The 144,179-nt window shown below is 44.5% G+C and overlaps 1 long non-coding RNA gene across 1 annotated transcript; it reads left to right on the top strand.

Moving 5' to 3' along the window:
- The first annotated feature begins 25,319 nt into the window (after positions 1–25,319).
- LOC148145817 (uncharacterized) lies at positions 25,320–83,531 on the top strand. The gene is made up of 3 exons (XR_015761205.1): positions 25,320–25,834; positions 33,824–33,932; positions 82,412–83,531. It is a non-coding gene; the product is annotated as an uncharacterized LOC148145817 (long non-coding RNA).
- The last annotated feature ends 60,648 nt before the right edge of the window (positions 83,532–144,179 follow it).

Genomic DNA, 144,179 nt, shown 5'->3' with positions numbered 1-144,179 from the left:
TATAATCTCAGGAATACACCATCTGTTCCAAATCAATAACGATGTCCAGAATCTTACCTTTTTTTGACTAATTCCAAGTTGGAAAAGATTTCTCAAAGGGATTTCTGTGAGGCCTAGTTTGTATTCTTACTTTATCTTAGCAAACTCATCATCTTGACCACCTCCCCTGCCACTATGGCGTCCGATACATCTGATCTGACCCCATCATGCCCCAACAACTCACCAATCACCAGATATCTGTTGAAAAACTGGCGCCACTTGTGGGCACTCCCATCTTTAAAAGGTCACTGTGCACTGGACAACATTGGCATCCTGAAAATGCCCTGCTCGCTGACAGAAGAATTGTGAAGATGATGGACAAGGGCAAGATGGTACTGTGATTCTCCATCAGGGACCTGGAGTCCCTGGTCTAGGGGATAGTGCAAAGGAGGTGCATCCTTTTGACAGAGGAAGCTAAAGGAGGCTACAGCATTGGACACTGCCCTCCTGGTCCCAGGCCACCACCTTCTATCATTGTCAGCTCCATGATCTGGACGGATATCAAACCGTGCCAGAAGGAGGTCAATGACCTTCTCTGTAGTGCCAGAATAAGTGTTACATTCTTCTCTCTTCTTCTCTACACCCAATTGCATCAGTTACTTCATCCACCTTTCCACCAAGGCTCATTCTTTGCCAGTCTCACTATTACCTGTAACATCTCCATCCACAACATTTAAACATCACAACCTTCCTCAACACTGACCCTGCACACCCTCAACGCTACTTCCTCAGTGCCTTGGAACACCTCACCAAATCTCAACCACCATAACTAAGAGCTTTGTTGCCATTTTCAACCCAATTAATCCCTCCCTTTCTCTCATTTCAGAAGAGAGCCTAGAATAGGGTGGAGCGAGCCCATCTGGGTAAATGGGTGCTAGCCATTAGGCTCCTTATCCCATAAAGGAAAGAATTCTGGCCTTCACAGGAGAAGACCAGGTTTGCTTCTGCAGAGATGGGGAGATGTCCATATCCTGTCAACTGAGTAAGTACCACCCCTCTTTCCACTGCAACACTCACATTGACCCTGCTGTCAGTCCCATTCATGTATAATGCTTGTTATCACCTGCTATAGCACCTTCTCCCTCCTGTGACTTGCAGATGCCACCAGTATCTTTCCCATCCCAGTGGGGAAGGTCCAGGCTTTCCCAGAAGCTACCTCCTCAATCTCTGAGGACCAGAGTACCGAGGCCGAAGAGGAAACATCAACAAAGCCTTTGACCACCCCAAGTTACCACAGCACCTTGCAACACAGGTTTGTTCTTCCAGAGCATCCAGGCAGTACATTAGAAAGATACTAGGATGGTTGTGAGGGGTTGGCAAATGCCAGCTGCCAATGTCCACGGACAAGGGGTGCATGCAGCTGGTACCCATGGATCATGGCCTGGTTGTATACAACATGGAGGACATTTGGTGTAAATAGTGAGCTGCATCTGTCAGCTCAAAGTCAAAAAGTGTGGTGCTGGAAAAGCACGGCTGGTCAGGCAGCATCTGAGAAGCAGGAGAAACGACATTTTAAGCATAAGCTCTTCATCTCCATGCTCAAAACATAGACTCTCCTGCTCCTCGGATGCTGCACGACCAGCTGTGCTTTTCCAGCATCACACTTTATGACTCTGACCTCCAATATCTGAGTCCTCACTTTCCCTCGAATCTGCCAGCTGCCTACTCTGGTTCCCATGGTGCATTTCTCAACATCAAGTTTTGTTTGATGTGTTTTGTAAAAGAGGAAGTTCAGTATTATTGAGGCAAACAAGATATTTAACAAGCACCAATCCCCTTTACCTGGCGACTCGCTGCAGCCTTGTGTGAAACTCACTCCTCAGTAAAAGCTTAAGAGGGATGATGTGAGATGCCCCTAATATCAAGATGGGCCGCAGTGCATGTCTCGACTGATTCAGCCACACATTTCGCCATCAGCCACTTCACCAGGAGTACCTCCCCCAATAGGATTCCACCCAACGTCTTTGTAGGTTTCAGCTCCTTCTTCAAATCTGGCATTTTTTCTAACAATATGATGCACTTAACATCAAATAGATTATGACAGAAATCTTGAAAAGCTTTACAAAGCAGGGAGGAGTTTGGAACATATGAGATGGTGGCTCACATTAAAATGTATCTGTCTTCTGTATAGTGTGGAAGCTGTTTGACCCATTCAGTGTACACTGATCCTGCAAACAGCATCCCTGCAACCCTGAAATTCCCATGGCTAACCCACTCAGCCCATACATCTTTGGACTATGGGAGGAAACCGGAGCAAACCCACATAGACGTGCAAATTCCACCCAGTCAGTCACCTGAGAGTGGAATTGAACTCAGGTCTCTAGGCACCATGAGGATAAACACTGACCCACAGTGCTGTCACTTGTTTGTCATAGTTATAGAGTCATAGAGTTTTACGGCACGGAAACAGACCCTTTGGTCTAGCCAGTCTCAGCCAAGCCTGATCCCAAACTAAACTAGTCCCACCTGCCTGCACCTGGCACATGTCCCTTCAAACCTTTCCTATTCATGTATCCATCCAAATGTCTTTTAAGTGTTGTAATTGTACCTGCAGCCGCCAATTCCTCAAGAAATTCATTCCATATGTGAACCAACTACTTTGTAAAAAAATGGCCTCATGTCTTTTTTAAATCTCTCATCTTAAAAATGTGCTCACTAGTCTTGAAATTCCCCTCCTTTGGGAAAAAATAACTATCGTCGACTCTATCTGTACCTTTCATTATTTTATAAACTTCTATCAGGTCACCTCTCAACCTCCTACACTCCAGTGATAAAAGGAGTGAGCATCAAAGTATTGCATTGTATTAGATCTCAGAGAAAGCTTGTCTACTGGTAAACAATACTTGGATTTTCGACCTCCAGGTTTTCCCTCTCTGTCACAATATTCTGAACATTTTCTGATATTATTATCAGAAATTGTTCCTGATTTTTTCTTTCAACATCAAAATTTGTGATCTTGCATGCTTGCCCTCCTCCTTACTGTGGTGCAAATTAAAGCTTAAAATTTTGTCTGCCATGTCTTTTTTCATAAGGGGTTTGCAATTTGTACACTGTCAGTCCTAGTTCTGTTGGAGGTGATCATTTTTGGCATTCCCATCAAACACTGATTTTTTTGCTGAGTTCAGATGTCTTCCTCACTGCTGGCTTGCTCTTCATTCAGTAGGGGGCCAATTAGCTTCGTCCTGATAGTATCTAGTTCAACCAGCACGCTCTTCTTAAAGGGAGTTCTAAACTAATGCAGCAGGGGGATGGGAACCTGAACTGTAGTTCCAGTGTACAGGAGGTTGAGGGTACTGAGATCAGGGATAGGTTTACAAGGTCACGAGAGGGCACCAGAAATCAGGATGTTGGTTTGAAATGTGTCAGGATGCCAGGAGCATCCGGAATAAGGTGGGTGAACTTGCAGCATGGGTTGGTACCTGGGATTTCGATGTTGCGGCCATTTCAGAGACATGGCTAGAGGAGGGACAGAAATGGTCATTGCAGATTCTGGGATTTAGATGTTTGGATTTGGTACTGGGGAATGAACTCGGCCAGCGGTTAGATTTGGAGGTAGGTGAGCACTTTGGCGATAGTGAACATAATTTGGTGTTGTTTACAATAATAAAGGAGGGATAGGTATATACCACAGGGAAGGAGGTATAACTGGGGGAAAGGCAATTATGATGCGATTAGGTAAGATTTAGGATTCATAGGATGGGGAAGGAAACTGCAGGGGAGAAATGTGGAGCTCATTCAAGGAACAGCTACTGCGGGTCCTTGATAAGTATGTTCCTATCAAGCAGGGAGGTAGCTGTCAAGAGATGGAGCCATGGTTACTAAAGAAGTTGAAGCTCTTGTCAAGAGGAAGAAGAAGGCTTATGTGAGATGAGGCATGAAGGCTCAGTTGGGAGCTTGAGAGTTATAAGATAACCAGAAAAGATCTAAAGAGGGAGCTAAGAAGAGCCAGAAAGGGACATGAGAAGTTGATGGCAGATAGGATTAAGAAAAACCCTAAGGCCTTCTATAGGTATATCAGGAATAAAAGAATGACGAGTGTAAGATTAGGACCAATCAAAGATAGGAGTGGAAAGTTGTGTGTGGAATCTGAGGACATAGGGGAAGCACTTCATGAATACTTTTCGTCAGTATTCAAGTTGGAAAAGGGCAATGTTAGTTAGAATACGGAGATACAGGCTACAAGATTAGATGGCATTGAGGATGACAAAGAGGAGGCTTAAGCAATTTTGGAAGATCTGAAAATAGATAAGATCCCTGGGCCGGATGGGATTTATTCTTGGATTCTCTGAGATGCCAAGAAGGAGATTGCAGAGCCTTTGGCTTTGATCTTTATGTCATCATTGTAGACAGGAGTACTGCCAGAACACTGGAGGATAGCAAATGTTGTTCCCTTGTTTAAGAAGGGGAGTCTGGACAGCCTAGTAATTATAGCCCTGTGAGCCTCACTTCGGTTGTGGGTAAGGTGTTGGAGAAGGTTATAAGAGATAGGATTTATAATCATCTGGATAGGAATAATTTGATTAGGCATAGTCAACATGGTTTTGTGAAGGGTAGGTCATGCCTCACTAGCCTTATTGAGTTATTCAAGAAGGTGACAAAACAGGTGAACGAAGGTAAAGCGATCGATGTGGTATATATGGACTTCAGTAAGGCATTTGATAAGGTTCCACACAGTAGGGCTATTGCACAAGATACAGAGTTTCAGGTTTGGATCAGAAATTGGCTAGCTGAAAGAAAACAGATAGTGGTGGTTGGTGGGAAATGTTCATCCTGGAGCTCAGTCACCAGTGGTGTGCCGCAAGGATCTGTTTTTGGGCCACTTCTATAAATAGATGAAGGCCCAGAAGGGTAGGTTTGTAAATTTGCGGATGACACTCAGGTACGCAGAGTTGTGGATAATGCCGAAGGATGTTTGGGGTTCCGAGGGACATAGATAAGATGCAGAGCTGGGCTGGAAGTGGCAAATGGAGTTCAATGTGGAAAAGTGTAAGACAGTTCACTTCAGACGAAGTAACAGGAATGCAGAGTGCTGGGCTAATGGTAAAATTCTTGGCTGTGGAGATGAACAGGGCAATCTCGGTGTGCTGGTGCATAAATTCCTGAAAGTTGCCACCCAGGTTGATAGGGTTGTTAAGAAGGCATATGGTATGTTGGCATTTATTGGTAAGGGTATTGAGTTTCAGAGCCACGAGGTCATGCTTCAGCTGTACAAGACACTGGTAAGGCCAGTCCTGGAGTATTGCATACAGTTCTGGTCACCGCATTATTGGAAGGATGTGGAAGCTTTGGAAAGTTTTCAGAGGAGATTTACTAGGATGTTACCTGGTATGGAGGCAAGGTCTTATCAGGAAAGGCTGAGGGAACTGAGGCAGTTTTCGTTGGAGAGAAGAAGGTTGAGAGGTGACTTTAGCAAGACGTATAAGATAATCAGAAAGTTAGCTAGGGTGAACAGTGAGAGCCTTTTTCCTCAGATAGTGAAGACTAACACGAGGGGACATAGCTTTAAAGTGAGGGGTAATAGATTTAGGACAAATGCAGAGGTAGGTTCTTCACTCAGAGAGTAGTAGGGACATGGAAGCACCTGCCTGCAACAGTAGTAGACTTGCCAACATTAAAGGCATTTAAATGGACATACATATGGATAATAATGGAACGGTTAGATGGGCATCAGATTGATCCCACAGGTTGCGCAACATTGAGTGCCGAAGGGCCTGTATTGCTCTGTAACGTTTTCTATGTTCTATGTAGCCTGTTCCTCTTAAAGCGAAGTGGGTAACCTTGTTGGAATTTAAATAGACAAAATGGAACACCAGATTGGAATAGAGTTCTGCAGTGGTAATGTTGGTGTTTGTTTTTTCCATCCATTCATACGATGTGGGCATCATCGGCTCAGCCAACATTTATTGCTCATGCCAAGTTCAGAGATTCACAGAATGGTTACAGTGCAGAAGATGGCCATTCAGCCCATCATGACAGTTTTGGCTTGTTAGATGAGGATCACTATCTATTGGCAATTTCCGGCCTTTTCCCTATACTTTGGGTATTATTTTTATTCAAAGAGTTATCTAATGTCCACTTGAATGACTTTAGTTGACCTTGAGAAGATGGTAGTGAGCAGTCTTCTTGAACTACTGCAATCCATGTGCTGTAGGTAAACCCCCAATGCCCAGAGGGAGAGAATTCCAGGATGTTGTTCCTGCTACAGTGAAGGTGTGGTGATATTTCCAAGTCAAGATGGTGAGTGGCTTGGAGGGGAACATGCATGTGCTGGTGGTGATCCATGTATTTGCTGCCCTTGTCCTTCTAGATGGAAATGGTCACGAGTTTGGAAGGTGCTAGCTAAAATGCTAATCAAGTGGGCTCCTTTGCTTCGGAGAGTGTTTGCTGGAGCTGCACTCATCCAGGCAAGTGGGGAGTGTTCCATCACATTTCTGACTTGTACCTTGCAGATGGTGGACAGGCTCTGGGGAATCAGGAGGTAAGTTACCCGCTACAATATTCCTAGCTTCTGATCTGCTCTTGCAGTCACTGTAGTGATATGTTTAGTCTAATTCAGTCTCTAATCAATGGTAACCCCAAGGATGCTGATATTGGAAGCATAATGGTAAAGTATATTGAATATCAAGGAGTGATGGTTAGATCCTCTCTTTTTGGAGATGATCTTTGCCTGGCATTTATGTGGCACAAATCTGACTTATGACTCATCAGCCCAAGCCTGGACATTGTCCAGATTTGGACATGGACTGTTTCAGTATCTGAGGAGACATCAATTGCCCTAAGTATTTTGTAATTGTCCATGGTACAGGTAGGCATGAGGAGAGATGTCAAGGTCATAGCAAACCCTCAAGGACCATTCTCAAAAGGGAGTGAGAGCAGGTGGCCAACTCTTGGAATCTGATCTTGCTGCATCACAAGAAGTTGAATCATCTCATTAAGGTCAGTGAATGCATCCTCTAATCGCTCATATTGCTCAATACACCAAATCCTAATCACTCAGTCAGCAACACTCTCTGACACACATGACTGTCCCCTGACATATAAATGTTCCAACTGACTCGAATGCACCTACCATAGCTATAAGCTTCATAACTTCCTCTCACTTCATCCACATGACTTAAACGATTCAACAAGTGCTTTGTCTGAACACAGTGTACACAATTATTGGTGTCCTACACTCAGATAGGACAAGGTTGTTCACAACAGAAGGGACCAGTGCAGAACCAAAGGGGGCAGAAACACCTGCCTCCTACAAGCCTGTTTAGGCAACTTACTTTATGGGGCTGGAGCCTGTGGTGTCCAGTATCACAGAGATAGTATTGTCTTATGCCCCATGTCCACTCCCCACCCCTTTTCTTCCTGCTATCTGGGACGGTGAGTAAACTGATGATGGCGTGACCTGAAATCTCTCACTCCCTATCCCATCCCACTTCCCTTATCATCTCCTTTTGCTTCTGAGTTCCTACTTTCAGACACCCAAGAACTTCTGCCTGCCCAGCCACAGGAATCCAAATTGGAAGAGAGAAGGCCACAGCGCAGCACTGATGAAGAGATCCCATCACTTGATCTGACACTCACAGCCTCCAGCTCGGATACTGACACTGCACGCATCTTGGGCTCTAACCTAGAGTTGGCATCAGCGCCCAGTGAGCCATCTGGGCACCTGAGCTGCTGCCAGACGAGAGGGAAAGATGCTTCATTTGCCAGATCATTGAAGGACGAGGTGATTAACAAGTTCTGCTGCAGAGGATTCTCATGAGGACCCTGATGGTGCAGCATACAGGGAGCACCATTGTACGTGCACACTGATACGTTGGGGGCATTGGCTGTCCTGACACACAGTCACTGTCAAGGAGCATGGAGGAAACTGGCTCCAAGCCAGTTAACAGCACCAGGTAGAACTTGCTCGATTTCCCAGTTTCTGTCTGACGAGGTCACCTAATCTTCAGTCTTCCATGTAATGATGCATCAACACTTCCTGGGAAATCCAGGAAAACTTTTCAGAACACTTCCAACAACACTTGGAAAATTTCCCAAACACTTTGCAACAGCAGAAGTTCTTAACTGGGGAGATGAAGCGCAGAGTAGGTGACTGCGGAACATCCACAAAAATGGCCCTGACCTTCCAGTTGCCTGCCTCTTCAACACCCCACCTTGTTCCCTGGGCAACAGCTCTGTCTCAGGCTTGCTGCAGTGCTCCGGTGAAGCTTAGCACAAGCTGGACGAACAATACCTTCCTTTTCTACTTGGGAACCCTGCAGTCTTCTGGACTCTGTATGGAGTTCAACAATTTTAGGGCTTGGAACCTTTTCCCACATCCTAACCAGTACACCAGGCCTTGTCATCACCTGGAGAGAGTGAGGACTGCAGATGCTGGAGAGTTAGAGTCAAAAAGTGTGGTGCTGGAAAAGCACAGCCAGTCAGACAGCATCCAAGGAGCAGCAGAGTCGAAGTTTTGGGCATAAGCACTTCATCAGGAATGCCAACACATCGATTCTTCTGCTCCTTGGATGCTGCCAGACCTGCTGTGCTTTTCCAGCGCCACACTGTCTGACCCTGTCACCACATGGGCTGCTACCACAGACAACCCATTGTCAGGTCCCATTAACAGCCATTGACTCCCTCAGACTGACCTTCACCCATTCTTTGTCTGCCTAACTGTTGTTCTCTCTCTCTCTCTCTCTCTCTCTCTCTCTCCCCCCACCCCTCTCTCTGGACTGTATATCCACCTATCATTTACTGCTTCCCTTTCTCCCCACCCCATCTTCAGCATATATACCAAAGTTAAACAAAGAAGACAGAATGCAACCCTTTGGTTTTTGCAAAGAAGATGGATATGCAGCTTGAATCAAGTTGTGGGGAGAGTTGGTGGGCTCCTACTATACCACCCACCCTCTTCCATTTGGACATGGGTCAGCACCAGACACATCCCCACGATGGACCCCTTACAGGAGAGGGGAGACCTGTACTGCTCTGCATGGGAAAGCAGAGCTCCCACCTTGCAGCTTGTTATTTGCAGAGGGACTGGTGAATTACTGGCCAGGAGCGAACACGACAACAGCCACGTGGCAGGATGACAGACAGGAGAGTGTTCCTTCACAAGCTTCTGGTATTTATCAGGGAATGCCAGAGCCAGAGCATGTCTCGAGAAGACAGGTCAGGGTGGGTTGAACCTGAAGCAGTTGGTAGCTGCGTGTCTCCCTCAAAATGTTTTCAGCCACAGTGGGTACAGAGGAAATAAAGTTAGTGCTTTGGGTCTCTCTGCATCAGCTAATTCACCCTCCCTTGACCACAGTGAAAGTAGTGACCGTTGTCAGAACCTCCTCCTGCCGAACATGTGTTTGCTTGGGACCGTGTATTTACTTCTTTTTGATCCGCGTCATTTTTCACATTTACTCTTGAACTTTTGCTAGTTGTCTGCACTAAAATTTGCTCCATTGAACTTGAGCAGATTTGAACCTGGACTGAAACGTTCACCCAGTTATGAAGTGGATTAGTCATTATTGCTGAATGTTCTGTGCACCAAATCACTGGCAAAACATATCTCCCCCTTTCTAAGCAGCCCCTTAGAGCATTCTATTATAGGCAAGCTTCCATATTGTTCCTCTTTGTTCAGGAACTACTGGATTTGTTGAATTTAATAAAGAAATGTTCAAAGTTCAGTAATGAGAACAGAAGTGTTGTTATGTTGTCCTTGATTGTTAATAGTGGGTGGCATAAAAAGTCCAAAGGAAATGGATGAGATTATTGAGCTTTCATTCCACCCTTTCCCACACAACTTTCATTCAACAGTTGACACAATGCGTTTGAACACAATGAACTCATTCCAAGGCATGGTGAGACATGCAGACTCCCACCTTTACAACAAACAGAATCAGAGCCAGTTTAGAGTGAGATGTACAAATGGCCACTCCCAATTTCTTTCTGTCTTGAAGTTTAATCACCATAGCACAGTAATGTCTGCTTGTTGGTCCCATTTACTCTCTCTCTCTCTCTGTCGGTTTCTCTCACTCAATGTGTCTAACAAATTCGAAGAGCCTTAGGCTTGTGCAGTCTGCCTATGTGTCTCATTAATTCTCGTTGTCCTCCTGTCTCTGCATCTCTTGATAACAAAGTACAGAGCTCGAGGCTATATTGATGTCTCTTTCTGGATGTCATTTACTCTCTCTTGTTCTCTGTCTTATATCCCTCCCTCTAGAACTGGCTGAAGTGACCCTGGCCTGTGCAGAGTTACTTCCCTTTAGAATATATTTTCATTTTCTCTCAAATCTGTCTCTCCTCAATAACTGAAAGCACTTTACTTCATATATCTCTATGGAGCTCACCTATTCTCTGTGTCAACCTTCTCTTTGCTTCATTTACAAAAGTCTCGTCATAGTTTAACAGTTGATTTGTTTTGTCTGTTTTCCCTTCATCTCTGTTGAATCATATTCTTTAAGAATAGAAGCCTATCTCCAAATTTTAATAGGATTTTTAGAAATATTTCTGTTTAGTGAGTATAATTTACAGGCAAAATACATAACATCAGAAGAATTAAACAAGAATTATTGATCTTGGTTACCATAGTTTTGATGACAGGTTTGGAGTCCTTAAAAAATTTCCCATGCAGAACAGTACAAGTCTCCTCTCTCCTGTGAGGGGTCCATCGCACGTTTGGGGACATGTCTGGTGCTGATCCATATCCAAATGGAAGAGAGTGGGTGGTATAGTAGGAGTCCACCAACTCTCCCCACAACTTGATTCAAGCTCCATATCCGTCTTTTTTGCAAAACCAAAGGACTGTTCACGAGATGAAGCAGCCCTCCACCAACACCAGGCAGATACTCTCACTCCAGTTTGCTGGTAGTTTGGGCTAAGTTAGGGACAAGATGCAGGAGCAGAATTGGGCCACTTGGCCCCATGAGCTCATCCCATCATTCAATGAGATCCTGGTTATTGTTACCAATCAGCAAAGGATATCAGGACTAAAATGGATTGCAAATGATTGTTGACCCCTCTGGTTCAGTGGGTGGACCCTATTGTAGAAGATGACTAACCTTGAAGTGGTGAAGTTGAATATTAACCCCCAGTATCTCCATCCTTTTCCATGTGGTTAATGTACAATAGGCATCATCCCATGTGACGTATCTAAGATGACAGCCCTCCGAGATACCTGTAGTCCTTCAGTGTTGGTTCTTTGTTGATCTCCACCTTTAATCGCTCCCCCACTGGTGACTTATCTGTAGCTGTCTGAGCCAGAAATTCAGGAACTCCCTCCTTCACCCCTTTAAATCTCTTACCAAGCTTTGAGACTCATGTGTACTATCTCTTTCTGTAGTTCTGAGTTTAATTTTGTTTCATTATAACGCTACTGTCAAGTGCCTTGGGACCTTTCTCATAAATGCAGATTCGCTGTTGGAAGGTTTCCAATTAAATAGGGGAACTCTGGCATTTGGTACTTTCAGTTGGATTACTCGTTTTAATATATGTTACAATGAAATTTATTCCTCTTACAGTTCAAAGGCCTATAGCATCAGCTTTCTCTCAGAGTGGTTTGAAATGAAAATGGGATGTTGGCTTTCCAAGTGATGTCAACAGCTTCGGAATGTCTAAACTAAAGGTGACTAGTTTTTGTGATCCCTGATATAAAGATATCCCTCTTACTGTCACTTTTTGGCAAAGGGCACATCCAAGTTTTCCCAGCATGTCTGCCACAAGGAGGCACTGTTTATGTTCCATCAGGATGTCACTCCACAATAACCCCAGAACTGTTGATAAGTTTTGTGCATTATGATTAGTCTGACACCAGATCATATTGACTCGGCACTTCCTGAGACAGATACTCTCACTGGGTTTGCTGATAGTTCGACTAAGTTAGGGATACGAAGTAGGAACAGAAGTGGGCCGTTCGGCCCATCAAGTCCTCTCAATCATTCAATAAGCTTATGACCATCTGATAATCCTCAATCCCTTTGTGCCCTGCCCCCCAATAACTCTTCATCCCCTCACTGTTTGAAAACCTGTTTATCTCAGCCTAGATTATACTTAACATTCACAGTCCGCACAGCCCTCTGGAAGTCCCAGGTTCGTTTCCATCTTCCATCTTCCTCATTTCTGTCTCAAGAGACCCCTTACTCTAAGATTCAGGCCTCTGATCCTAGACTCTACCAAGAGAGGAAACACCACCTCCACATCTACTCTGTCAAGCTCTCTAAGAATCTTATGTATTTCAAAAAGCCATCTCTCATTGTCCTAAGCTCATAATTTCTAAAGGGCTATCATAAACCTTTATATTCTGGATGATTGGATTTGATATGAGCACCAAGTTATTTTGTGCTAACATTAAGCAATGGACTATAAATCACTGGTCAACAAACACCAAAACATTCCTGTTTTAAACTAAAGATTGTCTTCCAGAACCTCATCGATATGGGTAGCTTACACACACTAAAGAATTTGGTGCCAAATTCACATCCATGGCTTGCTCAGGAGGTGTTGTAGTGCCTAATTCATCCTTTTCACATAATATTAGTGTTGACAGATTTACCAGATATAAAGTCAGTATGGGTTTTATTAGAAATACAATAAACAATAATGTTTTCACAGCTCACTGTGACTTTGAAGCTCATTCAAGCCCCACTAATAGTTTTATGCATGCGCTAAAAGAAGAGAAAATTTAATATGTTTAAATATCCATGTTTAAGTCTTTTTTAAGTGAAAGCTCCTAAATAATGAACCCAGGCTCTTAACACAAGAGTACACTTGGGTTGGAAAGAGTAAAAGGACATTAGAAGATTCTAAAAAATGAGATCTCCAGTTTGTAAGGTTGAGAAACTACTCAACCATAAACTCACACAAGCTGTATATCTGAGAGTAAGGGCTGGTTGCCAGAATGTGAATGACATGAACAGCATGGGCTAAAAATCCCTACCAGCTAGAGTTGCTCATGGAGGGCTATTTTCTTGTCTTGATCCACATTTGATGTAGAGTAGTACTCCTCAGGTTATGTATTTGAGAGACAGAGTTATAGAATCCCTACAGTTTTGAAGGAGGTCATTCAGCCCCTTGAGTTCACAACAACCCTCTGAAGAGTGTTTCACCCAGAACCACCCCTATAACTCTGCATTTCCCATATGCCAATCCACCCAGCCTGCTCATCCTTATGACTGTGAGAGCAAACCAGAACACACAGAGGAAACCCATGCAGACACAGGGAGAATGTGCAAACTCCACACAGTAGCCTGAGGCTGGACTCAAACCTGGGTCCCTGGCGCTGTGAGGCAGCAGTACTAACCACTGGGCCACCATGCCACCCCAGGATACCTATGGTTCCTCTAAGCAATTTACTATAAGTGGGACAATTTACTATAACTGACAAAGGGTCAGTTAGACTCGAAACATCAGCTCTTTTCTCTCCTTACAGATGCTGCCAGACCTGCTGAGATTTTCCAGCATTTTCTCTTTTGATACTGTAAGTGGGAGTTCAAATACAACATCTTCTCCATCAGAAATACTCTGTAACACTCTTCTGTCGAGGCACAGCGTATCTGCCTACTCAGGCAATCTTTATTGCAGCACTGATGAAAGAACTCGAGGACCTTAGGCTCATCCGAGAGAACGAGATCTTTCTGGACAAGACCTTCAGCGAGGTTATTACACCAATCATGCCAGAAGAGAGCAGACAATGAGGAAGGCAGAGAGGAGACAGGTGCAAGAGACCCCGGGGGAAGTACTTGTCAGGAACAAGTTGAACCTTTTGGAAACAGTAGAGACAGATGACACTGCCAGTCCGCGAGGCGGCCAGGTCTGTCAATCAAAAGTTGGCGTGGAGGCAGAGCGGAAGAGTCGGACATCGCACAGAGCCGTGGTAATAGGGGACTCCATAGTGAGAGGAACTGACCGGGATTTTTGTGGCAGCAAACAGGACTTAAGGATGGTGTGTTGCCTTCCTGGTGCCAGGGTTAAAGACATCACAGACAGAGCGCACGAAATCCTCAAGGATGAAGGTGAAAAGCCAGAGGTGGTGGTACATGTCGGCACAAATGATGTCGGGGAGAAGAGGAACGTACTACAGCGGGACTTCGGAGAACTATGAAGAAGGCTGAAAAGCAGGACATCCAGGGTGGTTATCTCTGGTTTGCTTCCAGTTCCTTGGGCTGGAGAGGCCAGGAACAGGGAGATAATGGACTTGAACGTGTGGCTGGGGAACTGGTGCAGGAAGCAAAGATTTAAATTCTTGGATCATTGGGGTATCTTTTGTGGTAAGCAAAAATTCTACAAGCGAGACGGTTTGCACCTTAATAGGTTAGGGACCAGCATTCTGGCAGGCAGGTTTGTTACTGCAACACAGCTACGTTTAAACTAAGTAGCGGGGGGGAGGAGACAAACTGGAAGTTTAAGAAGGAAATTGAAGGGAAAGTTAGAACAAGAGAAGTCAAGAAAGACAACTGTATCAATGAAACAGAAAACTCAAAAAGGGATCATGCTGTAAGGTTGAGTGAAATAGGAGTTGATGGGAAGGGTGAGGGCAGTAACAAATTAAAAATACTATACATGAATGCATGAAGCATTAGAAATAAGATGGATGAGCTTGAGGCTCTTTTGGAAATTGGCAGATACGATATTGTGGGGATAACTGAGACATGGCTTCAAGTGGACAGGGCCTGGGAAATGAATATTCAAGGCTACACGTGCTATCGTAAGGACAGACTGACGGGCAGAGGGGGTGGGGTGGCCTTGTTGGTAAGGGAGGATATTCAGTCCCTTGAACAGGGGGACCTAGAATCAGGGGATGTAGAGTCAGTGTGGATAGAGCTGAGAAATACTAAGGGTAAAAAGACCTTCTTGGGAGTCATCTACAGGCCCCCAAACAGTAGTCTGGATGTCGGATGTAAGTTGAATCAGGAGCTGAAATTGGCCTGTCGCAATGATGTTACTACAGTTGTTATGGGGGATTTCAACATGCAGGTAGACTGGGAGAATCAGGATGGTATTGGACCTCAAGAAAGAGACTTTGTGGAGTGCCTCAGAGATGGATTCTTACAACAGCTGGTGCTGGAGCCGACCAGGGAGAAAGCAATTCTGGATCTGGTATTGTGCAACGAACCAGAATTGGTCAGGGACCTCGAAGTGAAGGAACCTTTGGGAAGTAGTGACCATAATACAATAAGCTTCAATCTGCAATTTGAGAGGGAGAGGGTACAATTGGAAGTGACAATATTTCTGTTGAATAAAGGGAACTATGGAGCTATAAGGGAGGAGCTGGCCAAAGTTCAATGGTGCATACCTTATCAGGGAAGACAGTGGAGGAACAATGGCAGATATTTCTGGGTATAATGCAGAAGATGCAGGATCAGTTCATTCCAAAAAGGAAGAAAGATCCTAGGAGGAGGCATGGGTGGTCGTGGCTGACGAGGGAAGTTAAGAAACATATAAAGTTAAAAGAGAAAACGTATAACACAGCAAAGATAAGTGGGAAAATGGAGGACTGGGAAGCTTTTCAAGATCAACAGAGGATTACTAAGAAGGAAATACGTGGAAGAAAAATGAGGTACGAAGGTAAACTGGCCAATAATATAAAGGAGGATAGCAAAAGTTTTTTTAGGTATGTGAAAGGCAAAAAAATGGTTAAGACTAAAATTGGGCCCTTGAAGACAGAAACAGGGGAATATATTACGGGGAACAAAGAAATGGCAGAAGAATTGAATTGGTACTTCAGATCTGTGTTCACTGGGGAAGACACAAGCAATCTCCCTGAGGTAACAGTGGCTGAAGGACCTGAACAGAAGGGAATTTATATTTGCCAGGAATTGGTGTTGGAGAGACAGTTTGGTCTGGATGCTGATAAGTCGCCGGGGCCTGATGGCCTACATCCCAGGGTACTGAAGGAGGTGGCTCAGGAAATCGTGGATGCGTTGGTGATTATTTTACAGAATTCGATAGATTCGGGATCAGTTCCTGTGGATTGGAGGGTGGCTAATGTTATACCACTTTTTAAGAAAGGTGGGAGAGAGAAAGCAGGAAATTATAGACCAGTTAATCTGACCTCAGTGGTGGGAAAGATGCTGGAGTCTATTATAAAGGATGAAATTACAACACATCTGGATAGCAGTAACAGGATAGGTCAGAGTCAGCATGGATTTATGAAGGGGAAATCATGCTTGACTAATCTTCTGGAATTTTTTGAGGATGTAACTCTGAAGATGGATGAGGGAGATCCAGTAGATGTAGTGTACCTGGACTTTCAGAAAGCTTTTGATAAAGTCCCACATAGGAGGTTAGTGAGCAAAGTTAGGGCGCATGGTATTGGGGGCAAAGTACTAACTTGGATTGGTTGGCTGATAGGAAACAAGGAGTAGTGATAAACGGCTCCATTTCGGAATGGCAGGCAGTGACCAGTGGGGTACCGCAGGGATCAGTACTAGGACCGCAGCTTTTTACAATATATGTTAATGATATAGAACATGGTATTAGCAATAACATTAGCAAATTTGCTGATGATACTAAGCTGGGTGGCAGGGTGAAATATGATGAGGATGTTAGGAGATTACAGGGTGACCTGGACAATTTGGGTGAGTAGTCAGATGCATGGCAGATGCAGTTTAATATGAATAAATGTATGGTTAGTCACTTTGGTGGCAAGAACAGGAAGGCAGATTACTACCTCAATGGAATCAATTTAGGTAAAGGGGCATACAGAGAGATCTGGGTGTTCTTGTACACCAGTCAATGAAGGTAAGCATGCAGGTACAGCAGGTAGTGAAGAAGGCTAATAGCATGCTGGCCTTCATAACAAGAGGAATTGAGTATAGAAGCAAAGAGGTTCTTCTGCAGCTGTACAGGGCCCTGGTGAGACCACACCTGGAGTACTGTGTGCAGTTCTGGTCTCCAAATTTGAGGAAAGACATTCTGGCTATTGAGGGAGTGCAGTGTAGGTTCATGAGGTCAATTCCTGGAATGGCAGGATTACCTTACACTGAAAGACTGGAGCGACTGGGCTTGTATACCCTTGAGTTTAGAAGACTGAGAGGGGATCTGATTGAGACATATAAGATTATTAAGGGTTTGGACACTCTGGAGGCAGGAAACATGTTTCCGCTGATGGGTGAGTACCGAACCAGAGGACACAGCTTAAAAATACGGGGTAGACCATTTAGGACAGAGATGAGGAGAAACTTCTCCACCCAGAGAGTGGTCGCTGTGTGGAATGCTCTGCCCCAAAGGGCAGTGGAGGCCCAGTCTCTGGATTCATTTAAGAAAGAGTTGGATAGAGCTCTCAAGGATAGTGGAATCAAGGGTTATGGAGATAAGGCAGGAACAGGATACTGATTAAGGATGATCAGCCATGATCATATTGAATGATGGTGCAGGCTCGAAGGGCAGAATGGCCTACTCCTGCACCTATTGTCTATTGTCTATTGTCTATTATCCCTTGACTTGACAATTCCAATTTTCTACTGGATGGCTACATTAACCTTCATCCTTTGTAAACATCAGTTCATACTCTCCCTCATCAATTTCCTTCCTTGTGTGCTCATTGACCTGCACAGGCTTCAAGAGAAGCTATGCTGTGCATTTACAATACTCCCCCAAGAGACGTGACCTTTCAACGGCCTCATCTCTCTTTAGTTTGACTTGAGTTCACGTACTGAAGCATAGAGGACCTTAAATCGTGCATTCTCTTCCTCCTTGGTTTTGAAAGCTACTGAACTCCTGGCCACCCCTCATCATTCAGGTACAACCTTGGTGTCACTCAAACGCTTTCTGATCTCTACATTTTCAAATCCTTTGTTGTTGATCCCCTGTATGGATCCTTAATCAGGTTCCTTAATAATAATTGAACAGCTACATTGTCTTGACAAATTTAATCTACAGGAAAACACAATTTCTGTGCCAGCACTGCCTTTACACTGGATTTGGGTCAACAATTGAGATCCATGGCAAAAGAATGAAGAGCTTTAAGTATCAAAATACTTAGTAGACTCCAAAAAACTTGAAACGCCAACAAGTAAAGAATTGAAAATTAGCTTTAATTTTCAAGGTGATCGACAATATGTACCGTTCTCTTTAAAAAAGAGGCTTTGTGAGGTTATTAATTAAAATGATACAAGCTTAATTTGTTTCTCTCATGGGAGGCGATATAATTAACAGTTGTCCTAGAAAGTGACAGGTGACATTGTCTGTCAGTCAAGCTGAAGACACCCTTCATCCACCAGCATGAACGCTGCAGGCGTGGAGTTGTGATCAGGAGGTGGGAGGAGTGGAGGACAGGCTCTGAAGGTCAGCTTCACTGTTCTAACTTGCCATTCATTCAATCTTAATGACCAGAAAATGGAGATGGACACAAATCTCTGCCCACACGTCTGGCCCATGCTCCCAGCTGAGACAGAAAAGAGTCTCTGAAACAGCTCCCTAAGGGCACATGTTGGCCTCTGAGCACTCAGAGGATTAGAGTGCTGTTCCCTGCCTTTCTACCTTATCATATAAAGTGGCAAATAGGAAAAGTGTGTTCCCAGAAAGACAGCTGAATAATAATGGGTGAAACTTGAACCAGATTAATTAAATTACCCAGGAATCTGAAATATGGATTGTTAATTTTAATCATGTATCTCTGTCATTTATACTGAGGAATGGATATCGTAACACGGTGGTTACAATGGCCAGACGCTATTAGTTTAAAGTCCAGCACACCATGTTCAAAAATTGGGAGTCAGAAAGTTCAGTGTTTTTTGTGGCCTGGTACCTGATAGCTGACCATGACAACTGCTGGTTTGTCCCAAAATAATGAGGTTGATTGACCTCCTAACTACACACCTGCAAGTCGCATCATGCATCAATATAATGGCCACGGTCCCTCTGGGTTTGTTAAACCAAACCACTTTGCCAGACCCCCTGCTTTCAAATAAAATGATCCTAAGCATTCTTCTCTTTGATGTCTCCCTCTCTCCCTCCACGTTTCAGTTGAATGCTTTAATCTTTCGGCATTGTTAACTGCTGCAGGTTGTTTATTTCACACAAGGAACAATAATTCACGGTTGCTGCCTTATTCTCAGAGGTTAGGCTGCTGCTTTAGACTTTCAGCTGACTATTCTCCATCTCTACTGTGAGGGCTGCACTTAAACATCAAAGTGCTAGCTTTATAAGGTGACCATTGCAATGTTTCACTGGTTAGTGTTTGCTATCACTTTCTGGTTAGCTTTACACCGGACTGTTTTTGCTGGGACTGTCTGAAACTCAAACCATGACTCTCCTTCCATCCCTGCATCTTGTTGCCCATGTTTTGGGTTTGGTAAAAATATGCTGGATATAAAAATTCAGCCGAATCCTTCCCATTCCACTTGGGAAGGTGTGATTGACTGGCTAATCTGGGCTCTCTTTATTGTGCATGGCAGGTTTGATAGTCAGCTGGACAGACACAAGTTCTCAATCTACTACCAATGGGCTACATTAAAAGAAGCCATGATGCTTTCGAAATTGACTCGGTGTTGTTCTCCCACCAACAACATCCCCCCTGTCTCTCACAGTGGGGAAGAATTCAGTCTTAGGTCCATTCTCTGGCTGAGTGAGATTGCCAATGCAATGACTTTGATGCCAGGTTGTGGGTAAGCATTGTGCTGTAGAATCAAGCCCACTAGGAATTGAATTGGCACTGCTGTAGAATTATCTACTGAGGCCCTATGTAGCCAAGAGAGAAAGAGGAACCTTTCAGCCATCAGTTGAAGCTGGATTGAAACCTATTGGGCTCCAGCAATAAACAACAGTGCCTTTACCACATTGCACCACCTGCTCCCTCTATCAGAAGGAATGTGATCACATTATTACACTTGGCAGCAGCAAATGTCACTGTTTTCTTTTCCAGTTGAAGTCAGTGGCTTTCGTTAATTTTTTTGTCGTTGATCAGTATGTTGAGTATTGCATCACCTGTGCACCAACCAACTCATTGAAACATGTGACATGGGCCTGAGGTTAGATAGTGATGTGTGTGTGTGTGTGTGTCTGTGTATGTGTCTGTTTGTGTGTGTCTTAGTGAAAGAGAGAATGGGAGACAGAGAGCCAGGGGTGTTGTTGAAATTCCATAGCAAAGACCATTTCAGTTTTTTTTAAACAAAATCTGTGCATTGTTATACGGAATACATCTGCTTTCTGAAAGCATCCATTTATGCTTTTTCTCACTGACTAGTAAGTGTAAGATTAGGCAAGGTTCCTCAATCTCAGTCAGTTAGGCAAAATGCAGAGGCAATCAGAGCAGCAAATCTGCTGAAGAAGATGGAGATGTATATGATGCAGGCATGTGGTAACCAGGCTGTTACTAATACAAGTGCTGCCAGTTAATTCATCTGGACACAGTTTTGTTTTAGAGCCGAGAGGAAGGATCTTATTCATTTTATGTTTATGCACAAGATGTGGACATTACTAGAAAGGCCAGCATTTATTGGCCATTCCTTATTGCCTTTGAGAATCTGCTGGTTAGTGACCTTGTTGAACTGAGGCAGATGTATCTTTTGTGCTTGTTCTTCAAGACTGTTACAGGCCATTGGTTTAGAAGGTGCTTTGAAGGACACTCGGCAAGTTGCTGTAGTGCATCATGTAGATGCCACACACAGCAGTCACTGTACATCAGTGATGGAGGGAGGGAATGCTTAAAGTCATAGATGAAGTGCCAATCAATTGATGCTGTTGACTTCTTCAATGTCATTGGGGCTGTATTTGTTGCAATAAGTGGAATATATTCTATTATTCGCCTAATTTGTACAGAGACTGAGCAGATTTTGTGTGATATCAGGAGGTGAGTCACTTACCACAGAATACGCAGGCTCTGATCTGCGCTTTTTACCACAGCTTTTCTGGAGCTAGTCCTGTTGAATCATTATTAAACATCCCAACTTCTAAGACCAACATCCACCCCTTTTGGCTTGTCTAAGTATTACAAAGTTTGTATATGACAAAATGAGACAATTCAGTAAAACTGATCTGTGGCAATGTTTATGCTCTGTACAAACCTCCTCCAAGACCTCCTTAGTTAACCATCTAGTTAACCTAATAAGGTATACCTTATTATTCCTGTCTCTCTCTTAGAGTCATAGAGATCTACAGTACTGGAAAAGGCCCATCATGTCCGTGCCAGTGAGAAACAACCACCTAATTGCTTCAAACCCATCTTCAGCCCTTGGACCATACCCTAGTATGCCTTGACAACCCAAGTGCACTTTTAAATCCTTCTGCAATGTGATGAGTGTTTCTGCCTTTCCCATCATTACAGACAGTGAGTTCCAAATTCCCCACCACCTTCTTTGTGAGAATGATTTTTCATCACATTCCCTCAAACCTCCTGCCCCTGACCTTAAATCGATGCCCTCTCATCATCGATCCCTCCATCAAGCTGAAAACATTTCTTTCTGTCCACACTATCTCTGCCCCTCATACTTGTATACTCCTCGATCATATCCCCTCCCTATACCTTCTGCTCTAAGGCAAACTACCTTTCTTATATTGAGGTGTGGAACATGAAGGCACGGTTTCATCAATCAAGAGATGAAGTGTTAATTTTGAGATCCTCTTAAATCTGAAATCGCTAACAGATTTTCTCGTATATATGAAGAGATGGTATAGTTTTGATAAGCAGACTCATGAACTAAACTCTGATACATACATGGGACTCAGATCCAACAACCACCTTGAAAAGATAGTAAGGGGCCTACTGGAGAAATTGCCATTACGTTCTTTAGTCGAATTAAAGGCAGAAATCACCACTGTGTTAGTTTATGTGAACAGGTTAAAATTACCATTCAAATTTATTTATAGCTGGAATTATATACAGAAAAGAGAAGAGTTGAAGATAATATTTAGAATAATAATCACACTTGTTTAAAAGTTGGATTACTTATAAAACAAGTGTCAAAGTTACAACAATTTTGCAAAACTTCTTAGAAACGGGCAGACAATAATAGAAAATGTATAGGATCTGTCCTAATTACCTGTTTCATCTATGGAGTCTCATTGAATAGAGTACGAAAGATCAGATTGAATTGGAATTTAAATTCTTTTCTTTGTAGCAGGTTGACATTCAAAATGTTAACAGTTTCAATGCTTCCGGAAGAATATAATTGCCTCTGATCCAGAATGGACACTTTATATTGACATTGATGACAATTGGAAATTAGCTTTTCATTTGCAAACTTTAGCCATCAGAATGTTATTATCTTAATTGATCTCTGAGCAAAAGACTTATTCCTCCTCATTTTGAAATGAACCAATTTTGCCTTCTGTTCTGAAACATAAGCTGTATATTAAACGAAGAGATTCATTACACAAAGAACTCCTGTGCTTGTCAGTGTCTTTTCTTTGTGGATGAGAAAGCAAGCATCACTGATAAAGAATGAAATTTTCATCCCATAGCATCGTACTGGTATACACATGAGCAAACTGTGGAGCAAGGCTGCGTAATTTCCATGATGTAGATTCAAACTTAAGATTCAAAGAAACACATTCCTGTACAGTGGAAGAAATTACTCCCCCCACCCCACCACCACCCCCACCACCCCCAACCTTGGAGTCAGGTTTGAAAGTGGGAAGACACAGAGAAAGGGAAAAACTGCTTTGGGATCATCCCCCTGATGGTTTCCCACCTCCGAATGAATGCCCCAACAGTGGGTTAGGGACAATGTCAACAGTCACTTGCTGCAGATGATCAAAGCCCAACTGAGGATGATATTCTCAAAACAATGGCTGTTTTCTGATATCATTGAGGTTGCCATCTCAGGGTGGAAGCAGCTTCTCGCTGGAAGGTTAGCTTGTGTCAAATCACATAAACAGGACATTGGTTAGGCGACTTTTGGAATATTGCATGCAATTCTGGTCTCTTTCCTATCAGAAGGATGTTGTGAAACTTGAAAGGGTTCAGAAAAGATTTACAAGGACATTGCCAGGGTTGGAGGATTGGAGCTATATGAAGAGGCTGAATAGGCTGGGGCTGTGTTCCCTGGAGCACTGGAGGCTGAGGGGGGACCTTATAGAGGTTTATAAAATCATGAGGGGCATGGATAGAATAAATAGACAAGGTGTTTTCCTTGGGGTGAGGGAGTTCAGAACTAGAGGGCATAGGTTTAGGGTGAGAGGAGAAAGACATATAAGGGACCTAAGGGGCAAATTTTTCACACAGAGGACGGTGCGTGTATGGAATGAACTGCCAGAAGAAGTGGAGGAGGCTGGTACAATTTTGGGCCGCATGGTGGCTCAGTGGTTAGCACTGCTGCTTCACAGTGCCAGTGACCTGGGTTCAATTCCCGCCTCAGGTGACTGTCTCTATGAAGTTTGCACATTCTCCCCGTGTCTGCATGGGTTTCCTCCGGGTGCTCCGGTTTCCTCCCACAATCCAAAGATGTGCAGGTCAGGTGAATTGGCCATGCTAAATTGCCCATAATGTTAGGTGCATTAGTCAGGGGTAAATATAAGGTTGGGGAACGGGTCTGGGTGGGTTGCTCTTCAGAGGGTCGGTGTGGACTTGTTGGCCCGAAGGCCCTGTTTCCATACAGTAGGTAATCTAATCTAATCTAATCAAATCAATTACAGCATTTAAAAGGCATCTGGATAGGTATATGAATAGGAAGGGATTAGAGGAATATGGGCCAAGTGCTTGCAAATGGGACTAGATTAGGCTGGGATGTCTGTTCGGCATGGACGGGTTTGGACCGAAGGGTCTGTTTCTGTGATGTACATTTCAATGACTGCATCAGGAGAGGCTGCAATGCTCATTGGGGATCAACATGGAGCTGATGGAACGCCTCCAGAGGTGGTGTCCTTCTGTTCTAATGATGGGCTTGAGAAGCTTTGGGTAATTTCCCTGGCATCAGTCCCGCATGCCGGTGTTTGTCCTTTGAAACCACCTGGGGAATGATACTCACCTGATATTTTAGATAGAAGCTGGCTCAGTCTTGACGATCAGTAAATAGTTTATCACATATGACTCAAGAGCTAGTTCAATATATTTGAGATCTATGATGATTTCTTGTGAGACCTCTGGCTCCATTGAAGGTTATGTTCACATCACTACGACTGACACATTCTTACACAGCTTTGGCGACAGACCCCAGAATGGGTTAACTCCTCCCAGGAGCACGCTCTGACGAGCAGAACTTATCCTGTGATGTCAATTAACCCTTCCAGGAACTAACTCAGTCCTGCGAATGAGGGACCCAGAAGGAAAGGGTGGGGAATTGGCATTGCAGCTAAATCTCTCTGTTCCCACCCTCATTCTCCCCTCCCAACCACCAAGACTGCAATATCCCTCCTATCAATACTCCCCTCCACCAGGGTTCATTGACAATCCTGGGCCTCAGTAGAGGCATTAGCAGCCTCTGTCCCTGCCTGCCCAGTGGTGCTGCTGAGCAACACTTGTGAATAAATGAGTGAGGAGTAGGATTATATCATGCAGCCCGTCCAGCACCATTCAGTGAAATCCTGGCCGTTCTGATTGTGAGCTCAGCTCCACATATTCCCAGTGAGCCCCAGTAATCTTTAACCCCCTCATTAGTCGAGAAATGCAGAGCTGTTTGATTGGCTGACCGCTTTGGATGGGTGGGGAGTTACTGATGGTGAAGAGGGCACATCCACAATGTAACAGATCTCCCAACGTGAAACATCAGCTCTCCAGCTCCCCAACCCCTTACACCAAGACCCGCCCGGCTTCACACACTCTCTCTCATTCTTGCCCATACATGCTTCTGCAACAAACATTTCTCAAGTGTTTCCGTCCATCTAACCCCTGAATCATCTCTGACAAGCATTTCCTGAGGCACTGGATCAGAGCTTCAAAAGAACATTTAGCAGTGGGTTAAAAAAAAGTTATCATTATCACCTTCATCTCCACCACTGACTCATTGATCTGAGTCACTAACAAAACACAAAGACAGTGTATGATTCAACCTCCAATATACTTGGGTGGAGATAGTTGGATAAACTGGTGCAAAAACAGCCTGAGGATAGCAGGATAAAAAAGCGAGTCTTTTATATATATATATATATATATATATATATATAATATATGTACTTCTAACATGTGAAGCCATTAACGCATTTTGCTGCAGTCACATTGAGGAATTTTAAATACAAGAGGACTCTTGTTTGGCAAGGTGTCAAACATCTTGATTTAAAAACAACTGTTCCAATTAGGTTGACCTTTATGTGTCCTTCACAACTCAGGTGTGTTCCGCCTTCTTTCTAATGGGCACTTGGCATTTTGCCAGCTGTCTCAGTTTGAAGCTCATTGTCTGGCAGAGTCTGGAAAAGCACCGGGAGCAAAAAAGACTCGTATCTCATTTATTGCACGTATAACATTGCAGAAGTTCACAGCAAGCTTTATCTTCAATCACAGAAAGCCAAAGGTCAACATCACGAATGGACAACTTCCTCAAAGCTTGAACCTGAAGAACAATTCGGGGTTTGGGCATCACCAGCGTTGCCGTGTTCATTGACAATGTCTGAGGTGTTTTCAGTGGTTTGAGAGGGCAACATGAGGGCACCAAGTAATGTTGCATGAGGGCCCTTTGTGTCCACACTGGGCAAGGAGTGGCAGCTTCCATTCTGGAGATTATATCTGTTTGCTATGGTTAATTTTTTACACTGGTTCAAACACACAGATTTGAGAGAAAGAACAAAGTTATTTTATCAAGTGCCTCATTGCATCTGAAGAAGGGCTTATGCCCGAAACGTCGATTCTCCTGTTCCTTGGATGCTGCCTAACCTGCTGTGCTTTTCCAGCAACACATTTTCACCTCATTGCATCTGCCACAATCAATGGATTGCTTTTCAAATGCAATCACTGGTAAGTAGGCAAATGAACATAACTTACTTAGGGCCCCTCTTAATGGTTGAAGGTTTGGGAACAGGGGGAAGCCTTATTGTGGCATATGCAAAGTAATGACCTTATGATAAATCAGTAGCAGATTAAATGGAATTATATTTAATGTAGTGAAGGTTACTTCACTGCAGGTGTTAGAAAATGTCACCTACTCAAAGGCTGAGAAACATTTAATCGGATGTGTCAAGCCAGGAAAATAATCAGATGCGAAACGAGGAATTGATGCATTTAACCAGACGGTTATTACGATCCTGAATGTATTGTATGGAATGGTGCGGGGAAACAGATTCAGTACTAACTTTTGAAGGGGAATTCAATAAATACTTGAAGGAGAAAAGATTTGCTTGTCCTATTGGGAAAGAATGGGATCGTGGTTCAAATGGGATTGCTCTGGTAAAGAGCTACTTCTTCCCAGTTTCAACCATTATAATTCAGTCAGCAAATTACCTGATGACAGACAGTGATGAAGCTTGGCATGACAGTCAGCAAAGTTGCTCCAAGTACCTCATTCCCAGGTGCAGCATTCAACCAGCACAGATTTGCCAGCAACTTTCCCACTGTATATTATTTCCGATCCACCCATTTTACATTTAATAACATTTAGATGATGATCTAATCATTCAGCCCTCGAGCAGGATCTGAGATTGGTAGAAATTTTCTTTTGTCTCCCATCAAGCCTGAGATGGGTGTAATTTTCCAGCAGCTATCTTCTCACAGTACATTCAAATAACAACATTGCTACCTGAACAGTGTTTGATCATTTTGACGCCTGTTCCCATTAAAATGGGAAAGCAGGGTGAAGAGATAGGTTTTAAACATTCACACGTTTGCAAATTCGACCTTAGTCCTTTTCTGTAACATGAATTTGCACAAAATGCTGTCCATTTCCATGACAACAATGTCTCTGTGTGGACCACGGTCCAAGAGTTGAGGCAAAAACACTGAAACCCCTCCTCCTCAGCCCTGTGCGGTTCCATATACCCCAATGACCACCACCTCCTCAAGGCTAGTTAGGAATGCTGGCTCATCCACATCTCCTCAATAAATGAAAAAAAATGACCAAGACCAAGAATGAGCCATAGGGCTGCTTTCTCATTAGAGAGAGAGAGAGAAAGAGTGGTAGTGGTTTAACCTGATAGTTACCAGGCCTCAGATGAGGGGAGAGGTTGACAAGGAGAATCCTTCATGGTAAACCCAGCCTGCACAAGAATTGAACCCATCACTTTGCATTACTCCACCAACCAATCAATGCCCCTTGTCTCCTGTGCAATAAATTATTGTGATTGTTCGAAGTTTGGTATTCGTGGGTCTGTTCTGATGAGCGCAAGATGAAAGTTTTGCCAACGCGTCTCTCTTTTCACTTGTGACTGAGCAACTGTTTTTATTCTGTTGGACACATGGCAGAAATTTCCAGTCCATTTCTCCACCCCTGCTGTCCTAGATTTGACATGAATCCTGTCTATGTGTGTAACAAGGATTTCTGCCAAAGTTACTGTCATGGACCGGGAGATAGCCAGGGTAAATTCTACTTCCCAACCACAAGCTGGGGTTGAACAATCAAAGTTGTTTCAATGATCTCTGGTTGGTCTTTAAGGACTGGTGACTATCCTATTGAGAAGTTTAAGTCCATGATAGAGTACACAGAATATGGTGTGTAAAGGAATGTTCTTGATGCACCTGCCAACACAATCCTGAGCCTCCAATGAGAGTGGAGATTGGAGATGAAGCTACATCAGTATTGGCTCAAAGTCACTGCCTCATGATCCCTGTGTAACTCCCCAGCAACTGTTAGAATCATATCCTTGCTGCTAAATACAGCCTCTCACATTGTGTACTCTCATGTCTTCTGTTGTTGGTTTTCCTGAATTCCTGTGGGATGTAAAATAAAGGATAGAGGGGATTTGAAGTTTTCCTATCCACTGACTTGGGGCTTGGATGGCCCCAGTGTGGAGTAGGGAGCATGGAGACCAGTGTGTGTAGCTTGGTCTGTGGTTGGGTTTGTGAAGAGCAACTTGTGGGATCTCCCTCTCATTGGCAATTCTCTCACACCATGAAAATAACAGACGGATAATGAAAAGTAAGCTAAAAACTGTGTTGTGAAAGGAAACCTTCTCAATTGTTCCAAACGGAATGACTGAACATTGGAAAGCAAGAGCAAGTATGCTTTGTAATCTGTTTAGTTCAGTCATGGCATTTATCAAGAAAGGAGTTCAATGCAGCCTGAAACTACTTTAATGTCAGTCAGCATCAATATCTCTTCAGAAAGGATTGTACTGTACTTCACAAAATTGCCTGAACCCAGCCTCAAAGCAGCACTGAGTGTTTTTGACATTTTAGAGCTGGATCTCTTTGTTCTGCCAAGGGAAGAAGTTAGTGCAGTTTATCTCTTGCCTCACATTTTTTGGTGCATTTAATCCTGCTTCTTGTTGATGAAACTCAGGTCAAGAAACAATGAGGCCTCAGAATGCATTTTTCAATGAAGTAGGTTTTAGACTCTGCAGGTTATACATATTGGGTGCTGTCTACCCAGAAGGGAAACGTGCCAGAGAGGGAGTCAGGCTAATCACTGTGAGAGAACTGAGGCAATCAAAAGATGAGGATGAAATGGAATCATAGAGATGTATAGCACAGAAAGCCACCCTTTGATCCAACTCATCCACACTGAGCAGATATCCTAAACTGACCTAGTCTCATTTGCCAGTACTTGGCCCATATCCCTCCAAACCCTTCCTATTCATATATCCATCCAAAGGCCTTTTAAATGTTGTAATTGTACCAGCCTCCACCACAACCCCTGGCAGCTCATTCCATACACACACCACCCTCTGTGTGAAAAAGTTGCCTGTTAGTTCTCTTTTATATCTTTCCCCTCTCACCCTAAACCTATGCTCTCTAGTTCTGGACTCCCCCACCCCAGGGAAAAGACCTCATCCATTTACCCTATCCATACCCCTCATGATTTTATAAACCTCTATAAGGTCACCCCTCAGCCTCCGATGCTCCAGGAGAAAAAGTCCCAGCCTGTTCAGCCTCTCCCTGTAGCTCAAACCCTCCAAACCTGGCAACATCCTTGTAGCATCAAAATGTTTGAGGTAGTTTTGTATACAGCGGTCAAGATGACTGAAGACTTTGACACTATTTATTCATTTTGGATTTGCTTTACTTTTCCTCAAAAAATATTTCCTTCTCCTGCCTTTAATCACTTGTTGTCATGTGTATTCAATATAAAATACAGTGAAAAGTGTGTACTGGCGTCATGCATAGGAGCCATTCACGTTAACTAAAATAAGAAAAAGAAAGAAAATTTAAAAGAGTCCACGTTTTCCTTCTCCACTGCTACAGTCCAGCTCCAGGCTACACCAACTCACACCATACCCCTGTCAGAGTCCCCTCTCTAGGCTACACCAGCACACACCATGTCCCCACCGGAGTCTTTGCTCCAGGCTACACGAACCCACACCGTTTCCCTGCCAGACACCCCGCTCCAGGCTACACCAGCCCACACTATGCCCCCACCAGAGTCCCCGCTCCAGGGTACACCAGCCCACACCATGCCCCCACCAGAGTCCCCGCTCCAGGCTACACCAGCCCACACTATGCCCCCACCAGAGTCCCCGCTCCAGGGTACACCAACCCACACCATGTCACCACCAGAGTTCCCACTCCAGGGTACACCAGCCCACACCATGCCCCCTGACAGAGTCTCCGCTCGAGGGTACACCAGCCCACACCATGCCCTCTGATAGAGTCCCCGCTCCAGGGTACACCAGCCCACACCATGTCACCACCAGAGTTCCCACTCCAGGGTACACCAGCCCACACCATGCCCCCTGACAGAGTCCCCGCTCCAGGGTACACTAGCCCACACCATGCCCCTGCCAGAGTCCCCACTCCAGGCTACACCAGCCCATGCATGCTGCCACAAAGAGCCTACTCCACGTGGAAGTGAGAGTCTTGCTCCAGGTTTCCTATGCTGACCAACTCTGTAGCCACGTTACATCCTGCCACTGCTCTGGAACCCATCAAAACCACCTTCCTAAAGAAGAGCTCTCTTTATTGGGTAAGTTGAGTGAAAACTAAACAAAACTGAGAAAAGAAGAAGGGGAAAAGGAAAAAGCAGATGAAGAGGATAAGCCCGGGCACAGGAGTGTGGATGCTGCCCATCCCGCCGCCACCATCTTTATCCCTGTTCTCCTTCTAAAAGCTGTTTTGTTATAATTGCCCTCACTGTGTTGCTGAACTGGCCTTGACTCACCCCCTTGTGGCTAAGGCGACTTGGATAAATAAGTGCTGTACCCAGTAGAGGGCGCTGTGTTCTGGTAGCAGTCATCGAGGCTTGGTGGGGATAAACGAGAATTCTCTTGTTCAAGAAAAACACAAACTCACTGAAGTTGTGAAAGACCTATGTTCTCCTCAGAGTGGCTCAAACCAGTCTCACACCCAACAACAGGAGCCTTCAACATATGTGTTGAATGTTCGGAATGTTGAATCCATTCTATCCTTGGCAAATTCTGATGTATGAGTATGAGTCATAGGACAGTGATCAGGAGAAAGGATCTTGAATAATTTTCAACCAGTTGGAATGCTCCCTTTTGCGTCTGTTGGCGTTAGTGTCCAAACCAAAACTCTCCCCTTTCCTCTTGGTCTGTAATCTGCTTTTTGTTACCATTTGACCTCCTTCGTTTGTCCTTCACCATAGGCCATGTGACTAACTGGTGTTCCCCTCTGATTAACCATCTGAAACTGGATCCTTTTGGTCACTGTATGTTGAGTAGCCAACTCTCCAAGAATTTGAGTGGAATAGTGGGACACCAGGAGGAAAATAATAAGGACTTTTTAAAAATTGTCTCTTAAAAGACATGAATTGAACACTTCTGTTTGCTAATTGTCAAGCAGACAGTTACAGGTCAGTGGGAAAATGTTTGATTGGCAATAAGCTTCAGAAATGTTTGCTTGTTCTCCGATTGGCTGTGAGAAGATTGGATAGAAATGTTGGTAGGCTAATGATAGGGCAGTGGGGACGGAACAGTTGGAGAGAAGAGTCCAGAGATAAAACACCCCCAAGGAATACGTTGCTATGGCAATATTATTATTCCCAAGTAGAATGGAGATGGTTTTGAGATTTCCCCCATCAATCATTCCTGGAGCAGAGCATAACACTGCAGTTATGGTTGGAATTGATAATATGTAATTACCTTCTACTCACTGCATCTTTCGGAAAAACATATTCTGGCTTTTCTCAGGAGAAGTTGCTGTAGTTTTGGTCATTTGTTAAGTTTGCTGTTGTTCTCAAAAAATCATTTTAAGGTAGACCCGTTTGCCGAGTATATGTATTTTGTTTGCTGTAAAATCAGCTGATGGGGTCCAAGGGTGGAGGTGTGGGAAGTGGAGCAGATGCACTGGAGGACATTGTTGATCACGAGTCGGGAATTTGTGATCTGCCCATGAACCCCACCCCTTCAAACGCAACAAGGATAGAACCCCCCCTCCCCAGTCCTCAACTTGCACTAATTTCCGGATACAGCACATCATCCTCCACCATTTCTGCCACCTACAGCCAGACACTACCACCAGAGATATATTTTCCTCCCCACTCCTATCAGAATTCCGCAAAGACCATTCCCTCCATGACTCACTCATTAGGTCCAAGCCCTCCCACCAACCCACCCTCCACTCCCAGCACCTACCCTTGCCACCACAAGAGATGTAAACCCTGCGCCAACACCTCCCCTCAACCTTCTTCCAAGGCCCCTAAGGATCCTTCCCCATTCAGCAGAGATTTTCCAAACACCTCATCTACTGTGTCTGTTGCCCTCAATGTGGTCTCCTTTACGTTAGAGAGACAGAACACCAACACGCGGAACATTTCAGGGAACATCTCTGGGACACACGGACCAATCAACGCCACTGCCCTGTGGCCGACCACTTCAACTCATCCTCCCACTCTGCCAAAGACTTGAGAGTCCTGGGTCTCCTCCACCGCCAAATCCTAGCCACCCTACACCTGGAAGAAGAACACCTCATCTTCCACCTTGGGACCCTCCAAATACAAAGTATCAATGTTGATTTCCCGAGTTTCCTCATCTCCCCTCCCCCAACCTCATCCCAGATCCAACCCGCCAACTCGCGCCGCCCTCATGAACTATCCGACCTGTCCATCTTCCTTCCCACCTATCTGCTTCACCCTCCCCTCCAACCTATCACCATCACCCACCACTTGTATCCACCTATCGCCTTCTCACCTACCTTCCCTCCACCCCCACCTATTTATTTCTCAGCCTCCTATTTATTTCTCAGCCTTCTTCCCCCTCCCCCAACTCCTGATGAAGAGCTTATGCCTGAAGTGTCAACTCTCCTGCTCCTCAGATGCTGCCTGACCTGCTGGGCTTTTCCAGCACCACACCTTTTGACTCTGACGCTCCAGCATCTGCAGTCCTCACTTTCTCCACATTTCTGTTGTGGTCAGTTGGTCACTACAAATATTTGTTCATTTTACATGAGCATGGTGTCTTTAATGTAGTAAGGTGATTCACTGGCATATTATAAGATTTGAAAACAAGGCCAAAAACTTTGAAGTTAACTTAAATGTAAAATGCTACAAATACTTAACAAATCAGATCTTACTGTTAGATGAAGAAAAAGTCTTAATATTCCAGATCTATGACACTACAACATAACCAATTGTGTTTTATTGGTTGTTTCATAGCACAGTGGTTAGCACTGCTATCTTACAGCACCAGAGACCTGGGTTCAATTCCCGACTCAGGCAACTGACTGTCTGGAGTTTGCACATTCTCCCTGTGTCTGTGTGGGTTTCCTCCCACAGTCCAAAGATGTGCAGGTCAGGTGAATTGGCCATGCTAAATTGCCCATAGTGCTAGGTAAAAGGGGTACGGGTGGGTTGCGTGTTGGTGTGGACTTGTTGGGCTGAAGGGCCTGTTCCCACACTGTAAGTAATCTTGGCTGTTGATATTCTTAAATATATTAACAAGCTTGCACAAGAATGTTTTTTTAAAAGAAAAACAAGAATAATGATGTCATTCTTGGGTGGAAAGTTAATCTTTTCTGCCAGACCAAGTAGCAGAGTCAGGATTTTATGTTTTGAGTAGAGACCTGCCACATCAGGGTCAGCTAGGGGTCACAATCCTGCACTGTAGGGGAACAGTTTCCTGACAATGATTGTCCCCAAATTGTGGAATGGCAGGTAGATAGTCAAAACTGAGATCCTTCAGCTCAACAGAGATAAAGACTGTGGTTTGCGATGGAGACAAAGAGAGAGAGAGAGAGAGAGAAAGCAGTTCCATTGCTTTGGAAAATTCCAGTCAGCCCCTGTACAATTAACCAATTAACCCCAATATATTAGCTATGTGCTAGTCAGGCAAAAGTTCAACCACTGTTCTTCCAGTAAGGTGACACCACACGTTTAAGAGACATAAATGAGTTGCTATCACACAGTTTAAGGACTGCAATGCAACGATGAGCCTTTCAGGCAAAAATCTGGCAAAAGCTCAGTAGAATTTGGTGGATTTTTCTCCTCAGGCTCAGGTATGAGAGAGAAAAGTCAATACCCTGACACATTATTTGGAGGAACACTAATGGGGTAATGTGTATCTTGGAGACTGTGTGCTTGGTCTCCTCTTACTCTGCCTTGCATCAGATTGTCATACTGGGTTCACTAGTGGCACTGACCAGCCAAGAAAGATCTTTCTTCAAAGTACATCTGACCTTAGTTGAAAGAGATGTTTGTGTTTTGTGCAGGCAATCTGCCAGCAGTGATAACCTGACTCATTTTTACATCCTTCATGTGAGCACAATGGAGTCAAAACAGTTTTCTGAAATCTCTCAACTGAAGACACCACCCAAAAAGACAAGGCCAACAAAGCCTAAAATTTACAAGCTTTTAAAATTGTGAAATGCAATATTACTTATGAACACTTGATGCTTTTGTTTCAGATTCCTCTGTTTACCGTTTTGGCGGAGTTCATGTCAGAATTGCAGAGTGGAGAATTCCAGGGATACGTCTGAACCTTCAAGAAATTAATGTCCTGTGATTCCACTTAAGGTCTGTATTTTCTTTCAGGTTTCTTTGACTCTTCTCCCATGCATGACAGTGGACTGGTCTGTACCATCAGGAATGAAACAACCCCTGAACCTAATTCTATTCTCATGTGCCCTCTGCACACCTCACACATTCCTATTTAATTTCAATAGTCTTCATTGGGACAGCACTCAGAAATGACAGAAAATAAACAAAATAGTTTGCTTTTGCAAAGCAAAAGTGCAGATCACTGCCCATAAGACATGGTCAGTGGCCATGACATCTTGCTTGATGCTGGAACAATGGCATTTGGGGCTACAGAAAGAGACCGTGCCTCAAAGGTGCTCTCAAGAAAACTTGTTCTTACTGTCCTCCCACTGCATCTTAACGTATTCCCTGGGGAGCCCACTGGGCAGTGCAAGCTGTTGTTTCTGGAGGTTTGGAGCCTTGGAAGGTGCTTACCCAGTTGTACAGAGACGAAAATCATCTTATGTGTGACCTTTACTATTTCGGATTACTTGCTGGTACTTGATGAGAGGTAGCAATATCGGCTTCACTTTGGGCAGACATTTTGAGGAATAAATACATAGGACCATAGGGGCACCACAAAATGTAAAGCACACATTGTGGTGGCTGCAAATTTTGAGATCTGCAAAATAAGTGATTTCTAATTGCGAGAAATGTGCAATGCCTTGACCAGAGCCAAGTGGTCCTCTTATCTGAATCGAATTCCCAATGAGAACATTGGAACATCCTGAGAATGGATCTATTCACGTCTAATGGGAAATTGAATCCAATTGTTATAGATTATTTTTCAAGGTGGATTGAAGTCAAATATTTGCACACAACCTCTACTGAAATAGTCATTTCAACGTTAATGGAAATTTTTATGACACATAAATTTCCTGATCGGTTTGTCTCTGATAATGATCCATCATCTTCAAAGGAAATATTCATGCACTTCAGGGAAATCTGTGGATTTGTACATCTTACAAGTTCCCCAAGATGCAATGGTGAAAATAAAAGAGGAGCCAGAATTAGCAGCAGTCTGTTAAATAAGAATAAAGATTTTCCAAACTGCATTTCTAACCTACAGATTTAAACTGGTAGTCTACTCCAGTTCTATGTGGATTTACACAATTAGAATTATTGATGGGAAAGAAGTTTTAACTCCCTATTCTATCCAAAATGTTACATCCAGGGCTAAAAGTCCAGGATTATCAAAGAGTGAAAGACAGAGAAAAATCTTATCAAAAACAACAACAGAAAATGTCCACAGTGAAGGAAGGAAAAAAAATACAAAGGCAGCGAAAGGGTAAACATCTAGAAAGATGATAATAAACAGTGACCATATTTTTTACATAATTCAGAAGTTACTTGAATAAGGATTAAGGATTGAAATTGTAAATGTGGCAGACAATTTGAGTACAGTAAATTGTCATAAGCAGCAAAGTAATAATGACAAAGTAATCTGTTTTTGTGATGTTAATCAAGGGATGAGTGTTGTCCAAAGTGTTACAGAAAACTTCCCTTTACCTCTTAGGAGATTTTCAATGCCTATCTCAAACAGCAGAAAGACTAAACCCGCTTTGCCAAACACCTAACACTCTTCCCTGAAAAATGACCCTGGGCATCTTTGTAGCCTGACACTTGAATACATCACCATGTTTCCATGCCGACATTTCTGTCTTAGGCATGCTGCAGTGATCCAGCAAAGCTCAATGCAACCTGGAGGAACAACACCTCGTCTTCTGCCCTGGTACCTGACAGCCTTCAGAATGTGGACACCAACCTTCATAATGAAGGGCTTTTGCCCAAAACGTCAATTTTCCTGCTCCTCAGATGTTGCCTGACCTGCTGTACTTTTCCGGCACCACTCTAATCTTGACGCCATCCTTCATGTTATCTTAGATCCTGTTCTACATGAATAGCTCCCAGCACAACCAACCCATCTTCAACCATTTAGACATGTTTTTAGCACCCTAGCCAGCATTTATAAGATTCTAACATCATAACAAACAGGAACAAGATTAGCCCATTTAGCCCTTACTCCTGCTCAGTCATTCAATAAGAAAGTAGAGTTAATGGTTTGGGTCCAGTGGCCATTTTTCAAAGCTGGGAAAGGATTGATATATATGCTAGAGAAGCTGTGCGAGGGAGGGGGAAGGAGTAAATGATAGGCGAAGATGGTACCCAGAGAGAGTTGGGCAGACAAAGGAGGGGGTAAAGGTCAGCCTGGGAAAATCAATAGCTGCTAAACAGGTTCTCAGTGGCTGACAATGGATTGCTTGTGGTAGCAGCCCATGTGATGACAAGGCCTGATGCGTGGGGTTTGGTGTAAGGACATGGGAGAAGATGCTCAGGCTCTGAAATTTTTTAATTTGATATTGAGTCCAGAATGCTGCAGGGTTCCCAAGTGGAAAATGGAATGCTGTTCTTCACTGGAGCACTGCACCGAGACTGAGACAGAGATATTAGTCAGAAATGGCAGACAATTGGAAGTTCAGATTTATTTTTGCACACTGAACGCAGATAGGCAGATCCAAGATAGCCTGCTCTCTGATGGGCTGCATAATATATTACTGTAGGAAACTATACCTAATGAATTTGCTCTCATAGTTAAATTTTTCAACTTGATTAAACAATCAATACAAAGATTATTGCTCTATTTTTATATCCACCTATTATTTCTTGATTTACACACTTTCTTATAGTGTGGCTACTGTTTAGGGGTTTATACACTATTCCTACCATGGCTGTCTCTCCCTTGTTGTTATTAACCTCCCTGCCATGGACTGTACATCATCTCAGCTTAGAATCAGCTATCCCTTTGTCTGCCTATCCCTTTTTTCACTCTCTCTCTCTCTCTGGTCAGTGTCTCCATGTAGTCTATTCACTCTCCATCCCATCGTCTGCATAAATACCAGCTGTTCCCAGGTATTTTCAGTTTTGAAGAAGACCACTGGACTCAAAACGTTAACTCTGATTTCCTCTCTACAGATGCTGCCAGACCTGCCGAGTTTCTCCAGCACTTTTCTGTTATTTCTTTGTTTGAGAGAAGAAAGAGCCTTGATTTAACGTCTCATTCAAAGGCTATCACCTGCAGCAGTGCCAGGATACGTTGTGTGTTCAAGTCTCTGGAGTAGAGGCTGAATTTATGACTTTACTCATTCAAAGGAGAGGATGCTACCCACTGAGCATAGATTGACAGTCCTACCCTGTTTCTTCAGGTCTGTTGTTAAACTTCACCCAAAGTCGCAGGGAGTAATTGGAGACTTCAAGTGGAGAACCGCAGTGTTTTCACCGATAGAGACAGGGGATCAGCTCTGAAGGACAGAGACACTTGCCATTCTAATTTACCCACACTGACACTTGCATTACAAAATGCTGCATAAAGCACTTGGAGTCATTCCAACAGTGTGATGAGGGGCTATATAATTTTATGTGATTTTTTTTTCCTCGTTTTTATTCATTCGGTGAAAGCGAAAGGTTAAATAAGCACAGAAATCTCACATGGAGAAATCGCAAACCAACTGAGAGCCCCTTAATGCCCCCTGATGTTCTACCAGGCTGTCAGAGCATTATTCTGGCATGTCAATTACAGGATGAAGCTGACAAAAGATAACGGAGAAAAAAATAAAGACAAAAATAAATCACTAATTGTCTGAATGTCGACAGATATTTGCATATTAGTCAGTTAATCAACGAGGCTGAGGGACAAGCTAATTCAAAAGGCATTGTTCTTTTGTCTTGCAGTAAAAAGGATTGTGACATTTATAAATGTGCCTGCGTTGTTAAGTGTTAAAGGTATTTCAAAGCTGCCTCACTACTTCTTCAGGTGCTCAGAGATAGCCAGGTTATGACATTCAGATGCTTCCCTGTGTAAATATAATGTAATTACAATGGAACTGTGAAATGTATTAAAAATGTTAATACCCCGACATCTCTGATTGGAATGTGCTGAGCAAACATTTTATTGCATCTGGTGAGAAGCTCTCTGTTTCTTCTTTCAAAACCCTGGCAGCAGACCTGACCACTGTGTCAAACAGCGTCTCAATCCCTGGACCTTACTGTAGCCAGTGCCAATGCGTACCAAACTCAACAGGTCCGAACTCAACTCAATCTGCTGAGAACAAAGCAGAGATGGCAATTCTTTGAAGAATCATAAAGTCATTGACGTGTACAGCACGGAAACAGACCCTTCGTTCCCACCCATACATGCCGAACAGATATCCTAACCTAATCTCGTCACAAATGCCAGCACTTGGCCAATATTCTTCCAAACCACTCCTATTCATATACCCATCTGGATGACTTTAAATGTTATAATTGTACCAGCCTCCACCACATCCTCTGACAGCACATTCCCATCAAGCATCACTCCTACGTGGAAAGGTTGCCCCTTAGATCCCTTTTAAATTTTTCCCCTCTCACCTGAAACCTATGCCCTCGATTTCTAGACTCCCCCATTCCAGGGAAAAGGCCTTGTATATTTATCTTATCCATGCCCCTCATGATTTTATAAACCTCTATAAGGTCACCCTCAGCCTCCGATGCTCCAGGGAAGACAGCCCTAGCCTATTCAGCCTCTCCCTATAGCTCAAACTCTCAAACCCTGGCAACATCCTTGTAAATGTTTTCTGAACCCTTTCAAATTCCACAACATCCTTCCAATAGGAGGGAGACCAGAATTGCACACAATATTCCAAAAGTGTCCTAACCAATGTCCTGTACAGCCGCAACATGACTTCCCAACTCCAATACTCAATGTAGTGTCTAATAAAGGAATGCATACCAAACACCTTCTTCACTATCCTATCTACCTGCAATCCCACTTTCAAGGCGCTATGAACCTGCACTCCAAGGTCTCTTTGTTCCGCAACAGTCCCCAGGACCTTACCATTAAGTGTATAAGTCCTGGTCTGATTTGCCTTTCCAAAATACAGCACCTTGTTTTTATCTAAATTAAACACCATCTGCCACTTCTCAGCCCATTGGCCCATCTGATCACAATCCCATTTTAATCCGAGGTAACCTTCTTCACTGTCCACTGCACCTCCAAATTTGGTGCCATCTGCAAACGTACTAACTATACCTCCTATGTTTACATCCAAATCATTTACATAAATGATGAAAGGCAGTGGACCCAGCACTGATCCTTGTGGCACATCGCTGGTCACAGGCCTCCAGTCTGAAAAGCAACCCTCTGTCTTCTACCTTTAAGCCAGTTCTGTATCCAAATGGCTCATTCTCTCTGTATTCCATGATTTCTAAACTTGCTAACCAGCCTTCCATGAGGAACCTTGCCAAACGCCTTACTGAAGTCCACTGCTCTGGCCTCATCAATCCTCTTCGTTACTTCTTCAAAAAACTCAATCAAGTTCATGAGACATGATTTCCCACACACAAAGCCATGTTGACTATCCCTAATCGGTCCTTGGCTTTCCAAATACATGTAAATCCTGCCCCTCAGGATCCCTTCCAGCAACTTGCTCATCACCAATGTCAGGTTCACCAGTCTATAGTTCTCTGGCTTTTCCTTACCATGTTTCTTAAATAGTAGCGCCATGTTAGCCAACCTCCAGTCTTCCAGCACCTCACCTGTGACTATCGATGATACAAATATCTCAGCAAGAGACCCAGCAATCACTTCTCTTGCTTCCCATAGAGTCTTAAGGTACACCTAATCAGGTCCTGAGGATTTATCTACTTTTATGTATTTTAAGACATCTAGCACCTCCTCCTCTGTAATATGGATGTTTTTCAAGATGTCACCATCTATTTCCCCACATTATATATCTTCCATACCCTTTTCCACAGTAAACACTGATGCAAAATGCTCATTTAGTATCTCCCCCGTCTCCTGCGACTCCACACATAGGCCACCTTGCTGATCTTTGATGGGCCCTATTCACTGCTTAGTTACCCTTTTGTCCTTAATGTATTTGTAAGTGCCCTCTGGATTCGCCTTAACCCTGTTTGCCAAAGCTATCTCATGCCCCCTTTTAGCCCTCCTGATTTCCCTCTTAAGTATACTCCTACTGCTTTTATATTCTTCTAAGGATTCAATTCGATCTCTGTTGTCTATAGCTGATATGTGGTTCCTTCTTCCTCTTAACCAAAACCTCAATTTATCTAGTCATCCAAGGTTTCCCACACCCACCAGTCTTGCCTTTCGCCTGAACAGGAATATATTGTCTCTGGACTCTCAGTATCTCATTTTTGAAAGTTTCCCATTTTCCAACCGTTTCTTTCCCTGTGATTATCTGTACCCAACCAGCTTTTGAAAGTTCTTGCCTAATACCATCAAAATTGACCTTGCTCCAATTTAGAACTTCAACTTTTTGATTTGGTCTATCCTTTTCCATCACCATTTTAAAACTAATAGAATTATGGTCGCTGGCCCCAAAGTGCTCCCGCGCTGACACCTCAGTCACCTGTCTTGCCTTAATTCCCAAGAGTAGATCAAGTTTTGCACCTTCTCTAGTAGGTACATCCACATACTGAATCAGAAAATTTTCTTGTACGCACTTAACAAATTCCTCTTCATCTAGGCCCCTAACACTACGTGAGTCCTCGTTTATGTTTGGAAAATAGCTAAAATCCCCGACCATAACCACCTTATTATTCTTACAAATAACTGAGATCTCCTTACAAATTTGTTTCTCAATTTCCCACTGACTATTGCGGGGTCTATAATACAATCCTAATAAGGTGATCATCCCTTTCCTATTTCTCAGTTCCACCCAAATTACTTCCATAGATATATTCCCAGGAATATCCTCCTTAAGTACAGCCATAATGCTACCTCTTATCAAAAACGTCACTCCCCCTCCTCTCTTCCCCCCTTTCTATCCTTCCTGTAGCACTTGTATCCTGGAACATTAAGCTGCCAGCTCTGTCCATTCCTGAACCACATTTCTGTAATTGCTATGATATTCCAGTCTCATGTAAATCATTGGACCGGAGGCATTAACTCAACATTTCTCTGTCTGTCCAGATGCTGCCAGACCTGCTGAGTTTCTCCAGCTCCTTATATTTTTATTTCCGATCTCCAACATCAGCAGCTTTGTCCTTTTAATACAGTGCTCTGTTGATTTCTTGACATGAGATCTTAAATTGACCAGGCAATAGAAATAATGAGAGAAAAGTTTAATCTTGACTTCGATATACCTAGGGGGTATGGGCAAGATCGTGTCTTTACCATAAGGCTGGTTTACCAGTGTTTTAATTGTTAATAACTCTTCAGAAAGAATGAGTTACCACTCAAATGCAGGGCAAGGGAAGTTTACACCGCCATCCTGTCAGAACTAGTGATGGTTGTGAGATCAGTAATTTTGAAATTGGTGCATTTGGAAGATAAATAATTCATGTGGAGATCAGTAAGGTTTGTCTGATAGATATCTCTGTAACTTCCTCCAGTCCTTCAACCCTCCAGGGTGAAAGAAGGACACAAAGGAGGAAAAGCAGAGGGAGGAACAGGAGATGGAGAAACACAAAGGAAGTAGAAGACAAGGACAATGGGAATGAAAAGGACAGGAAAGAAGAGAAAGGAGGGAAAAAAGAAAATCAACATGGTATCTCCATCTCCTTATAACGTCACAAATGCTTTACAATCAATGAACATCATTTGAGGTGTGATACCAGCAACACTAGAGCACATCTTTTCATCTCCATACTGTGCTTGGTTCCACTATTGCATTAGTTGGCCACTCTCTAGGGCCTCTTGCGTTCACTGTTCCATTGACCTCCTAATCACCCTCCCATTTTCTGCTCTCTATAAACTTAACATCATTCAAAACTCTACTACTCAAAGCCTAACTCACACCAAGCCCTACTATTCCTTTGCTTGTTGATCTAAATTGCCTCCTGTATGCAACAACATCAATTTTAAAATTATTATCTTCCAAACCTTCCATGGTTTTGCTCCTATACTCTTTGTTCATCCCCAATTTTACTGGTGACCGTGCCTTTAGCTGCCAAAGCCCCACATTCTGGAAACTCCCCCTTTCAAACTCCTAGCTGCTCTAACTTGCTGCCTTCCTGTAAAACATGTCCGACAATCTATTTCTTTGACCAAGAACACCTGATCCCCCTCTATCTTGTTAATCTTTTCCAGCTTCACATCCCTATCAGATTTATTCTCTCTTCCAATCTGATCTCTTGTGACATTCTGAATTTAATTGTTCTACCAATGGCGTCCAGGACTTAAGCTGTCCAGACTCTAAGTTCTGAAGCTCCCTCCCTCAACTCTCTGACAGTCTCGTCCCATAAGGAACTGCTTAAAACATCCCTTTGATCAAGCTTTTGACCATATGTCTGAATATCCCTTTACGTATATGACTGAGTGACCTTTTGTTTGATAATGTAACTGTGAAGCAAATTCAGATGTTTTACTGCATTAAAAATATATAGAGGCAATTTTGTGTTGGATAAATACCCCAAAGACACCAGCAAACCATCCCTCCACTCTTCATTAAATAATGCCATGGGATTGTTTACATCTGGTTGATGGAAGACCTCCCTCAGTATAACATGGCATTCAGAAGATGGCACCTCCAACATTACAGCACTCTGTCCTTAGTGACAGTGCAGTGCCAGCCTTGATGACGAGATCAAGTGCATGGATAGAGATTAAACCCTTCACCTTACGTCCTGGAAAGGGAACATTCTACCAATTGAGCCATGCCAGCACGGGGAAGAAGGAAAGAAAAAGGAACAGGAGAAAAAAATGGAAGGCAAGAAAGAATGAAAAGGAATGAAATGGGGGGAGAAGGGAAAGAAAGGAGGAGAAGCCTTTTCAATCTTGACCGGGTCAGTTCATGTTCATGGAAATTCACAACGGGGTTCCTTTCGAATTGGACTGCTATTCGTGGATGATCAGCACGTGTGTCTCTGCTTTGTCTCCACATATAATTTCAGATCAAATCAATCATTTAAACTTACCTTCAGTTTAACCTTCCAAATGAAACCCTTTTATAATTAGAACATAAAATATTTAACAGTAAATCTTAGTTTTTAAATGAAATATTTATTTGGCTTGGGTTATTGTAATGCATGCTCTGCTTCTCAGTTGCTGGTTGAGTATCATTTTGTTTCACTTACTGTATTTAGGTAATTTTCACACGATTAATTTAGTGACTGAACTTTTTTTTAGAAGCACCGGATAAATTGACTCACGTGCCAGTATTGAGGTTAATTCAACAAGTCATTGTGAACCACTTCCTTTCGATTGTGAATTAAATTGGTGTTTAGTAAACCTACAACAAATGTAATTTGTGTGTGATAATGCCACTGAGACTTTGGACCGAGTTGGTGATAGATTCATTGCAGGCTTAGAGACTGTGATAAAATCAGCAGGGAAGCATCTATTAATATTAGTGTAAGTTTGAATTGTGTGTTTTAACATAATATTGGATAGACTATTATGATCAGTGTATTTTGAGAAAATAATATTCATTGCATTAAAACAATGAAATAATCATCCTGCATCCATGCACACTTTCTGTTAACAGAGTTGACTTCTTGTGACACTTTTACTTCAGGTTTTGCTGTTATAGAATCCAATGTCCTCATTTATAATGGCAAGAGCTTATATGATACAACCACTGTTCTAAATGGCAATGCAGAAGAAACCTAACTGCACAGAATTGGGCATCCATGAGGCACTATGATCCATCAGAAACAGCAGAATTGTATTTGACTGCAATTGTATTTGAACCTCATGCCTCTGTAAATCTTGCATGCTGCCCTTACCAACATGCCAGGGGATCAATGCTGGTTCAATAAACAGTGTAGAGGAGCTGGCCAGGAATAACAATAGTGAAGTCAGAACACAAGATGACATGTATGTTATACAGCGGACGCAACATGCTGAAGACAGAAGAGAGCAAGTCAATAAATAGTGGACCAGATCAAAGCTCTGCAGGCTTTCCATGTCCTGTCATGGAATGGTGGTAGACAATTAAGAACACTACTGGAGAAAGAGGAGAAAGTGAGGACTGCAGATGTTGGAGAACAGATTCAAGAGTGTGGTGCTTGAAAAGCACAGCCGGCCAGGCAGTATCCGAGGAGCAGGAGAATCGACGTTTTGGGCATAAGCCATTTATCAGGAATAAGGCTTGTGGGCCAAGGGGCCTGTGAGATAAATGGGAGGGGGGGTGGGCTGGGGGGGGGAGATAAATGAGAGTACGATAAGTAGCTGAAGGGGGGGGGAGAAGGTGATAGGTCGGAGAGGAGGGTGGAGTGGATAGGTGGGAAAGACGATGGACAAGTCAAAAGGGCGGTGCCAAGTTGGAGGCTTGGGAATGGGATAAAGTGGGAAATGAGGAAACTGTTGAAATCCACATTAATCCTGTGCAGTTGCAGGGTCCCAAGGCAGAAGATGAGGCATTCTTCCTCCAGGTGTCAGGTGGTTAGCATTTGGCGATGGAGGAGGCCCAGGATCTGCATGCCCTTGGCGGTGTGGGAGGGGGAGTTGAAGTGTTTAGCCTAGGGTCAGTGGGGTTGGTTGGTGTGGATATCCCAGAGATGTTCTCTGTAATGATCCACAAGTTGGCGTCCTGTATCCTCGATGTAGAGGAAACCACATCAGGCGCAATTGATACAATAGATGACATTAGTGGAGATACAGGTAAATTTCTGTCCGATGTGGAAAGATCCTGTCGGGCCTTGGTTGGAGGTGGGAGGTGGTGGATACATGTTTTAAACTTCTTGCAGTGGCAGGGGAAAGGGCCATGAGTGGGATGTGGGCTGGTGGGGGGGGGGGGGAGTGTATCTGACAAGGGAGTCGCGGAGGGAATGGTCTCTCTGAAACGTTGAAAGGGGTGAGGATGCAAATTTATCCCTAATGGTGGGGTCTGTTTGTTAGTGGCAGAGGATGATGCGATGTATACAGAAGGTGACGGGGTGGAAGGTGAGGACCAGTGGGTTCTGTCCTTGTTGTGTTGGAAGGGTGGGATTCAAGGGCGCTGGTGCGGGAAATGGAGGAGATGCACTGGAGGGCATTGTCAATCATGTGGGAAGGGAAATTGCGGGGGTCTTTGAAGAAAGATGTCATCTGGGAGTTTCTATGGTGGAATTGGTCATTCTGGGAACACCTGACATCTGGAGAAAGGATAGTGTACAAGACAATTTTCTGATTCAGTATGTGGATGTACCTATGAGAGAAGCTGCAAAACTTGACCAACTCTTCGGAAATAAGGCAGGGCAGGTGACTGAGGTGTCAGTGGGGGAGCACTTTGGGGCTCTATTAGATTTAAAATTGTGATGAAGAAGGATAGACCAGATCTAAAAGTTGAAGTTCTAAATTGGAGAAAGGCTAATTTTGACGGTATTAGGCAAGAACTTTTGAAAGCTGATTGGGGGCAGATGTTCACAGGTAAAGGGACGGCTGGAAAATGGGAAGCCTTCAGAAATGAGATAACGAGAATCCAGAGAAAGTATATTCCTGTTAGGGTGAAAGGAAAGGCTGGTAGGTATAGGGAATGCTGGATGATTAAAGAAATTGAGGATTTGGTTAAGAAAAAAAAGGAAGCATACGTCAGGTATAGACAGGATAGATCAAGTGAATCCTTAGAAGAGTATAAAGAAAGTAGGAGTATACTTAAGAGGGATATCAGGAGGGCAAAAAGGGGACATGAGATTGCTTTGGCAAACAGAATTAAGGAGAATCCAAAGAGTTTTTACAAATACATTAAGGACAAAAGGGTAACTAGGGAGAGAATAGGGCCCCTCAAAGATCAGCAAGGCAGCCTTTATGTGGAGCCACAGAAAATGGGGGAAATACTAAATGAATATTTTGCATTAGTATTTACTGTGGAAAAGGATATGGAAGATATAGACTGCAGGGAAATAGATGGTGACATCTTGCAAAATGTCCAGATTACAGAGGAGAAAGTACTGGATGTCTTGAAACGGGTAAAGGTGGATAAATCCCCAGGACCTGATCGGGTGTACCCGAGAACTCTGTGGGAAGCTAGAGAAGTGATTGCTGGGCCTCTTGCTGAGATATTTGTATCATCGATAGTCACAGGTGAGGTGCCGGAAGACTGGAGGTTGGCTAACGTGGTGCCACTGTTTAAGAAGGGTGGTAAGGACAAGCCAGGGAACTACAGACCAGTGAGCCTGACGTTGATGGGCAAGTTGTTGGAGGGAATCCTGAGGGACAGGATGTGCATGTATTTGGAAAGGCAAGGACTGATTCGGGATAGTCAACATGGCTTTGTGCGTGGGAAATCATGTCACACAAACCTGATTGAGTTTTTTGAAGAAGTAACAAAGAAGATTGATGAGGGCAGAGCAGTAGATGTGACCTATATGGACTTCAGTAAGGTGTTCGACAAGGTTTCCCATGGGAGACTGATTAGCAAGGTTAGATCTCATGGAATACAGGGAGAACGAGCCATATGGATACAGAACTGGCTCAAAGGTAGAAGACAGAGGGTGGTGGTGGAGGGTTGTTTTTCAGACTGGAGGCCTGTGACCAGTGGAGTGCCACAAGGATCGGTGGTGGGTCCTCTACTTTTTGTCATTTACATAAATGATTTGGATGCGAGCATAAGAGGTACAGTTAGTAAGTTTGCAGATGACACCAAAATTGGAGATGTAGTGGACAGCGAAGAGGGTTATCTTAGATTACAACAGGATCTGGACCAGATGGGCCAATGGGCTGAGAAGTGGCAGATGGAGTTTAATTCAGATAAATGCGGGGTGTTGCATTTTGGGAAAGCAAATCTTTGCAGGACTTATACACTTAATGGTAAGGTCGTAGGGCATGTTGCTGAACAAAGAGACCTTGGAGTGCAGGTTCATAGCTCCTTGAAAGTCGAGTTGCAGGTAGATAGGATAGTGAAGAAGGCATTTGGTATGCTTTCCTTTATTGGTCAGAGTATTGAGTACAGATGTTGAGAGGTCATTTTGCAGCTGTACAGGACATTGGTTAGGCCATTGTTGGAATATTGTGTGCAATTCTGGTGTCCTTCCAAATGGAAAGATGTTGTGCCACTTGAAAGGGTTCAGAAAAGATTTACAAGGATGTTGTCTGGGTTGGAGGATTTGAGCGAGAGGGAGAGGCAGAACAGGCTGGGCTGTTTTCCCTGGAGCTTTGGAGGCTGAGGGGTGACCTTATAGAGGTTTACAAAATTATGAGGGGCATGGATAGGGTAAATAGGCAAAGTCTTTTCCCTGGGGTCAGGGAGTGCAGAATTAGAGGGCATAGTTTTAGGGTGAGAGGGGAAAGAAATAATAGAAACCTAAGAGGCAACTTTTTCACACAGAGGGTGATACGTGTATGAAATGAGCTGCAAGAGGAAGTGGTGAAGGCTGCAACATTTAAGAGGCATTTGGATGAGTATATGAATAGGAAGGACTCGGAGGGATATGGGCCAGGTGCTGGCAGGTCGGACTAGATTGGGTTGGGATATCTGGTCGGCATGGACGGTTGGACCGAAGGATCTGTTTCCATGCTGTACCTCTCTATGACTCTATGACCTTATTTTCCGCCTTGGGACCCTGCAACCATTCATGATTAATGAGGATTTCACCAGTTTCTCATTTCCCCTCCCCCCACCTTATTCCAGTTGGAGGCCGCCAACTCAGCTCCGCCCTCTTGAGCTGTCCATTGTCTTTCCCATCTATCCGCTCCACCCTCCTCTTTGACGTATCACTTTCTTCCCCACTTCCACCTACCTATCGTACTCTCAGCTACTGTTACCCCAGCCTCACCCCCTCCCATTTATCTCTCAGCCCCCGCTCCAGAAGCTTCATTCCCGATGAAGAGCGTAAGCTCAAAACGTCGATTATCCTGCTCCTTGGATGCTGTCTGACTGGCTGTGCTTTTCCAGCACCACACTCTTGACTACTAGAGAAGGAGACCCCAAAAACAACACAATCCTCGGTGACAGGGGAGCCTAGTAGATAAGTGCAAAATACAAGGCCAAAGCATCTTTAATCAGCCTCATACTCCCCTTGTTGTGCTTATATCCCTGATGTCAATCATCAGCCCACTCCATGTAATAGCACGATTTGTGCTGGATACAGAGGAGGCTGTGGACTCTAATAAGATCCTGAAGACCTCATCACCTTCCAGTCCAATTACACTGTAGACAAAGTCGAAAATTACTCAGGTGTGTCCTGTCCAGAAAAATACAGGAAATGTCCAATCCACCCGTCAGTCAACTCACAATAACCAGCAACACACAAGAAATAGGAGCAAATATAGATCTTCCAATGCAATCCTCTTGCCACAATCACATTTTCTTGCCCTCTCCCCAGGACTTTGATATCCTGACATACCAAACATTTGGTGTTCTCGACCTTAAGTATATTGGGTAACAGAGCATCCATAATCCACAGTGTTGGGAATTGTAAAATTTCCAAGTCTTATAAATGATGGAGGTTCTTCTCATCTCAATCCTAAATGATCAAAATTATGCTGAGATTATGTCCCCATATTCTAGTTCCTCATTTTGAGTCCATGCAAAGGAAATGACCCAGTGGCTCAGTAGTTAGCACTGTTGCCTCACAGCACCAGGGAACCAGTTTCAATTCCACCCTCAGGTTACTGTCTGTGTGGAATTTGCACACTCTCCCTTTTTTTCTGTGGGTTTCCTCCGAATGCTTTGGTTTCCTCCCACTGTTCAAAGATGTGCAGGCTCGGTGCATTGGCCATGCTAAATTGCCCATAATGTCTAAGGGTGTGCAGGTTAGGTGGATTAGCCATGAGGAATACAGGGTGGGAGTGGGGTCTTGATGGACTGAATAGCTTTATCCACACTGTGGGGATTCTATGAAATTTTGTATCTCCAGGAAATAATGGGCAGTGGAAAGCTGTGGACACATGTTTGAATGGACATCACCCCATCCCATTGGCTGCATGTTTGCTAAAGGAAATATGAGCATCAACGAATCGCAGCACAAAAAGGCTCAGACTGTTGCCAGAAATATCCAACATGTATCACCCTTCCTAGGAGTTACACAATTTTCAATCAGAGGGTGGTATGTATATGGAATGAGCTGCCAGAGGATATGGTGGAGACTGGTACAATTGCAACATTTAAGAGGCATTTGGATGGGTATATGAATAGGAAGGGTTTGGAGGGATATGGGCCGGGTGCTGGCAGGTGGGACTAGATTGGGTTGGGATATCAGGTCGAGATAAGGGTCTGTTTCCATGCTGTACATCTCTATGACTCTATAACTGTTTGTATTGTTAGGAAAAGGAGATAAAGGTGGACTGAATTCTTTGTATTCCCCTCAACTTCAATATGGTTTCAATTTGTATTGGCCATGATGTCTTTTCAAATCCATTTTACTTTGATGATGCAATTTTAAGAGCCATGACACAAACTCTCTCTTGTGTTTAAACCAAAAAGTATTATTTCTTCACACTCAAGCCTGAACATGTCCTTTCAACTTCACATGGGTACAAAAAATCAAAAGGAAGAAATACTTCTCCAGCTAGGAACAATCGAAACCTAAAGTGTAGATATTAACTCCCGTGAATGTCAGAGTCCAATAATGAGGCCTTCATTTAGGAAACAATGGCTATTCCAGAAGAATGAACCATAGCAACTGCAGATTTCTTTCAAAGTTAGTGGTGATACAGTTGGTGATTTTAGCTTATTCACTCAATAATTTCCAGAAACTTGCTTTGGTGAGATTTGGGCTTAAGGAAGACTTAGCTGTTGGCTGAAGTACTGCTTGGTGCCTCTGTTTTGATGTCAAAAGCAAATTGACAAGGGTTCGGAAACGTACAATTAAAACTCTTCAAAAGATAGTGATTTTGGCTGTATGACATTGTCCACTGTCAGGTCATTTAGGTTAATGAGTTAGATTAAATTAGAGAGATAGACATCCAACAGTGTGGAAACAGGCCCTTCAGCCCAACCAGTCCACACTGACCCTCTGAAGAGTAACCCATCTCCCTCTGACTAATGCACCTGACGCTATGGGCAATTTAGCATGGCCAATTCACCTGGCCTGCACATCTTTGGACTGTGGGAAGAAACCCATATGACACAGGGACAATGTGCAGACTCCACACAGTCACCCGAGGCTAGAATCAAACCTGGAACCCTGGTGCTATGAGGCATCAGTGCTAACCACTGAGCCACCATGCTGCCCTTGTAACATCCACAGGTCTCGGCAAAATCCCTTAAGCACTTAAAGAATACAATAGACAATAGACAATAGGTGCAGGAGTAGGCCATTCAGCCCTTCGAGTCTGCACCGCCATTCAATATGATCATGGCTGATCATTCCTAATCAGTATCCTGTTCCTGCCTTATCTCCATAACTCTTGATTCCACAATCTTTGAGAGCTCTATTCAACTCTTTCTTAAATGAATCCAGAGACTGGGCCTCCACTGCCCTTTGGGGCAGAGCATTCCACACAGCCACCACTCTCTGGGTGAAGAAGTTTCTCCTCATCTCTGTCCTAAATGGTCTACCCCGTATTTTTAAGCTGTGTCCTCTGGTTCGGCACTCACCCATCAGCGGAAACATGTTTCCTGCCTCCAGAGTATCCAAACCTTTAATAATCTTATATGTCTCAATCAGATCCCCTCTCAGTCTTCTAAACTCAAGGGTATACAAGCCCAGTCGCTTCAGTCTTTCAGTGTAAGGTAATCCCGCCATTCCAGGAATTGACCTCGTGAACCTACGCTGCACTCCCTCAATAGCCAGAATGTCTTTCCTCAAATTTGGAGGCCAGAACTGCACACAGTACTCCAGGTGTGGTCTCACCAGGGCCCTGTACAGCTGCAGAAGCACCTCTTTGTTTCTATACTCAATTCCTCTTGTTATGAAGGCCAGCATGCTATTAGCCTTCTTCACTACCTGCTGTACCTGCATGCTTACCTTCATTGACTGGTGTACAAGAACACCCAGATCTCTCTGTACTGCCCCTTTACCTAAATGGATTCCATTGAGGTAGTAATCTGCCTTCCTGATCTTGCCACCAAAGTGGATAACCATACATTTATCCACAATGATGATGGTTGTTATTACTTTTACCATCATAATGTGTTTTAACATATCTCCTCTGTCATCAGTTTAGGTTCAGATATGTAAGGTCGGCTGCTTTCTTTGTTTTGCTGACTTTGCACTGTCCATGCCATTACTATCTGAGAAATTCCAAAGGTTTTGTCATTGTAATTACTGCTGAATGTATCTCGAGCTGCTAGAAGAAAGTGAGGACTGCAGGTACTGGAGATCAGAGTCAAATGGTGTGGCACTGCAAAAGCACAGCTGGTCAGGGCATCATCCGAGGAGACTGGAGAATCGACATTTCGAGGATAAGCTTATCATCAGGAATGGGGGTGGGGCAAGGGGGCTGAGAGATAAATGGAAAGAGGGTGGTGCTAGGGCGAATGCGATAGGTAAATGAAGTTGGGGGTTGATGATGACAGGTCGAAGTGGAGGGAGGAGCAGATCTGGGGAGGAAGATGGACAAGTAGGACAGGTCAAAAGGGCAGTTCCGAGTTGGAGGGTTGGAGCTGGGATAAAGTGTGGGGTGGGGGAGGGATGGTGGTGGGAGAAGAAGAAACTGGTGAAACATTGATGCTGCTTGGTTGGAGGGTCTGAAGGCAGAAGATGAGGCGTTCTTCCTCCAGCCATCAGATGGCTAGGATTTGGCGGTAGAGGAGGCCCAAGACTTGCATGTCCTTGGCAGAGTGGGAGAGGGAGTCGAAGTGGTTGGCCACAGGGTGGTGGGGTTGTTTAATGTGTGTGTCCCAGAGATGTTCCCTGGATTGTTCCGCAAGTTTCAGAACCACCACAGCCAGCACCACCACACCAAATTATGACGTCATTTCGGCCACTGCCACAGACCACAGCTCCTGCCAACTATACCACCTCAGTGATCACTGCTCGGACAACCACTACCAAAACCACCACAAAGACTACCCGGCATGTCACTTCCTCCCCCATAGTTGTCCTGCCTCAGCCACTTCCACCCTCCCCGACATCACTCACCGAACACTATTGACGACATCACGAGCATCACCTGTTACATCACTTCCACTCCCACAATGTCACTGAATGCACTGCTTCTGCCCCCTGACCCCCATGGTGTGCTTCACTTGCTTTGGTGACATCACCCACAATACCATGACCACACCCCCTCCAGAGACAGCCTCCAACTCCAGCTCTTTACCAGGTCCTAGCCCCCAGCCCTGTCGTGTTTTTGCCATCCCCCCAGACCTCCCCCAAACTGAGGATGAACAATTAGTCCTCAATAAAGGCCTCACCTTCATCCCACTGCAATCACGGATCAATTAATACAACATGCATCCAACATCAAATCTTTCTGCTGCAGCCTCCACCTCCAACTGCAGCTGCGACATTGAACACGTCAACCTGACCACCCCCTCACCCACTCCAACCTCTCACCCTCGCAACATGCAGTCCTCTACTCCCTTCATTCCAATACCAACATCACCATCAAACCAGCAGACGGTAGGGGGAGGGGGGGTTGGTGGGGGGAATGTGGGGTGGGAGGGGGATGTGGGCGCAGCAGTAGTTGGTGCACCAACCTCTACACCTCTGAAGCCAGGCGCCAACTCGAAAACACCTCCTCCTACTGCCCCTCGACCACGACCTCACCTCCCATCACAAAACCACCATCTTCCATACCATCTATAACCCCATCACATCAGGGGATCTCTCACTTACAGCTTCCAACCTCATAGTCTGGGAACCCCACACCACCAGGTTCTACGTCCTTCCCAAAACTCACAAACCTGACTACCCTGGTCGACCCATTGTCTCCACCTGCTCCTGCCCCACCGAACTTATCTCCACAGACCTTGACAGTTTCCTGTCCCACTTTGTCCAGGATCTCCCCACATACCTTCGGCACACCACCCACACCCTCCACCTCCTCCATGACTTTGAGTTCACCGGCCCCAATGCCTCATCTTCACCATGGACGTCCAGTCCCTGACTCATCCATCCATCATGATAAAGGTCTCCAAATCCTCCATTTCCTCCTCTCCTGCCGACCCCACCAGTCCCCTCCCATCGACACACTCATTCAATTGGCTGAACTGGTCCTCATCCTCAACAATTTCTCCTTCAAATCTTTCCACTTCCTTTAGACCTAAGGGGTAGCCATGGGCACTTGCATGGGCCTTAGCTATGCCTGTCTGTTTGTCAGTTACATTGAATATTCCATCTTCCACAGTTACCTTGGTACCATTCCCCACCGTTTCCTCCACTACATCAATGGCTGAATTGGCGCCACCTCCTGCTCCCACGAGGGGGTTAAACAGTTCATCAACTTCACGAACACCTTCCACCCTGACCTCAAGTCCACCTGAACCATCTTGGACATCTCCCTCCATTTCCTGGATCACTCCATCGCATTTCCAGCAACCGACTCAGCACTGACATCTACTTCAGACCCACTGACTTCCACAGCTGCTTGGACTGCACCTCCTCCCATCCTCCCTCCTGTAAAAACGCTATCTCTTACTCCCGATTCCTCCGCCTCCACTGCATCTGCTCCCAGGAGTATCAATTTTACTCCAGATCATCCCAGATGGCCTTCTACTTCAAGGACCACAATTTTCCCTCCCACGTGGTCAACAATGCCCTCCAGGGCATCTCCTCCACTTCCCACGCCCCTGCCCTTGAACCCACCCCTCTCAATGCAACAAGGACAGACCCCCCCACCCCAGTCCTCACCTTCCACCCCACCACCAATCTCCGGGTACAACGCATCATCCTTTGATCACATTGATACTCATATCTATAGCTGCCGATAGCTTGCAAAGCATGTGATCGGTAGTAGTCATTTTAGTCCAGCAATGTCTATTTAAAACATTAAACAAGACAATATAAACTTAACAAAAGCTTATGGTCTCTTTCATGTCTTATCAACATGACATGTAAGATAATCTATTCACCTCCCATTTACATTCACCAGTGTTACCATCATGGAGCTCACTACAATCAACACTCCCCTGATTGTACTGGAAATGAACTGACAACAAAGTTCAGCCATGAAATTATTTGAAAGAGATATTCAGAGCAAGTTTATTAAATGGCTTTAAAGGACTTAGGCTTTGATTTAGAGTTTGTTAAATACTGCCTGTTTGAATTCTGAATGCAAAAGTACTGAATGTATCTTGTAGTTCTTTGGTCTTGAACTTCTTTCTCTCTCCTTGTGTATTAGCTTCTGCCCTTTCTCTCTCACAGGGCTTTGATCAGTCTGGTTACTTTCATCCTAACTCCTCCCTATGTGGGATGGTTCTCATCCCCATGGACATCATGTCCTTAGGCATTTCTTAACCAGCCATGTAAACATACCCGCCTTATTTATGATCTTCTGCATTCATTGTTGTTTTCCTTTCCCTTCTATCTCAAGGTTGCCACATCTCAAGCATCTGTTTTCTCAGGCCTTGACATTCCAGCTTTGAGCTGATACAAACACCCTTCAAGGTCCCAGCTTTTAGATGCAGCCAGCATTGAAAAAGCTTGACGTATCTTTTTCCCATGATCACACTATACCTTGGTATTAATTCAAAATATGCTCTTTTTCCACATTTCCTTTCTCATTACATAATAAAACGGAACCTAAAACAGCTCTTACAAAGTAGACCACATGACTGCTAGCCCTTCTGTCTTCTGATTGTGTGTGATATTGGGGTTGGCCTGGGAGAGAATGCTCACATTGATCCACCTATCCTGCCAATGGATCTTACAGGGTTTTGCGAATGCACCACTGGTGATAATTCTCCAGGGATTTATCATATCTGCCGTACATGATCCATATTTCTGATGTGGAGATGCTGGTGTTGGACTGGGGTGGGCAAAGCTAAAAATCACACAACACCAGGTTATAGTCCAACAGGTTTCATTGGAAGCACTAGCTTTTGGAGTGCTACCTGATGAAGGACCAGTGCCTTGAAAGCTAGTACTTCCAAATAACCTTGTTGGACTATAACCTGGTGTTGTGTGATTTCTAACCATGGTTCTGTTGCATAGAGGAGGTTTGAGACCAAGGTTGGTCTGTAGACCATGAGCTTGGTGCTGAGTTTGAACCCTCAGGCATCAAATACTCTGTTCCTCAGGTATCCAAAGGCTGTACTGATGCTTTGGAGTCAATGTTGGATTTTATTGTCAATGTCTGCTCAAACCTCAAGGAAGCTCCTGAGGCATGGGAAATGATTCACATGGTTCAGGGGCTCACTTTGAATTTTGATGGTTGAGGGAAAACTTTGTGTAGTAGAAGCAGAATGGTAGAGAGCCTTTGTCTTTCAGATGATTAGAATGAACCCCATTCTCTTATAGGCCTTGGGGAATGTGTGATTGGCTTGGATTCTGAAAGTGTGCCTCTGAATGTGGACTGCAGTTCAATGACATAAGTTGGGCTGGTCTTGGTTCTGACCTTGAGGTGTTGAATATTGAACAGTTTGCAGGTTCGATTCACTCCAGCAAGAAGCTTCTGGAGGTGAGATGAAGTATTGAAGTGAGGAAGGTGGAGAAGAGTCCTGTTGCAGTGACAAAGCACTGCTGGACCTCAGTCTGCACTCCTCTTGACTCTGTGATGGAACCGTTGGTGAAGATCATGGCTTGTCATGATTGTGAAGTACCTGGAGGATAGTGACCAATATCTGTAGGCAATTGAGGAGGATATTCCCTCATGTTTGTGAGATTGAAGAAGGCCATGTATGGAGGTTGGTGCTGTTCTCTGCACTGTTCTTGGATTCATCGGTCAGCTCAGTTGGCTGGACGGCTGGTTTGCGATGCAGTGATGCCATCAGCACAAAGTCCTGCCTTCTCAACTTCACTCCTTGCCTGAGGTGCGGTAACCCTCAGGTTAAGCCACCACCAATCATCTCTCCTATTTGGAGGGAAGCTCGATGGGACTGTGGCAATTTTACCTTGCCCCATCCAGCACTGATGGATTGTAGCAATTTACTGAGGCTTCTTCGACAGCATCTCCCAAATCCATGTACCATCTCGAAAGACAAGCACAGCAGAAACACCATCACCTGCACATTTCCCTCCAAGTCACACACCATCCTGACTCGGGAACCATATCACTGTTCCTTCACTGTCGCTGGGTCACAGTCCTGGAACTCCCTTCTGAACAGCATTGTGGGTGTACCTACATCACAAGGAGGTCTGGAACTCTGGACAGTGACCAAACATCACTCTCGCAAGGCAATTAGAGATGGGCAATAAATCTTGGCCTTGCTAGTGATTCTCACCTCTCTTGCTCACCACCCAGTAAACCTGTCGCGCTGCTATTTACCTCACATCAGAGATGGTGTGGCAGATTCCCACCTCCCATCTGCACCGTCTGTATGTCAGATAAAATTCAAATGCTTAAACAAAAACTACTTCTCTGTTATAGAGTCATAGAGTCATAGAGATGTACAGTATGGAAACAGACCCTTCGGTCCAACCCGTCCATGCCAACCAGATATCCCAACACAATCTACTCCCACCTGCCAGCACCTGGCCCATATCCTTCCAAACCCTTCCTATTCATATACCCATCCAAATGCCTCTTAAAAGTTGCAACTGTACCAGCCTCCACCACATCCTTTGGCAGCTCATTCCACCCTCTGTGTGAAAAAGTTGCCCCTTAGGTCTCTTTTATATCTTTCCCCTCTCACCCCAAACCTATGCCCTCTAGTTCTGGACTCCCCGACCCCAGGGAAAAGACTTTGTCTATATTCCAACAGTGGCCTAACCAATGTCCTGTACAGCCACAACATGACCTCCTAACTCCTGTACTCAATACTCTGACCAATAAAGGAAAGCATACCAAACACCTTCTTCACTATCCTGCCTACCTGCGACTCAACTTTCAAGGAGCTATGAACCTGAATTCCAAGGTCTCTTTGTTCAGCAACACTCCCTAGGACCTTACCATTAAGTGTATAAGTCCTGCTAAGATTTGCTTTCCCAAAATACAGCACCTCACATTTATCTGAATTAAACTCCATCTGCCACTTCTCAGCCGATTAGCCCATCTGGTCCAGATCCTGTTGTAATCTGAGGTAACCCTCTTCGCTTTCCAGTACACCTCCAATTTTGGTGTCATCTGCAAACTTACTAACTGTATCTCTTATGCTCACATCCAAATCATTTATGTAAATGACAAAATTTCGAAAGTTCTTGCCTAATACCGTCAAAATTGGCCTTTCTCCAATTTCAAACTTCAACTTTTAGATCTGGTCTATCCTGTTCCATCACTATTTTAAACCGAATAGAATTATGGTCGTTGGCCCCAAAGTGCTCTTCCACTGACTGCTGTCACCTGCCCTGCCTTATTTCCCAAGAGTAGGTCAAGTTTTGCACCTTCTCTAGTAGGTACATCCACATACTGAATCAGAAAATTGTCATGTACGCACTTAACAAATTCCTCTCCATCTAAACCTTTAACACTATGGCAGTCCCAGTCGATGTTTGGAAAGTTAAAATCCCCGACCATAACTATCCTATTATTCTTACAGATAGCTGAGATCTCCTTACAAGTTTGTTTCTCAATTTCCCTCTGACTACTGGGGGATCTGTAATACAATCCCAATAAGGTGATCATCCCTTTCTCAGTTGTTTAACCAGAAAGGTTCAAGTTGTCACAGTCCTACCAGGCCAAACTCCTGCTCGCTCATTAGAGAGAGGCGATTGGTGGTGGTGTAATCTGAGGGTCACCGTGCCACAGGCGAGAGTGAGAGACTACAAAGGAGAGACCCTTGTGGTAATCTCAGGCCAGTGCAGGAATTGAACTCACGGTGTTGGTATCGATCCTCATCACAAGCTGTGCATTCAGGCAACTGAGCCACCCAGTCAATAGAGTATAGGCAACGCTTTTGATGTATTTGTTTTAAAAGCTGACAGCCCAAACAGCTTTGGAGTAGGTATTGCAAAAAAAGGACAAGATAGATCATGGCCTGACAATTAACAACCAGAAAGATTTCTACCAAAAACTCCACCTAAATAGAGCACCAGGTGATGACAATTCAGCCATGAGGCTCAATTCAGGTGAACAGAAGCACCTGTGTTATTTTGTCAAATACCTCCTGCGCAAACCAGCCAATTTTCTTGCTTCTCCCCAAAGAAGTTGACTCCCAGTTGAGCCATAGTTCCAGCAAGTGGTACACCACCATTCATTAATGAAATTCCCAGTGGGTCAAGCCAAGCACTTCAGGAAAAAAACCCACTCAACCAAGACCAATTCAGTTCTTCATATTGAACCAGCACACACAGGCACTTCAATTAAGATAGAAAGTCTGGTTGACCCCCGCCGGCCCTAACCTGAGACATTGAGATCAACGGTCACACCCTGAACCTACACAGCTTTAATAAGGAGAGCAGAGCTGGTCTAGCACATTGGGTAAACCTATCAGCTGCATAGGCCAACAAAGAATCCTGTCAATATTGGTTACGTTGGCTGGATTTCACATTCATATCAATGGCTGCACTGAGAACAATAGAAAATAACACCAAGCCCCCTCAGGTCAATGATTCATTCAAAATCCTTCTGGAAGTCAGAGAAAAAAAACACAAAATAATATTAGGTTTACTTGACAACTGTGGTTTCCATGTGCTTATAAAGGACTCAACTTTGTGTCCTTAGTTCCTCATCAACCAAAAGCTGTTTACAGCCTCGTAAAGCTTTCAGTGTATATCATCACTTAGTTTTCGGCTTGTGTTGAGAACGATGACAGCTGTTTTGTCTACTGAATCTTTCTCCGATTGAATGTTTAAAGAACATGCAAGCACTTTATATAGGGAGCATTCAGCTCCTCCTGCCGGCTCCACTATTCAATTCAATCCTCGCACTGCACCTCCTCTGAATATATGAATTACAGGTAGCAGTGGGCCATTCAGCTTTTTGAGCTTAGTTCCATCATTTGATAAGATTATGGCTGATGTAATTTCAGCCTCAAAGTTATTTTGTTCTCTTCCCTCTTTACGGTTTGATTTACTTGCAAGTATTGCATGTATGTGTGCCTCTGTGAGTGAAAGAGTGTGTGTGTATGAGTGAGTAAGTGAGAGAAAGAGACAGTGTTTGTGCATGTGTGTGTCTGTGTCTGTGTGTGTCTGCGTGGCTGCATGTGTTTGTGTGAGTGTGTGTGTCCATATGTGTGTGCATATATGTGTGAGAGTGTGTGCGTGTGTATTCATGCGTGAGTGAGAGAGAGTGTGTGTGTCTGTGTGTGTGTATGTCTGTATGTGGATGTGTGTCTGTGTGTATGTATGTGTTTGTGTTTGTGCATGCATCTGTGTGTATGTGCGTGTATGTGTGTGTCTGTGTGTGTGCACAATGTGTGCATATGTGTGTCTGTTGGTGTGTGTTAGTGTGTATCTTTGTGTGCGTGTGTGTGTGTGCACGTGCGTGTGTGTATGTACATGTTTTTGTGTATGTATATGTGTGTCTGTGTGCGTGTGTTTATATGTGTGTGTGTATATATGTGCCTGTGTGCGCACGTGCATGTGTGTATGTGTGTTTGTATGTGTTTCTGTGTGTGTATGTGTTTCTGTGTGCGTGTGTTTATGTGTCTGTGTGTGTATATATGTGTGTGTGCGCACACGCGTGTGTGTGTATGTGTGTATGTGTGCGCACACGTGTGTGTGTGTGTTTCTCTGTGTGTATGTGTATGTGTGTCTGTGTGTGTGTTTACATGTCTGTGTGTATATATGTGTGTGTGTGTGCACGCATGCGTGTGTGTATGTGTGTTTGTATGTATTTCTGTGTGTGAATGTGTATGTGTGTCTGTGTGCATGTGTGTGTATATGTGTGTATATATGTGTGTGTATATGTGTGTGTGTGTGTGTATATGCATGTGTGTGTGTGTGCACGCGTGCGTGTGTGTAGTGCTGACAACCATTATACACGCACTAAATACTTGGAGCCAAATTGTTCAGTGAGTGACCTGATATTGTACTACTTCACATTGATGGAACAGTCAGTGTGTCTGGCAGACAGTGCGGGAAAAGTAGCAACACCACTAAATAATTTATTCGGAAAACAGGTAATAGCTTGCGTTTACATAGCAGCTCATTATATCCTCAGGGTACCCAGCAGCAATTTGTATAACCAACAGAAATACGGCAATCTAATTAACAAATGAGCTGGGTATCAGGGTGATATACTGCTTTTGGTAGCGATGGTTAAGGGACATTGTTGGTCAGGACACCAGGGCACTCTCTGCTCATCTCTGACAGCAACATGGAATGTTTTACATCCACCTAAATAGCAAAGAGATTAAAATCTTGTTCTGACGTGCAGCCCTTCCCCATAGTACTGCCCGGGGCTGCCAACTTAGATTATGCATTTGAGTGCATGGTGGCCTTTAGACCTACTACCTTCAGAGACAAGAGGGCAAAGGTGAGACCACCAAGTCCAGCAGAGAATAGAAAGGAATGATCGACTGGTCTGAAAGTAGATTAAAGGATGGTACCCTTGAAGATTTAAGACTCACCAAATGCTGCACAATTGTCTTTTTTGATCATGCACTTTCCAATGTATTTTATTTTCTCCTTCAAGAAAGAAGAAACTGAATACAAAATCGAGGTGAAAAATATTTTAGATTGCAGAGAACTGGATCAGTTCGGCCTATATTCAGTGGAGTTTAGAAGAATGAAGGTGGTCTTGTAGAAATATAATTCTAATGGTGTAAACGCAGGGAGGGATGTTCCTGATAAGCGGAATTGCAAGGACCAGGGGTGACAGTCTAAGAATAGGGGGCCGGCCAGTGAGGACTGAGATGAGGGGAAATGTCTTCGTCAAGACAGTGGTGATCCTGTGGAATTCTCAGCGACAGAAAATGTTTGGGGCTGAGACGTTGAATCTTTCCAAGAAGAAATTAGATATAGTTTTTAGGGCTAAAGAGGTATAAAGGTATGGGGGAGAAAGCAGGAACAGGGGGTTGGGCTGGATTATCAGCCATGACCATATTGAATGGCAGAACAGGCTCAAAGGGCTGAAGGGCCTCCTCCTGCTCCTTTTGTTTAATTTAAATGCTTCCATGTCTCTCATAAATATGGTCCATGTTGATTTGTAAAAGTGCCCCCATTGCCAGTACTCTCCCAACCTCCCATTGGCTGACATCAACCAAGTCCAGGAAATATAAATCTATACACAAATTAATCTATACATAAATGATCCAATGATTACCTGTTAACTGCTCATAATCCTTATTTGACTTCAAAGATCCCAGAATTTGTTCAGAATGAGTTTGACCGACAGGCTAATTACTGAATGATCTTGTCCACTTTAGGAATACATCATGTTGCAATCTCTCCCACTTAAAGGCAGAGTCACATTAGCAATCCCATTACAGACATCCTGAGGAAAACCTGTTTTTCCTTTGATGACAAGACTCTCCAGTTTGTAGTTAAGAGGGCAAGGACTGTCAGGTTATCATCACTGCCAATAAACCAACTGCACTTCTCAGCCACACTTAGTATTATTTAGAGACTGTGATGTGTTTGGAGCTTTTTTTTCTCTCTTTTGATTTCACAGCACAGACATGTGCTATTGATCTGCTACCTTTAGGGAGTAGCCTTGAAGTAAATGCTGGCGAGAGTCCATTGTTGAGATCATTCTTCGATCGCACTGCTTAATGGAAAGTGTTTGTGTGTTTGTGTCTGTTGCCCGGAAGAAGGGGGAGAGAGAACTGGATGCACTAAACACAAAGTGCCCTTATGTTCTCTGGGGCGGAGAGATTGAGTCTATTACCTTGGGAGCAAAAATGGAAGTGAGGTCAAGGATGTAGCATTTTAAAGGTTAGTTGAAGGAGCTGGGTCAGATGAAAGACAATAGCAGTTTTTGTGCCCAAATGCTTGTTCCAATTCACAACAAGCTGGTGAAATGAGGAATTATCAGCATGCTACCTGGAGACAGCAATGCCCATTTCTCTCCATCCTTCAGCTTTACAAGAAAACCCTTAAAAATTAAACCGAGACCACACCATTCTGTCCTGGAAGATCCATAATAAACATGGAGTTTTGCCTTAGCTATCATTTGTAAACAAACTTCCATTTTAACTGCGGGTATTCATCAGCTGTTTTGCACCTCCCTGCCCCCAGCTGCCTACCCCCAAACACACATACAGATGCAGACACAGACACACAGAGACACACATAGACACACAAACACTCGCACACGTACACATTCACACACACACAGACAAGCATAAGCATGCACATCCACACACACTCACACACACATACACAGACACACATCCAAGCATATGCACACACATCCACACACACTCACACACACATACACACACACACAGACAAGCATAAGCATGCACATCCACACACACTCACACACACATACACAAACACACATCCAAGCATATGCACACACATCCACACACACTCACACACACATACACAGACACACAGACAAGCGTATGCACACACATCCACACACACTCACACACACATACACAGACACACAGACAAGCGTATGCACACACATCTACACACACTCACACACACATACACAGACAAGCATATGCATGCACATCCACACACACTCACACACACATACACAGACACACATCCAAGCGTATGCACACACATCTACACACACTCACACACACATACACAGACACACATCCAAGCGTATGCACACACATCCACACACACTCACATACACATACACAGACACACAGACAAGCATATGCACACACATCCACACACACTCACACACATACAGACATACACAGAGACATGCACATACATATATTTACACGCACACACTCTCTCTCACACCGACACACACTCACACACACTTACATACACATACACATTTGACAAGAATGTGTTATCTGCTGAAACGCAGCAGAAATACACTTGGGGTTTAGCAGATGCTTCCACCTCTGTCAAACTGTGCCCATACACTTGTAAAATGTTGCATTACTAAAATAGAGATTCCGGTCCTTACTTCAGTGCCTTTTATGGGATCTGGCTGTGCCCAACTTGCCACATTTCCAAAAACAATGATAGAGCCTCATTGGCTGTGGATGACCTTGGAATAATGAAAGTTGCTATGAAAATGCAAGGAGAAAGTGAGGACTGCAGATGCTGGAGATCAGAGTCAAAAAGTGTGGTACTGGAAAAGCACAGCCGGTCCAGGTAGCATCCGAGAAGCAGGAGTGTCGATGTTTCGAGCGTTAGCTCATCCTGATGAAGGTCCTTATGCTCGAAATGTCGACTCTCCTGCCCAGCACCACACTTTATGAAAATGCAAGTACTGTTTTAGTGTTAGACTGGAAATCAGCCATCATTGTCAGCTATCCCTTGGTCCGAGGATGACATCAAATCAGGATTTCCTATTTCCTTGTCATTGATCTTCATGTGAAATGACCCTTGGTAGAAGCTTCTGTGTCAAGATTAAGGTGGGGATGGAAAGGTTCCTGATGAAGGGCTTTTGTCCGAAATGTTGATTTTCCTGCTCCTCGGATGCTGCCTGACCTGCTTTCCTTTGCCAGCACCACTCTAATCCTGACTCTAATCTCCAGCAGCTGGAGTACCCACTTCTGCGTAGAAGCGTTTGTGTGACTGTTTAACATGGGGATGTTAGGACGAAGGTTGAACTATGATGACTGGGATCACCTTGCTGCTCCATCCTTCTCTATCCTCACGGCCAGAGACATGCACAGTACTCCTTTGTTCCACCACTGAGAAATGTTTGGACCCTACTTTGTCTGGCACTTGCCCTCAGTCTTCCCATCAATGGGGGAAGTCCTATCAGTGCTGGAGGACTGGTGCAAGGATCCGCAGTGGAGTCTTGTCACAAAACATGCTAAACAATCTTACATTTACAACTGCAATAAGAGATGAGCCCAACTAAATTCTGACCCTAACAAGAACAGGATTTGCTGGAAAAGCTCAGTAGGTCTGGCAGCACAGGTGGAGAGGAATCAGAGTTAACATTTCGAGTCAAGTGACCCTTCCTCAGAACAGTCATCAAACCCGAAACATTAACTCTGATTTCTCTCCACAGATGCTGCCAGAGCTGCTGAGCTTTCCCCGCAAATTGTGTTTTTGTTTCTAATTTACAGCATCCACAGTTCTTTCGGTTTTTAAATTCTGACCTTGGTGTGTGTTTCATCATTCCACAGTCCCTTATAGGAAGAACCTCAACAAATTAAAAGGAACATCTCTTAACCCAGTGTAGTTGTATCGAAGTCGATAGCCTTTATCAAAATCGAAGGCTTTTATATTAGCTTTAATGCAATGGGAGGGTCAGTGGCTCTCAGTTCCCTTGGCAAGTCTCTGGCATCACCCCAGACAGAGAGATACAAAACTGCAAACCTAAATGATATTATGCTCTCAAACTAAAATGGAGCTTGCTCAGTTTCATCGATGAATTGGAAATTGGAAACGAGATTTTCAACATGAGCTTTGGAGGTTTGCCAACTTATTCTTCCTGAGGTATAGTGCTCAATACTGAATGCAAACCAGATGTAGTCTGACCAAAGCTTTACACAACTCTGGCATCCCCTGGGCCTGTAGTCACTTTTGTCTAACTTGTTGGCTGACTTGTTGATGGAGCGAAGGGAGGTATCTTTTACAAATTTGACAGTGTTAAATTAATTGTTTTTCAATAAATTATGCGAGTTGCCCGATTAACGGGTCATCGTTCAATCTGAATGTGGAATGTCTGATAATGCCCAGCATTTATTTATAACTCTATGCAGACCCTCTTTTGCCTGGCCGCTGATACTCAGTGGCTAAACAAGGCCTGTGCCTTTAAGCCCATAATGGTCGGGTGCTCCCAAAGGAGGAATGGTCTAATTAGTCACAGCCTGCAGTCATTCAGTGGCTAATGGTTGAGGGCAGGTTTTGTTGATTGGCAGATGCTTGTAAATCCATAACTGATGCCCCTGAGAAGGAGCCAGGCGTTCAAGGTCAGAGAGATCAGCACGACATGTCTGGCTATTACCCCCAATGCCCACCCCTTCACCACCTCCTCTCTCATTTGTTTTATGTTATTGACATGTTGAAGGGTTACATCTAAAGTGAGATAAACATGCAGCATACACAAGACTTATATTTAGAAAGAGTGTATCAAAACTTAAAGCATTTACAGAGAGTGGTCACTCTTACTGACATCTGGAGCAGACTGAAGGGTTGGGTTGTGAACAGGAGAAAAAAGAGGAAACGTCAAAGGTATGGATGTGCCAAATATGTCAGCATTTTTGTTTTTAACTTCCTTCATTTGGGGATGCCAGTGTGGTTGGCAAGGCCAGCTCAAACTGAGCTGCTTTCCTGAATTGCTACTGGACTGTGCCATGTCAATGGTGTGGGCACATGCCCAGAGGTTGTGAAAGAGTAATGTTTACTTTAAAGTCCAGAATGATGAGATACTTGAGTGTAATGGTGTTCCCATGCATCCGATGTCCTTGTTCTTCACCGTGCATATAGAAGGTGCTGTTATGAAAGTCTCAGTGAGGCGCTGCAATGTATTTTGTGGATGGTAGACAGTGTGCACCAGGTTTGGATGGAGTCAATCTTCAATGTGACAGTGTGCTGATTGAGAGGGTGATGTTGTATTATGATACTGAGCTTGTTTGTCCTTGGGGTTGTACTCCTCCAAGAAGGTGGAGAGAATGCCATCACAATCCTGATCTCATAAATGGTGGACAGACTTTGGAAAAGGAGTGAGCACAGAATATCCAGCCTCTGGCCTGCCCTGACAGCCACATTATTCATACGGCTAGTCCAGTTCAACTTCTGATTAAGTGTAACACCCAGGATGTTGATAGTGAGGGATTCACTGATGATAATGCCACAGAATTCTGAAATATTCCAAAAAGGTAAGTATCACTTTACAAAGTCAACCTTTACTTACACATGCATGATACATGACCCAGACCCAGTGAGCTCACAGCCGACTGCTAAAGTGAACAGAATACCCAACACTCCTGTTTATATCTGTCAGCCAGGGCGCCCTGATTGGACCAGGTGAACAGCCCCAGTAAGAGAACTCATATTCTTGGATATCTACCAGGCTAACCTCATTCCAATCATGACAAGGTCAACAGAAGGCAGTTGGTTTTGTGCTTGTTGGAGATGCGTAATGCCTGGCACTTTTGTGACGCAAATATTTCTTCCTACCCATCAGCCTAAACCCAAAAACTGTCCAGATTGTTCTGCACAGGGACAGACTTATAATGCTGTCAGTGGGTCGACACATGGGGGAGGAAAGCTGGGAATGAAGAAGACTGAGAGCGATTACACTAATCTCCAAGCCCCACCCATTACCCGCGATCAGAGGCAGGAGAACAATATGATGGCACGATACGATGTTCCTGCGGGTGCGCCTCTGCTTCAGCGGTTCTTTTTCTTTCCTTATCCTTTCTTCTCTTTCATTGGCTTCTTCTCGACGCTTAGCTCTTGAGATAAATCCTGGGGCATTGGGAGGGTGTGGGCAGTGAGTCTCAGAGCAGCATGATGGCTGTGAGTCCTGGAGCAGCACGAGGGCAGTGAGTCCTGGAGCAGCGTGTGGACTGTGAGTCCCAGAGCAGGATGTGGGCAGTTAGTCCCAGAGCAGGGTGTGGGCAGTTAGTCCCAGAGCAGTGTGTGGGCAGTTAGTCCCAGAGCAGGGTGTGGGCAGTTAGTCCCAGAGCAATGTGTGTGCAGTGAGTCCCAGATCAGGGTGTGGGCAGTGAGTCCCAGAGCAGTGTGTGGGCTGTGAGTCCCAGAGCAGTGTGTGGGCTGTGAGTCCCAGAGCAGTGTGTGGGCAGTGAATCCCAGAGCAGTGTGTGGGCAGTTAGTCCCCCAGCAGGGTGTGGGCAGTTAGTCCCAGAGCAGCGGGTGGGCAGTTAGTCCTGCTGCAGTGTGTAGGCAGTGAGTCCCACAGCAATGTGTGGGCTGTGAGTCTCAAAGCAGTGAGTGGGCAGTGAGTCCCAGTGCAGTGTGTGGGCTGTGAGTCCCAAAGCAGTGAGTGGGCACTTAGTCCCAGAGCAGTGTGTGGGCAGTTATTCCCGGTGCAGTGTGTGGGCAGTAAGTCCCAGAGCAGTGTGTGGGCAGTGAGTCTCAGAGCAGTGTGTGGGCAGTTATTCCCAGTGCTGTGTGTGGGCAGTGAGCCCCAGAGCAGTTAGTCCCAGAGCAGGGCGCCGGCAGTGAGTCCCAGTGCAGTGTGTGAGTAGTTAGTCCCAGGGCAGTGTGTGGACAGTTAGTCCCAGAGCAATGTGTGTGGGCAGTTAGTCCTGGTGCATTGTGTGGGCAGTGAGTCCCAGAGCAGTGTGTGGGCAGTGAGTCCCAGAGCAGTGTGTGGATAGTTTGTCCCGGTGCAGTGTGTGGGCAGTTAGTCCCAGAGCAGGGTGTGGGCAGTTAATCCCAGAACAGTGTGTGGGCAGTGAGTCCCAGAGCAGTGTGTGGGCAGTCAGTCCCAGAGCAGGGTGTGGGCAGTTAATCCCAGAACAGTGTGTGGGCAGTGAGTCCCAGAGCAGTGTGTGGTCAGTCCTGGTGCAGTTTGTGGGCAGTCTGTCCCAGAGCAGTGTGTGGGCAGTGATTCCCGGTGCAGTGTGTGGGCTGTGAGTCCCAGAGCAGTGTGTGGGCAGTGAATCCCAGAGCAGTGTGTGGGCAGTCAGTCCCAGAGCAGGGTGTGGGCAGTTAGTCCCAGAGCAGCAGGCGGGCAGTTAGTCCTGCTGCAGTGTGTAGGCAGTGAGTCCCACAGCAGTGTGTGGGCTGTGAGTCTCAAAGCAGTGAGTGGGCAGTTAGTCCCAGTGCAGTGTGTGGGCAGTAAGTCCCAGAGCAGTGTGTGGGCAGTGAGTCTCAGAGCAGTGTGTGGGCAGTTATTCCCAGTGCTGTGTGTGGGCAGTGAGCCCCAGAGCAGTTAGTCCCAGAGCAGGGCGCCGGCAGTGAGTCCCAGTGCAGTGTGTGAGTAGTTAGTCCCAGGGCAGTGTGTGGACAGTTAGTCCCAGAGCAATGTGTGGGCAGTTAGTCCTGGTGCATTGTGTGGGCAGTGAGTCCCAGAGCAGTGTGTGGGCAGTGAGTCCCAAAGCAGTGTGTGGATAGTTTGTCCCGGTGCAGTGTGTGGGCAGTTAGTCCCAGAGCAGGGTGGGGGCAGTTAATCCCAGAACAGTGTGTGGGCAGTGAGTCCCAGAGCAGTGTGTGGGCAGTCAGTCCCAGAGCAGGGTGTGGGCAGTTAATTCCAGAACAGTGTGTGGGCAGTGAGTCCCAGAGCAATGTGTGGTCAGTCCTGGTGCAGTTTGTGGGCAGTCTGTCCCAGAGCAGTGTTTGAGCAGTGATTCCCGGTGCAGTGTGTGGGCTGTGATTCCCAGAGCAGTGTGTGGGCAGTCAGTCCCAGAGCAGTGTGTGGGCAGTCAGTCCCAGAGCAGTGTGTGGGCAGTGAGTCCTAGAGCAGTGTGTGGGCAGTGAGTCCCAGACCATATTTGGTCAGTGAATCCTAGAGCAGTGTGTGTGCAGTGAGTCCCAGTGCAGTGTGTGGGCAGTTAGTCCCAGAGCAGTGTGTGGGCAGTGATTCCCAGAGCAGTGTGTGGGCAGTCAGCCCCAGAGCAGTGTGTGGGCAGTCAGCCCCAGAGCAGTGTGTGGGCAGTCAGTCCCAGAGCAGTGTGTGGGCAGTCAGTCCCAGAGCAGTGTATGGGCAGTTAGTCCCAGAACAGTGTGTGGGCAGTGAGTCCCAGAGCAGTGTGTGGGCAGTGAGTCCCAGAGCAGTGTGTGGGCAGTTAGTCCCAGTGCAGTGTGTGGGCAGTGATTCCCAGAGCAGTGTGTGGGCAGTGAGTCCCAGAGCAGTGTGTGGGCAGTGATTCCCACAGCAGTGTGTGGGCACTTAGTTCTGGTGCAGTGTGTGTGCAGCTAGTCCCAGAGCAGTGTGTGGGCAGTTATTCCCGGTGCAGTGTGTGGGCAGTAAGTCCCAGAGCAGTGTGTGGGCAGTGAGTCTCAGAGCAGTGTGTGGGCAGTTATTCCCAGTGCTGTGTGTGCGCAGTGAGCCCCAGTGCAGTTAGTCCCAGGGAAGTGTGTGGGCAGTGAGTCCCAGAGCAGTGTGTGGGCAGTGAGACCCAGTGCAGTGTGTGGGCAGTTAGTCCCAGAGCAGGGCACCGGCAGTAAGTCCCAGTGCAGTGTGTGAGTAGTTAATCCCAGGGCAGTGTGTGGGCAGTTAGTCCCAGAGCAGTGTGTGGCCAGTTAATCCTGGTGCATTGTGTGGGCAGTGAGTCCCAGAGCAATGTGAGGGCAATGAGTCCCAGAGCAGTGTGTGGGTAGTGAGTCCCAGAGCAGTGTGTGGGCAGTGTTTCCCGGTACAGTGTGTGGGCAATGAGTCCCAGAGCAGTGTGTGGGCAGTTAGTGCCAGAGCAGTGTGTGGGTTGTTAGTCCCAGAGCAGTGTGTGGTCAGTCCTGGTGCAGTTTGTGGCAGTCTGTCCCGGAGCAGTGTGGGATGAGTGATTCCTGGTGCAGTGTGTGGGCAGTGAGTCCCGGAGCAGTGTGTGTGCAGTAAGTCCCAGAGCAGTGCTTGGGCAGTTAGTTCCAGAGCAGTGTGTGGGCTGTGATTCCCAGTGCAGTGTGTGGGCAGTTAGTTCTGGTGCAGTATGTGGGCAGTTAGTCCCAGAGCAGAGTTTGGGCAGTTAGTCCCAGAGCAGTGTTTGGGCTATGAGTCCCAGTGCAGTGAGTGGGTAGTGAGTCCCAGAGCAATGTGTGGGCAGTGAGTCCCAGAGCAGTGTTTGGGCTGTGAGTCTCAGAGCAGTGTGGGGGCAGTGAGTCCCAGTGCAGTGAGTGGGCAGTGAGTCCCAGAGCAGTGTGTGGGCAGTGAGTCCCAGTGCAGTGAGTGGGCAGTGAGTCCCAGAGCAGTGTGTGGGCAGTGAGTCCCAGAGCAGTGTTTGGGCTGTGAGTCTCAGAGCAGTGTGTGGGCAGTTAGTCCTGGTGCAGTGTGTGGGCTGTGAGTCCCAGAGCAGTGTGTGGGCAGTTAGTCCCTGTGCAGTGTGTGGGCTGTGAGTCCCAGAGCAGTGTGTGGGCAGTGAATCCTAGAGCAGTGTGTGTGCAGTGAGTCCCAGTACAGTGTGTGGGCAGTGAGTCCCAGAGCAGTGTGTGGGCAGTGACTCCCAGAGCAGTGTGTGGGCAGTGATTCCCAGAGCAGTGTGTGGGCAGTGAGTCCCAGAGCAGTGTGTGGGCTGTGAGTCCCAGAGCAGTGTGTGGGCAGTGAATCCCAGAGCAGTGTGTGGGCAGTTAGTCCCCCAGCAGGGTGTGGGCAGTTAGTCCCAGAGCAGCGGGTGGGCAGTTAGTCCTGCTGCAGTGTGTAGGCAGTGAGTCCCACAGCAATGTGTGGGCTGTGAGTCTCAAAGCAGTGAGTGGGCAGTGAGTCCCAGTGCAGTGTGTGGGCTGTGAGTCCCAAAGCAGTGAGTGGGCACTTAGTCCCAGAGCAGTGTGTGGGCAGTTATTCCCGGTGCAGTGTGTGGGCAGTAAGTCCCAGAGCAGTGTGTGGGCAGTGAGTCTCAGAGCAGTGTGTGGGCAGTTATTCCCAGTGCTGTGTGTGGGCAGTGAGCCCCAGAGCAGTTAGTCCCAGAGCAGGGCGCCGGCAGTGAGTCCCAGTGCAGTGTGTGAGTAGTTAGTCCCAGGGCAGTGTGTGGACAGTTAGTCCCAGAGCAATGTGTGTGGGCAGTTAGTCCTGGTGCATTGTGTGGGCAGTGAGTCCCAGAGCAGTGTGTGGGCAGTGAGTCCCAGAGCAGTGTGTGGATAGTTTGTCCCGGTGCAGTGTGTGGGCAGTTAGTCCCAGAGCAGGGTGTGGGCAGTTAATCCCAGAACAGTGTGTGGGCAGTGAGTCCCAGAGCAGTGTGTGGGCAGTCAGTCCCAGAGCAGGGTGTGGGCAGTTAATCCCAGAACAGTGTGTGGGCAGTGAGTCCCAGAGCAGTGTGTGGTCAGTCCTGGTGCAGTTTGTGGGCAGTCTGTCCCAGAGCAGTGTGTGGGCAGTGATTCCCGGTGCAGTGTGTGGGCTGTGAGTCCCAGAGCAGTGTGTGGGCAGTGAATCCCAGAGCAGTGTGTGGGCAGTCAGTCCCAGAGCAGGGTGTGGGCAGTTAGTCCCAGAGCAGCAGGCGGGCAGTTAGTCCTGCTGCAGTGTGTAGGCAGTGAGTCCCACAGCAGTGTGTGGGCTGTGAGTCTCAAAGCAGTGAGTGGGCAGTTAGTCCCAGTGCAGTGTGTGGGCAGTAAGTCCCAGAGCAGTGTGTGGGCAGTGAGTCTCAGAGCAGTGTGTGGGCAGTTATTCCCAGTGCTGTGTGTGGGCAGTGAGCCCCAGAGCAGTTAGTCCCAGAGCAGGGCGCCGGCAGTGAGTCCCAGTGCAGTGTGTGAGTAGTTAGTCCCAGGGCAGTGTGTGGACAGTTAGTCCCAGAGCAATGTGTGGGCAGTTAGTCCTGGTGCATTGTGTGGGCAGTGAGTCCCAGAGCAGTGTGTGGGCAGTGAGTCCCAAAGCAGTGTGTGGATAGTTTGTCCCGGTGCAGTGTGTGGGCAGTTAGTCCCAGAGCAGGGTGGGGGCAGTTAATCCCAGAACAGTGTGTGGGCAGTGAGTCCCAGAGCAGTGTGTGGGCAGTCAGTCCCAGAGCAGGGTGTGGGCAGTTAATTCCAGAACAGTGTGTGGGCAGTGAGTCCCAGAGCAATGTGTGGTCAGTCCTGGTGCAGTTTGTGGGCAGTCTGTCCCAGAGCAGTGTTTGAGCAGTGATTCCCGGTGCAGTGTGTGGGCTGTGATTCCCAGAGCAGTGTGTGGGCAGTCAGTCCCAGAGCAGTGTGTGGGCAGTCAGTCCCAGAGCAGTGTGTGGGCAGTGAGTCCTAGAGCAGTGTGTGGGCAGTGAGTCCCAGACCATATTTGGTCAGTGAATCCTAGAGCAGTGTGTGTGCAGTGAGTCCCAGTGCAGTGTGTGGGCAGTTAGTCCCAGAGCAGTGTGTGGGCAGTGATTCCCAGAGCAGTGTGTGGGCAGTCAGCCCCAGAGCAGTGTGTGGGCAGTCAGCCCCAGAGCAGTGTGTGGGCAGTCAGTCCCAGAGCAGTGTGTGGGCAGTCAGTCCCAGAGCAGTGTATGGGCAGTTAGTCCCAGAACAGTGTGTGGGCAGTGAGTCCCAGAGCAGTGTGTGGGCAGTGAGTCCCAGAGCAGTGTGTGGGCAGTTAGTCCCAGTGCAGTGTGTGGGCAGTGATTCCCAGAGCAGTGTGTGGGCAGTGAGTCCCAGAGCAGTGTGTGGGCAGTGATTCCCACAGCAGTGTGTGGGCACTTAGTTCTGGTGCAGTGTGTGTGCAGCTAGTCCCAGAGCAGTGTGTGGGCAGTTATTCCCGGTGCAGTGTGTGGGCAGTAAGTCCCAGAGCAGTGTGTGGGCAGTGAGTCTCAGAGCAGTGTGTGGGCAGTTATTCCCAGTGCTGTGTGTGCGCAGTGAGCCCCAGTGCAGTTAGTCCCAGGGAAGTGTGTGGGCAGTGAGTCCCAGAGCAGTGTGTGGGCAGTGAGACCCAGTGCAGTGTGTGGGCAGTTAGTCCCAGAGCAGGGCACCGGCAGTAAGTCCCAGTGCAGTGTGTGAGTAGTTAATCCCAGGGCAGTGTGTGGGCAGTTAGTCCCAGAGCAGTGTGTGGCCAGTTAATCCTGGTGCATTGTGTGGGCAGTGAGTCCCAGAGCAATGTGAGGGCAATGAGTCCCAGAGCAGTGTGTGGGTAGTGAGTCCCAGAGCAGTGTGTGGGCAGTGTTTCCCGGTACAGTGTGTGGGCAATGAGTCCCAGAGCAGTGTGTGGGCAGTTAGTGCCAGAGCAGTGTGTGGGTTGTTAGTCCCAGAGCAGTGTGTGGTCAGTCCTGGTGCAGTTTGTGGCAGTCTGTCCCGGAGCAGTGTGGGATGAGTGATTCCTGGTGCAGTGTGTGGGCAGTGAGTCCCGGAGCAGTGTGTGTGCAGTAAGTCCCAGAGCAGTGCTTGGGCAGTTAGTTCCAGAGCAGTGTGTGGGCTGTGATTCCCAGTGCAGTGTGTGGGCAGTTAGTTCTGGTGCAGTATGTGGGCAGTTAGTCCCAGAGCAGAGTTTGGGCAGTTAGTCCCAGAGCAGTGTTTGGGCTATGAGTCCCAGTGCAGTGAGTGGGTAGTGAGTCCCAGAGCAATGTGTGGGCAGTGAGTCCCAGAGCAGTGTTTGGGCTGTGAGTCTCAGAGCAGTGTGGGGGCAGTGAGTCCCAGTGCAGTGAGTGGGCAGTGAGTCCCAGAGCAGTGTGTGGGCAGTGAGTCCCAGTGCAGTGAGTGGGCAGTGAGTCCCAGAGCAGTGTGTGGGCAGTGAGTCCCAGAGCAGTGTTTGGGCTGTGAGTCTCAGAGCAGTGTGTGGGCAGTTAGTCCTGGTGCAGTGTGTGGGCTGTGAGTCCCAGAGCAGTGTGTGGGCAGTTAGTCCCTGTGCAGTGTGTGGGCTGTGAGTCCCAGAGCAGTGTGTGGGCAGTGAATCCTAGAGCAGTGTGTGTGCAGTGAGTCCCAGTACAGTGTGTGGGCAGTGAGTCCCAGAGCAGTGTGTGGGCAGTGACTCCCAGAGCAGTGTGTGGGCAGTGATTCCCAGAGCAGTGTGTGGGCAGTGAGTCCCAGAGCAGTGTGTGGGCAGTGAGTCCCAGAGCAGTGTGTGGGGCAGTGAATCCTAGAGCAGTGTGTGTGCAGTGAGTCCCAGTGCATTGTGTGGGCAGTGAGTCCCACAGACGTGTGTGGGCAGTGACTCCCAGAGCAGTGTGTGGGCAGTGATACCCAGAGCAGTGTGTGGGCAGTGAGTCCCAGAGCAGTGTGTGGGCAGTTAGTCCCGGTGCATTGTGTGGGCAGTGAGTCCCACAGCAGTGTGTGGGCAGTGACTCCCAGAGCAGTGTGTGGGCAGTGTGTCGCAGTGCAGTGTGTGGACAGTGAGTCCCGGAGCAGTGTGAGGGCAGTGAGTCCCAGAGCAGTGTGTGGGCAGTTAGTCCTGGTGCAATTTGTGGGCAGTGAATCCCAGAGCACTGTGTGGGCAGTGTGTCGCAGAGCAGTATGTGGGCAATTAGTCGTGGTGCAGTGTGTGGGCAGTGAGTCCCAGTGCAGTTTGTGTGCAGTTAGTCCCGGTGCTATGTGTGGGCAGTTGGTCCCAGAGCAGTGTGTGGGCAGTTAGTCCCAGAGCAGTGTGTGGGCAGTTAGTCCCATAGCAGTATGTGGGCAGTTAGTCCCAGAGCAGTGTGGAGGCAGTGAGTCTCAGAGCAGTGTGTGGGCAGTTTGTCACAGAGCAGTGTGTTGGCATTGAGTCCCAGAGCAGTGCGTGGGCTGTGAGTCCCAGTGCAGTGTGTGGGCAGTTAGTTCTGGTGCAGTATGTGGGCAGTTAGTCCCAGAGCAGTGTGAGGGCCGTGAGTCCCAGTGCAGTGTGAGCGCTGTTAGTCCCAGAGCAGAGTGTGGGCAGTGAGTCCCAGTGCAGTGTGTGTGCAGTTAGTCCCAGTGCAGTGTGTGGGCAGTTAGTCCAGAGTAGTGTGTGGGCAGTTAGTCCCAGAGCAGTGTGTGGGCAGTGATTCCCAGAGCAGTGTTTGGGCTGTCCGTCCTGGTCCAGTGTGTGGGCAGTCAGTCCCAGAGCAGGATGTTGCCAGTAAGTCCCAGAGCAGTGTTTGTTCAGTGATTCCCGGTGCAGTGTGTGGGCAGTGAGTCCCGGAGAAATGTGTGGGTAGTGAGTCCCAGAGCAGTGTGTGGGCAGTGATTCCTAGAGCAGTGTGTGGGCAGTGAGTCCCGTAGCAGTGTGTGGGCAGTGATTCCCAGAGCAGTGTGTGGGCAGTGTGTCGCAGAGCAGTGTGTGGGCAGTTAGTTCCCGAGCAGTGTGTGGGCAATTAGTCCCGGTGCAGTGTGTGGGCAGTGAGTCCCAGAGCAGTGTGTTGGCAGAGAGTCCCAGTGCAGGGTGTGGGCTGTTAGTCCCAGAGCAGTGTGTGGGCAGTTAGTCCCCGAGCAGTATGGGGGCAGTGATTCCCAGAGCAGTGTGTGGGCAGTGAGTCCTAGAGCAGGGTGTGGGCAGTTAGTCCCAGAGCAGTGTGGGGGCAGTGAGTCTCAGAGCAGTGTGTGGGCAGTTAGTCTCAGAGCAGTGTGTAGGCAGTTAGTCCCATTGCAGTGTGTGGGCAGTGAGTCCCATTGCAGTGTGTGGGCAGTGAGTCCCAGAGCAGTGTGGGGCGAATGAGTCCTGGAGCAGTGTGTGGGCAGTGATTCCCAGAGCAGTACAGGCAGCGAATCCTGGATCAATGTTGTCTCAGAGCAGAGTGCACACAGAGTCTTGGGCGGATGGTGTGGGAGAGGCAATCCTGGCTCTTCCCTTGTAACAGCCGAGTGCCGTTACGGTGTGATCTGGGGTTTGGAGCTGAGCCTGACCGGCTGTTGATCGGGGGTCTGGTGCGGGCGGAATCGTGCTGAGCTGCTGTAATGTAATGTATACTTGATATTTTTTACCTGACTGTAATCTGAATCCTTTAACGATGTCTTGTTCCTAACTTCTTCTTAAACTCTGTAAAGTAATGCAATGATGTATCATTCTCTTTTGTAATCCAGGATTTGTATCTGGGTACTTATTCCCAACATGTGGCTATAAGAAGGCAGACATTATCTAAGTTTTTCACTATACTACAATGGAGTACACATGGCACCAAATGATGTTCGATCATTTCTATCATGCTATTAAACCCAATATAAACGTGGCATTCAGAGGCTTTTGTACCTTAGTTGGACTGAAACACCAGGTTCAAGACTTGCTTGCTCTATAACATCTGACCAGGTTCCCGACCATTCCTGTAAAACAATTAATGTTTTGGCTTCATCCATTTTCTGTGACAGTGAATTCCACAGGCTCCACAAGACATTTCTCACAGGACTGAGCTAGGTAGATCTTTGAGAACCACATGAACTGTAATGGTACCGAGAGGCTGAATGGCCTACCCATGTTCATGTGTTCTTCCTGGATCCTCAGGCAGGGGAAGGCTTCAACAGCAGGACCTGGAGGAATTCCTGAGAAAGACACGGAACATTTCCACCTTCATGAAGGAAGGTCAGAGGCTACACAGCCAACAGCAGAGGATAACCCATCTGCATCATCAAGTCTCTATTTGTTCCACTCATGGTTCGAGGGTCTGAATGGAGAGACAAAAACCTGCAGATACTGGAATCCCAACGTATACAAGCAGAAGGCTGTGAGCACACAGCAAACCAGGCAACATCAGGAGGTGGAGAAGTTGACATTTCGGGTGTAACCTTTGTTTTGCTGTTCCTGTGTCAGTTGATTGAGGCTATCCCACCGCCCCCTCACTCAGGGTCAAGCCCAGCAAGTACCTAGCCAACAACTGGCCTGGGAGAGGGGACAGTAAGACTGATAGATGAACCCCTTCCCCTCTCTCAGTGGCATCACAGCCATCAGTGGGCCATAGGTGCTGATCCCCCCCACCCCAGCCCCATTATCCTGTATACGGGGGATTCTTTACATTGAACACTATCCCCAGTATGGTGACAGTGGTCAGGGTCTCATCCCAAGGCTTCAACCCTTCTGACTACATCCTCAGCACCTCTGAACTGGTCATGTCTTAGAAGATAGCACATGCGAGGACCTTAACAAGCGGACTGGGTCAGGGCTTAGAAATATCCAAACTCGTGCACTAACGGCTGTGAATTTGCTCATCATATTCCCATGCACTGGAGCACTGCTCCCTCTTTCCTCAGCTAAAATCAAGTAAAGGAGATCTGAGTAATTGAATCTGATCAGAATGGGTGAGTTGTTGGATAGGCATCTTGGGTCTGCAATGAAAAAGACAGAAAAATTATTCCCGTATTTATTCTGATAGATATTTTACAGTAGTTCTAACCCAGAGTTCCTCTATGTGAGCCTCCTAAGAGAACTAGCCCCAATCTACATGTTTGCCTTTTATGCAATGAAGGAAAACATAGAACATAGAACAATACAGCGCAGTACAGGCCCTTCGGTCCTCAATGTTGTGCTGACCTGTGGAACCAATCTGAAGCCCATCTAGCCTACATTATTCCATTATCATCCATATGCTTATCCAATAATCATTTACATGCCCTTAAAGTTGGCAAGTCTACTACTGTTCAACACCCTGACTACTCTCTGAGTAAAGAAACTACTTTTGACATCTGTCCTATATCTATCACTCCTCAATTTAGAGCTATGTCTCCTCATGCTAGCCATCATCATCCAAAGAAAAAGGCTCTCACTGTCCACCCTACCTAATCCTCTGATTATCTTACATGTCTCAATTAAGTCACCTCTCAAACTTCTTCTCTCTAACAAAAACAGCATCAAGTCCCTCAGCCTTTCCTCGTAAGACCTTCCCTCCATACCAGGCAACATCCTAGTCAGTTTCCTCTGAATCCTTTCCAAAGCTTCCACATCCTTACTATAATGTGGTGACCAGAACTGTACACAATACTGCGGCTATACCAGAGTTTTGTACAGCTGCAGAATGACCTCATGGTTTCAAAACTCAGTCCCTCTGGCAATAAATGCTAAGACCCCGTATGCCTTCTTAACAACCCTATCAACCTGGGTGGCGAACTTTCAAGGATTTATATACATGGACATTATATACTCTGCTCATCCACGCTACCAAGAACCTTACGATTAGCCCAGTACTCTTCATTCTTGTTGCTCCTTCCAAAGTGAATCACTTCTCACTTTTCCGCATTAAACTCCATTTGCCACCTCTCAGCCCAGTTCTGCAGCTTATCTGTGTTCCTCTATAACCTGCGACATTCTTCTTGTATTATCCACAACTCCACCGACCTCAGTATCATCCGCAAATTTACTAACCCATCCTTCTACGCCCTCATCCAGGTCATTTATAAAAATGACAAACAGCAGTGGACCCAAAATAGATCCTTGTGGTACACCACTGGTAACTGAACTCCAGGATGAACATTTCTCATCAACCACCACCAACTGTCTTCTATCAACTAGCCAATTTCTGATCCAAACTGCTAAATCACCCTCAATCCCATGCCTCTGTATTTTGTGCAATAGTCTATGGTGGGGAACCTTATCAAACACTTTACTGAAATCCATATACACGTCAACCACTTTCCCTTTATCCACCTTTTGGTCACCTTCTCAAAGAACTCAATAAGGTTTGTGAGGCACAATCTACTCTTCATAACACTGTGTTGACTATACCTAATCCACTAATTCCTCTCTAGATGATTATAAATTCTACTTCTTATAACATTTTTCTAATACTTGACCTACAACTGAAGTAAGGCTCACTGGTCTATAATTAACAGGGTTTCTCTACTCCCGTTCTTGAACAAGGGGACAACATTTGCTATCCTCCAGAGAATTATTGGATAAATTCCATCTGGCCCAAGGAACTTATCTATTTTCACAGTTTCCAGAATTGCTGACACCTTCCCCTGTGAACCTCAATCCCATCTATTCTAGTAGCCTGTATCTCAGTATTCTACTTGACAACATTGTCTTTTTCCTGTGTGAATACTGATGAAAAATATTCATTTAACACTTCCCCTATCTCATCGGACACCACGCATAACTTCCTACTATGATCCTTGATTGGCCCTAATCTTAATCTAGTCATTCTTTTATTCCGGATATACATTTAGAAGGCTTTAGGCTTTTCCTTGAGCCTACCTGTTAACAACTTCTCATGTCTCCTCCTGGCTCTTCTTAGCTCCCTCTTTAGGTCTTTCCTGGCTAACATATAACTCTCAAACACCCAAACTGAGCCTTTACGCCTCATCCAAACATAAGCTTTTTTCATCCTCTTGACAAGAGCTTCCTCACTCGACCACTTCCTCCCTGCCTGACAGGTACATACTTATCAAGGACACGCAGTAGCTGTTCCTTGAATAAGCTCCTCATTTCAATTGTGCCCATCCCCTGCAGTTTCCTTTCCCATCCTATGCATCTTAAATCTTGCCAAGTCATATCATAATTGCCTTTCCCCAGGCTATGACATGCCCTGCAGTATTTACGTAACCCTTTCCATCACTAAAGTAAACATAACCGAATTGTGGTCACTATCACCAAAGTGCTCACCTACTTCCAAATCTACCACCTGGCCTGGTTCATTGTCCAGTACCAAATCTAATATGGCCTCGTCCTTTGTTGGCCTGTCAGGAAACCCTCCTGCGCACATTGGACAAAAACTGACCCATCTAAAGTACTCTAACTATAGTATTCATGGTCAATATTTGGAAAATTAAAGTCCCCCATAACAACTACCCTGACACTCTCGCTCCTATCGAGAATCATCTTTGCTATCCTTTCCTCTACATCTCTGGAACTATTTAGAGGCCTCTAGAAAACTCCCAACAGGGTGACCTCTCCTTTCCTGTTTCTAACCTCAGCCCATACTACCTCAGTAGACGAGTCCTCAAATGTACTTTCTGTCACCGTAATACTTTCCCTGACTAACAACGCCACACCTCCCCCTCTTTTACCATCTTCTTTGTTCTTACTGAAACATCAAAATCCCAGAACCTGCAACTACCATTGTTGTAATAACCTGCACCAAAATTATGAGGCTCTTTATATGTTGCATGTTTGTTGGATTCAATAAGGAATTGAATTTGTTTCCACTGGCACGTATGTTGGATATATTGTTATATAATACCATAGAACCCTTACAGTGTGGAAACAGGCCTTTCAGCCCATTGAATCCACACCAACTGTCCAAAGAGCCTTGTACCCAGATCCCCCCTATCCTGTTATTACTCACGGCTAACCCACCTGGCCTCGACACTACAGGCAATTTAAGATGGTCAGTCATCATAACCTGCACATTTTTGGATGGTGGAAAGAAACCAGAGCACTCAGAGGAAACCCATACAGACACCGGGAGGGAACATGCAAATTCCACATAGACAGTGACAAGAGGCCAGAATTGAACACAGATCCCTGGTGCTGTGAGGCAGCAGTGCTAGCCACTGCACCATCATACCTCTATACTAATGTTTAAAACCAGAGGTGAGATTTTTCCTAATATGTAGCAAGTTGTCCTCATTTGGAATGTACTTCCTGAATAACGGGTGAAAACACATTCAGTTGCACCTTTCAGAGGTCTTAGATATTGTTACAGACAGAGCAGAGATGGTTCTCCATTTTCTACTTCTCAACCAAACAGAAAAAGATTTGTTTTAGAGATGTATTTCTTAACCCCTTCTGGGGTTCAAGACCTGACACAAACCAAGCTTCCTTACAGACTGAAATTAAAAGAAAGGATATTGCTTATTTTTGTTAGAATTCACACAACACACACACACAGACACACATACCAACAGACACACACATAAGCAGATGTTCATACACACATGTACAACATACACACAGACAGGCAGACACACACACGCATGCACACATGTACATATACATACACACACTCCCAGACACACGTGCACATACACACACCCTCAAACACAGACACACGCACACTGACACATACAGAGACATACACACACACTTACACATACACCCTCACACCCACACACACCCACACACATACAAACACACACCTACACACACATACCCACACACAAACCCACACACACACACACATACATACACACACCCATACACACTCTCTCTCACACACATCCTCCATACACACACACACACATACACTCACACACACCCACACACACATACATACACACGCATCCAGATACACACCCACATACAAACACGTGTGCACACACTCTCTCTCTTACACACACACACGCGATTGCTAATGATGCAGAATGCACTTAGCAGCCTAACATTTATATCTTTGCTTTCCAACAGAGGATAGTGGGAGGAAAGATGTGCTGATGAAATCACAGTGGCTACATCCATGTGACTGCAGCTTCCTGTCTTTGTCAGTACATGTTATGGCTTACCTCCAGTAGCAAACTTATAATTGACAGATAAAATAATAACATTACTTCTGTGTCTTTGGTGCATCCTTCTGGGCTGAGAATTTCTTCTGCCTCTACACCAGACTGACTGTCCGACTAACCCTGGGGTTCTTAGGATCACAGTTAATCTACCTTCTGCATTTGACCATAGTATGTGTGTGCTTCCATTATCCACATGAGTAGGTTGGAGGGTTTAAACAACTGTCACACAATGGGAGTTGTTTGACATTCCAGTTATGAATAGCCTTTGAATATCTTTCTCTGTCTTACCATCTCCACACGGCTGCAAGATGTATCAGTTCTCGTTGCTCTGAGTCACCTAAATTGCAATGGAGCAGTCCTCTGCATCTGGAAAGCTCATTTGCATTTTTACTGGACTTCCCAGAAATTGGCACAAATGTGCGTTTGTACAGAAATCACTGAAGCAGACCACTCTACTATTGTGGACACTAATCTTTTATCAAATAAAATTGCCACTTTACGTTCTGCATGAAAGCTGCCCATCTTCTTCATAATTTTGTGAAGTTCAACGGCATATGCTTGAAATAAGGAAATTTGTAAAATCGGGAGCTTAGAGCAGGTTTAAAAGAGATGGGGGAATGGGTGGGGAAGGAGTGGATGGTAATTGGAAAGCTGTCTGTTACAGGCACATTGACAAGCTACCCTGAATTACATCCTTCTGTACTGTATGATTCTATGAAATCTTGGTCACTTGCACAGTCAGCAGGCTACCTACAGTAATGCTAAACACAGAGAATGAATAGAGCAGTTAAGAGAGTCAGAGGTGTGGGTTCAAGACCCATCTGCTCCTGAGGTGTGTCATAACATGCTTGAAGAGGTTGATTAAAAATAGTTTTTTTGAGTAAGCATACAGAATGATTAGACAAACTAAAATAAAAGACATGACTGAGCGAGACTCAATCTATTATCATGAATAATGCATCTGCAAGATAAATGAATATTGCCTCAATGGTCATTATCCAGTTGTTGTCGTAGTAACAGCGCACCCTAAATCCCATAATGAAAGATTATCCCATAAAATACCGACTATATATAGTTGCAGTGGATAACATGAGAGATCTCAGACTGGTCCTAACACACATGGTGCAGCTGCACGTTTGAGGGATTGGCAGTCTCAACATCGCCAACAGATGCCCACCATCCATCCCTCCCCATGCTGGCAATGAATGGCTAAACTTAGCAAGGGAATTTTGCCAACCGTCCGATTAACCCCAGAGCTCCATTCCAAAGCTGTCGTACTCCTCATGAATTATTCACTGACGAAACAGACTTTGCTAGTCCATCATGGTTTAATTAGGGTTTCTGTACTTTGGCAGCTTTGGAATGTAGTTGGGGCTATAAGCTCTCCGCCCCGGTGTGTGATCGTGGCATATGTTGTATAAACACTACATAACAGCTATTTTGAAGACTAAAAAGGAATTAATAAATGGGCCAGGTCAAGCACTAGTTAATGTACTCAATTTGTTTTTCAACACAACATACTGATAGAAACAGAATATGCAGCAATGGGAGGAGTGTGTTTCCTTTTTAGTTCCTTTTTCCCATGCTTATCCTCTTTTCCTGCCTCTCACTTGCTTGAAACCTCCAACATCTCTAACTTTTGTTCCATTCCAGTGATAGGTAATTGACCTGACATGTTAACTCTGTCTCTCCCTCTACAGATGTTGCCTGACCTGTTGAGTACTTCAACCTCCACCACCTAGAAGGACAAAGGCAGCAGGGAAGAGCTCCACCTGCCAGCTCCTAACCAAGAGACGTATCATCCTGACTTGGAAATATACTATCGTTCCTTCATTGTGATTGAGTCAAAATTCTTGAAATCCCTTCCTAATAACATTGTCAGTGTTCCTCTACTGTGGTTCAGAAAGTAGTTCATTACAATCTTCTCCAGGGCAATTAGGAAAAGGCAATATATACTGGCCTAGACAGTGATGTCCAGATCTTATGAATGAATTTTAAAATGCCATATGTTTGTGATATCTTGGGCAATGTTACTGGAGACAAAAGATCACTGTGAAAAAAAAATGTTTCCCATACCCTCCTCCCCTCCACCCAAAAAAAATATACAATATCCTTTCAGGTTTCATCACACCATGAATCTGACTGTGTGTATAGTGTGTTTATGTGGGCGTCTGTGTATTAGTGTATGTGAGCAGGTGGGCGTGAGTGTGTGTGTGAGTGTAATTGTGTGTCTGTGAGTCTAAATGCAAGTGTGTGAGTGTGTATATGTGTAGCTGTGTGCATGCATGAGTTTGCATTTGTGTCCTGAGTGTGTGCGTACACGTGTGGGTGGGTGAGTGAGTGCATGAGATGGATGCCCATGTTTGTGAGCAAACTTGTGCGTTGAATATGTGTGTGTGTCTCTGTGTCTGTGCCTGTGTGTGTGTGTGTCTGTGTCTGTGTCTGTGTCTGTGTCTGTGTGTGTGTTTGTGTGTATATCGGCACATTTCTAAGAGGATCTAAGTGGGAACTGGGTAGATGGGGGGAAGGAGTTTCTGCCTCCTGTCAATCACTACACAATACACAGATTGGAAGGCTGTACCTCTGAGCAGAACAGTTACACAAGGTGACAAGATGTATTAAATACAAAAAGGACAGACCCATCCCCACGACAACAATCAAACGCAACCAGGGACAGGAAAATAATTGGGATGGCTGTGCATTTGGGAATACTGCAATTACACATGATGTCTATTCATCGTGGCTTCACACTGCAGCACTGCTGTGCAGGTCATGTTATACTTAAGCCCTTTTACATCTGCTCCCTTATGTCTTGTCAAGATAAATAAAAATGGTGAAACAAATAACTGCTTTAAAAGGCGTTATTACCAAAGACAGTTGTGTGACATGCAGGCCTATGCACACAGACACTCCTGACAGAATTTTTAAAAATGCTAGAGTGATGTAGTAAATGCAATAATATCCATTAATATTTGTTGAATTTAAAGTGACAAGCAGTTGGAAAGCCAGACGAAGCTTTGCCTCATAAAATAAGACAATTAAGTCAAGGACAAGAAAAAATACTCAATGAAAATGCCCCCTATCTTAACTCCTGCAGCATCGCATTTTGAAACTCAGTCCCTTGCGTATTTGTTACCATATGCGTCTGCATTGTGTTCATGTATGTGTGTCTGTGTGTACATGTTATTGTTGAACAACTGTCTCGGGATCTGCAATAAGAGAGCAAGCACAAAAACTCCTTTTGAGACTATATAAAGGTGAGAGCAAGTGCTCCTTAAACAGGATGCCTTTTGCTGCCTCTTCTCACATCTTACGCAAGTATTCGGTACGAATGAGCAAGTTGCTGACAAATACGAATTGGCCACAAGAGGGAACACTTAGTAATGATGGAGGCCTTCACCTTTACAACTGAATGTTGGTCGGGATGGATGGTGGGAAATTCTGACTTCGATTGTCAGGAAATGACAATGTTCTTATAGGAGTTATACAATTTATACAATACAATTCAGCACAGGAACAGACCCTTCGGCCCACTAAGCCTGAGCCGATTCCTATCCTTATTTAGACCTGTTACTTATTGCCCATACGTAGTTTCTATCCCTCTGTTCGCCTCTCATTCTTGTGTCTACCGAGATACGCCTTAAAGGTTGCTAATGTGCCAGCTTTCACCACCTCCACTGGCAGTACATTGCAGGCACCCACCATTCTCTGTGTGAAAAATTACTCCCGCACTTCTCCCCTTGAACCTTAAACTCTGTGCCCTCTTGTAGTTGACCTTTGCTTCTGGGAAAAGGCCTCTGACTATCCACCCAATCTATTCATAGATTCCCTACAGTGTGGGAACAGGCCCTTCAGCCCAACAAGTCCACACCAACCCACCCAGCCCCATTCCCTTACATTTACCCTTGACAAATGCATGTAACCTACACCTCCCTGAACACGATGGGTAATTTAGCATGGCCACTTCGCCCAACCTTCATGTCTTTGGTTTGTGGGAAGAAACTGGAGCACCTGGAGGAAACCCACACAGACACGGGGAGAACGTGCACACATACAGTTAACTGAGGCTGGAATCAAACCTGGGTCCCTGGCACTATGAGGCAACAGTGCTAACCACTGAGCCACTGTGCCACCATTCCTCCCATTATTTTGTAGACCTCTATCAGGTTGTCCCTCACTCTCCGTCTTTCTAGTGAAAATAATCCAAGTTTATTCAACCTGTCCTCATAATTAAAACCCTCCAGACCAGGCAACATCCTGGTAAACCTTTTCTACACCCTCTCCAAAGTATCCACGTGCATCTTGTAGTGTGGTGACCAGAACTGCATGCAGTATTCCAAATGTGGCCTAACTAAAGTTTTGTACATCTGAAATATAACATGCCAACTTTTACTTCGCCTGATGAATGCAAGTGTGCTGTATGCCTTCTTGACCGCCTTACCCACTTGTGTTGCCATTTTCAGGGAGCTGTGGACCCGTAAGCCCAGACTCCTCTGTATGTCAATGCTCCTCGGGGTTCTGCCATTTATCATATAATTCGCACCTGAATTTAATCTTCCAAAATGCACCTCCTCGCATTTGTCCAGATTAAACTCCATCTGCCATTTCTCTGTCAAAATCCGCTATTTATCTATATCCTGCCGTATCCTTTAACAATCCTCCTCATCATCTGCCACCAATTTTGGTGTCATCTGCAAACGTACTAATCAGAACCACCTACATATTCCTCCAGAACATTTATATATATATTATAAACAACAAAGGTCTCAGCACTGATCCCTGTGAAACACCACGAGTTACTGATCTTCATTCTGCAAAATGCCCTTCCACTGCTACTCTCTGTCTTCTATGATCAAGCTAGCTTTGTATCCACCTCGCCAGCTCACCCCGGATCCCATGAGACTCTACCTTCTGTACCAGCCTGCAATGGGGTAAGTTATCAAATGCCTTACGAAAGCTCTGTAGTACAATCCCGGCTATCGATTGATTGATTTATGTGTACATGGAATATTTAACCAGAAACACTCAATAGGCAATTTGCTTTTCTAAGTACGATATGGAGGAGCCAGTGTTGGACGAGGATGGACAAAGCCAAAAATCACGCAACACCAGGTTATAGTCCAACAGGTTTATTTGGAAGCACTAGCTTTTGGAGCAACCTGGTGTTGTGTGCTTTTTAACTTTCTCTGGATAAAAACAGAGGAAATCATGAAGATTTCTGGACAGACTGCAAGCAGGAAGAAATCTGCATTTTTTTAATTTATGCAAAGAACAATTGAAACAAAATAAGCATAGCGAGTTTTGAGAAGATTTGTAGCTCAGGTTGAGGTTCCGGATGTAGGTTTACTCGCTTAGCTGGGAGATTCATTTCCAGATGTTTCGTCACCCTACTAGGTAACATCTACAGTGGGCCTCAGGCGAAGCAGTGTACATGATTCCTGCTTTCTATTTATATGTTTGGGTTTCTTTGGGTTGGTGATGTCATTTCCTGTGGTGGTGTCATTTCCTGTTCTTTATCTCACCTATACCATGTATTCAAAAAGAATGGGTACCCAATGAACACAGCCGATTACTCAACAACAAACCCAAACAAGCAGACAAAACACATCCAGAAACCCTAGCCACTCTCCCCTAAATCAAAGACATCTCGGAAATGACTGCCAGATACTCAGACCCTTGGCATCATGGTAGCCCACAAACCCACCAACACACTAAAACAGCAGCTAATGAACTTGAAAGACCGTATACAGACAACAAGCAAAACTAATGTCATTTACAAAATACCGTGTACGAACTGTAACAAACACTACATTGGACAAACAGGCAGAAAACTAGCCACCAGGATACATGAATATCAACTAGCCACGAAACGACATGACCCTCTCTCACTAGTATCTTTACATATAGATGAGGAAGGACACCACATAGACTGGGACAACACATCCATCTTAGGACAAGCCAAACAGAGACACACACGAGAATTCCTAGAAGCACGGCAACCGGAACTCTATCAACAAACACATCGAGGTAGACCCCATCTACCACCCACTGAAAAAATGAACGGGAAATGACATCACCACAGGAAATTACATCACTGCAGGAAATGACATCACCAATCCAAAGAAACCCAAACATATAAATAAAAAGCAGGAATCATGTACACTGCTTCGCCTGAGGCCCACTGAAGATATTACCTAGTAGGGTGATGAAACATCTGGAAATGAACCTTCCAGCTCAGTGAGCAAACCTACATCCACAAAATAAGCATGATTCAGAGATGCTGGTGTCGGACTGGGGTGAACAAAGTTGAAATCACACAACACCAGGTTATAGTCCAACAGGTTTATTTGGAAGCACTAGCTTTCAGAGGGCTGCTCCTTCATCAGGTGGTTAGTAATCAGGTTGGCAATTTTCTTCCAAAAGGGCATTAGTGAACCAAAAGAGGTTTTCTGATAATTGACAACAGATTCAAGGTCATTATTAGATTCTTATTGACGTGTATTGAATTCAACCTCCTGATGAAGAAGCAGCACTTCGAAAGCTACTGCTTCCAAATAAACCTGTTGGACTATAACCTGATGTTGTATGATTTATAACTTTGAAACAAAAGACGAACTAGCTAGTATGCTTGTTCTCGTGCATCGTGGGAAACCTTAAACCCTTGACTTTTGGTCTTGACAATCTCATTTAATTTTCAATTTCCTCGTACATTTGTGGAATTGAGACTGAAGGAGTTCAGTGCTTAATAATACAGCAGTAACTTTTCCCAGCTGAGTCTCTCTAGTCCATTCTAAAACAGCAACACAACTTCAAATAAAGCAAGTTTTCGGCTTTCGTACATGCATTCAAAATGTTTCTGTTCCACCATCAGATGTTGCAAATTGGCAGTTGAAGAAAGTCAAAACAGGAAGGAGATGTTTCTTTGTGTTATACGTATGGCGAAAGACTGCAACCATTTTGTTTCTCTCTTTTTGTTTAATTCATTCACAGGATGAAGACGTCACTAGCTTGGCCAGCATTTATTTCCCGTCCACAATTGCCCAAAACAGTTAAGAGTGAAGCATTTTGCTGTAGGTCTGGAGTCACATGTAGGGGAGGCCAGGTAAGGATGGCAATTTGTTTCCCTGAAGGACATTAGTGAACAAGAAGGGATTTTCCTGACAATTAACAATGGATTCATGGTCATCAATGGCTTCTTATTGACATTTATTAAATTCAAACTCCACCATATGCTATGGTGGGATTCGAACCAGGGTCCCCAGGACATTACCTAGTTCTCTGGATTAACAGTCTAGTAATAACACCACTAGGGCCCTGTTTTGGGATCAAATCTGAGCCCTGACCCCAATTGCACTTTGTGTCAAAAATATTCACTGCATACATTTTTGAAAGGATTCACTAATTGCTGATCAGAGGGGAACACTCACCTGTTAAAATCTAATAAGGCTTGAAGGGAGGTTTGAGACCTAATGGAATGAAGGAATAGGCAAGTGATATATATTGATATAATTAAGTGTTAATTGGGTAAGGATTTGTTGCATAAGTATGGAGAGTGATCAGTGGGCGATGAGTTTTACTGGGTCACTAAATAAAACCATCCTTAAAACAGTTGGACTTGGACTCAGTTCAAAAACTTCTTTCTTTTAGTGTTTCACATCATCCTCCAATGTAACAGGTCCTGATGTTCAGGGACAGTGGAAGAGATCCAAAGGAAAGAGAGTCTGTCCATGTAGGTATGGGGAATCGAAGGTTCCTGAGGGTGAAGATCCTCTCTCAGCTCAGTTTGTAAACTTTAACAAAAAGGGAAGAGAAACAGAAATATTGTACAAACAGTAATGGTTACAAATGGTCACACTGGATCTTCATTTTGAAGTATACAAGAGAAGTCAGATGAGTAAGCATCGCTTGTCAGTTTTGCTGTTTTTTTTCCTCTGGGTTAAGCTGCAGGGAATCTCTCTTCAGGATGGCTAGTGACCATAGCAGAGGCCAAGTGTGTATGGCTGTTGCAAACAGACCTCAGTCTGATCTCGGACCGATAGTCCCCTAGTCTGCTGCCAGCAATGCAACCTCAAAGTACCTACTGGGCTCCAGACCCCACAAGAAGCTGGTAGGCAGCTGGTCATGTGTTAGCTCTAATCTGAAGTTTACCAACTGGGCAACCACTTCCCAAACATTGACAAAGCTGGATGAAGTCATCAAGACCGCCATCAAGTGGCAACTGTGAATAAGCACAGACAGCTTGACCCAGATCGGAAATGTGGCAGGTAATGTCAAACATAGGGACATCCAGCACAGACCTTTGATCTATTGTGCCTTTGGTAGAGTTACTAATCAGTCCTATTCTGCACCACCCCCATTCTTTCCTCTTAGTCCTGCTAATGATTTCTTTTCAAATACTGACCCAACCTTCTCCTGAAATTTAGAATTGAATCTGCTCCCTCCAGCTTTTCAGACAATATTTTCCAATTCTCAATATGTTGCTCCATCTAAAAGAAATCCCTATGCTTTACTTCTGACAGTAACTCTAAAATGAATGGCCCTCAGTATTATCATTAGAGAAGAGGAAGTTAAAAGGAAATGTGATGGTTGAGACTGAACTCATTTGGCTTTGATATTGTAAGGAGAAACCGTTTGTCCTGGCCAAGAGTTGTGAAATAGAGGTTTAATGTGATTGACAGAAGTATCAGAGGGAACAAGAGGAAAAGAGATTTTTCTTTAATGCAGTGAATGGTCATGATCTAGATTGCATTGGTCAAAGCCAGTAATATGAAAAGTGAATTGGACAGATGCTAGAAGGAAAGAAAAGCTACAGTACAATGTGGAAAGAGCATTGGTGAAGTTGACCAGAAGGGTTGAAACATGAGAGCCTAAGTGGACTTGGCAGTGCTATGATCCTCTGATTCTAAACTATGAGGTATACTACCAGTAACAGAAGTCTTCAAGTTAGTGGTGGGGCTACATTGTGGTCAGACCCCCTGTATATAATCACCCTGGCATATATAAAACATCAAGCTTTAGTTGCTGTTCCCTCATGTGAGGTCTGAGCTCAGTGCCACCACAATAAACTACAAGCAATCTCCAAACATTGGATGCCATTAATAAAAAGCAGGCGGAAGTGAGTACTACAGATCCTGGAGATTAGAGTGATGCTGGAAAAGCTCAGCAGGTCAGGCAGCATTCAAGGAGCAGGAAAATCAACGTGTCGGGCAAAAGCCCTTCATCAGGAGTCACCAGGAATGATTAATAAAAAACAGTTCATCTATTCAATTACAGACAGATGCCACCTTCAACAGTTCTGAATTTTGTTACACAGACCTATGTAGTAACAGAGCTCTTCTGGTGTCAACTGCAAGGCCACTTGGTGGGCACTGTGTGTGTCCGACCCCAGGCTTATTGAAACTCAAGCAACAGGCCTGAACATTTCAAATCAATATAACTGCTCTGTTAATGACTATCAATTAGACAACCAGTTAGATCCAGGACTTGGAAACCAAGAGATTGCAAGATTGAGTTTATAAGTGAGGAAGAACTGATGATTGTTGCTTTTTGATTAGACTTATGTTCTTGGACCTTGATAAATTTCCCATTTCTGATTCATTTCCCATTTAAGCTTTAATTTTGATGAAGCCAACGTGTAGTTTACAATATTTGCAGATTACTAACTGGCATTGGCATGACCAATAGTGCCAGCACTTAGATAGTCTCTTTATCGATCACTTTTAAATGTAGAAAAATCCCTTAATCTGAATGTATTATGAATTGTGACCTTTGATAGGAAGCAGTTGGTTACTGGAATAAATCAGCTTGTAAACCAAGGCCTATGGGTCACTTGTAACAGTTCTCATCATAAGTTACTAGGCCTGATGTCATTTATTGAAGCCTTTTCCCATAAATTATTGCTCCTTGTCATCCACACACTAAATCTATCATGCCATTTACATAATAGATGCAAATCCATCTGGAAAAAAAAGCTGATATCAATGTGATAATATTTGTTGTGATAATTGCATGAAGGAATCAAAATCAGAGTGCACAATTTCTGAAGAATTTTCCACGGTGTATTTGTCTGTACCTTTGTGTTTCTTGAGATGAGGGATGGCAGTGATCAGGAACTGAAAGATTTACTGAAGCAAGCTCAGGCAGAAGCAACTCCACTGTGGAAAAAAGCTCCTCCTACTCTTTCCAGAAAATAGGAGCCCTTCTGTGCTGCAGAATTATGTGCTGCTAAACATTGGAATGAGATTTGCCTTAAACTCAAAAGGGTAGATTTGGACATTGTATAACAGCATAAAACAGGGAACATGTAATCAACAGCCCATCATAGCCAAGAGTGTGGTCCTGGGAAAGCACAGCAGGTTAGGCAGCATCCGAGGAGCAGGAGAATCAATGTTTCGTGCATAAACCCTGCATCAAGGACTTATGCCCGAAATGTCGACTCTCCTGCTCCTCGGATGCTGCCTGACCTGCTGTGTTTTCCAGCACCACACTCTCGACTCTGATCTCCAGCATCTGCATCCTCACTTTCTCCTAGCCCATCATAGCATCATACAAATCTGAAAGGAATACCTTACAGTCTCTCATTTCTGTTTGAAAGGTCCCTGACTTGTCCTAACTTTTTGCTCATTCCTCATTGTCCTATATATTTCTTTCCTTTCCAAGTCCCTTTTGTAAGATACTGTAGTCCCACCTTCCTTTCAGACAGCAATTCCAGGTCACAGCAATCTGCTGCTGAAATAAAATTTTCATTTTGCCCTGATTGTTTTTGCTAATTACTTTAAAAGTTTTGCAGCATTTATCTATCGAGCATCTGTATGATCTAAACGTCAAAGAGGTTTCCGATGAAGGGATGAGAGCAGCAGCGAGGAAATTCTGGCCCCAAAGTCAAAAAACAAATTTATTTTGCAGGGGGAAGCTTAGTTAGGCTCTGAGCTAAACTCCAAATCCTATTGCCCACTTTGAATATCGAGCATTAGAAATGCAATTTGCTGCAAATATTATCAGCTTAGCAATGAACTACAGCATCTCACAGGATTAAACAGGACATGACAGAGAGGGGAACTAAAATGAAATGATATGTAGTTATTAACACAGCCCAGTTAGAATTTGAAGTATTTGATTAGACTGTGTCTCTCAGGTCTGTTATTCGTATTTCAACTGAGAGATTCTTCTGTTCCCTTCAGTATTTCCCTTTCTGATTTACTGATGTCTTGTCAAACCAGCCAAAGGATTTGCTAGGATTACGCATTTTCTATCCAAGACAAGTCTTTTTTTTTGCTTAGGGGCAATTTTAATTATAACACATGGTCAATGCCCATTTCCAGAAAACCGCCTAGGGCATTGAATATTTGTGAGTTGTTTCTTCCCAACCTAATAAATATTTATACCTTAATACGGGAATAGAAAAACATTTATTAGTTTGGGATCTCATTTATTTTCTGTGATGGGGCTCAAGAATCTCCACTGCTTTTCCCCTCCTTTTACTCTTCACCACTTCTGTGCTCAATTTCATTCTGGAAGCTTCTGTCCATTCCAATCTAATCATTCAAGGTCTTTCAAACGGCTATTTATTTGTTAAGAGAAGGAAATAAATTCATTTAATTTGTGTGGATGGATCCTGCAGCCATGATTAGAAACTGAATTTCAAACCTCATCATTTGGTCAATTTATTAAGCTCTAGTTAATGGATCCCTGCTAATGAGTTAATAATGGAGCCTGATCTTTTACCAGGCGATGCTAATTATCTTGGATTAAAGAAAAGTTTGTATTTACATAGCACCTTTTAAATCCTCAGGATATCCCGAAGCATTTGACAGAAAAACTGTACTTCCGATGAGCTGATGCAGCAACCAGTCTGTACATTGCAAGTTCCCACAAACATCAATATGACGATCTGTTGTAGTAATGTTGCTTGAGGGATAGGTATTTGCCTGGATACCTGGGAAACGTCCTCTGGTTTTCTTCAGGATAGTGCTATGGGATCTTTTATGTGTATGAGCCCTGGTTTCATATCTCATCCAAAAGACGGCCTGTCTGGCAGTGCAGCACTCCCTCCCTCCTGCGTTGGCATGTCAGCCTAAAGTTCTGCCACGGAGTTTCTGGTGTAGGCCTCTGACGCAGAAGCAACATTGCTGCCACGAAAGAAAAAAAAATGCTGAAAATCTGAAATAAAAAGCTGAAATGCTAACTCTGCTTATCTCTCTGCAGATGCTGCCAGACCTGCTAATTGTTTCCAGCATAATTTTATTACAGTTTATAAGAGCTATAGCAGTTAAGACATTGGTGACTGGAATGTGAATCAAAGAGAACATTCTATACGTGACAACAATCAGAGGAACCTTTAAATAGAAAGAAACATCAAAAAATAAGAGCATGAGTAGGCCATTCAGCCCTTCGAGTCGCTCTACCATTCAATGTAATCACGGCTGACCATCCAACTCAGTATCCTGTTAGCGCTTCTTTCCCATGCCCTTTGGTCCCTTTAGTCCTAAGAACTCTTTTTTGAAAACAGTCAATGTTTTGCCCCTTATAGCTATCTCTGGCAGAGAATTCCACAGGCTCACTCTTCTGTGGGTGAAGAAATTTCTCCTCATCTCAGTCATATATGGCCTATCTCATATCCTTACACTGTGACCCCTGGTTCTGGACTTCTCAGTCTTCCAGCATTTACTGGAATCATTCAGTAACATTTGAAGTGATAGGCACTCCCGTAATGCTGAGTGCTATTAGTGATGCAACAGCCTTCTGTAACCATCTGCTCTGAAGGCATTTATCCAGTTATCCCCATTGCTTTCTTCATAGCAATGTCTTGTCCAATTAGAGTTGACTGGCTCACCAATCGGCACCTTTACTTTTTTCTGTAGTGCAAATTGTTATAATTGTGTGAAATTCAGCATTCTTGCATTTGTCCTGATGAGTGCAAGATGCAAATCTGCAGCAACATCTCTCGTTTCTCAGCAAGACTCAGTTATACTTCAAATGTGTGATGCTGGAAAAGCACAGCCGGTCAGGCAGCATCCGAGGAGCAGGAGAGTCAACGTTCCGGGCATAAGCTCTTCATCGGGAATGTGCCTGAAATGTCGACTCTCCTGCCCCCTGAATGCTGCCTGACCTGCTGTGCTTTTCCAGCATCACACATTTTGATTCTGATCTCCAGTATCTGCAGTCCTCACTTTCTCTCAGTTACCCTTCACCCGGACTGGCAAAATGTAGCATGATCCAGTGCTGAATACGGAAGTGAAAAAAATAAAAGGAATCTTGATTGATGCAAGAGTGCAGATTCCCCAGGGATGGTAACCCTTCAGTCTCTTGCTGAAAGAACATTGTCACATGCTGCGTTACACTTTGCCTGACCACGTCCTTTGAATGTCATTTTGACTTCGAGCAAGGGTGTAGGATGGGAGCTTCCAATTCAACCGCCTATTGCGCCCTTTGCTCATTTTTCCTTCCACAACATCAATAAGAATGGACTCCTCAGAGATATGTAAACAGGAACCTGATGGATAATCCCAGCAAGACACACCCAAGGAGCATGAGAAACAGGAAGGTGTCTAATCACGGAGAGTGCTCCAAATATGTCTTTTTATAAAATTAACTCGTGGGATGTAGGGTCGCTGGCTGGGTCATTATTCATTGCCCATCCCTAGTTGCCCTCAAGAAGGTGGTGGTGAGCTGCCTTCTTGAATTCCTACATTTCATTTGCTGAAGGTTGACCCTCAATGCTATTAGGGAAGGAATTCCAGGATTTTGACCCGTTGACAGTGAAGTCAGGGTGGTGAGTGGCTTAGAGGAAGACTTGCAAGTAATGGTGTTCCCATGTATATGCTGCCCTTGTCCTTCTAGATGGAAGGGATCCTGGGTTTGGAAGGTGCTGTCTAAGGATCTTTGGTGAATTTCTGCAGTGCTTCTTGTAGATAGTACATACTGGTGCTGCTGAGTGTTGGTGATGGGAGGGAGTGGGTGTTTGTGGATACTGTGCCTATCAATGGGTTGCTTTGTCCTGGGTGGTGTCAAGCTTCTTGAGTGTTGTTGGAGCTGCACCCATCCAGGCAAGTGGGGAGTATTCCATCATACTCCTGACTTGTGCCTTGTAGAAGGTGGACAGACTTTGGGGAGTTAGAAAGTGAGTTACTCCTGCTGTCAACTCACATTTTGTGGAATAAAATAGAAGGACTCAGCAGGGCTGACAGTATTTATGGAGAGGGAAACAGAGTTAATGCTTCATCAGAACTTCTGGGCCAGTGTTCCTCAGTTCTGCAGCAAGTGTTGTATTTGTTGCAGAATTACTGAGCAGAGGGTAATTGTCATTAACTATTTCGCTCACAGACCTGAAATTCTTCAGAGTTGCTCCAGCTCAGCCATTGTAATTTCAAAGTGATTTTTCCTTTAAAGCTGGTCACTGTGTGCCAATGGGATTGCAGAGCTTGGAACCGCTCTGCAAATGCTCAGGTCCCTCTGGCCTGGCATTCCTTATTTAGGTTGGACAAGGAAAAGACAGAATTCAGGCCAACCTCCACAGAACCGAATGGTATAGGGAAAAGAAGGAATTACATTTATCAAGCATCTTCCATGACTCACTCCAAGATGTCAGCTTACAGCCAATGAAGTTTAGTTACTGTTAGAGCATGGGAAACAGGGCAGCCAATTTACGCACAGCCAGCTCCCATAAACAGCAATATAACAATCACCTATTGGCCGGGACACGAGGGAAATCCTCCCCTGCTCTTCTTTAAAACAGCATTATGGAATCCATCTGAACAGGCAAGTGGAATCTCCACTTAGTGTCTGATTGGCACAGGATCCCTCAGCACTGGCACATTAGCCTCTGGTTTTGTGCTCAAGTAGGATTTGAATCCATAAACTTCTGACCCAAAGCTCAACGCACTGTTAACTGAACCACCCTGAAGGACAGCGAAAAGCTAATACGAAATAGGATAAAATCAGGCTAGAGTATAACCTTCTGATTTAATTTTAGTTGGTCCCTGTTACCATCTTGCATCTGAAATGCGAAGCTTAAAAACTAATTTAGCTAAATTAATTTCTAGTCTAGGAAGAGTCTAATTAAGATTACGACAAGATATGTTATTATAACATCCAATTGATGTAATTACTGTAATTCTGCAGCGGTACGATGGGGTCAGAGCATTTATACTACAGTAAAGGCTAAGAAAATATTTAATAGTTGATCATTTCAGTTGTGTGTTATTTCTGTAACCATGTTGTTGACTTCTGTCCTTAAGGCTCTTGCTCGTCATTGAGTTGGAGCTGAGAGGTAAAGGTCAATGAGCCAACATTGCGAATGTCCCAATCATGTGTTCCATATTATTAAACTTTGTAATGACAACTGCCAGACAAAAAGTTAAAAATCATACAACACACACAATTGGAAGGACCGATGCTCCGAAAGCTAGTGTGCTTCCAATTAAACCTGTTGGATTATAACCTGGTGTTGTGTGATTTTTAACTTTGTACACCCCAGTCCAACACCGGCATCTCCAAATCATGGCCAGAAAAGAAAACTTCTTAAGTAGATTTGATTGATGAATCGGCGATGGGGCAGCATTTAAGAAAGTGTAATCAGAACAATGTGAGGTAAGTCACTAAACTCCTCTCCTGCTGGCTCATTGGGATTAGTCTTCGAAAGATTTTTTAAAATTAGCTACGTGCTCCTTGTTACAGGAAAATCCCGAAACTCCCTCACAAACAGGACTCTGAGTGTACTACATTGTACAGTCTGCAGCACTTTAACAAGGTGGTTCACCTTTGTAAGGACTGGGAAATATATATTGAACTTGCCAGTAATGTTCATGAATTAAGCCCATCAATTAATAAATAGAAAATGCTGTGGGACCATAAAATCAAAATAAATGACCTGCCTGGCCTGAACCTTCTCTGCTCTGATTTTAAGATGTGTCCACCTCAGCCTTGAATATGCTTATTGAGGCTGGATGGTTAAATATAGTCAAGGCTGAGACAGGCAGATATGTTTCATCAATAAGGATAGCAGGAGTTAGAGAGAAAAGGCAGGATAGTAGAGTTGACGATTATCAGATCAGCCACAATCATAGTATATAGTGGAGCAAACTTGATGGGCTGAATGGCCTATTTCCAATCCTAGGTCTCATGGTCTTAACAGACAGGTTGGGTTGAAATTGGGCCGAATGTACCCTTCCTTATAAAAACATAAACACAATAGAATGTAAGAATTGGAGCATAGGTCACTCAGTCCTTTGAGCCAACTCCTCCATTAGGAACATAGGAACAGGGGTAGGCATTCAACCCCTGCAGCCTGTTCTGCCATTCAATAAAATCATGCAGCCTAACTCCAAACACCTGTTTTGGTCTGTACCTTTAGTACCTTGGCAGGTCATTGCAGACCTTTGAGTAACTGCTGTTTAGTTATGCCAGTCCCATTTTGCGATTCTATTTCAGGTTTTACTGCAGTTGGTGTATGGAATAGGAATTCGACTCATAGAGATGTACAGCATGGACATCTGCCATGTCGACCAGGCAGCCTAACCTAATCTAATCCCATTTGCCAGCACCTGGCCTATATCCCTCTGAACCCTTCCTATTCATATACCCATCCAGATGTCTTTTAAATGTTGTAATTGTACCAGCCTCCACCATTTCCTCTGGCAGCTGTTCCATACACGCACCACCCTCTAGGTGAAAACGTTGCCCCTTAGGTCCCTTTTAAATCTTCCCACTCTTACCTTAACCTATATTCTCTAGTTTTGGACTCCCTTATCCTGGGGAAAAGACCTTGGCTGTTCATCCTAACCATGTCCCTCATGTTTTTATAAGGTCACTGCTCAGCCTACTCAACTCTCAACACAGTCCATTCCTGGTGGGCATGTTGTATTGAAATTAAATCTCCCCCACACACAAAGTGAGTTTAAAGCCTTCTATTGGCCACACAAATTGGAGCCAACTATAAAAGAGAAATTGGTGAGAATGAGGGCATGTGTTCTTATGTATTCTTGGAGAGCTGTTAATGTTAAAAGTGCAGCCATGGGGCCAGCCTGAGACACAGTAAATGAGGTCATCTGCTGAAGTGAGACTTGGGAAAAACAAGGAATTAATTAAGGGGGAAATTAAAACGGGACAGTAGTCAATACGGCAATTTTTGACAACCGTTTCTGGAGGGGATTTTGCACATTGCTAATCTTCCAATCATTCAGAAAACTCCCCAGACTCGCAGTAAGTTTTTAATATGCCATTTCAGGGTCTTCAGCTCACCAGGGAGCCACTTAGTTGATGTCAGTTGTAGGCTGATGGTAGAACACTGATCAGTGCTGTCAGCAGTGATTATAAGTTAAAACCAACAAATTCCCCACTCTGTAATTAAATTGAAAACACGCTTTTATTAATTTGAGTGGTCCTGGGTAATTCAGCCACTTTAGAACTGAACAAATTGAGGGAGGTGGCTGCTTTAGAAGCAAGTCTCTTTTCCATTAATCAAACATGCATTCTAAAGGCTGGTCATTCTCTCATTGGGAAAGGGTGGCACAGTGTCTTAGGGTCGCCTCCTTTAAGCCAACCTCATTAGAAATTTGTAGAAATGCTCATGATGCTGGTCAGCATGGTGGCACAGTGGTTAGCATTGCTACCTCAGAGTAGGGCCTGTGCCCGAAACGTCGAATCTCCTGTTCCCTGGATGCTGCCTGACCTGCTGTGCTGTTCCAGCAATAAAGTTTCAACTACCTCAGAGTGCCAAGCACCTGGATTCAACCCCAGCCTCAGGCAACTGTGTGGAGTTTGCACATGCTCCCGGAGCAAGTGACTGACAGAGCTATTCGTGTTGGTGGGGAAAGGTGATGAGTGCCTGAGTGAGGCAGTAAGTGTAGGGTGGGAGGGGGAGCATTGGGATGGGTGAGAGTGATTGAGGGAAGAAAGCTTGTTTGATAGTAAGAGTGGTACAGCGTGAGATAGCAGAGAGAAGATCATGGTACCTACCTTGGCAGAATGGAAAAGGTCAGTGATCTTCTTCTTCCATTATTGACTCCCTCAAACCAGTAACAACCTCAAACTAGGCTGCCCTTATTAATGTTTTTAGTTAGACTTTGCTGTTTGTTCATATTTGTCTGATCTTCTGACCTGACAACCACCAATTATATGCTTTTCAGTTTGATATTATCTTTAATTTTTCTAGTCAATCATGTATGTTGGATCCATCCTTTGGAAGGTATCCTTCTCATTGGAATGTATCACTTCTGTGCAATCTAAAATATTCCCAGAAAGCTCTGCCACTACATATCTACCGACCTATCCCTTGACCTATATTGCCAGTCAACTGAGCCAGTCCTCTGCTCTTGTGCCCACATAATTACTCCTTGCCAATGAAACTTAAAATGGTCACTTCAGACCCACTCTTTCTCCCTCAAATTGAATGTAAAATTCAATTCAAGTTGAACATCTGTAATAGGGTTTGCCAAAGGATCGGGCAATGTAAGATTTTCTGCACTCTTGAGGACAAGTGTGCATTATGTTGGAAAGAAAGGCATTAGTTTAAGTAACTGTCTTATCAGAATCTCAGAATTCTGGCAAAGTGTTTTAATAGCCACTTGCATCATCTTCACTAATTCTCAGGGTGTGGGCATTGTGGCAAAGTTGGCACTTCTTGTGCATCTCCAGCAGATCTTGGAGAATTTAATTGCGTTCTTTATATTTCAGGTGTTGCAGACAACCCAGTGTTCCCACAGTGCTGCGAGGCACCTTCTCAGTGGTTAGACACAACCGAGTGACTTGCTGAGCATCAACCACGATGCAACATTGAACCTAGTGATTGTTCTTTCAGTTGAAATTGATTCTGGAACCTTATTTAAATAATAAGTATGAAAAAAATCTGCCAGATCCAACACTGTTCCTCTCCTTTCTCAAGAGTATGTAGTGATAAGGAAATAGTCCCATTTGTCCGTGTCTCTGTTGTGACAGAGCCTGAAGATTAAGGTCACGTACAGAAAGGTTTAGGTCAATTTTGGTTTCTAAATTCCATTTATTTCAAGGAGCTGCATACAAAATCCATTTTACATACATTTCAGATGATATAAAATCCACTTCTATTCTCAAATAATAATATCCCATTTAAATTGTAATGGATGATGAGTTGTGCTGGTGTTTCTGTTCACAAATATCGATGACAGTTTTGAGGAGTATCTAATATCCCCTCTGACAAATCTTCTATCTCATTGCTCCTCTCTCTCACTTTTTCAGGTTCAGGATTTCTTTGTAGCACATGTCAAAATAGCATAATTTTGTTTTTTATATCTGTAATGTACCTTGACCTAGGTTCAATTCCCGCCTCGGGCAACTATCTGTGTGGAGTTTGCACGTTCTCCCCGTGTCTGTGTGGGTTTCCTCCGGATGCTCCGGCTTCCTCCCACAGTCCAAAGATGTGCAGGTCAGGTGAATTGGCCATGCTCAATTGCCCATCTTGTTAGGTGCATTAGTCAGAGGGGAATGGGTCTGGGTGGGTTGCTCTTCGGAGGGTCGGTGTGAACTTGTTGGGCCGAAGGGCCTGTTTCCACACTGTAGGGAATCTAATCTAATCTAATCTAATCAATTGCTGGGTTCAGGATACAGCTATCAGCAGTGGGTAGCTTTCACTCACTCCTCATCACAGTCAGACAGCTGTAGTTTCAAGCCCAATCCCAAAGTTCTAGGTCCAAGGTAATTTAAGATTATGAAAAATAAGCGCACTTGTGTGTGTAAAACTAAAATGCATGAACCCATTTAAAATGTTTTTCATGAGATGGGGTAGGGGAGTCCCATATTAGAGGGCATAGGTTTAAGGTAAGAATGGAAAGATTTAAAAGGGATCCAAGGAGCAACTTTTTTCACGCAGAGGGTGGTATGTGTATGGAATGAGCTGCCAGAGGAAGTGGTGGAGGCGGGTACAATTACAACATTTAAAAGGCATCTGAAAGGGTTTAAAAGGATATGGGCTAAATGCTAGATGCGGTTAGAATATCTGGTCGGCATGGATGAGTTGGACCAAAGCTTCTGTTTCCAAGCTGTACATCTCGATAACTCTATGTGGATGTCCCTAGCTGTGTCAGCATTTATTGCTCATCCCAAATTGCCCTAAAGAGAATGGTAGTCAGCTACATTCTTGAACTTCTGTCGTCCTGAGGAAGTAGGTCCAGCTATTATGTGTTAGGCAGAGAGTTCCAGGATCTTCACTCAGCGATCGTATAGAAACTGACAACATGAACGTACATATTCAGAATGGTGAGTGGATTGACGTGTTTCCTAGTATCTGCTACCTTGTCCTTGTGGTAGAGACTGGGGGTTTGAACAGTGCTACTAGAGGAGTCTCATTGAGATATTACAGTTGGTACATGCTGTTGCCAGTGTGCATCACTGGTGGAGAGATAGAATATTGAAGATGGTGGATTTGTGGGCGGCACAGTGGCACAGTGGTTAGCACTGCTGCCTCACAGCGCCGGAGACCCGGGTTCAATTCCTGCCTCAGGCGACTTGACTGTGTGGAGTTTGCACATTCTCCCCGTGTCTGCGTGGGTTTCCTCCGGGTGCTCCGGTTTCCTCCCACAGTCCAAAGACGTGCAGGCCAGGTGAATTGGCCATGCTAAATTGCCTGCAGTGTTAGGTAAGGGGTAAATGTAGGGGTATGGGTGGGTTGCGCTTCGGCGGGTCGGTGTGGACTTGTTGGGCCGAAGGGCCTGTTTCCACACTGTAATCTAATCTAAAAAAAATGCCAATAAAATAGTTTGCTTTATCCTGGACAGTATCAAATCTTCTACCTGTTTTTGGAGCTGACTTCATCCAGGCAAGTGGAGAGAGTATTCCATCACGATACTGACTTGTTCCTGTAAATGGATTTGGGGATTGGATCTGGGGAGTCAGGAGGTAAGTTACTCTCTGTAGGATTCCTGGCCTCTGACCTGCCTTGCAGCCATGGTATTTATATAGCCAGTCCAGTTGAGTTTCTTAGGCAAAAGTGAGTACTGCAGATGCTGGAAATCAGAGTCTAGATTAGAGTGGTGCTGGAAAAGCAGAGTAGGTCAGGCAGCACCCGAGGAGCAGGAAAATCAACGTTTCAGACAAATCGGCATTCCTGATGAAGGGCTTTTGCCCGAAACGTCGATTTCCCTGCTTTTCGGATGCTGCCCTACCTGCTGTGCTTTTCCAGCACCACTCTAATCTAGACAGTTGAATTTCTTGTCAATAGTAACTCCCAGGCTGCTGATATTGGGCAATTCAGTTATGGTAATGCCATTGAATGTCAAGTGGAGATGGTTAGATTCTCTCTTGTAGGGGATGGTCATTAGACAAGGCATTGCATGGCATGACTTAGCATGGATGGGACATAGAGAGTGAAGGGTCGGAGAGCAAGAGAGACTGTTTTGTTTTAACCTATATTTCTAAACATGCCAGAATCCCTTATCCCGTCCGACTTCTAAACGAAAATGTGTACCCTCATCTGTCACTCCTCACGCAGTACTGATGGAGCACTGCACTGTCAGAGGTGCTGTCTTCACAAGGAATATATTAATCCAAGGCCGTAGCTGCTTGCTTTTCTCATGGGCACGATAGCCACGTTTTAAAGATCAGCAACATTGTTCTTTCTGGCGTTCTGACCAAAATGCTTACCCCTCAAGCAGCAGGTTATTTTACCATTACTGATCATTGTGTTTCCTACATAGCAACAGTGATTTCAAACGTCAAGTCCAGTGACTGCTTGGAGACATCCCTAGATTGTGAAAGGTGCTGTAAAAAGCCTTCCATTCTTAAAATGAAATGGAGAAATCTCGTTTATTTAGAGCAGGTTGGGCAGATTCCATTAGGAGATGGCAAATGGTCAAACCTTTTTAAGTAGAGGCTCTTTTACAGAAGTTTGACAGCATTCATTAAGAGCTATGCCTCACGTATTGGTCCAGCATTTTGAAGGAGGATGGCATCTTGCAGTGAGCTCTGGGAGGTGGATTTTCTTTCTCAGCCTTCAGCTCTAATTATCTTTTGCGCTGTAAGTTGCTGGAAGTGAGATTGATGATGGGGCACCTGCCAGGGCCTAAAGTCTAGAATCTTTCCTATTCATGTACGTATCCAAGTGCCTTTTAACCATGGTCATTGTGCCCACATCCAGCACATCCTCAGGAATTTCATTCCACACGCGAACCATCCTCTGAGCAAAAGCAATTTGCCCTCGTGTCTTTTTTAAGTCTCTCTTCTGTCACGGTAAAAAAAATGACCGCTTAGTCTTGAAGTCCCTCATCCCAGGGAAAAGAAAACTACCATTAACCCTATCTATACCCCTCATTATTTTATAAACCTCGATAAGATCACCTCTCAATCTCCTACGCTCCAGTATAAAAAGTCCCAGCCCATACAGCCTTTCTTTAAACTCAAACCTTCAACACCCTTCCTCCTTAATCAGTGAAATGTTTGGACAGAGTAAATGATGGAAAAACAGCTACAGTGACTTTCAGTCAATTTAGCCACAACCACCTGATGAAGGAGCAGCACTCCAAAAGCTCGTGTGCTTCCAATTAAACCTGGTGTCGTGTGATTTTTAACTTAGCCACACAAAAACCAACAGCAGAAAAGATTGGTTTAAATGAGAAAAGAAACAAATGTAGGAAAGCATGAAAAACATTACATTAAAAAAATCCTCTGAGAACAATTCAACACCTGGGAGAAGATTTGTAGCTCGGGTGCTCGTTGTTGTGGTTCTGTTCGCAGAGCTGGGAATTTGTGTTGCAGACGTTTCGTCCCCTGTCTAGGTGACATCCTCAGTGCTTGGGAGCCTCCTGTGAAGCGCTTCTGTGATGTTTCCTCCGGCATTTATAGTGATTTGTACCTGCCGCTTCCGGTTGTCAGTTCCAGCTGTCCGCTGCAGTGGCTGGTATATTGGGTCCAGGCCGATGTGCTTATTGATAGAATCTGTGGATGAGTGCCATGCCTCTAGGAATTCCCTGGCTGTTCTCTGTTTTGCTTGTCCTATAACAGTAGTGTTGTCCCAGTGGAACTCATGTTGCTTGTCATCTGAGTGTGTGGCTACTAGGATAGCTGGTCATGTCATTTCGTGACTAGTTGGTGTTCATGGATGCGGATCGTTAGCTGTCTTCCTGTTTGTCCTATGTAGTGTTTTGTGCAGTCCTTGCATGGGATTTTGTACACTACATTGGTTTTGCTCATGCTGGGTATCGGGTCCTTCGTCCTGGTAAGTTGTTGTCTGAGAGTGGCTGTTGGTTTGTATGCTGTTATGAGTCCTAGTGGTCGCAGTAGTCTGGCTGCTAATTCAGAAATGTTTTTGATGCATGGTTGTGTGGCTAGTCCTTTGGGTTGTGGCATGTCCTCATTCCGTTGTCTTTCCCTTAGGCATCTGTTGATGAAATTGCCGGGGTGTCCATTTTTGGATTCACTAGAGAGGAAGAAAAGGACAACCAACTCCCATTCCTAGACGTGATGGTACAGAGAACACTGAACGGAGAATTCACCACAAAGGTATACAGGAAAGCCACACACACAGACCAAGTCCAAAACTATGAAAGCAACCACCTCAACACACACAAAAGAAGTTGCATCAAGACACTGTTCAAAAAGGCCACAACACAGTGCAGCACACCAGAACTGCAAAAAGAGGAAGAAGAACACCTATACAAATGTATTCGCCAAAAACGGATACCCGCGCAATTTCATCAATAGATGCCTAAGGGAAAGACAATGGAATGAGGACATGCCACAACCCAAAGATTTAGCCACACTACCATACATCAAAAACATTTCTGAATTGACAGCCAGACTACTGCGACCACTAGGACTCATAACAGCATACAAACCAACAGCTACTCTCAGACAACAACTCACCAGGACAAAGGACCCGATACCCAGCATGAGCAAAACCAATGTAGTGTACAAAATCCCATGCAAGGACTGCACAAAACACTACATAGGACAAACAGGAAGACAGCTAACGATCCGCATCCATGAACACAACTAGTCACGAAATGACATGACCAGCTATCCTTAGTAGCCACACACTCAGATGACAAGCAACATGAGTTCCACTGGGACAACACTACTATTATAGGACAAGCAAAACAGAGAACAGCCAGGGAATTCCTAGAGGCATGGCACTCATCCACAGATTCTATCAATAAGCACATCGACCTGGACCCAATATACCGGCCACTGCAGCGGACAGCTGGAACTGACAACCGGAAGCGGCAGATACAAATCACTATAAATGCCGGAGGAAACATCACAGAAGCGCTTCACAGGAGGCTCCCAAGCACTGAGGATGTCACCTAGACAGGGGACGAAACGTCTGCAACACAAATTCCCAGCTCGGCATCAGAACCACAACAATTCAACACTTGCCAACCCAACCTGATCTTATTTTCAATCACTATGTCAGGGCCATATATCTCATCGTGGACAGAGCCCTTGCGCTATGAAATACCAGCCCTAGCTCTCTGCATTGAGTATATCATCTGCTTATGTAAAGGCAGTAATTTCCTGGCACTCACCGGGCAGTTAAGGAGAAACTCCCATCGTTGTAAGATTAACAGTGAAGTTACACAGATAATTCGACAACTTAATTCGCTACTCACAGCATCTCTCCCTGCTGGAAAACTTGCTGGAAATTTTTACATATTAATAATGCCATTATTTCCTCAGCATATTCTGAGCCTTTAACAGGTCTTTGTTCTGGATAGATATAGTCAACCCTGTGCTGTGTATTTTCAAAATCTTCTGATTTCATTTCATTGTTATAATTTAAGGGTGTTTGTTCCCTTTTTGAAATCTTTGTTAGTTAAGTATTTGCAATTCCAGATGTACTATCTGTTCTGCTTATCGAGATAAAACTTTGGAGGCTTTCTGAATGTAATAGATAGCACCAAAGGCTAAATTTTATTCATGCAAGTTTACACAATGCAGTGCTTCCTCCTCCAGTCTGTATAAAGCCTTGGGGAGACAAAAGGTTGAAGGGAAACAGATTGAGATGGTAGAAGTCTTGATATTCGAACCTCTGTGGACCTGAACTGACAGTAACATAATAAAGGCACTGTGGGGCATTTTCCTGGTGTTGCTGTTAACCCTATATTGCTAATCTGGATCTTTTGTGGTCATGCTCAGCTCAATCTTGCTGGTGATGCAGTGGTTGTAATAAGGTCTATAAATTCAAATGTTTGGAGAATTAATCCTGAAAACATGAGATTAAATCCTACCATGAATATCCAAGAATATAAATTCAATTTTTGTTGCTATCTGGTAAACATGAATGTCGGAACAAGAGAATTTGGAGCTGGAGTAGACCATTCAGCCCCTTAAATCTGTTCGTTCATTCAATAAGATCATGATTGACCTCAATGTGGCCTTAAGTTTTACGAGGATGTTGCCTGGTATGGAAGGTGCTAGCTATGAAGAGAGGTTGAATAGGTTAGGACTGTTTTCATTAGAAAAAAGGAGATTGAGGGGGGACCTGATTGAAGTCTACAGAATCATGAAGGGTATAGACAGGGTGGATAGAGAGAAGCTTTTACCCAGGGTGAGGGATTCAATAACGAGAGGTCACATGTTCAAGGTGAGAGGAGACAAGTTTAAGGGGATACACGCAGAAAGTACTTTACATAGAGGGTGGTAGGTGCCTGGAACGCTTTACCAGCAGAGGTAGTAGAGGCAAGCATGGTAGATTCATTTAAGATGCGTCTGGACAGATGCATGAGCAGGTGGGAGCAGAGGGATACGCATGCTTAAGAATCGGGCGATCGATTTAGATGGTGGATTTGGATTGGATCAGGCTTGGAGGGCCAAAGGGCCTGTTCTTGGGCTGCAAATTTTCTTTGTTCTTTGTTCTTAACTCCCACTTTCCTGATTGCTGCTCATAAGCCTTGACTCCCTTGTCAAACAAGAATGTGTCAGACTCTGCCTCACATCTATTCAATGGCTCAGCCATCACTGCTATATGAGGAATAGAATTTCACAGATTAACGATCCTCTGATGGAAAGCTTTTCTCCTTACCCCATTTGAAGTGGGCGACTCCTAACTTCTATACTGTGCCCCTGAAATCTCAACTACCCCGCACTGTGAAAACATTCCTTCAATATTTGCAATATCAAGTCTTCTCAGGATCTTCTTTCAAAAAAAACTCACCTCACATTCTTTTAAACTCCAATAAGTATAAGTACTAACCTGCATGTCCTTTTCTTAAAAGATAGGGTTAGCATTCTATGAATGAGTTGAGTCTGACTCCTCTGAACCTCCTGTAGATATCTTTCCTTAACAAAGATAAGGCCCTGTTTAATTGTAGCAACTTCTGCCTCCTTTACTTTCCATTTGCCTTCCTAATAACTTGCTGCTGCTGCCTACCAACTAACTGTGATTTATGTACCAGGACAGCTAGATCCGTCTGCACCAAAGAACTTTTGTTTTGTTTATTCATGGGATGTGGATGTCACTGGCTAAGCCAACATTTATTGTTGATTCCCGAACTTCCCAGAGGGCAGTTAACTCTATTGCTGTGGGTCTGCAGCAGCTAAGGATGGCAGTCTCCTTCTCTGAAGGATATTAGTGAACCATTAGTGAATTTTCTCCCCCAACAATCAATGACAGTTTTATGGTCATCATTAGACACGTATTCCCAGGTTGATGTTTTAGTAACTGGTAAGGGCTTTTCATTCTTGATGTCATTTAAATTCTTCGTGATTTTAAACACCTCTGTTGAATCTCCTCTTCGTCTTCTGTGCTCAAGGGAGAGCAATCCCAGTTTCTCCAATTTATTCTCACATCCTTGGAGATATTATTGGTGAATCTCTGCAAAGCCCTCACCCCCTTCCTACAGTGTCATATCCAGAAACGAACTTTATACAAAATCATAGAATCCCGACAGTGTGGAAGCAAGCTATTTGGCCCATCGAATCGACACTGACCCTCCGACAAGCATCCTATCCAGACCCACCCTAATCTCAGAATGCATTTCCCATAGCTAATCCACCAAGCCTGCACATCTTCGTACTATGGGAGGAAAGTAGAGCACCCAGAGGAAACCCACGCAGACACTGGGAGAAGGTGCAAATTCCGCACAGATTGCTGCCCGAGGGTGGAATCAAACCTGGGTCCCTGGCACTTGAGGCAGCAGTGCTAACCACTGAGCCACTATAATGCTGGGGATTGACCCAAAACCAGGCAAGACATTCCTACTATTAACAAGAGAGGCTTGGTATTGTAATGGACTAGCAATCCAGTAATCCCAGGTTAATATTCAGTGGGCATGTGTTCAAATCCAACCAGGACTAATGGAAGCCGTGTAACCACTGTCAATTCTTGTTTTAAAAAAGTTCATCTGCTTCACTAACATCCTTTAGAGAAGGAAATTCCTAGTCTCCCCTACATGTGACTCCAGACCCACAGAAATGTGTTGACTCTTAACTGCCCTCTGGGCATTTCAGGATGGACAATACCTGCTGGCTCAGCTAATGACACCCACGTACAGTGAACAAATGAAAAGTTGGATCATGGGAGTTTTTTTTAAATTCATCTCCAACAGCACAGCAGTTTCTCAGTGCTGCATTGAACAATCTGATTAAATCGGGTGCTTTAATCTCTGATACAGCACACCACTCCCACAAATATCTGTGACATCTGAGCCATGGTTAAGCTGTCAAGTTAAGTACGTTCCTGAAGAAGGACTTATGCCCGAAACGTCGATTCTCCTTCTCCTTTGATGCTGCCTGACCTGCTGCGCTTTTCCAGCAACACATTTTTAAGCTCTGATCCCCAGCATCTGCAGTCGTCACTTTCTCCAAGTTAAGTACGTTGTCAGGCATTTTAATTGGAAAGATTTTGATTTCATTTTCATGAACACCCCAAAAGCATGGTAGGTCTGAAAATCCCAAATGTCTCACAGGAAGCAGTATCCCATCAGATTACACAAGTGTCTGAATACAGATACACCGGGATAAACAAACCACCCAATCTCATTCCACTCATGCTCAGCTAGAATGGCAGACTAAAGCTCCCATCAGCAAAACAATATCAGGAGAAATGATGGTGGGAATAAATATAAAAGTTGATAGACCCTGCACTGCAATTGTCACCAGCCTACACATCAGCAGAGGATCAGCACCTGCAAATGCACATCAATCAACAGCAAACACATTGCAACAGCTTGAAAGAAGAAATGAAACACCACATTTTTAGTGGAGAATATATCTTGTGTCTGGGGACAAGGCAATTGACTGCCATCCACTAAAAGATTCAAAACTCAGCTTTACAACAATCCAGCAAAGATATATAGTCTGAGAAAAAAAGAAAATCAACCACTGTGGCTCAGTGGTTAGCACTGCTGCCCCACAGCACCAGGGATCTGGGTTCCATCCCTTCCTCGGGTGACTGTCTGTGTGGAGTTTGCACGTTCTCCCTGTGTGGGTTTCCTCCGGGTGTTCCGGTTTCCTTCTACAATCCAAAGATGAGTAGGAGAGGTGGATTGGCCATGCTGAATACGGGGTTACAGGGATAGGGTAGGGGGCTGGGTCAGGGTGGGACACTCTTTGGTGGTCAGTGCAGATGTGATGGGCCGAACGTCCTCTGTCTGAACTGTAGAGATTCTATCTCTTTGAAAACAAGGTGGATTTGGGTGAAGAATTCCCTTCATCCTATTTCATAGAACCTAGAACTGTCCAGCACAGGAACAGGCCCTTTGGCCCACAATGTTGTGTTGAGCACGAGGCCAATTTAAACTAAACTCTTCTGCCTGCCTTTGGTCCATATCTCTCCATTTCTTGCACATTTATGTGCTTATCTAAAAGTCTCTTAAATGCCCCTGCCTCCACCACCACACTGGCAGTGTCTGTTCCAGACTCCTACCACTCTCTGCATAAAAAAACTTGTCCCTCTCATCTTAAATGCTTCCCCCCCCCTCACTATTAGACATTTCAACTGTGTACGTAATTATTTCTTGCCATCTGCTCTTCACAACATTGAAGTTATGCCCTCTTGTTCTCCATCCTTGCCATGTTGGCTGTGTTCTTCCAGCCTCCTGCTTGTCAACACTGGGCATCTTTATGTCTGCTAAGTAGCTTTATCTGTGTCATGACAAACACTTGTGATCACATCTTCCCAAGGTTCGATTGTTTTACCATATCTCGGAGTGCTTTATAACTGACCCTTCCAATATCAGCAATGAGACGGATTGCCCAGGGAGGCCCTGAACTGACTCTTCTTACATTTCAGTTCTGGACAGTAGGTTAAACACCTGAGAGAGAAAAATAGGCAAACATTTCAGGGATAACTCCCTTCACCAGGAGGTGAAGCCTACGTGTCCTCCCTTTGGAAGTTATGTCCTGCTCTTGTCCTGGGACTTCTCCAGAGATCCTGTGATAGTTATTCCCATGAATGGTTACATCCGTTCAGGTAAAATGTCAATGACACGCTGATTTCTCATCATAAATACCTGTGATGATGATCAAGCACTGGGAGGAATTAGATAACCGACATTCATGCCAATACAACTCATTTTCTGTCAACATTAAAGAATAGGAGAGGTTTCTGCAGAAATTAGATACAAATGTACCTCTCTTTCTACTGAGGCATTCAGCACAATACTATTCATTTTAATGATGTGGAGGAGCCGGTGTTAGACTGGGGTGGACAAAGTTAAAAATCATCCACAACACCAGGTTATAGTCCAAAAGGTTTATTTGGAAGCACTAGCTTTCAGAGCGCTGTTTCTTCACCCTGAAGAAGCAGCACTCCGAAAGCTAGTGCTTCCAAATCAACCTGTTGGACTATAACCTGATGTTGTGTGATTTTTAACTTTATGCATTTTAATGTTATTCTGATTTTTAAAAAAATGTTCTTTCTTCCTCTCCTTGATTGTCAATGGATTTTTTTCTCTCTCTCGTCTCACCCCGCACTTGATTTTTACATCACTCCACAGAATCATCCCATGATGGGGACAGAATGAGAGCATTCAGTCCATCTGCCTGTGCCAGCCCTTATTCAGTTTGAACCACTCCTTTCTTTTCCCCCATTATCTTGCAAACCTTTCCCTTCACATTTTATCTAAATCCCTTACAGCTGTGCATTCCAGATCACAACAACTCACCAGGAACAAAACATTTTCTTCTGTCATCACTGATCCTGTTAGCAATGTAGAACATGTATTCTGGAAACATAGAATAGGATTAGGCCATTCAGTCCTGTGAATCTGATCCGCCATTAAATATCAACAGGGCTCATCATCCGACTCAGTCCCCTGCACCTGCTGTTACCCCTTTGATATTTTGAGCACTAAGAATTATATCTAACTCCTTCTTGAAAATATCCAATGTTTTGGGCTCAACCACGTTCTGTGGCAAAGAATTCCACAGGCACATCACTCTCTGAGTGAAGAAATTTCTCCTCATCTCAGTCCTAAATATCCCATCCCGTATCCTTAAACTATGACCCCGGTTCTGGATTCTCCAGTCATCAGGAATGTTTACCCTGTCTAGTCCTGTTAGAATTTTATAGGTTTCTATGAGATCCCCTAGACTTCTGAACGCCTGTGAATATGGTCTTAACTGATCCAATCTGTGATTTTTGAAAAGATTTGTAGCTCAGGTTGAGATTAAGGTTGTAAGTTTGCTCGCTGAGCTAACAGGTTTGTTCTCAGATGGGTAACATCGCCAGTGAGCCTCCGATGAAGCGCTGCTTTCTATTTATATATTTATCCAGTCTCTTTTCCTATATTAGTCCTGCCATCCCAGGAATCAGTCTGGTAAACATTGGTTGCACTCCCTCCATAGCCAAATTATCCCTCCTCAGATGAGACCAAAACTGCAAACAGTACTGCAAAAGTATGGTCCCGGGAAGGGCCTGTACAATTGCAGGAAGACCTCGCTGCTCTTGTACTTGAATCCTCTCACTATGGAGGCTAACAAAACATTTGCTTTTTTCATCATCTGACTACCTTCGCCTTGAATATGCTCAACGGCCATTTGCGGTAAAGGTTTCCACAGATAGACTGACTTCTCAGCACCCTTCCCCTCCCCCACCCCCAGTCCTGATGAAAGGTTCCAACCTGTAACATCAATGCCCCTCCTCCTCTGACGCTGTTTGACCTGCTGTGATTTTTCCAGCTCCTCTCTTTATCCACCCTGAGAGAAAAGGCTCATCTCTGTTTTAAATATTCTGAGATTATACCCTTTGATCCTGGACTCTCCTTAAAGGGGAAACAACATCTCCACATCTACTCTGTCAAGCCCCCTAATAGCCTTGTATGTTTCAGTGTGGTCTCCTATCATTCATCTAAATTCCAGTGCGTAAAGCATCATTCGTACTCCAGGACTTAAAGAAAAGAGGCAACATGCATTTATATAGCACCTTACATAACCTCAGGGTGTATCAAAGTGCTTTACAGCCAAGAAATGCTTTTGGAATCTCTCTCTGGTTGTAAGAGGGAAACCAATCTGTGCAAAGCAAGATCACATAAACAGTAAGGTTATAGATAGTAAGATCATTTGTGTTGCTGGTTGCAAGGTAATATATCAAGCAGGACAATGGGGCATAACCCAACTATCAGCTTTGAAACACTATCACTGGCCTTTTCCTCATCTTTCTGAGAGTGGACAAGGTCAGAAGTCACATGACACCAGGTCCTAGTCCAACAAGGTTTATTTGAAATCACAAGGTTTTAAAGCACTTTATCAGGTGAAGTGAAGAGGAGCACACAGCCCCAGGATTTATAGGCAGAGAGATCAAATGATCGTATAAATGATGTGAGTGGAGTGTCAACAGGCTGAACAATAACTCTCTGCAGGTGATCAAAAGTGTCAGACCGTGTGAGTAAAGTGTCAACAGCTGAGTAGCAAGAGAAGGCATGACCTATAATCCAATTAATTGAGGCAGAGAGATAATTACAAAAAAAAATTAAAATAAGGTAGTGCTATAAACAAACCAAATGGCTGGAATAATATGATGGATATGAGAGTCACATGCCAAGGGTCTAACTAAAGTAACAAGTAAACCAAAACTAATTAAGGGAGAGAGATCATAACAATTTATCAAGGTGATGGTGTCAAAACAGGACAGTAAGGAAGATTTTACAGATACAGAACAGTACTGTGAGGTTACATGTAGCACAACATGAACCCAAGTTCACGTTTGAGGTTGTCTTCATGGGTACAGAGCTTGGCTATCAGTTTCTGCTCAGCAATTCTGCGTTGTTGTGTACCTTGAAGGCCACCTTGGAGAACACTTACCCAAAGATCGGAGGCTGAATATCCTTGATCACTGAAGTGTTCCCCGACTGCGAGAGAACATTCCTGTCTGGTGATTCTTGCGCAGTGTCTATTCATCCATTGTCATAGCCCCTATATGAGCTCGCCAATATACCATGTTTTTGGAAATCCTTACCTGCAGTGTGTGAGATAGACAACATTGTCCGAGTCACATGATTATCTGTCCTGTAGGAGGTGGGCAGTGTTCCCCTGTGTGATGTTAGTACCCACATTGATGATCTGACATGTCTTGCAGCGGTTACCTTGGGAGGGTTGTATGGTGTTGTCATTGATGTTGTCCTGAAGACTGGGCAGATTGCTGAAAACGATGGTCCGTTTAGGTTTGGCGGTTATTTGAAGGTGAGAAGTGGAGGCGTAGGGAAGATCTGAGTGAGATGTTCATCGTCATCAGTGACGTATTGAAGGCTGTGAAGAACATGGCATAGTCTCTCTGCTCTGGGTAAATATTGGATAACAAAGGATACTTATCCTGTGCTTGTTTTGTGAGGAAGTTGTTGCAGTTTTTAGCTGTGGCACGTCAGAACTGGCAATCAATAAGGTGTCTGAGGGTGAAGCCTGGACCTCAGTTTAATATCTTATTCATAAGACATATGAAATGTTTGAGGGTATCCAGTGATTGTAAAGCAAATTGGCCATTTTAGGATACTGTTCTGATAAAGAAGGAGACAAAAACCTGGAAGTGAGCAGACCTCTCTATTTTTTTCTTTCAATGGGTTCACACTGAGGAGCACGGATAAAACCTCAGCCGTAAATGAACAGACAATCCATAATCTGTGCCTGAGAATTCAACTAAGCACAGCTCACTTCATTTTAAAGAAAAATAGCTCAAATTACAAGCATAATACAAAATTGTGTTCTTTGAAACCTCTGGTTGAATAAATTTGAAGTGTTTCCTTTTGTGACAAACCTGAACTATTGTTGATTTTTTTTGTTTGAGAGACAGGATGATTAACCATTACTAAATTACATGCATCAATGTAATAATGAAACAGTGCACAGCTCACTTGTACAAGGGCAGCTGACGTGTTAAATAAAGTTCTTTGTTTGAACTTAATCCTTCCTTTTATTGTTGGTCTGAAATGAAACTCTTCTAAAAATGACATTTCAATGTCACAAGATAAGATTTCTTACATTTTACAGTCTGCAAGCTTACAACTCCCAGCCTGAGTGTATTATCTACCCTGTGCTCCTTCAATTAAATCTGCTTCTTTCTTATCTTTTCAACTTCAGCGCCATGCATTTTAAGCTTAGACCCTTGACCTATGCTTCTCAATCTTGTCATCATGTGTCAAATTTGTTCCCACTGCCACAAGCTCGTTAATGGCCACTGAAGTCTGAGCTGCTGCTCAGTGGGTGGTGCTCTTGCCTTTGTGTCTTTGCAAAGACATGAGTGCCAAGGCTCCCTGAAGGTCCATTACGTTACCTGAGGTAATGCTGCGTGATTGGAAGTTCCATCCTTTTGACCAAGATACCAAACCAAGATTTGTCTTCCTTGTCAGATGGACACAAAAATCCCATGGCGCTGTTCTCAGAGGTGCAAGGGAATTCTCCATGATGTCCGAGTCATGGTGTATTCCTTAACTATTGTCACTGACTGTTGTTCTTCCTTCTGTACAAGAGCGACCATATTTCCTCAGTATTTACTAAATTGTAATGTGAGCTGAGAGGCTGAAGAGTCCTTAATCAGTGCAAATCTCTCTCTGCCCTTTTGGTTACCTGCTTTCCAGGCGGAGTAACCTTAGTATGTGCGCTCTGTTCCCATGACTTGATACTCTGAGGTAAAGGATTGACTCAAGGTTCCTTTCTGAACTGCTCCAGGTCTTCAAAGTCATCGGTGTGTCTCAGTGGAGGGTGTTAGGATATATAGTTTGAGGGACCATTTTGTAATGTTCAATTCTACTCGAATTCACTGTCAATAAATACTGAAAATGGAAACTCAAATTAATTTATACTTACCAACCTCTCTCATTTCCCACTTGTATGTGACTGTAATATTTTCAATAGCATTTGAATGTCATAGCAGAGTCGAGAGTGTAATGCTGGAAAAGCACAGAAGGTCAGGCAGTATCCGAGAAGCAGGAAGATCGACGAATCGGGCATAAGCCCTTCGTCAGGAGTGCCCGAAACATCGACTCTCCAGTTCCTCGGATGCTGCCTGACCAGTTGTACTTTTCCAGCACCACACTTTTCGACTCTGACTCTTCAGCATATGCAGTCCTCACTTTCTCCTAAATGTCATAGCTGGCCAATCTTATGGCTGAGAAGCTTAATATGCCTCAGTGATAGTTACACATGGAGTAGGATTAAGGTGTCATGCTACGGAACACATTTGGTTTGTTCTTGCAGCCAAATGTAGCACCGGTGAGTCAGTACTGACTGAGAGACACATTGCTGTCTCTATGCGTCTGTAATGTTCTCTCACAGCCACGTCGGAGTGTGTCTTTGAATAGCTTCAGTTCATCAACTGGATGTGTTGTCTTGTCAATATTCTAGCTGTTTTTGTATCTTCTACCTTGTCGCTAATCTTCTCCTTTTTCTCTCTACTGGGCAAGTGACTTATATTGGGATTTTGCCTGATTCTTTCACATGCCCATCCTAGCACTGCTGTGGTCAATACCAGGCTTTTAGAATCATACAATTGTTGTGACTGAGGCTGGAGGAATATACAAATGCTACAGTCTCACCACTCCATAATATAAATATCTTACGAGCAAGTCACATTGGAATTCTATTCATTGGAATTTTGAAGAATGAGAGGTGATCTCATTGAAATATGTAGAATCCTGAGAGGATATTACCCCTCATGGACAGGTCTAGGACCAGAGGGGAGAGTCCCAGAATAAAGGGATGCCAATTGAGATTAGATTCCCCTATAGTATGGAAACAGGCCCTTCGGCCCAACAAATCCACACCAAACCTCTGAAGAGAAACCCACCCAGACACATTCCTCTACATTTACCCCTAACACTACAGGAAATTTAGCATGGCCAATTCACCTAACTTGCACACCTTTGGACTGCGGGAGGAATCTGGAGGAAACCCACGCAGACACGGGGAGAATGTGCAAACTCCACACAGGCAGTTGCCTGAGGTGGGAATTGAACCCAGGTCCCTGGTGCTGTGAGGCAGCAGTGCTAACCACTGTGCCATCGTGCCGCCATTTAAGAATGAGATGAGGAGGAATTTCTTCTCTCAGAGCTTTGAGTGTCTTTGGATGTCTGAGCTCCAGTGGCCTTTGGAAGGCAGAAACTTTGTGTCCATTTAAGACTGAGATCGATAGATTCTTGGTCAGTAGGGGAATAAAGGGTTATGGGCAAAGAACATAAAAGTGGACTGAGGAATGTCTTTCAGAGGAACAAATTGGTTTCACCCCAAACACAATAAATAGTGACTTCTTACACTTTTCCCTGTACTCATGTATTCTTATATTTGCGTACACATGATAATAAAATCTGGTTCTAATTCTAATTCTAAATTCTTTTCCGAAATGGGAGAGATCAGCTGGGCATGAAGACTAGGTGACAAAGCTCACTCCACCCACTCACTATTCAAACAGCCCCACTGGGGAAACAACAAAGCAAACAGTTATCACCAGTCATGTGATTGCTGGAAAGAAGTTGTTAAAACTCAATCTATAGGTCCACAGTGACCTATCCATAACCTCTTTTAGTGAAGTCACTCCAAGTATTTCCACAAAATTTGAAAAACAGCACAACCTCGATTATGCGAACATCAGTTATCCGAATTTTGGATTATCTGAATAAGATCTCAAGGTCCTCTAAAAATGGCATTAGGCAACTCAGCATTCAGTTGTCTGGTTAAATGGCTTATGGTGTGCATTACCAGATAACCAAGAAATGTTCGGATAATCAGCACTCATAAAATTACCGCCTGTTTATGGTCAGATCGATTATCTGAATGATCAATTACCCAAACAAAATACACCCCACCCGTTTCGTTCGGATAATCGAGGTTTGACTGTATATCTGTTTTTCCGCAATATTTCAAAACTTAAGTCTTCCATTAAGTATTAAATATGGAGCATCTTTGTAACCCAGAACAGAAGGCGGCCATTTGGCCCAGCACACACAGCTTTGACAAAGGGTCAGTTAGACTCGAAAGGTCAGCTCTTTTCTCTCCTTACAGATGCTGCCAGACCTGCTGAGATTTTCCAGCATTTTCTCTTTTGGTTTCAGATTCCAGCATCCGCAGTAATTTGCTTTTTTACATACATGCCAGTTTGTTTTAAAAAAAGAAGCTTTCAATAAGGCCCACTCCCCAGTTCTTGACTTGCTGTTCACAACTTCAGCCTTCTGCAGTTGTGAACAAGACTTTCAACTGGATTCCCTCTTTCTCAGTGTTTGTCTTTTTTAAAGATATATTCTCAAATCAACCCATTGAACGATGTTATTACTCATCTCTGAAGCAGCTCGGACTTGAACCTGGGTCTCTTGGGTTAGATGTAGGGGCACTACCACTGCACCACAAGAAGCCTCCAATGTTCAGTCTTCTATTCTGGTGCTTTCTTTCAGCTCCCACTGAACTGACTATTATTACATAGTGGCTGGACTTCACTATTTAAGTCACTGATCACCGATAGATGTTTTGAGTTCAAATGAGATGGATGAAGCTTTTTGAAAAAACATGGAGGATGACAATCTGCACCAGAACTGAAAACAGTTTAAAGAGTTAATGATATTGAACATGGGTAATATTAGATAGTAAGGATATACGAAATAGTCCTCTTGACAAATTCTGGAAACTTTCAATGAAAATCAAAGATGAGATTACATATTCATGGAAAGACAACAGGAATTTGAAGAAGACTTTAAACACTGGGGTAACAATGTAGAACAGAGAGACCTGAGTGTTCAATTTCACAATTCTTTGAAATTTGCATCACAAGCTAGTTAAAAAGGCATTTGGCAAGTCTGCCTTCATTGCTCAGTCCTTTCAGTATAGGAGTTGGGAAACCATGTTGAGGTTGTACAGGTCGTTGGTGAGGCTCCTTCTGGAATACTGTCTCCAGTTCTGATCGCCCAGTTATAGGAAGGATATTATTAAGTTGGAGAGGGTTCAGACAACATTTACCAGGATGTTTCTGGATGTGGAAAGTTTGAGTTATAAAGAAAGGCTGGAAAGGCTGGGACTTTTTCCACTGGTGTGTAGGGAGTTGAGAGGTGACCTTATAGAGGTTTATAAAATCATGAGAGGTATAGATAGAGTTAATGGCAGTTGTCTTTTCCCTGGGAAGGGGGATTTCAAGACTAGGGGGCACATTTTTGAGGTGTGAGGAGAGAGATTCAAAAAAGAAACGAGAGGCAAATCCTTTACACAGCGAGTGGCTCATGTGTGGAATGAACTTCCAGAGGATGTGGGCACAGGTACAACCTTCAAAAAGTTAAAAATCTCAAAACACCAGGTTTTAGCCCAACAGGTTTATTTGGAAGTATGAGCTTTCGGAGTGCTGCTCCTTTATCAGGTGAAGTGAAGAGAAACACACAGCCACAGAATTTTAGGCAGAGAGATCAAAAAGTTGTACAAATGGTGTGAGTGGAGTGTCAGCAGCTGAATAATAACTCTCTCTGCAGGTGATCGGAAGTGTCAGACTGTGTGAGTAAAGTGTCAGCAGCTGAATAGCAAGTGAAGGGATGATCTATAATCTGATTAATTGAGGCGGAGAGATAATTACAAAAAATTAAAAATAAGGTAGTGTTGGAAACAAGCCAAATGGCTGGAATAATATGATCGGAAACACAGGCTTGTTAAAAAGGCATTTAGCATGCTTGCATTCATTGCTCAGTCCTTTGAGTATAGGAGTTGGGACATCATGTTGAGATTGTACTGGTTGTTGGTGAGGCTCCTTCTGGAATACTGTCTCCAGTTCTGGTCGCCCAGTTATAGGAAGGATATTATTAAGCTGGACAGGGGTCAGAAGAGATTTACCAGTATGTTGCCAGGTATGGAAGGTTTGAGTTATAAAGGAAGGCTGGATAGGCTGGGACTTTTTTCACTAGAGCGTAGGAGGTTGAGAAGCGACCTTAGAGTGGTTTATAAAATAATGAGAGGTACACATAGGGTTAATGGTAGTTGTCTTTTCCTTGGGATGGGGGATTTCAAGACCAGAGGGCACATTTTTAAGGTAAAAGAAGAGAGATTTTTAACAAGGCATGAGAGGCAAATCTTTTACATGGTGGGTGGTTCATGTGTGGAATGAACTTCCAGAGGACATGGGTGGATGTGTGCACGATTACAACCTTCAGGTAGCCAGCTGAAGGAGCAACACTCTGAAAGCTTGCAAATCCAAATAAACCTGCTGGACTATAACCTGGTGTTGTATGATTTTTAACTTTGTCCACCCCAGTCCAACATCGGCTCCTCCACATCATGGTAACCTTTAAAAGGCATTTGGATCAGTACATGAATAGGAAAGGTCTGGAGGGATATGGGCCAGGTGCAGGCAGATGGGACTATTTAGTTTGGATTATGGTTGGCATGGAATGTTTGGTCTGAGGGGTCTGTTTCCATGTGGTATGACTCTATGACTCCCTATGTCCTCTGTGCACGCCTTGATTGACCTCTTGCGCCTTTGGCAAAACTTTTCATTTATCTTGGATATTTTCTGCATCAGCATTTCTTTGCTTTGTTTTTGTGTATTTTCCTCCTGTTTTATTTGAAAGGATAATTGGCAATTGGGACAGTCATGAACAGGAAAACTTGAATCAATGTTAATTGTTATTTCTCATACATACATACAGATATATGAGACAGACAGATGGGACCAGGCGGGTAATTGACCTTTAAGTCTGAGAGCAGCGTTTTGAAGCCAGCACAGACCAAGAGAATTGAAAGCCTCCCTTGCTTTACCAGCTGCAGAAGTTCAATGTGAATCAAGAGTTGGCACTTACCCTAGTTTCTAATGGGAGCCAGTTCACAGCACAAACCTGTCCATCAAGCAGCACAAATTAGCACCAAAACTAGGTGCCTTGCTGTCAGCCCATGACAGCAGCTGGTGTGAGAGTTGGAATCTCATCGGGCTGGTTTAGGAGGAAGGTTCTGTGTCAAAGGTATCAACGTGGAAGGAGTTGTTTGCCTCACCTGTGCACAGCAACATTTTAAAATATAGTCCCTCTGCTCGGTCCTGGAATTTGAAACACAATCACAAAACAAAGTCACTTCAAATGTTATAATAAATATAAAAGGTCGCAGACGCTGGAGATCTGAAATTAAACTGGCAAGTGCAGGAAATACTGAGCAAGTCCAGCGATATCTGTGAAGAGGGAAGCAGAATTGAAGTTTTGAGTTGAATATTACCTCTCTTCCTTTGTCATGAAAGTGTAAATAGTGGTGTGCAGTTCTGGTGGTCACACTGCAGGAAGGATGTGGGGGCTTTGAATACGGAGCAAAAGTGGTTTACCAAGATATTACAAAGACAGAAATTGCTGGACAAGTCTCATCAGGTCTAGCAGTATCCATGGAGAGAAATCTGAATTTAACCTTTCAGGTCCAGTGAACCTTCCTCAAAAATGTTTACTTTCTGTCAACAGATGCTGCCAGACCTGCTGAGTTTTTCCAGCAATTTCTGTTTGTGTCTCTGATTTCCAGCATCCACAGTTGCTTGTTGACCAGGATGTTGCCTGGACCAGACTGTGTTACCTGGAAGGAGAGGTTAGACAAACTTGGATTGTTTTCACTAGAGCCTCAGAGGCTGAGGGGCTACCAGATATAGGCAAAAGTGAGGAGTGCAGATGCTGGAAACCAGACTTTAGATTAGAGTGGTGCTGATATGACCAGCATGGATAGGATGAATAATCAGACTCCTTTTCCCAGGGTGGAAGTGTCAAATACCAGGGTGAGGAGGGTTTAGGTTTAAGATAAGAGGGGAATGTTTAAAGGAAATAGAGTCATATAGATGTACAGCATGGAAACAGACTCTTTGGTCCAACTCATCAGTCCTGACCTGATATCCTAAATTAACCTAGTCTTATGCAAGACAAGATTTTTACACAGAGGATGGTAGGTGACATGCACACACTGCCAGGGGAAGTAGTAGGAGCTGATACGATAGCAATATTTAAGAGGTATTTAGGCAGACATGTGAGGGATATGGACCATGTGCAGGTAGATCGGATTAGTTTAAAAGGCATCTTGATTAGCACAGACATGGTGGGCTGCATCATGGGATGCAGGTGTCATTAGCTACACCAGCATTTATTGTCCATCCCTAATTGCCCAGAGGGCAGTTAAGAGCCAACCACATTGGTGTGGGTCTGGAGTCACATGTAGACCAGATCAGAAAGGATGACTTTCTAATATCTTTCCCTGAAGGATATTAATGAACCACATGAATCTTTCTTCCCCTGACAACCTACACTGGTCATTATTAGATGCTTATTTCAGATCAATTAAATCCAAATTCCACCATCTGCTGTGGCAAGACTTGAACCCAGATCCCCAAAACATTCTATCTGGGTCTCTGGATTAATAATCGAGAGATAATAACATCCCATCAGCTTTAAAACTCCTTATGATGAACTGGTGAAAGAACAGGGAGAGAGGTGTGTTAATGTTCAGGTGAGAGAACTTTCAACAGAGTTGGAGCAAGAGTAAAGGTTTCAAGAAAGAACAAAACCTTCTTTACAATGTCCAGAGTAATGGAGGGAGAGAGATAGAGGACAGAGACAGACAGAGAGAGAGAGAGAGAGAGGACAGAGAGAGAGGGAGGGAGAAAGGACAAAGAGAGAGAGGACAGAAAGAGAACAGAGAGTGAGGGCAGAGAGAGGACAAAGTGTGGGGGGGGGGGGGAAACAGAGAGAAAGAACAGAGAGAGAGAGAGAGAGGACAGAGACAGAGAAAGAGGACAGATCCAAAACTGCTTTCACAGAGGAGACTTTGAAAACACTGGACCTCACTTTGATGTGTTCTGTTTATTGGGAGGTCACTTTGGATGGAAGGCTGGCTGTGCAGGATTTTGAAAGACCAAAAAAAATGAAGAAAATCAAGGGGTGATTTGTGGGTGTGAGACCAAAATGAAATGGACCAAAATGTCAAAAGGAGATTTTTTTTTACAACTTTGCAAGCTGTTGTGATCTGGAATGCAGTGCCTGAAAAGGGGCAGTGTTTGGGTGGGAGTGGATCAGCTCTTTCAAATTGCCAGCACAGGCTCAATCGGCTGAATGGCCTCTGTCTGCGTGACATTTTCATAATGAGCTGACACGGGCTTTGGCTGGAGAGAGGAAGATGCTATTTTGATGTGAGTAAGGGGGAGCAATCTTACCATGTGACTGCACAGTAACCAGACAGCTCTTACAGATTTATATTAGTGCCTGGACCTGTGACAGAGGAACCCAGCTACAATTTACACAGTGCATTTACTGACAAAAGGAAGATTATCCTTTAATTAACCTCAATTGCACCAAATCATGTAGAATTGCTCAGGACAGAGTTAAGTGACACGGCTGCATTTGCTCATCATTGCTAATGCTTTCCTAACCTTTTATACACTTCAAATGTGCTTTAAGCTACTGAGCAGCATCCTTGTGAGTCTTGCTATTGAATCTCATGTCTTCGTTGACACCTCACATTGTCTCTCAGATAAGGCATTGAACTCAGTCATTCTGTCATTGAGCTTCAGTCTGGGTGAAATTCCCCAGGGTCGGTCTGCCACTAACTCGCTGTGAAAAGCTTGCTTTATGCATTGCTGTATTTTCCTTTTATTTCCCTCATTTTCTCATCAGGTTCTGCTCCCCAGCTCACGGTGTATTGGTGGCTCTGGTAAGAAGCAATGCCTGAATTACAGAACGCTGCTGATCAGAGCAGAGGGGCTGGGACCATACTGACAGCAGCATGCTCTGTTTTTATTGTACATTTAACATTGGTGTGTGATAAGTTCGATTCTTCTGCTCCTGCCTGCCATATTACCTGAAAATGCAATTTTCAGTGAACAGAAAACAGTCCTGGCTGCAATGCAGGAAACGAGGCAATCAATTTCTGTATAGCAAGCACCCACAAACAGCTGCTCTCCTTCATAGGGAGAAAGTGAAAACTTACAGATGCTGGACATCAGAGTCCTGATGAAGGGCTTACGCTTGAAACATTGATTCTCCTGCTCCTCGCATGCTGCCTGATCGGCTGTGCTTTCCAGCACCACACTCTTCAACTCTGCTCTCCTTCATAGGCAGAGTCATAGAGGCATAGATTCACAGTCATACAACACAGAAACAGACCCTTCGATCCATCCAGTTCATGCTGACCATAATTCCAAACTAAACTAGTCCCACCTGCCTGACCCATATCCCTCCAAACATCTATTCACGTACTTATCCAACTGTTTTGAAAACATTATAACTGTTACCACATTCACTACTTCCTTTGGAAGCTCATTCCACAGACAAACCACTCTCTGTGTAAAAAAAAATGCCCCTCATGTCTTTTTTAAATGTCTGTCCTCTCATCTTTAAAATGTGCCCCCCCCCCCCCCCCCCAGTCTTGAAATCCCCCACGTTAGGGAAATGATACCTGCTTTTCATACCTTTCATGATTTTATAAACCTCTGCAATGTCACCTCTCAACCTCCACGCTCCAGTGAAGGAAGCCCCAGCCTAGCCAGCCTGTTTTTATAACACAAACCCTCCATACCTGGCAACATCCTGGCAAATCTCTTCTGAACACTCTCCAGTTTAATAATATCTTTTATATAACAGGACGACTAGAACTGCATGCAGTTCTCCGGGAGATGCCTGACCCATATCCTGCATTCATTCACAGGATGAGGGCATTGCCAGCAAGGCCAGTATTTATTGCCCAGCCCTAATTGCCCAGAGAACTGTTAAGAGCCAAGCACATTATTGTGGGCCTGGAATCACAGGAAGGCCAGACCAGGTAAAGATGACAGTTTCCTTCTCTAAACGATATGTGTTTTTCTGACAATCAGTAGTGGATTCATGGTCATAATTAGTCTCTGAATTCCAGATTTTTATTGAATTCAAATTCCACCATCTGCTATGGCAGGATTCAAACCCAGGTGCCCCAGAACATTACCCCGATCCCTGGATTAATAGTCCAGTGATTATACCACTAGGCCATCATTCCCCCCCACCCCCAGGTAATGTTACTGGATGGGTGACCCAGAACTCCAGGCTAATGTTCTGCAAACATGGGTTCAAACTCCACCAGATTACATGGTAAAGTACAAATTTAATTAATATCTAGGGTTTAATGGTGACTACTGTTAATTGTTACACAGTAATGTCTTTTGGGGAACGATCTGGTAGAAGGCTGAACTTGGAATATTGTGAGCAGGCTTGGACACTGTATCTAAAGAAGGATGTGCTAGCATTGGAGGGGTGGGGGGGGGGGGGGGGAGGGGGGGTCCAAAGGTGGTTCATAAGAATGATCCAGGGGATGAAGGACCTGACATAGGAGGAGCTGTTGCGAAGTTTGGGTTTTGGTGGAGTTTCGAAGGATAAGGGGTGATCTGACTGAAACGCATAGGATACTGACTGGCCTGGATAGAGGGGACACTGAGAAGATGTTTCCAGTAGTAGGTGAGACTACAACCTGAGGGCACAGCCTTGAGTGAATGGTCAACCCTTTAGAATGAAGATGAGGAGGAATTTCTTCAGCCAGAGGTGATGAATCTGTAGAGCTCACTACTGCAGGGGGCTGTGGAGGCCAAATCATTCACTGTATTTAAGACAGAGATAGATATGTACTTGGAGATAAAGGCGTGATTGAATGATGGAGCAGACTTGATGGACCCAATGGCCTAACTCTGCTCCTGTATTCTACGGTCTTATGGGAAACAAGGGCTGTCTTTACGTGGGCTGAACTACAGCTGACTCGAGATTCCACTGCAATGTGGTTAATTCTCAGTTAGCTTTGCCAGAGGCACCAACGTAGATTGAAGGGGAGCGAGGGAAGGGTAATAAATGCTGGCCCAGCCAGCAATACCCACATCCCCAGAATAAATAACAAAAGATATCGTGGGATCGTTTATAACCAACAATGAAAGCAGGTAGTAACTGGATATCCCATGTTTTTGGCAGGGAGGAGGCGTGCAAAACAGACTGGGTGGCCAGCCCACCATCTTCTCTCCTTCCCAGCCGCTCATCCCCATATTAGAGAGGATGGACAGGTCCGCCACACATGCAAATACATAATTACAGATCAATTGAGCTTGTTAACATCATGGCAGGAGTGCACAATCTTTTTTTTTAAAGTTTTTAAAATAATGTAGAGAAAGGGGCCCAGAGGGTCATCCACCAGAAGAGAGTACCCCATCCTACCTTCTGGTACCGCCTTTAAAACCCCCACCTCCACCCAAAAAGTAACAAAACCCTCCCTTCCCCATGCCCCAGACTGACCCGCATCTGTGTTCCAATGGGCCTCCTTCATGGAAATCCCTGCAGTTCCAGCAGTGCCCACTAGGAGTTTTAGGCCAATCAGATAGTCCGGCAGCTCCAGAGGGTGGGATCTCCCTCTGGAGTGGTTGAAGTCCCACTCTACATTGATGTAGCCTGCTTGCTCACCATGTGCCTATTTCCAACTGGGGTGTCGATTTAAAAGCTGATCTGAAAGACAGCATAACAGACAATGCAGCATTGACCTAGATGGTGTGATGCGTTGAAGTTGAATAACAACCAGTGAACTAGAGCCACACTTTGAGCTAAAGTCACATTATACATGTTGCAGCGACTACACTACTTACTTCGCTTTGTGAGACCAAATGGCTATTTCTCCTCCTAATACTTCGTTGAACTGTCATGGCATTGAATTCCTTTATAGTAATGTCAGGCCAAACTGTTTGAGATAAACCCATGGGTCTATCAGTTACAGGCAATCCATACAAACGAGTGAATTTCTAATATTCCTTCAAACAGAGTTTGTCTGTCTTATTGCAATTTGCTGAATGCATATTGGCTGCCATTTCTCCGAAATAACAGCAGTGGTTATGCGTGTTTTTTGGAAGCAAAGTGCTTTGGGATATTAGGAGATTAGATTAGATTAGATTAGATTACTTACAGTGTGGAAACAGGCCCTTCGGCCCAACAAGTCCACACCGACCCGCCGAAGCGCAACCCACCCATACCCCTACATTTACCCCTTACCTAACACTACGGGCAATTTAGCATGGCCAATTCACCTGACCTGCACATCTTTGGACTGTGGGAGGAAACCGGAGCACCCGGAGAAAACCCACGCAGACACGGGGAGAACGTGCAAACTCCACACAGTCAGTCGCCTGAGGCGGGAATTGAACCCGGGTCTCTGACGCTGCGAGGCAGCAGTGCTAACCACTGTACCACCGTGCCGCCCACTAATGGTGAAAGGCACTATGTAAACACAAGTTCTTTCTATCATAGAATCCCTACTATGCAAAAACAGGCCCTTTGGCCCAACAAGTCCACACCGACCCTCCAAAGAGTATCCCACCCAGACCTATTCCCCTATCCTATTAATCTACATTTCCCCTGACAAATACACTGAACCTACACATCCCTGAACACTACGGGAAATTTAGCATGACCAATTCATCTAACTTGCACTTCTTTAGATTGAGGGAGGAAACCGGAGCACCCGGAGGAAACCCACAGAGACACGGGGAGAATCTGCAAACTCCACATAGACAGTCACCCGAGGCTGGAATCAAACCTAGGTCCCTGGTGCTGTGAGGCAGCAGTGCTAACCACTGAGCCACCATGTCTTCCATTTCCTTTCTCCTCTGGCGGAATGTAATGCAATGCCCATTGTGAGACAGACAAATACCCATCCACTCAAGCACTAACTACCCCTCCCCTCACAGTACCCCCCCACTCCCGCAGTCCACAACCCTCACATTTCCTCAGTTATTCCTTCATGGTGCTGTGAGCAAATGCCAAGTGAGGTTCCCCAAATTGTTACATTCCCCAAATTGGCAGGCTCCCAAGGTGAAGAGGAATGAATTGTCAGTTCTTTTTTAATTCACTTGCCCTTTCCTCAGTTGAACAATTCATAAAGGATTCTTCCCTTATCTATACAATTCTCTCAAACTCAATAAATGTATGTTCTAAAAGGAGCCAATTTAACCAGATTTACTTGAGTTAACAAAAGCGAGTTTGTTAGTTACTTAACATGAAAAGAAATAATAACACAACACACTGATTGGATATGAGAAGGCCAAAAGGTTGCAGAGATTGGACGAGCATGGAGCATTTGTGAAGAATAGGTAATGTATTCAAGAAGCACCTGGACAAATACACAAATAAACAGGAAATGGAGAGATTCAGATCCTGTAAGTGAAGACAGTTTTACTATCATAGAATAGAATCCCTGCAGTTTGGAAACAAGCCATTTGGCCCAACAAGACCACACTGACCCTCCAAAGAGTATCCCACCCAGACCCATTCCCCAACTACTTTACATTTCCCCTGACTAATGCATTTAACCTACATATCCCTGAACCTATGGGCAATTTTGCATGGCCAATTCACCTAACCTGCACAATTTGGACTGTGGGAGGAAACCCACACAAACATGGGGAGAATGTGTAAACTCCACAGAGACAGTTGCCTGAGACTGGAATTGAACCTGGGTCCTTTACATTGCAAGGCAGCAGTGCTAAACACTGAGCTTCCATGCTGCCCCAAGTATGGGAGGGCAAAATGTGTCAGCTTGGATGGTTGAAGGGCCTGTTCTTGTGCTGTATTGTTCTTTGTTCTCACTGTTTATACCTTTACAGTTGATTTCAGGACTCTTGGCTTTTAAAGTTAGTTGAAATTCTCTCATCCTGTTTGCTTTTGATGGTGGTTGGTTGACAGCACATAGAGAGAGAGTTTCCTTTTGTCTTCCTTTCTAGCTCTCTGACATCTCACACTGAGAGTAAGAGATTCCATTACTGCATTGCAGGGGTGACTCATGACTATGGTCCTTTGACTATGACCTTCACAGCACATTAGCACTTGAACCCAGACTAATATACATGTACATCGGTTCACTAGCACACCATCTTTCACTAGCACCAATATACCAGGGTTGAACTGGCTTTTATAGTCTTGTGTAGTCTTGAAAGAAATCAAATATGACCCTCACTTGCCCTGAGTGTTGCTTTTCTCCCATGATGCTTGAAGTCTGAGATGGTAGTTTGTAGTTCATTTCTCCTCTTTCAAGTCCATCCTTCTGATGTTTCTCTGATACCTCACCAGGTGTGACATTCCAGAGTTTCTCTCCAGTTAACCACTGAATTTGAATCCACAATAATTTGTTTAGCTTTTAAAAAAAAACTCATGTTGGAATTTAAAGTTTGATATGTAATAGATGATTTGGAGGTTTGGTCTGTGGTCACAACAATGCAATGTGGGCATTGATGTCAACTCCTGCCGGTACTGTCCACCTCTAATAGTTGTCAAGATACTGGTGATGAGTCACTTTCTTGAATGTCTGGAATCTATGTATGGACAAGGGGTGTTGGAGGGCCTGGGAGTGAGGGCGGGAGGGATGTGGTGGTGAGGAGGAAGCTACACTCATATTGTTGTTAGGAAGGGAGTTCCAGTATTTTGACTGGGTAACAGTGAATGATATAATTTTAAATCAAGATTGCATGTGACTTGGAGAGAGGAACCTGAAGATGTTGGGTGCTCCCATCTATCCGCTGGCCTTGTCCTTCTCCATGGTAGAGCTTGGAGGTTTGGCAGGTACTATAAACAGGAACCTTGATGTGTTGCAGCAGTACATTTTACAGATGGCACACACTGCTGCTTGGTCTATAAGATTCAGTACCAAACTAAATACAGTATTGCATTTATTAATGTGTTGCTGATCAAAAACAAGTTTTTCTACGAAATTGGAGCGTTTGCTTGGTCACAAAAACTGAAAACTGAAAACCTTCCTGATAATAAACAAGGGGAATGAAACTGGAAAGCAAAATGAGAAAAATACTAAAAGCCTAAAACACAATTATATTTTAAAACATCATGCAGACTAGATATAATGGGCTGAATTACATCTTTCCGCACTGTAAGGTTCTATGATCTACGACTCTATGTATATATCAGTTACGAATTATGACTACAATTTTACAGCAAAATTAGTACAACATTAAAACATGTTGAAAGAATGAAATATGTTTGGCAGACTACAGCCTGAGGCTGCATTGCATTTTAATATTCTTTATACATTTCTTTTGTTCTATTGACGGTGAAGTAGTGGAAAGAAAGCCTTTGTTCAGTGTCTCAAATTATCGTTTAAATATGTTCTTAGATTGTGGCTGACATTGACAGACCAGGCATTTATTGGTCATCCCTGGTCATCATGGGAAGGTGGCCATGAGTACTCTGCTCCGATCATTGGAGAGAAAGCACTCCCACAATAATGTGAAATGACACGGTGGCTCAATGATTAGCATTGCTGCCTCACAATGGCAGGGACCTGGATTAGATTCCAGCCTTGGGCAGCTGTTTGTGTGGAGTTTGCACATTCTCCCTGTGTCTGTGTTGGTTTGCTCCGGGTTCCTCCCACAATCCAAAGGATGTGCAGGTCTGATGAATTGGCCATTCTAAGTTGCCAGTACTGTTGGAGATAAATATAGATTAGGGGAATGGGTCTGGGTGCGTTACTCCTTGGAGGGCCAGTATGGACTTATTGGGCCAGAGGGCCGGTCTCCACACTGTAGGGATTCTAATCAAATGCAAAAATAACATTCTGAAATAATGGTCCAACAACAATGCAAGTGCCCAAGATAGTATATGTGTGACTTAGTGGAAATGGTAGCAGCCATAATGCTTCCCCCCAGTACTGTTGCTCTTGTCTTTCTCAGTGGGAAGAAGGGACTGCTGCTGATATAACATGGTGAGTCATTGTAAAGCCTCCTACTGATCGCACACCCCACAAACTAGGTCCATACTGATTTCAGCTGGAGGGACACTGGTCAAGCAATCTCACTGGCATCCTGCATTTGTTTTATTAATTTGTGGGATGTGGGCATTGCAGGCTGGGCAACATTTGTCACCCATCCTTAGTTGCCCCTTGAGAAGGTGGTGTGAGCTGCTTTCTTGAACCGCTGCAGTTGACCTGCTGTGGGTTAACCCACAATATCCTTAGGGAGGGAATTCCAGGATTTTGACCCAGCAACAGTGAAAGAATGGAAGTATATTTCCAAGTCAGGATGGTGAGTGGCTTGGAGGGGAACTTGCAGGCTTTAGTGTTCTCAGGTATCTGCTGCCCTTGTCCTTCTAGATGGAAGTGGTCATGGGTTTAGAAGGTAACATCTGAGGCTCTTTGGCAAATTTCTGCACTTCTTGAGTATTGTGCAGGCTAATTGATCCAGGGCTGTAGATAGTGGAAAGGGTGCAGAGATATCGGGAGATGAGTAACAGCACTGCTCCTGTGGGTTAACAATGCTGTGGGCCATTCCACCATCTGTTCAAGGTTGTTCTCAAATTCTGGACAAGAAGGGATTCTAAGAAGGTGTTGTACTTTCAAAGGGCAAGGCAAGATGATCAGTCTTTTTATGGCTCAAAACCATTACTTACATTTATAAAACAGCTCCCTGAAGAACTTCCAAAACATTCACAACCACTTTCCTTTGCATCAGGTCTGACTCCAGCTCCCGGGCCACCATTGCCAAGGGTTACAAAGATAGGGTGGTTGAAACCATAAAGAGATTCAATTATTCAATTCTTTCATGGGATGTGGATACTGTTGCTCGTCCATAATTGCATTGGAGAGAGTGGTGGTGAGCTGCTGGGGTATAGAGACAGCCCACAGTGCTGTTAGGAAAGATTTTCCAGCATTTGGTTCCAGTGACGGTGAAGGAATAGCAATGTAGTTCCAGGTCAAGATGGTGCATGCCTCGGTGGGGAGTTTCCATGTGGCAACGTTTCCATGCATCTGTTGCGTTTGTCCTTCTATGTGATTGAAAGGGGTTTTCAAAGTTGATGTCTAAAGAGCTTTGTTGAATGGCTGCAGTGCAGTTTGTTAAATGGTGCACACTGCTGTCTCTGTGCACTGTCAGTGGAGGGACAGAATGTTTAAGGTAGCAGATGGGGTGACGATTGAACAGCCTGATTTGGCCTAGATTGTGTTGGAATGGCACCCCTCAAGGCAAGCGACATTTCCTCGAAACTGTGCAGCTGCATTGCCAACAGAAGCTCAACCACTTCAATCGGCGCTTCCGTTAATGACTTCCACTTCAGAAGCTGCTGACACACCCTGGATCTTGTAGGGTCACACAGCAGCAACAACAATTAGTGCAAACATTTCAGGCAAATCAAGAATTTCCATCACACGCTTTACTTGTGTCTTACAGATGGTGGACTCTCGGGAGTCAGGAGGTTAGTTACTCACTGCAGTATTCCTAGCCTCTGACCCACCTTTGTGGCCCTTGTACTTATATGGTTAGGTGCATTTGATTTCAGGAGAAAGTGAGGTCTGCAGATGCTGGAGATCAGAGCTGGAAATGTGTTGCTGGAAAAGTGCAGCAGGTCAGGCAGCATCCAGGGAACAGGAGAATCGACGTTTCGGGCATAAGCCCTTCTTCAGGAATGAGGAAAGTTTGTCCAGCAGGTTAAGATAAAAGGTAGGGAGGAGGGACTTGGGGGAGGGGCGTCAGAAATGTGATAGGTGGAAAGAGGTCAAGGTGAGGGTGATAGGTCAGACTGGGGTGGGGGCGGAGAGGTCGGGAAGAAGATTGCAGGTTAGGAAGGCGGTGCTGAATTTGATGGATTTGACTGAGACAGGGTGGGGAGAGGGGAAATGAGGAAACTGGTGAAATCCGAGTTCATCCCTTGTGGTTGGAGGGTTCCTAGCTGGAAGATGAGGCGTTCTTCCTCCAACCTCCAACCACAAGGGATGAACTCGGATTTCACCAGTTTCCTCATTTCCCCTCCCCCCACCCTGTCTCAGTCAAATCCATCAAATTCAGCACCGCCTTCCTAACCTGCAATCTTCTTCCCGACCTCTCCGCCCCCACCCCAGTCTGACCTATCACCCTCACCTTGACCTCTTTCCACCTATCACATTTCTGACGCCCCTCCCCCAAGTCCCTCCTCCCTACCTTTTATCTTAACCTGCTGGACAAACTTTCCTCATTCCTGAAGAAGGGCTTATGCCCGAAACGTCGATTCTCCTGTTCCCTGGATGCTGCCTGACCTGCTGCACTTTTCCAGCAACACATTTCCAGCATTTGATTTCAGGTCAATGGTAACCCCCTTGATGTTGATTCTGAGGATTCAGCAAACATGCCCACTTCAGACATTATGATAGGTGGAAGGTTGTTGATGAAGATATTGGGCTTAGCTCTCTGTCCTGAGGAACAGCTGTACTGGTGCCCGAGAGCTGAGAAGGCTGACCTCCAACAACCACAGTTTTTATTCCTTTGCAACCCATAAGACTCTAATCAGTGAAGAATTTTCCTCCTCACTTCCATTATTTCAGTTTTTCTAGGGCTCCTTAATGCAGCACTCAGTCACGCGCTACCTCAGTGTAAGAGCAGTTACTTCACCTTACCATTGGAGCTCAGGCCCTTTTGTCCATGTGTGAAGAAAGGCTGTAATGAGGTCAGGAGCTGAGTGGCCCTGGGAGAATCTGAACTGAGCATCGGCTAACAGGTTGTTGATGAGCAAGGGTCACTTGAAAACACTGTCAATGACACACTCCATCACTTTTCTGATTGCTGAGAGGAAGCCAAAGGAGCAGAAATTGGCCAGGTTGGATTTATCCTGCTTTTTGTGCATAGGATGTACTTGAGCAATTTTCCATTTTATCCGGTAGGTGCAGTGTTGTAGATGTAGTGTAAAGGCTGCAAGGGACGACAGAGGGTTTGCAGAAAGTTCATGTCAGGGGTGGCATATAGCTACCTGGCATATCCCTCTGGGCCCTTTAAAACAATTTCACTTCCCTCTTCTGCTCATTTTGGAACTGCTTAGAATGAACAAAGAGCAAGTTCCAAACAACCTCAACTTACAAATGGCACTAGGATGCCAACTTACTGCCAGAGCTAGAGCACAAGGGATTATTATGCAGTGAATTTGGTGCGGGAAGCAGAGTTCTTGAAGTGGAGTTGGTGACAATGCCAGGACTAATGTGCCAGCAAAGCTCTGAAAACTGACTACCTGCTTTATAAAGATCCTTACATATAGTGTAGGGAGAAAGCGAGTACATTGAGAGCAGTACATTCAAGTAGCCGGGTTTGTTTAATGTTATCCAAACTTTCAGCATTTGCATCTGTTTTAATGGCTGTGCAACTTTGCCAGAACTTTAATATAACTCAGCTGTGTGAGTGAACAGTGCTGTTGGGCACTTTGTGAGAGAACCCAAGCCCAGTTTTTAATAAATTGGCTGCTGAGCTAATTACCGACATTGTACCAGTCATCAATTCTGCTATTTCCTGCATCATTGATAGTGCTGTTAGGCAACAGTGATCTAATCGTTTTTTTTTCCATAAACTGTATTTGAGTCAGACCGATGATCCATGCTGCAGCAACATTTACTTTATTTATTTAAGCAACAGCTGGGAAGCAAATACAGGAAAGGGCTGGTCATTACTAGGATCAATGGGATGTAAGGAAATGATGGAAGTCAGCCCATAGCTATCACATTTGAAAAATGTTGCAAATAGGCACCCAATGATCCTTCCTGTTATTTGTTGGATATGTGCTTCCCAGCAGAAATTTGCAAACTGTCAGGTCACCTGAGGCCTAATGCGAGATATCATGTCATCCACAGGCACAAGCCTTCAAAAATGTTCTGCTTCTTTCTTTCCAATATAGAATTTACTCAGACGTTACAGCACAGAAACCGATCATTCAGCCCAACTGGTCTATGCCAGTATTTATTCCTCCACATAACCTTCCTCCCATTCCTCTTCATTCTAACGTGACCAGTAGATTTTTGGATTCTCTTCCTGTCTCACTCCTGAACTTAGCTAGTTTCCACCTGCAGGTACTTCACAATTAAAGTCATCCCGTCAGGTTCTTTTATCATTTTAAAGCTGTTTCGCTTTTAGATCTCCTTTCCCCAAAGCGATGCAATTGTGGGGAGGGAGGCACGGTCGCTCAGTGGTTAGCACTGCTACCTCAAAGTGCCAGGGACCTAGGTTCGATTCCACCCTCGGGCATCTGTCTGTGTGGATTTTGCATGTTCTCATTGTGTCTGCGTGGGTTTCCTCCAGGTACTCCAGTTTCTTCCCACAGTCCAGGTTAGGTGGATTGGCCATGCTAAATTGCCCATTGGGATATGCAGGCTAGATGGGTTAGCTGTGGAAAATGCATGGTGATGGGGTGAGTCTGGGTGGGATGCCCTTTGAAGAATCTATATCAACCTGATGGGCCAAATGGCCCGCTTCCACACTGTAGGGATTCTATGAAAGGGCATTTATAGTGTTTCCAGGTTTGTATATTGTGAAGAGTGTGGGGCTGGAAAAGCACAGCAGGTCAGGCAGCATCTGAGAGGGACAGGTGAATGGACGTTTCGGGCATAAGCCCCTCATCAGGAATGAATGGCTTGTACCCAAAACATCGATTCTCCTGCTCCTTGGATGCTGCCTGACCTGCTGTGCTTTTCCAGCACCATACTCCCGACTCTGATCTCCAGCATCTGCAGTCCTCACTTTCTCCTTGTACATTATAAAGTCTCAATTTCTCATGTCAGTCAGACCCTGAGACATACATTGCTTTTCTCAAACTACCAACATCATAGATTAAAGATATTGTGATTCCCAAAATTAAATAAAGTCTGAAGACAATTTGACTTGGGTCTTTTGCAAGTACTGAGACTGTGCAGAATTTCCTGCAGAAAGAAAGGTCACAGTTGTAGGACAGTTCCGGAGACCATTCTATGGAAGATATTGTGACTCTGAGTTTGCAGATGTGAATTTGTACTTTAATTTGAAGCCTCCTTGAGTTGCTTCTTCTCTCACTTGAGCCAGGGGAGGGAGTGGGTAGGGGTGTGTGGGGCTGTGGAAATGATAGTGGGGTGGGGAGGCAAGGGTACCTGTTGACCAAGCAGATCTTGGTGCTAGTGGAGTCCACTCTGAGCTGTGTTTCCTGCATTCACCTATTGATCACACGACGACAACTGGCAAATAGACGGACGATGTCAGGGGTGGGCAGCGTGATGGGTGGAAGTGCAGACTCCATCCTTAATGGATGCGAGGACGTTGAGATGCTTGGAAAATGCAGCTCCATTTAATTTGCAATCTTTTCATCGTTGCTTTGGATTTGCATGCACAGCGAATGTGTTTAGGTTTCAAATGCTGGGCAAAGTCGGTTTGCACCAAGCCATTGATCCTTACAGATTGAATCTCCATGAGGCAGAAGTAATCAGCAATGACTTAAAAAGTGCCCAGAGCTGGCCAAAGCAACCCATAATTAGTGTCACATGCGAGGGTGTTGCGGGAAGTAGAGATGATCCTTTCATCATCTGCCCTGTAAATATTACAACGGATCTGATTTAATGGGATGTTAAGGATCATGATTGATGTGGCTCTAGGATGGAAGGCGCTTGGAGTGTAACAGGTACTCTCCATCGATCTGATGCATTGGTCACTCAGCCAGCATGGTACCTTCCCCAGGCTGGTCCATTTGCTGAGGATGATACTGAAGCTGAATTACTGGGACATCACCCTCGTTATGGGGTATAGGGAACATCTCTCACTGTGTAGGGAAGTGTATGCAGCTCTCATCTCACCACTGAGCTAAGAAACTGGCTGGGTCATTCCCAGCAAATGGCATTAACTCAGCCACTGCTGGGAGGCCAGTCACTGTGGTTTTGAAGGTGGATACAGGAGGGCCAGGGCTGATGGAAAGTCCAGGAGGAGCAGTGGGTCACTGCAGAGGATGAGGAGCGTCCAGCTCATGCAAAGGTCACAGCCACAGGAACCCCCTCAGGATGAGCTGGGTCCACTAGAGGAACTTTGCAACCATTTCCTAAGGGTGAGCATGGTGCAGCATCAGTGCAGGCGTCCTATGGCCCATGATACTCAGAGAGAACTTTGCTGGATGATACTGCTGGAGCTGGGAGCTGCAGGAATGGGAGGCCTTCCACTTCCCAGTGGCTGTAAAAGTGATGGCTGCTTTGAATTTCTATGCAACTAATTCCTTTCCAGGGTGTGATGGGCGACTGTGTAGGATCTTCCATTTATGCCCACACAAGTGCATCTGGACTGTGAACAACGCCATCTGTGCAAGGTCCCACATTCATCTTCCTGATCAGTGCTGCAGCCCAGGCAGTAGGATTCGGGTTCAGAGTTGGCATCTCCCAGATGCAGGGAACCCCATTGACTGTATACAGAATGGCACTGAAAGAGCCATCTCACATCACTGCGGAACTCATCAACAGGAAGGGTTTTCATTAATGTCCACATGATCTGTGATCACCGATATAACTTCCTGGAGGTCTGCGCCCGCTTCCCTGGCAGCTGCCACCACACCTACATCCTGGAGTCCTCTCTTGTATTTGATGGTTATTGGGGAGCAAGGTTACCCAGCATGACCAGGGCTGATGGCACCAATGAGCAAATCCCTGACTGATGCAGAGTGCAGACACAATGCTGCCCATTCTTCGACCAGGGCTGTGATGGAGGCTATGATGGGGCTGCTGTTAATGTGGTTCCGTTGCATGGTCTGGTCTATTCATCCTGTATAGGTCCGACTCAGCATTAAAGAACAAAGAACAGCGCAGGAACAGGCCCTTCGGCCCACCAAGCCTGTGCAACCATGTGATGCAGTCCATATCCCTCTATTCCCTGTTTATTCAAATATCTATCAAGATACTTCTTAAATATTGCCATTGTATCCACCTCCACCACCTCCTCTGGCAGTGCATTCTGGGTACTTACCACCCTCTGTGCAAAAACATGTCTGTCACGTCTCCTTTAAACTTTCCCCCTTTTACCTTCAACCCATGTCTACCCTGGGAAAATGGCACTGGCTATCCATTCTATCCATGTCACTCCTAATTTTGTACCAGGTCGTCCCTCAGCCTCCGACATTCAGGTGAACACAAATCGAGTTTGTCCAATATCGCCTCATAGCTAATACCTTCCAAACCAGGTAATATCCTGATAAACCTTTTCTGTTCCCTCTCCGAAGCCTCTGCATCTTTCTGGTAGTGTGGCGACCAGAGCTGTGCACAATATTCCAAGTGTGGCCAAACTAAAGTCCTACACAGCTCCAACGTTTGCCAATTTTTATACTCTATGTCCTGAACAATGAATGCAAGCATGCCATATGCCTTTTTGAACACCTTTTCCACTTGTGTCACCACTTTAAGGGAATTGTGGTCCTGAATGCTTAGATCCTGCTATTTGGTAATGCTTCTCAAGGTTCTACATTTCCTGTATATGTTCCTCCTGCATTAGACCTTCCAACTACATCATCTTGCATTTTTCCAGATTAAATTACCATTTCTACGCCCAAGTCTCCAGCCAATCTATATCCTGCTGTATCTTCTCACAATCCTCCTCACTATCACAATCTTTGTGTTGTGGCGTTCTGTACTCTACACAAGTAGAGGGGGCAATGAAGGGAAGTGACAGAGGCTGAGGAACTGGGGGAATAGGAGCAATCTTCCAAGGAAGAGGAGGAAGTTGAACTGCACCAAGAGCTGTGGGCCCAACAGGATCTTACTGATGCCCAGTTCCAGTCAGTGAGAGGTGGGTGTAGCAGACAGTTGTGGATTGTAAGATAATTGTTGGGCTTTATGGGCGTATTTGGTTTGCATGTGGGGGGAAGTTAGACTGCAACCTCTGATCATTTTATTTGTGCTACCTTTTGCTGGTTCTAAATAAAATCCATGCTTGGATTTGTGCAAATGCCTGTACGTAATGTTCCCCAACTGGGCAATGTCAAGGTGTGTGTCTACAGTGGACACTGGGGACAGTGGAACAGTGATCTAGTGAGGGCATTTAGGTTGAATAGAACTAAGGACAGGTAAACTGTGCGTCTGGTGATTAAACAGCCACCAGGGTGAGAGAATAGGGTTGTATTTGTGAGAGAGGGTTGGATACGGGGGAAGTGTGTGTGTATGTGTATGTGTGTATCTGCCTGTCTGTTTGTCTGTGTGTGTGAGAGAGAAACAGACAGAGAGAAAGTGCATTCATGTGTGTGTGAGAGAGACAGAGTGTTTGTGGCGTGTGTATATGTGCGTGTATGTGTGTGTGACTCTGTGTGTGTGTCTGTATGTGTATGTATGTCTGTGTGTGTATGAGTGTGTGTGTCTGTGTGTATGAGTGTGTGTGTGTGTGTGAGTGTGTGTGTGTGTGTGTGTGGTGGAGGGATATGTGGCAGAGGTGGGGGTGGAGTGGGTGTGGGTTGGTGGTTTCTGGGAGTGTGTCAATGTTTGGCCATAGGTTGGGCAGCCTGTGTGATTGTGTAAATCTATTAGATTTCTTAATATGCCCCTCAGTTTCTACAAATGGGATGAACAGATGAGAGCATCCATTTGCCTGCATTAGTGTTGCATCAATTGGAGAAGAAAGTCTGGAATATGTTGCAGTTTAATGGACAGCTGAAGGGCACAATTCAGTTTGTGTAACTTAGTGTTCTGTAGCTTCCTGCCTTTGCAGCTTCTAACCTCCTGTCGAATGTAAATGCACAACTTTCGCCTCTGCTATATATCTGGAATAGAATTTAAATCATATTTCTTGGCATGTTATATACCAGTACTAGAAATGTGTGAGCAAATTAAACACTATTTTCCTCTTATTTTAATAATATTTGTTAAGAGTAGAGGAAACAGGGTGGCTACTTATTGAAAGGTGAGTTACATCAATGAGGGGGCCAAGTGGGAAATGGAATGGAAAAAAATTGCTGCTGTCCTCATGAAGCAATCTTAAATGGCTCCGAAATCACACATTGTCAGAGTATTCATGTAGGAATTACAAGTAAATAATTGCAAGCCGGGATAGTCATCACTTCACTAATTAATGCTGAAAGATTTATTAAGTGTAAACAGAATATCTGTTCACTCACTCACATTGGAGATTTCTTCATTCTGCTGTGAGAAAATGCCCCTTAGGAATGATTAACACAGAACTTACTAGAAGATTTTGAAAAAAACACAAAAACTGGACCAACATTTTAGATTTATAGCATCTTAGAGAGCAGAAATTGGCCATTTGTACAATGGATTCCACATAGCCCTAGATGTTCCTCCCTTTCTGATATTTATCTAATTCTTTTTTGCAAGAGAAGTTGAATCTTCTTGCATTACCCATTCATATAGTGCACTGCAAGCTATAACATCTTACTAACAGTAATAACTAAAATAAATAGTTTTGATCATACCTAGTTCCTTTGCTAATGACCTTAAATCCATGCCCTCTGTTTACTGACCCTTCAGCCAACTAGAGTCTTGGAGCTGGGCAGCATGGAAACAGACCCTTCAATCCAACTTGGCCTTGCTAACCAGATATCTTAACTTAATCTAGCCCCATCTTCCAGAATTGAAAAGGTATTTCTATATTTAAATATTAGTTTGAGGATGCTTAGTAATTCATCAAGAAGAGGCATACTACAGATATGAAATACATTAGTGACAGGGGATGGGGTGGTGCATTCAGTCTGCACTTTTTCCTTTCCTCTGTGGAACCTGGGTTTAAACTTGACCCAGTCAGACCTGGTGACTATCTCTTCTCTCTGACAGGTGAAAATTTCTGACTTACATAAATTTGGGTCAAATTAGCTTACTTCCCTATGATTATTCTCAAACTAGTTTCAATCATGCTCATAATGTTGACATGTGACAGAATGGAACAGTTTAATCCATGTAGCTGGAGATTTTGTTTTCTAGTGTTGGAGCAGACTGGAGAGAATTGTGGTTAAGCTTTGCTTAACCAGGTTTAATCGGAAGCACTAGCTTTCGGAGAGCTGCTCTTTCATCAAGTGGTTGTGGTGCTGCTATTACCCAATTTTCTTATAACGTGGGAACGGAATTATTGTGTTATATCAGAAGAGACTGTATCTAATGATTTACTGACCAGTATTAGCATCTCTCACTTTAGTGAGACTCACAAAAGCATATTTGTATCTAGTTGTAAGCAGACTTCTGTACAATGTAAATTCTCAAATGCTATAGCATTAACAATGCAGACCTCAATATAGCACTCAAAAAGAAAAACAAGGTGGTACACAGCAACCACTGTAAGGATCAAACTAAGCAACAGCTCCTACAATCCAAAAGAAAATAATACTAGACCATGCGATCTTTCTTCATAGCTGCATTTTCCTCAGTCCTGGCATTATCCTTGTAAATCTACTGTCTAGCCTACTGGAGCAATTACATCCTTCTATATTGAGAGGACTAGACCTGTACTCAGTGCTCAAATTGTGGCCTAACTGATCATTTATATAACTCGAGAATAATCTCCTTCCCTTAAATTCCTCCTACCCTTCTTCAAAATACTGTCCTATCAACTTCTTTGTTTGTCCAAGAGGGCAGATGACCTAACATATCAAAAGAATGCACTACAGTGTTCAAGAGTGACTGAGGTTGGAAACCCATATAGATGGACAATATAGACGGACATGGGAATGATTTATGTCTGTGAACACGAGCTGTAGTATTGTTTTCTTCTTCCTACTTTATGGTGTCTTACCTTTTGTTGAAAGTCACCAAACCAAAGCAGAAATTGCTGGAGAAACTTAGCAGGTCTAAGATGGAGAAAGAGTTAACATTTCGAGTCCAATGATCTTTTTTCAAAACCCAATCTGAAGAAGTCTCATACTGGACTCCAAACGTTAACTTTATTTCTGTCTCCATAGATGCTGCCAGATCTATTGAGTTTTCTCCAGCAATCTCTGATTTTGGTTTGTTTCAGATCTCCAGAACCTGCAGGTCTTCATTTTAAGTTTTATGTAAAAAGGAGCTGTTGCTTAGTTTGATCCTTACAGGGTTGCTGTGTACCACCTTGTTTTTCTTTTTGAGTGCTTTATATTTCATACAGGTCTGCATTGTTAATGCTATAGCATTTGAGAACTTACATTTTAAGACAGATATCAGAGGCAAGTTCTTTACTCAAGTGCATGGTAAGGGCATGGAAAGCCCTGCCTGCCAATGTAATTAACTCAACCACATTAAGAAGGTTTAAACAGTCCTTGGATAAGCACATGGATGATGTTGGGATGGTGTAGGGGATGGTTTAGATTAGTTCACAGGTCGGCGCAACATCAAGGGCTGAAGGGCCTGTTCTGTGCTGTGTTGTTCTATGATCTATTTCCCTTTGCAGAGGGATCAGTGATGAGGAAGCAAAGATTTTGAACGATTATTAGAAGAATTAGGGGGAAGATGAACGGGGTCTTTTCAGCCAGAGGATGGTAGGCATCTTGAACTCACTGTCTGAAAGTATAGTAGAGGCAGAACCCCTCAGGTCATTCAGAAAATGTCAGGATGAGGTCCTGCATTCCTGTAACATCCAGAGATCCAGACAAAGTTCTGTGAAATGGAATCAGGCTGCAGAATTCTTTTTTACAATAGACGCTTTGGGTGGAGTGTCTTCCTTCTGTGATGTATTTTTTTTCTGTATATTCTAAATATCTGAACAGGAATAATGCACAAGGATGCAGAGAGAGGGAGAATTTCTGCTTAAACCGAAACCTGAATCTACTTAATTCAGATAAATGTGAGGTGCTGCATTTTGGGAAAGTAAATCTTAGCAGGACTTATACACTTAATGGTAAGGTCCTGGGGAGTGTTGCTGAACAAAGAGACCTTGGAGTGCAGGTTCATAGCTTCTTGAAAGTGGAGTTGCAGGTAGGTAGGATAGTGAAGGCGGCATTTGGTATGCATTTTTTATTATTGGTCAGTGCATTGAGTAGAGGTGTTGGGAGATCATGTTGCGGCTGTTCAGGATATTGGTTAGACCACTGTTGGAATATTATGTGCAATTCTGGTCTCCTTCCTATCCGAAAGATGTTGTGAAACTTGAAAGGGTTCAGCAAAGATTTATAAGGATGTTGCCAGGGTTGGAGGATTTGAGCTATAGGGAGACGCTGAACAGGCTGGGGCTGTTTTCCCTGGAGCATCGGAGGCTGAGGTTTACAAAATTATGAGGGGCATGGATAGAATAAATAGACAAAGTCTTTTCCCTGGGGTCGGGGAGTCCAGAACTAGAGGGCATGGGTATAGGGTGAGAGGGAAAAGATATAAAAGAGACCTAAGGGGCAACCTTTTCACACATAGGGTCGTACATGTATGGAATGAGCTGTCAGAGGATGTGGTGGAGGCTGGTACAATTGCAACATTGAAGAGGCATTTGGATGGGTATATGAATAGGAAGGGTTTGGAGGGAAATAGGCTGGGTGCTGGCAGGTGGGACTAGATTGGGTTGGGATATCTGGTCGGCATGGACGGGTTGGACCGAAGGGTCTGTTTCCATGCTGTACATCTCTATGACTCTATGAGGTGGGTCAGCACAGAGACAATGGAACAAATGGCCTTCTGTGAGGTAACAATTCTGTGATTCTAAGAAATACAACCTCTCCTTAAATGCTACTAAAGCAAAACTTTGATCCAACCCAGGTTGGGTGAGCCAATTCTCCCACTTCCCAGATAATGTTAACAAGGGAATCTGAAATTGATGGATAATCCAACACTGTATCAGCTGTGCTGTATCTGTTTTCACAAATTATGGTAGCAAATATTTGAAAACAAACAAGCCCCAACAAAATTCCTAGTGTACACAACCGTTGTCCTCACACACTCCTGTACGACGCTGAGACAATGATGCAGAAGATCATCAGACAATTCCATCAGCAATGCCTTCACCCCATCCTTGGGATTTAAATGGGAGGACTATCGCAGAAAGGCTAGTGCCCTTCAAGTCAGTTCATATCCATTCAGGAAAATCCCCTGTAAAATCAATTACGATGGATTGGGCTCTATGTTCAGACAGGAAAAGTCAGACCCTATTGTCTCAACTCTCAAATGGAAAAACGTTCCTGGGACAGAGAGGAAAATGTCCCAAAGACACTCCAAAGCTCTACTCGAAGTGCAGTGTACTAGGAATGCCTAGGAAAAGTCTTGCTAACAATTGTTCAAGTTGGTGACAACCTGTTCTTCAGATTGCATTGCAGCTTAACAATGTCTTAATGATGAGGCAGAAGGCTTGCAGAAGAGCACTGAAAAGTAAGCAAACCCTGTGCTCTGGATCCCATTATAAGGGCAAGATAGAGAACTATAGACCAGTGAGCCTGATATCGGTGGGTGGGCAAGTTGTTGGAGGGAATCCTGAAGGATAGGATGGACATGTATTTGGAAAGGCAAGGACTGATTAGTGATAGTCAACATGGCTTTTTATGTGGGAAATCAAGTCTCATGAACTTGATTGAGTTTTTTGAAGAAGTAACAAAGAGGATTGATGAGGGTAGTGCTATCCCCACAACACCGCATTACCCACCTAGCCTGCACATCCCTGGACATTATGAGGCAACTTAACTTGGTCAAACCACCTAACCTGCGTATCTTTGGACTGTGCGAGGAAAGCAGAGCACCCAGAGGAAACCCATGCAGCCATGGGGGGGATATACAAACTCCATCATGACAGTTAGCTGAGGCTGGAATTGAACCCAGATCCCTAGCATTGTGAGACAGCATTGATTCACCGTGCCACCCATTTTTGCTGTACACTTACAGGTTGAGAACATCAAGCTTCTGCAGCTGTTGCTGTTGGGCACCTTGATCCTCATCTGAGGACCATTCTAAGATGGTATAAAAGACGTCCATCCCAAAAGTTTCAAGCCAAGCTTTTAAATATAGAATGTCAAATTGTCTTTGGTTAAATAAATATATCAGACACATTTATCCATTGCTATGACAACAGGCATTTACAGGTGACCAACAGAAAGAGGTTGATACCATAGCATCTTGGCATTGCAATGAACTTTGACACACAGCAATCAGACAAGAGTTTAACATTTGAAGCCATAGTTTTCTCCATTTGATTTATATTTATCAGTTTCTACAGTGGGAGGAAAACTTGGAGAGGAAATTACCCTGGGATGGTCTCGTATATGACAGGTTATAGAAAGGCAGTGGGAAAGGCCAGTGAGCATTTGCTGCTGATTATTTGTCCTGAGGGATTAGAGCACAATGTTGTATTCATGCTTTCAGAAAATAAAAGCAAAGCACTGCTGGAGATCTGAAATAAAAACAGAAAAGGCTGAGGAAACACAGCAATATTGTATGACGCTTAGTTTTGAAGAAGTCACACAGACCCAAATCGTTAACTCTTTACCTCTCTATGTAGGT

This window comes from Chiloscyllium plagiosum, unplaced genomic scaffold (genome assembly GCF_037043375.1).
Source record: "Chiloscyllium plagiosum isolate Xiang-an unplaced genomic scaffold, Cpla_swu_hap1 HiC_scaffold_23, whole genome shotgun sequence".
Classification (NCBI taxonomy): domain Eukaryota; kingdom Metazoa; phylum Chordata; class Chondrichthyes; order Orectolobiformes; family Hemiscylliidae; genus Chiloscyllium; species Chiloscyllium plagiosum.
The sequence above is the reverse complement of the archived record's forward strand: the minus strand, read 5'-3'. Positions and strand labels throughout refer to the sequence as shown.